A 108,282-nucleotide genomic window follows, 5' to 3' on the forward strand; every position below is an offset into this window, starting at 1 on the left:
TGAGGCAGAGAAGGAATGGCAGGGTGAAGGAACCGTGGGTGACGAGAGAGGTGGAACGACTTGTTAGGGAGAAGAAGGTAGCATACGTGAGGTGTAAGCAGCAAGGTTCAGACAGGGCCTGTGAGGAATATAGGGTAGCGAGGAAGGAACTTAAGAAAGGGTTGAGGAGTGCTAGAAGGGGACATGAAAAGGCTTTGGCTAGTAGGGTTAAGGAAAATCCCAAGGCCTTTTTCAAGTACGTGAAGGGTAGGAGGATGGCTAGGGTAGAGGTAGGTCCGATGAAGGACAAAGGTGGGAGAATTTGCCTGGAGGTGGCAGAAGTGGGAGAAGTTCTCAATGAGTACTTCTCTTCGGTATTCACCAAGGAGTGGGGTCTTGAGGATGCGGAAGGGAATGCTGGTAGGGGTAATGTTCTCGAGGTTGTAGATATCAAGAGAGAGGATGTGTTGAAGTTGTTAAATAATATTAAGACAGATAAATCTCCGGGGCCTGACGGGATTTTCCCCAGGCTGCTTCGAGAAGCTAGAGAGGAGATTGTTGAACCGCTGGTAAGGATCTTTGCGTCCTCGTTGTCCACGGGGATGGTGCCAGAGGATTGGAGGGTGGCGAATGTTGTCCCCTTGTTCAAAAAAGGTAATAGGGATAGGCCAGGGAATTATAGACCAGTGAGTCTCACGTCTGTGGTGGGTAAGCTGTTAGAAAGGATTCTAAGGGATAGGATTTATGAACACCTTGAGAATCATGGACTGATTAGGGACAGCCAGCATGGCTTTGTGAAGGGAAGATCTTGCCTCACAAGCCTGATAGAGTTCTTTGAGGAGGTGACCAGGAAGATTGATGAGGGCAGTGCAGTGGATGTGGTTTACATGGATTTTAGTAAGGCGTTTGATAAGTTTCCTCATGGTAGGCTTCTTCAGAAGGTCAGAGGCCAAGGAATCCAAGGAAGCTTGGCTGTGTGGATTAGAAATTGGCTTGCATGTAGAAAGCAGAGGGTTGTGGTGGAAGGAGTGCCCTCGGATTGGAGGGCAGTGACTAGTGGTGTCCTGCAGGGATCGGTTCTGGGACCTCTACTTTTTGTGATATTTATAGATGACTTAGATGAGGGGGTGGAGGGCTGGGTTAGTAAGTTTGCAGACGACACTAAGATAGGTGGTGTTGTGGATAGTGTGGAGGGCTGTCGGAGCTTACAGAAGGATATTGATAGGATGCAGAGCTGGGCTGACAAGTGGCAGATGGAGTTCAATCCGGAGAAGTGTGAGGCGGTACACTTTGGAAGGACAAACTCCAGGGCAGAGTACTGGGTGAATGGCAAGGTACTTGGCAGTGTGGAGGAGCAGAGGGATCTGGTGGTTCATATTCACAGTTCATTGAAAGTTGCCTCACAGGTGGAAAGAGCAGTTAAGAAGGCCAATGGGATGTTGGCTTTCATAAGTCGCGGGATTGAGTTTAAGAGCCGCGAAGTGATGACGCAGCTTTACAAAACTCTAGTTAGGCCACACTTAGAATACTGTGTTCAGTTCTGGTCGCCTCATTATAGGAAGGATGTGGAGGTGTTGGAGAGGGTGCAGAGGAGATTTGCCAGGATGCTGCCTGGATTAGAGAATATTGAATATGAGGAGAGGCTTAAGGTGCTAGGGCTTTATTCACTGGAAAGGAGGAGGATGAGAGGAGACATGATAGAGGTATATAAAATACTGAGAGGAATATATAGACAGTCAGCGCCTTCTTCCCAGGGCACCAATGCTCAAGACGAGAGGTCACGGCTTTAAGGTTATGGGTGGGAGGTTCAGGGGAGATGTCAGGGGGAGGTTTTTCACCCAGAGAGTGGTTGGTGCATGGAATGCACTGCCTGGGGTGGTGGTGGAGGCAGATACATTGAACAGGTTCAAGAGCTTGTTGGATAGGCATATGGAGGAGTGTGGGATGGGGGGATATGCGGGAGGAAGGGGTTAGGTAGTGTGAGGGTGGTTTGATGGACGGCACAACATGGTGGGCCGAAGGGCCTGTTTTGTGCTGTATGGTTCTATGGTTCTATGGTTATCTGAAATTACCAGAGGAATTTGGAAGAAATACTGGAAATCTGAAATGAAAATGCTGGAATATTGATTAACTGAAATTATTAAATGCAGTGTTAAGTTCCAAAGGCTGTAATGTGCTTAGTCAGAAGGCGAGGTGCTGTTCCTTGGGCTTGAATTGATCTTGGTTGGAACAGAATAGGAAGTCAGAAGGGGAGTGAAATAAAGTTATGGATGGCTGAAAGTATGGAGTCCTGTTAATGGACTGAATGAAGGGTTCTGCAAAGTTCTCACCCAATCTGCAGTTGGTTTTCCATTGTAGAGGAGATCACTGTATGAACAGTGAATACATTATCTTAAATTGAAAGAAGTACAAGTACTGCTTCACACGGATATAATACTTATGGTTGTGAATAGAAGTAAAGAGGTAAAAGGGGAAATTTTGCATCTATTTTTCTGTTTTTCATTTTGGATTTCTAGCTTTGCATGATTTTGATTTTGTACTCTGCTACAATTTGCTATTTGGTATTCAGTGCACAGAAGACCAAAGCAAAGCTTCAAATGGTATGATAAATTTATTAGTTATGGAAGTTTTATATCGAAATTGTTTTAAACCAAATAAGAATTTGTATAACATCCCCTATTACAAGTCTTGTACAAGATTTTTCCTGAAGTATTAACAACTGATTTACATTATGTAATTTAATTAAGCTTACACAATTCTCTGCAGATCATATAAGAAGAGTCTCATACAATATGTTATGTTAAATGATTCATAAATTAGATTCACATATTCAGGACTAATAGGTTTTTCTTTTCTGTTACAGAGACTGTTAGCTATGAATCACTTGCAGATTTCAATTTTAGTCAGGTATTCAATGGGTAAAAATAAAGAAACAAAAACAAGGTTTGCTATTTTAATTGATGTGACTATTTTTACTGGTGCCAAGGACCTGCAAATATAATTGTCTATCTAACTAGTTATCTCACTAGGATTTAAATGGACATTACCATGTTTAGAATGATGTTAATTGGTTAAAACACATGCATTCTCTTAAGCTTCATAGATAGCTATTTTTTTAAAAGTTTGCAGTTTAAGAAGACATGCATTTCTTTTAAATGTCACATTTTCAATCCCCTGTGAGATGATGAGCCTCGTAGTTAAGGAAGACGTCAAATTCAAACACTGCTTGTTTGCTGAAAAAGCATGTCTGAATCTGAGTACGTTGAAAGAAAGTTCCCTCAGTGCCCCTAAACCTTGATGGCGATGAACCTGCAGATGCTGGAAATCTGAAATAAAAACAGAAAACACTGGAAAAGTCTTTGTTTCATTCCTGCTCAGGTTTGCTCCCTCAGCTCTTCTTCCGGTGCACTCAGCTGGTCAGATATCTATGGAAAAAGTAGCAGACACAATGTTTCAGGTCACCACCTCCCTCTAGTTCCCCACCTCCTTCCCTTTATTCCAAGATCTACTGTCCTCTCCTATCGGATTCCTTCTTTTCTAGCCCTTTGTCTCTTCCACCTACCTTTGACCTATCCTTCTTTTCTAGCCCTTTGTCTCTTCCACCTACCTTTGACCTATCCCATGGTGGATCTGCTCTCCCCTTCTCCCCCACACCTGCCTATCACTATCTCTTACCTGCATCTACCTATCACCACCTTGTGCCCACCCCGCCTCCCCTCTTTTGTCCACCTACCACTGCTCTGCTTTTCCCTCCCAGATATTGGGTTTCCCCTTTTCCTATTTTCGGTCCTGAAGAAGGGTCCTGACCTGAAACGTTGACCGCCTGCTTTTCTCCACGGATGCTGCCTGGCCTGCTGAGTTCCTCCAGCATCATCATGTTTTTCATTTACCCCCTGCCTGCGTGTGCTCCTCCCCCTCCCCCCACCTTTTTATTCTGGCTTCTTCCCTCTTCCTCTCGAGTCCCGATGAAGGGTCTCGACCCAAAACATCGACTGTTTATGTCCCTCCATAGATGCGGCCTGACCTGCTGAGTTCCTCCAGTATTTTGTGTGTGTTGTTTCAGGTCGAAGATCCCTTTTCAGAACTGGGAAAGAAGGGAAAAAAAAGTTAGTTTTAAGTTGCAGACGGGGTGGGGAAGGGATGGATAGGTCAAAGGGCACATCTCTGACAGGGTGAGGTCAGTGTGGGAATAAACTGTAGATAACATCATGCAATTGATACATGAATGAGGATTATAAGAAAGAGAAAATACGAATGAAGGAAGATAAAAGTGGTGAAATGAGGACAGCTGGAGAATGAGAACACAAAGGAATGTCAAAGTTGCAAAATGCAGAGCTGTAGGAAATGCTCAGCAGGTCAGAAAAAGCTAATGAAGAGAGAATAACTGAACCAATATTACAAGTGGATGACCACAACAAAACCGGCCATTTCTGATACAAATGGTAAAAGCAAGGCTGCTGAAGTTGTAAAATTCAATACTGAGTCTGGATGGCTGCAACATGCCCAGGTGGAAGATGAGATGCCTCATTGCTTGTCAAGTTAGCATATATTTCTCCAGTTATTTGTTGTACAAAATGAAGGTGATTGACCAATTCAACATACATCTTAACGTTGGTCTCATTATATTGATTCAGGAGGCCACAAAAATATAGGTCAGAGGGGATCTGAGATGGAGAATTAAAGTAGCAGGCAACAGGAAGCTGAGGATTGCTCCTACAGACTGCATGCAGGTACCTCACAAAGTGGTCAGTCAATCTGTGTTTGGTTTCTTCAACGTAGAGGAGACCACATTGTGAACAGTGAATGCAGTACACTAGATTAGATGGTGTGCAAGTGAATTGCTGCTTTACCTGAAGGGCTGTTTGGGTCTCTGGATGATGGGAAGAACAGATGTTGCCAGAAGGCAACATGAGAAGAGAAACGGCTGATGGAGATGGAAGGGTGGGCTTGGGATTTGCCTAGAGCATGGTCCTTTTAGAGTCGTGAAAGAGAAGAAGATGCGTCCGATGATGGAATCTTGTTGAAGGTAGTGGATTTCCGAAGTTCCATCACCATTGAATGCAGGGGCTGATGGGGTAGAAAGTAAGGACCTGGGGAAATTTGTTCTTGCTCTGTCCAAGGGTGGAGGAGCCAAGAGCATAAATGCAGGAAATAGAAGAGACGTGCATAAGGGCCCTGTCAGCTCTGGTAGTGAGCAGTACCAAAACAGTCAAATGATGTATCAGGAAAACAAGTCAAGGGAGGCAGCCCGAGGAGGACAGAAACCAAGACTGTTCCATGTATCCCACGAAAAGACAGGCGTACAGTAGGCCCATTCGAGTTCTCATAGCTGCATCATTGATCTGGAAAAAATGAGTGAAATTAATTCAGCCAGATGAATGAGTGGGTTTGTGAAGGGGAACTTGCTGAGGGCCCTGTGCCCTTGAACAAAGGGCAGAGGCCCTCAGACCCTCTGTATGGGATGGAGGTGTAGAGCGACTGTATGTACTGGATCTTGGGCAGAAGGCAAAATTGGGCTGTGTGGGGCTGTGGCATTACAAGGCAGGAAACTGTGGAGAAATGATCTTCCCAGTATAGGCCTAGTCTGCTTTATCTCATCTCATAGAACAACTCCCCTATCCCAGGAATCAATCTAATGATCCTTTGTTGCACTCCCTTTCCTTAGGGAGATGGACCAGACATGTACAGAGTATTCCAGGTATGGTCTCACTGGGTTGGTATAGTTCCAGTAAGATACATTTACTTCTCTACACAAATCCTCTTTCAATAAAGGCCAACATAGCATTTGTCTTCCTAACTTTTTGCTACTTTATAATCTGTGGGAACAGTTCTTGAATCCATGGAATTTTGGAAGTAGGCAACTAGTGCATTCATTGCCTGCACAGGGATCTCCTTCAGATCCTCAGGTTATCGAATATCAATTCTGTTGGATTTATGGGCTTTCACGTCCAACAATTTTTCTAATGCTATTTTCGTTACTCATGTTAGCTGTGATGACTCTTTGCTTTTGTGGAAGGTAAATGCTGACACTAATTAGTGGGACTGATTTCCTTTTTCTAACCATGCATATTCTATGCATGTGATGGTGTTTTCTTTAACTGAGCTGCATGACAACTACATGTTTTTGTTTTCCACTTAGGTAGCAGTTTGATGTCCAACATTTTATGTCAAAAAAGCAGGAATTGCTTTGACTAGGCTCGGCAAGATTGCAGTCAATTCTAGAGTTAAAAGCTTTGAGTAATTTACTCATGACTTACTAGGGTGTTAGCTAGGAGACAGGCAACAGAGCAGGGTAATTGATATGCACTCCTATTGGCAGGATGTGACCAGTGGTGTTCCCTCTCCAATGGGAAGTGCAGGTCTTCAGTACATTTGTGAATTCGATGAAGGAATGGAAAGATATACACCCATATTTGATGATGTCATTAATTTAGATGATTCCGTGAATGGTGCATATGAAAGGAGACAGTTGTAATGGGCATTGATTGGTTAAGTGAGTAGCCAAAACCATGGCAATTGGAGATTGATGTGAGATCATCCACTTTAATTCTAAGAAAGTTAGAATATATTCTAAATGGTGAGAAAAATTGGAACTTTGGAGGGTGGGAAAGATTTAGGAACTATGCTCAGTAAACATGTACCAAAAATAGCATTGTTTTGATTAGATGTTTTAAGTGACCTAGAATACGTTATAGTTATAAACAGTACTCATTGGACAGAGTAGTGTTAATTTTGGCCACTACACCAAAGAATGAGTACATTTGCTTTGGAAAGGTGTAGCGCAGATTCACCAGAAGACCAGTACTAACAGTGTTAATTTAGAAATCCTGCTTGTATTCTCTTAAGCATGGAAGTGCAAGAAGTGGACTAATTGTGATGCAAAATATAATTTAAGGAATTAATATAGGAGATAGAGAGAAACTATTTCTTCTGGTGGTGGTGAAGCAGGGAGGAGGTATATTAGTTGAGAAGCTTGATCAAGAACAGGAATGATAACCTGGTAATTAGAGCCCAATCTTTCAGGGTGAAGTCAGGAAACATGGTGGAATTGCAACACACTGAGCCAAAAAAAAAAATTATGGAGGTTGGATCAAATGAAAATTTCAAAATTAAGAATGGTAAGACTTTCATTTGGCAAGAATATTAAAGGATATGGAAGCAAGGTGGGTAGAGGGAGAAAAGATATCAATCAGCCGGAACTAGTTTGAGGTGCCCAGTGTCTTACTTGTGTGCCTATGTTCGTAATGTTTAAAGCTTGCTTCTTAATTATCTGGTTGCTAACAAACAAAGTGGTGTAAGACTATCTTGGACAGGTGTTCATATACTGACAGATCAGAACTTCATTTCTTAATTACATTGCACTTTATGCATGAATGTAACATGAATCCAGCAGTGTAACTAGGCTGTTACTGGAAACTATGCTGTGAAAATGATCATTCAAAGTTATGAATTGACCATTGGCAACTCAAAGTTCCTCTTATTAACTCTATATGATGGCAAAAGACAAGGGAGTCTATTTTTCACTTCAGCACTACCTTAAGTACCCTTTAGGTAAAATGTTATTGTATCCAAAGTGCACAGGGGTCAGGTATGTACTTCTTCAAGCAATACCTTAAAATGATTAAGCCTTGTAGGCAGTCCTGATCATGTTGTTCATTGACTAGTTTGGTTAAGGGTAATGAAATCAGGGTCTCCATCACTACTGAAAAGCAGCTGGTGCATTGTTGGACTCAAGGTGAATTCCAGCTGTAGTGAGGAGGGAAACCTCCCAGACGGAAGATGACGGAATGAAGCTCATGTTGGGGACTCAATTTCTTTTAATTATTGGTATAGCCCATGATTCAGTCAATGAAGGAAGTGCAATAGCTGAAGTTTCTTTAGGTGTTTGGAGAACATGCCTATCTTGGTGAGATAGTTAGTGTGCAACGTGTAGGATATGAGGTGTGGAAAAGTAGGGGGAATGGAGAGGGATGAGGTGCAGCATCAATTAGAGAGTTTCCCCAGGGAACAGAAATCCTTCCAGGCAATACACCTATTAGCAAGAGAGAAGAGAACATTGACATTATTTACAGATCGAGGCTGTGTTGTCCAAGACAGTTCACTGGCCTGACTAGAGTTGTCAAATTATGAATACAGTTATCAGTCAATCAGATGCCATCAAGCATCAGCTCAAAGTGCAGCTCCTGTGCATTCAAGACTAGACTAAGGGAGGGGCATGCAGGGATTAGAACAGTGCACATGCTTGCTCCTAGGAGGGCCAGACTGAATACTAGCTCTGCTTCCCCTAAACTGCTCCTGTTGGGAGTGCTGAATGTGAATCTTTAGGAAATTCAGCACCCCCCTCACCCCAACCTCCATTCAATTTGCCACATTACAGGAAGACCCCATATTATGATAGGGTTCCATTCCTGAGAAAAGTTCATGACCTAGACTGTCTGAATTAAACAATAACAGTGTATGGGAGAGGATCACAGAAGCAGCTATGACAGGAGAGCGAGCAGGCACGGGAAGAGTGGCCGCCTGTTGGCCTCATTGACACGATTAGTAACCAAGTGAGTCTGCTCAGCGCCCCCAGCTCTGCTCGACTTGACCGAGCCCCTCCATTTGTTATGGCTTGGGGTGGGGAAGAGAAGGCATGTGGAAATGCCCCGTTCCCACCCAGCAGGAGATGCCTGCAGCCCCGCAGCAACTGGCATCCATCCCGGTGGTCTCCTGAATGCTTCTTTGTACGTACAGGGTGTCCATAAGTTGGGTGTTCGTAACCTGGGGAGAATCTGCAATAGTTAAAGAGCAAATAAACACATTACAAAATATTTTGAAATGATGTAGTTAGTGAGAGGTTAAAATACATCAGGAAGTATTCAAAAATAGAAATAGGTGGAAGGGTTTAAGAAGAGAACTCAGAGTGAAGATTCTGCAGGCTGCAGTTTATAGGGTACTTCCAGCACTAGAGGATTTTGCAGATACATAGGGTTCCAAACTCAGGAGAACAAATTCAAGACAGTAGGTGGAAGAATTAAGTTTGTTTTGGAACAATCAGCTTGAATAAGGTATCCTGCTCCATTAAATGAAAAACCATATTTTAATCAATTTTACAATACAAATATTAACCATATCATTGATTGAGCAATAAATCAATGTTCTAATTGTTTATGGATGTTGTGATGTACTTTCTAATGCAATACTCCAGTTGATAATGTCATCTGAACCTTAGCGATTACATTTCTGCCTGAAATCACTTTCTGGTATTAATTTTAATGTCCTCAATAGAGTTTCAGCTTTATGTAAGAGTGGTTTTTTTAAATTTTTCCAGGCTTCCTGATGGCTGGAGTAGCTGTCAGTGAATTCCACACACTTGACATGTAATAATATCAACTCATTATCAATCAGTTATATTATTACTGTGAATTTATTGAGAAATTATCTGAGGTTGATTACAGGGAAATTCTGTTTGTATAGATGAGAGAACATTGATATCCAGAGACTACACAGAGGACATTCAGAGAATTAATGAATACACAATTTGCTTCCAGGATAAGGAAGAATTTTTTTTAATCATTTATAATTTGATAACATCTTGTTTAGAAGAAAAATTGTAAAACTCAACAGGGAAATACAAAAGCAGGGTGATAACCTAACAATCAACATACATTATGTGAAATGAAGCTTTGAAAATGAACCATTGCATAGATAACAAATGCAAATGAATAATTAGTGTGATAAAATTTTAGTGTAACACATACGTGTGATTTGTTTTTTTTAAAATCACAATCTGTACACCCTCACATTACATGAAACCAGTTAATATACAAATCAGAATGGTGCATAGCAGCAATTATTTGGCTAGTTCCAGCTGTATGTGAATAATAACTTAATATAATGTTAATTAACTTTATTTTTAACATGGAGGTACATTTCAGTCAGAATACAAGGTCAACTTTTACTTATCCTCTTACTAAATTTAGGACCAATACATTTCAGTCATTTACTCCACATTCATCCTCCTCCTCTTCCACCCACAACCACCAACTGTAGTATATAGGATGTAGTTTAATGTATTTTGTTAATTTAAACATCATTTGCCAAAATCTTGGTATTCAACTATTTAGTGAAACAACAGGTTAAAATGAAAAAGGCATGTGATGTTATTATCTTTAAAATGGCATTTTAAAAAATGTATGCACAGATTTACCTTCATTTATAGTCAAAATTCAAGTTTAGATAGACAATAAAGAAGTCAGGTATTAATTTATCAACTTCCAGTCATACTTATGCAAGATATTTTATTATATCTTTAAACATCTTCCTGCATGTTTATATTTTCTCGATTGGCCTGATTCCTGGACAGTGGTTTCTTGGTGGTAGCCAATGTGTTACTGGACACTTTACACTTAATGGTAATGAGCTCTGGCAGATATTCAATTCTAGAAAGATTTTACAACCAGGTTTGTTTCTTAATTTAACCAGAGCAAGGCACTTTAACCCACAAAGTACTGATGAACAACCCACCTCCCTTCCATGAAAGAGCACATAACATGGACAAACAAGCCTTTGTTTCATTACATAAAATAAATATTGAAACATTTTACTTTGGATACTAGTGATCAATTGGAAGATTTAACCCAGGAAAATGAAATGCTTTCCAGATATTCTGTGCAACATAGCCTAGTAGAGAATAATATTACAAGTTTACACTTGGCTCAACTTAAAATGTATGTTGTTAGAAAGTTAAGATTGCTTAATTGATAGCTTTTCAAACTTATTTTTTAATTATTACATCTCTAAACTGTGAGACTACTATTTGTCACCAAGGGTGAAGGTGGTGGGAGATGTTTACTGGAGGACTTACTGAATGAGTGGGGTTGGGGTGGGAACAGAAAAGGCATCAGATTTGTCTGATGTCATCAGTTGGACATCGAATTGCATTATCCCGCTTTGCACTAAAATGTGGGGTGGGGAACTAGACAGAAAGAGGTGACTCTGTGAACCAGAAGTTAAACCAGTTCAGTTAAGAAAAGTTTCAGACTTGGTTTCGTGCATGTCTTTACCTTAAATGTCACTGAGTGCCTGCCTTGCATAAATGAATGAGACCCTCAGTTCCTCAAATAAAGGGGATCTGATTAAGATTACAGAAAAAATGAAATTGAGTGGGAGCTTTTGCACAGATATTTTATCTGCCACCCACTTTGTTCTCACTGCTGCCAGGTGGTTAGAATTTTCCCCACTGATTTTATAATTGATGTGTTTTCCACAAGGCCACGTTAAATTTGCTCTGGGGGACAATTCGTAGAGCTCGCAAGTTTCCATGATATTGTAAACCACACATACATTACTGTTCATGTTGCTTGGATAGTATATCAGTCGGGTTCAGAACATGGAGTAAGGCTAAACATGACAGCAACAGAAAGATGCAAAAACTAGAAGGAAAACCAATCCTATCCACAAGTATACCAGCTATGGTGCTGAAAGTGAGTTTCCCCAAGACTTCAAAACTTGCCAGAAATGTGTAATGGGTTGCCTGCAAAAGAGAACAAGATAAGTGGTAAATATTAACAATTCTTCATCTGCCACATAAATAATCTGTATAGTCTAACAAGCATGAACAATAGTTTTACAATCCCAAGAAAACAATCTATTAAAAATCTTTCATCTGGCATCCATCTTGGTTTGTCACCTATTCCCCATTGTCAATTTTTTTGCTAATGTATCTTTCGGTATCATTACTACCTTTTGTTGATTAACTCCAACTCGGACACAAGCTGTACAGAATCACCACAAAACAGTCTATGCCACCAATTCTTAGTGATCAGTGTGGAGAACCAATCATTGTTTGAAAGGATTATGTTCAAGGGCCAGTTTATTTTCTGATCTGTGCCATCACTTTCTCTTCAGTTCCACAGCTGTGATAAAAGTACAGCAGCAAAAGTGCAGGGATAAAGATACACCAGTAGAAGTGTAGGGATAGAAGAACAGCAGCAAAAGTGCAGAGATAGAGGTACGATAGCAAAAGTGCGATGATCAAATAACAGAGCTTTTAGCATCTTTATCCTCTATAACATATTTCCCTAGCTTCTGCCCAATTTACAAATCAGTTGCCTAACTAATGGGAAAGTTGCAGCACGTCATATCCTGCCAGGGATCCCCTTGTCAGATCCGAAGTTGGTTCCACCATTTATGGGATTTTCTGAGAAAACAATTGGAAAGGAATAAGGACACAGCCCCAAATGTCAGTGGGATAATTGCTAAGTAGTAATGATGAGAAACATCTCATCCAATGGACTCCCCATTATTTGCAACATTGAGCACTGGGAGTTATAAAGTGTTCCAGGCATATGTGGTGCTGAAGTGTTACGGAGGATTTTAAAATTGAAACAGCCACCTCAATCTGTGCAATTTACTAATAATCTAGTGGATGTGACTTTTCACTTTCACTGTAGCGCTTCACATTTGTAAGGTAATTAGGGATGGGCTATACATGGCCTTGATGAGGTCTCCAACATTCCCTGCAAATAAATGAATGAATAAAAGCATGTCAATTTGAATTTAGCTGAAAAAGCACCAAACATGAATGAGTCCCCCTGTTGTAAGTACCCCACTAGGCAATAATTAATATTGCCTATAATCCAGGTCTTAAAATCATTTCAGGGTATCTTTTTTCTAGGTGATCAACCCCCTTGGCCTCAGCTGATTTTCAACAGAAGTTGTGAGGACCTTTCTCAAGCCCCCATGATTCTGACATCTTAAAGGTTTTAAAAGGGTATGCTGGATGGAGAAACAAAGGACTGCAGATGCTGGAATCTAGATTAAAAACACTATGGTACTGGAGGAACTCAGCAGACCAGGCATACTGGATGGATTTTTCTGGGGAGCTTGGGAATCCTTGTAGACGTCTCCTCCCAGAGAGGAATGTGTTCTCATCTGTAGGAGGAATTCTTGTGGAGATAGGATCCCCTCATTTTGAGGTTCACATCAAGCAGCTGTGCCAGAGAAGTACCTGGTGCCCAAGCAGAACCTTGGGCTCTTTGTGCCAACATTGCTTCATGCAAGTCTCTATATCTATCAATAGCTGATGTTTTCAGAATATAACAAATAAAAAGATGATGAAGAGCACAGAATATAAATCAGGAAATCAATCATGTGATCACAAGATTCCATAAAGCCTTAAGGTCAATCTAACATTGAAGTGAAAAGCACCTTTCAGTGATTGGCTATCTAAAATCAGACTTAGTTAACGGTAATGAAATATTATTTTAAGAAATCATAGGTTTATGCCAGTGCTTAGAGACAGGATTCATGGGCATTTGGAGAAGGATAGGCTGATTAGGAACAGTCAGCATGGTTTTGTGAGGGGCAGGTTGTGCCTCACGAGCCTGATTGAATTCTTTGAGGATGTGACAAAGCACATTGATGAAGGTAGAGCAGTGGATGTGGTGTACATGGATTTTAGTAAGGCATTTGATAAGGTTCCTCATGGAAGGCTCATTCAGAAAGTCAGGAGATATGGGATCCAGGAAAACCTGGCTGTGTGCATTCAGAATTGGCTCACTCATAGAAGACAGAGGGTGGTGGTAGATGGAACATATTCTGCCTGGAGGTCAGTGAGCAGTGGTGTTCCGCAGGGATCTGTTCTGGGACCCCTGCTCTTTCTGATTTTTATAAATGACTTGGATGAGGATGTGGAAGGGTGGGTTAGTAAGTTTGCTGAGGATATAAAGGTTGGTAGTGTTGTGGATAGTGTAGAAGGTTGTTGTAGATTACAGCAGGATATTGATAGAATGCAGACCTGGGCTAAGAAGTGGCAAATGGAGTTTAACCCGGAAAAGTGAGAAGTGATACACTTTGGGAGATCGAATTTGAATGCAGAATACAAGGTTAATGGCAGGACTCTTAGCAGTGTGGAGGAACAGAGGGATCTTGGGGTCCACGCCCATAGATCCCTCAAGGATGCTGCACAGGTTGATAGGGTTGTTAAGAAGGCATATGGTGTATTGTCCTTCATTAGTCAGGGTATTGAGTTTAATAGCCACGAGGTGATGTTGCAGCTCTATAAGACTAGACCACACTTGGAGTATTGGGTTCAGTTCTGGTTGCCTCATTATAGGAAGGATGTGGAAGCTTCAGAGAGGGTGCAGAGGAAATTTACCAGGATGCTGCCTAAATTGGAAAGCATGTCTTATGAGGACAGGTTGAGTGAGCTAGGGCTTCTCTTTGGAGAGGAGAAGGATGAGAGGTGACTTAATAGAGGTCTACAAGATGATAAGAGGCATAGATAGAGTGGACAGTCAGAGACTTTTTCCCAGGGCGACAATGGCTAACACGAGGGGGCATAATTTTAAAGTGATTGGAGGAAGATACAAGGGGGATGTCAGGGGTAATTTTTTTTTTAAACACAGTGGTGGGTGCGTGGAATGCACTGCCAGCAGAGGTTGTGGGGGCAGATGCATTAGGGACATTTAGGAGACTCTTAGATAGTCACATGAATGATAGAGAAGTGGAGGGCTATGTGGGAGGGAAGGGTTAGATAGATCTTAGAGCAGGATAAAATGTCGGCACAACATTGTGGGCTGAAGGGCCTGTACTGTGCTGTAATGTTCTACGTTTGTATATCTGGAATTTAAATGATTTGTTCCAATAATCTTCTTTTAATAAAACTAGAGCAGAAATATGAGAAAATCATTAATTAATAGGAAGCTAAGATTTCTGAACAAAACAATTGTTCACTTATGAATTAAATACACATTGTATATATTTATCTCCACCTAGTGGTAATGCCTTATGATATAATTGCCATTAACTCAATTCTCAAAATTAGACTTGGACCTCCTGTAATGTTTCTTCAGGTATCTTGGCTAGAATTATCTTTCTGATATCTGCCTGTAGTTATTGATCCATAGCCTTGCTTTTCCTGCATAACAACAGTAATTGCACTTCAAAAGTAATTTGATTGGTAGAAAGTAATGTATAATGTAAGTCATTTAAAATGTTTAAAACTTGCCATAATCATATAAGCTATGCACTGTTAAGAGCAGCAAGGTGGAACTAAATAGCCTTTTGTTGTGACATGTATTTTTTTCTTCTATTAGAGATTCTGACATTCATTTTCTGATCCTTACATTGTTAGAAGCATTGCCCAGTACAGAATACAGTTCTATATAATAGATAAGTCTACAATTGTATCTGAGACCTATTCTGAGTTAGCAGATCTCAGCAGGGAGTTGCTGGGGTATTACTGGCTTATTACTGCAGAAAAATAATACCATAATATTCCTGCTCCTGATAATTATCCCATAGCTCTACCTGTAAACTTTACATGTGCAAATGTTAGTCAAGAACAGGACTGGTTTGTTGATGATTCCTTCAGTCAAGCTCGCCAAGGTCACACATAAAGAATACCTTAATTACAAGGAGCATTTTGTTTCAAAGGAAAGTCCCTTAACCAACTACCACCATCCAAGGGCCACTAAAAAGGGTTAATAATCATTTCTTTGCCTGTACTGCCCTTATCTTTCATAGCTTCAATTTAAAAAAAAGCCCTTTATACCTCATCACCAGTTACTACCAGCCTCTCAACCAACACATTTGGTGGTAGCACCATCAATCAAAATCGGGCAATTCAAGAAGGACATAGTTATCTGTACAAGTTTGTAGCTAACATTGTGGATCAAGTTTGGCCAATTCAAGAAGGACGTGGTTATCTATGCAAGTCTGCAGACAGATAACACATTAAAAAAAACTCCTAGAAATTCTACTTGAAGAAGAATAAGCTAAGCACATAAACTGAATTGCTGAAATTAATTTCCTGATTCTTTCAGTAACAGCTTCCTTCCACATACCTAAAGAAGTCATAACCAAAATGAACTTCTAAAAAAAGTAATAATTTTTTAAAATTCCATAATCACAAGACTATTACTAAATTTAACTGAAGACTATATGCCTTAATTAAACATTTACTTGAAACCTTAGCATTGATAAAGTCTTATGGATGGTATTTTCCAAGCACAATGGCCCAAAATATTTTAGATAGTGCAGTCAGAACCTAAGAATCAGCATTTTCTATATTCGTTCTCAATAAATATGCAATTCTAATTACAATGCATCAGTGGTGATTTTCTGACTAAATTTCATCATGGTGCAACAAAGACACGCAAGTTTCTAAAACTGCTCCAGATCATTCGACAATCTGTTGGAGTAGCAGCATTAACATCTTTATTCTTGTGAAGTATTTTGTGCATCACCCAGCTTCATGGTATAACTTGGCACAGTTGCAGCATTTGCAGCTTTTTGTGATAGACCATGATTTTAGGCCCCAATTCAGGAACATAAAAGATAAGGTGACACTTCAGTGCACTATTGAATGCTACAGTGTAAGCGGCATCAGATGATCTGTTAAATTTCTCTGCACTTTAAATTCTTTGTCTAACTAACCATTTTCTCTTTAACAATAGCAAGTTGTGGGATCTTGCTGCACAGATTGGCAGCTAATTTTACATAGCGGCACATTAAAAATTATTAATTAGCTGCAAACGGCTTTGGTCAAACTGAGAACATGAAACGTGATACACAACTGCAGATTTTTTTTATATATTAAAATCTGACAACTTTTATCTGAGGCATCGACAGAAATTTTATGGCTGGCAAGAAACTATCTGTTGACAACTTGCCAGAAGCAAGCTGCAAGATGAAGTTTAGACAATTTTTTCAGTAAAGCACAAATGACTGACCAACCAGCTGTGCTTTCCATTATTAGAACCATGAATCCTTTAAAGAAAATATGTTCTTATTTCTCAATACAATGATGGATTTAGCCTTTGTACGATGAAACACTAGAATTAACTTAACTGTTTTTCTAAAGCATGAATTAAAGTTATTAATAACTTTCATTTCATTTAAAGGCAATTATTGACCTACATTTGCAGAGAGAGAGCTGAGAATGACTAAGGAACAGGAGAAAAACATTAATTAGAAGATATTTTCAGTTTAATTTTGGAATTCCCAAATTTGTACATACAAATTTTTTTTTATTTACAACTATTTTACTGGTTAAGCAGATTCCACAGCAGTATTGCCAATGCCAGATTCATAACCTCAGTTTTTCATCAGCCCCACCTATAAAACGGTTCATTTTACTGGAGTGCTTTTCTAAAAGCTGCCCATTGGCTTTCCCATTCCTCTTGATACAGCATCCACATCCTATAATGCAATAATGCTCCATTTTTCAGTAATAATCAGCATTGTTTGTAATAAAGTGGCTATGCTAGTGCTAAATCATAATTTTAAACAAATAAACTGATTTTATCCCTGTTGACATCCATTTAATCCAAATTATGTCTTAACAATTTTTCATTGGATAGGCCAGTTGTTTCCTTTTATCAGATCAATGTGACTGAATGTCAATATAATTGAATACAACTGCAAAATCAAGTTTCTCATCAGTTTTACAGCTTAAGTAGCAATTTTGTCATTTCAGAGGTAATTGGATGCAGATAGTGGTTGGATATTGGGGGAGAATTGAAGAAGGATGTGCAGAGGGCTGAAACTGAGGGAGGGAAAGGGAGATTGATCAACAGTGAGCTCTGGCCACCCTCTCCTGCTGTTAATCACAAGTATTTTTTTAATCCCTTTCCAGCTTTAAAAACTTATTTCCTTAATGAATTAATCACGATTAACAAAAATGTCACATTATTTTTTAGCAGAAGTCTGTAAGCCAAGTAAACTGATAAGCATCAATTTACTGCAACAGTAGTTGACTTTAAAAAGGAACATTTCTGATGTAAGCAAAATTCCCATTGAATTTCAAAGCATAGCCCTGCAATATTAGCTGCAATCTATTAAGACTACTTATACTCTTATATAATAGAGATATGCTACAATCTAATTAGTATTTTTAGTTACATTAGTGAATGTGGATTTTTAAATGAAAATGTCAGTATGACAAATCACTGCTTCATGTTATACATAACACTGACCATAGCTGAACAGACTGAAACCTCTAAATATCCTTTAATGCTAAGATGATGTTATCTGTTTCTGGTTCAGTGAAGAATATCCAACGAAAACCCTTTGGTTTCTATATCAATAGCTCAATACCATGAGCTGAAAGATTAAGCTAAATTTCTTGATCCAATTTTTCCTTCACACATTAATCCTCAAGAATAGAAATACTTTGTTAAAATGAAACTTTGCTCAAACAAGCACCATATTATGGCACTTCAATAGAATCTGTAAACTAAAATGAGTGTTTGCTCTTCCATAATACCACATCTGAAGTGTCAATGGCTTTTTGAAGTGCTATAATGTAGTCAGGGAATAATATTCCCATTCTCCACCACTTCAGTTGATAACAGATCCAACTATTAATGTAATGACTTTTGATACTTGTTTGAGAGGGAGAAGATAGCTTTGTTGCTTTCTACTATTAATATGTATCCTAAACTTTTCTGAGTCTTCTCCTGACAGTGAACATTAATATAAATGAATTGTTGCTAGAGTCTGAGAACCATGCGCACTAGACTTTCCCGTCAGTTCTGCAGTCCTTAGCCATTCTGAATTCTTTTACATCTGTAGTTTAAAATTTACCTCACAGAGTGGTATTTTATAAGAGTACATCAAATCTTTAGCAATCAATCACATATCCAAAGAAATGATATTAGCTATATTTGGTGCCAAATGGTTTGAAGCACATTACTACCTTTTTTCTTAAAAAACATATACATTATTTAATCCTGTTGCAATGACAGGATTATTATGTGATCAATGGGCATCATTACCAGATATTTGGTTTTCAGAAATACCCTTTACAATTAGCATCTATGTAGCAATATCTTGATTAAAAACATGCATTATTAAATCCTAATAGCCACTGATGCAGAATTGGTGAGCTAAAAATTATTTCCATTAATGTGCAGTAATTCTGCCACAATCATTAACTTACATGACAAAATGAAGTGTGTTGCTGTACATACTGCAACTCAGCTAGGTAAAATTAAACCCACATGTTAGAGAATCAAAGTTGAAGAAGAAAAAGTCATCTTAACTGTAAACTAATCTGTGAGATTGGATTACTTATAACATAATGATATCACATTAATCTATTGACCAGATTCCTTCCAGTAATTGTCCTGCTGCTGAGCAGCTCATCTTCTCTACTAGAACATGAGATAATGAGTAATAATATTTCCACATTCAAACACACAGATATTGTGGTGTCATGGCCAGCATGTATCCACACCAAAATCACAATATCTCTTCATTTCAATATGTTGTACATTTTACTTTCTTGCGAACTGCTAATATTTGCATCTATCAATGATCACAACCTCAAAAAGCATCTGAGTAGTGATTAGAAAATAATATAGTTACTGAATGTCACTGTAATCATTTTTAACCCCTTAACTGTCCCATGTTTCCGTTATGACATATTTGAACATTAGTTTTAATTTTCAAGCAACATACTTGGACAGATACATGGATAAGGAAGGTTTAGAGGGATATGGGCCAAACACGCGCAAATGGAAATAGCTTAGAATGGAATCTTGGTCAGCATGGGCCAGTTGGGCCAAAGGGCCTGTTTCCATCCTCTATGACTCTAATACCGGCAATACTGGATCAGAGATCACTATGTGCATTTTAAATTACATCTAGCCAAACATACATACTGGAAACTTCATGATCAAAGAAAAACAATTTCTTGATAGGAAGATAAGATGTACATAACAGTGTCTGACACATTATGAGTGCACATTCAAAAGTTACAAACAATATCCTCTGTAACCATGACCATGTCTCCTGGATTCTGCTCATCTTCCCTTATTTCTCTGCCACCTTTGACATCATTGCCTATTCCACCTTTCTCCAACATTTCTTTTCTCCAGTCTCTCCAGCCTTTGCCTCTCCTGATTTCACTTGTTCAGTCACTGCTTTTGCCTATTCACTACTAAAATACTTTAAAGAGCCTTTTTGTGCTCACCACTTCTTCAATAACATCCAAAAACATTAGGTTAGCTCCTGCATGTGAATTGATTACACCATCTTTATTAGATCATAGGATGTTGAGATATTCTCCAATTATTTGTCTGACACTAGTACACAGATGACATAAAATTTCCTGATATGTGGACTTCAGCTTCACAATACTATCTTGAATGCTCCATCTCCATTTTGAAACCTCATGGGCCAGGGATCCCAAGGAATCAGATGTTACTTTATTTTAAGGAGGTTTTGAGCATGACCTTGAATCTTTCCACCTGGTAATCTCTTCCCATGAGTGGTGTTCCTGTTGGTAGTGATTGTCTTTTTCACAGAAGCAGCCTGCTGTGGAATTGTTGTAGGTTTAAGGGAGGATTTCTCCATCTGCTCCCTCTTCTTCATCCTTCATGTGTGTAAAGGACATAGACCTGTACTCTTTGTATACTAGATACTGCTGCTGCTTTAACCTTACAGTTAATTGAAAACTTATAACAAAGATGCTAGTAGACATTATTTTTGGTACTCTGTCTGCTGTTTTAAATTGGTATCTTACCACAGACATTAATCAATCAGAGGAATTTGGTAGTTTTCATTACTGACAATTTTTATCCTGATGTGTACATTTAAAATATTGCAATCTTATAGTGGCATAAATGTGAAAAGGAAGAATAGCTTCATATTCAATAAAGATATATACTGTATGAGTGCAGTACAACATTCGCCATGAGCATCAGGTGATCATGTGCAACACCACAAAATGAAAAGTGACCTGGAACACTTTCTTTCCTAGTTTAAACGGTCCTGACCTGAACTGTTAACTGTTCTTTCCACAGATGCTGCCTGACCTGCTTCCAGCATTTTCTGTTTTTATACCTGAAATAACATCTGCCTCCTAAAAACTACCTTATAAGGTTTCAATTAAGGCACAAAGCAGTAGGAGTACATAGTAATGCAATGAGTACATGTCCATGTCCTTTACATACATGAAGGATAAAGGAGGGGGAGTAGAGGGGAAATCCTACCTTAAATTCACAATTCCACAGCAGGTTACTTCAGTAAAAATAGAGGTGATTGCTTTCAACAAGAATTTGCAACTTATGGGAAGGGATTACCAGGTGACAGAGGAAAAGATTCAAGATTGTGCTCAAAAACTCCTTGCAAAAATACAACATTCCCACTGGCTCCTGGGAATTCCTGATGCATGAACGCTCAAAGTAGGAAAGTCCATGCTCCAGGCATATACAGAGCTCCATGTAAATAGCACAGGACTGCATTACCCACCCACCCACCCGCCCTGCCAGGTACCTCCTGCCCCATCTGTGCAAGAATTGCAATTCCTGCATTTGCCTCATCAAACATCTCAGAAACCTCAAAACAAGTGCGGAAGTAAGCTATCCTTGATCCTGAGGGATTGCCAAAGAAGCGAAGACACTACAAGACAAGATGTTTTGGGAACAAATATTTCTTTCTCCACTAATAACCAATATTTTATGTACAATCATTTATTGCAATTTCTCTAACAATCCAAATCCATTGGGGTCTCACTGATGAATATGTCACATGATGCAAAAGCTCACACTTCCAGAATAAACTGGCAACAGAGCAAGAAGGGATTATGTGAGAACAATGCACATCATTAATTGAAAAACAATTTGTGAAAAGGAAAATTCTCAATTTCATAAGGCTGGGATTCTAAGTAATATAACAATATGCTTGCTTCTTACTGAAAAGTACGCAGCAGAATGCAATTTTGCATGAATGCATTTAACATACACAGAATTATTGTGCTCAAGTATTTTTAAAACCACCTGTGGTCAATTTTCTCAAAAGAATTTTTGAATTTCCCACACAGGTAAATAGTTTGAAAAAATTATAAAATGACTTTTTCTATGAGTTTTATTTTTTCCAAGAGAGCTAACATTTGAAACAAACTAATTCCTTAACTCATGGTCTACTACATCAACTTCTTATCATTCATAAGGACTAAGTGTTTAAAGACAACTGAAATAAATCTATTTCTGATGCTAATTGCAACAAAATATTTTTATGCTCACTTTACTTCCCAACTCTCACTGACGCATACCAACACAGCATATAATTTACAAAAATTGACTTTATGCAAAATCTCTAATCTGGTAAAAATGTCCAGACACACCTTGCAGGGCAGCTATCCAACAAAATTTGGTACCAAACTAATTAGGGACATATGATCTTAAGCCTGGATAAAAGAATTTGGTTTTATAAAGTGCCGGGGAGGAGAGAGGGGGGGGAGGAGGAGGGGAGGGGGGGGGAGGAGGAGGGGAGAGGGGGGGAGGAGGTGGGGAGTGGGGGGGAGGAGGAGGCGGCGAGGGGGGGGAGGAGGCGGCGTGGGGGGGGAGGAGGCGGCGAGGGGGGGGAGGAGGCGGCGAGGGGGGGGAGGAGGCGGCGAGGGGGGGGAGGAGGCGGCGAGGGGGGGGAGGAGGCGGCGAGGGGGGGGAGGAGGCGGCGAGGGGGGGGAGGAGGCGGCGAGGGGGGGAGGAGGCGAGGGGGGGGAGGAGGCGAGGGGGGGGAGGAGGCGAGGGGGGGGTTTGAGATGAGGGGGTTTGAGGCAGAGGAGAAATTTGGGCACATTTGTTCCATAAGGAAGGTTTCTGAAATGGACAATCCCAATCTAAGACTCTTACTGGGATCTTTATTATGGGAATCAAGATCACAGCACTGTCAATAAAATTTGACACCAAACTCCATAAGGTGATAATAGGGCAATGTCCCAAATCTTGGTTAGATATACATTTTAAGGAAATACATAAAGAGAGAGGAGGGAAACATGAAGCAAGAAAAATGAACCATTTGTTAAAATCAGTTTCTTCCCTTTGCAGTTTGGGGTAATTTGAATCTGAAATGATGAATATATTTTGACAGTTTCCAGTGTATTTTGCATTGACCTATGGCAACCTTTGCAAGTTGTCAAATACAATCTGTGCATTCAATTAATGGAAGCCTTTTCTGTTATACTAGTTGAGGGGCTTTTTTGTAGGAACTCACAATGCAATGTGGGTACTATTTATAGCAGTCTGCATCTTGGACAAATCTACAATCACCTTAAGTGGTGGCCCTATCACCTGTAGACTACAATGGCAACTGCCACAGATTTCTTAGTTCTCCTGTAAAATGCAATCACCACCCAATGAACACATGCTCATATTGGAACTTGGGTGGCACTGGAGTTTGCTCCTGACTGTTTGACATGACTGTCTCCTGTATAAGTTGACTGGGTTCACAGCAAGGGAGTCAGCAGTGTATTGAGTTAGCTGCAGGTCATCTTGCAATAATTGGAAGAGCTTTCTTATTGCCTCTCTGGTGAAGGGCACTCTTCTCATTCAAATCTCCTTACTAATACATTCATTAATGTTTTGACTTGAAGGCTTCAACTTCTTACAAAAGCTTGGGTTTAGATTTGTATTTTTACCCAGAGCTGTGACACCGTGCACTGAATTTGAATTATGCAGTGTGAACATGTGCCGGTTAACTTATTTCCCTGGACACATGGGTACCATTCAATCAGATAAGATGAGGAATACTTTTTGATTAGCTTCTAGCAATATTTGCTCAAATGCTTTTAAAAATTAGAGGTCATATCTCTAAAGCCTCACTAAACAGCGGTTGTGTATGGGTCATGCAAGAAAGAGAATGAAAATTGACAGTCTGATAGAGTTTTTACTACACGTGTGTTGCAGCCTTTGTTTCCTGTTCTCTAACGTTAATAGATTGAAAAGAAGAAACAAAATAGGATCAGAGAGAAATGGCAAGGAGGGAAAAGGTGGGAAGAAAGTGTGTAATATTAAACTAAAACTTGAAACCATCAAATGATCTTATCTCTTCTTTTGTAGACAGTTATAATAAGTCAATGTTGATTGAGTACACTCAGTAGATAGCAGCATTTCTCCCACCAACCAGTTCTACGAGTGTTGTGTGTGATGAAGGGCATCGCTCGTCTAACCTTGCTCAAGACCTGAGACCATACTGCACACTGTGGGTACAGGTAACCTGCGTGACTTCCCAAGGTCAAATTAGCAGAAAGAAATTAAATAGTGCCAACATCTCTGGGTGTACTGCAACATAGAAAATGATCAATCCCTGGGTTCAATAATTTTACCCTTGGTTCTTTAGAAAGTGCCAAAGGGATATGGCAGGCCTTCACTGCCATGAATTTGTTGAGGCCTTTAAAGGGCCTAAAGACAGAATGTACTCAAGAAAGCCTGAGAAATTGGGTTGGGGACATCCTGTTTACAGAGGGAGGAAAGACAAGCAGAAGGACGTGGTTCAATTGAAATGAGGTGGCATGCTGACAGGGTCCTGTTCTGGAGAATAATCTGTGCACCCTCTGATAAGTAAATAGGCCTTTTCTAACCACTGAAATTTGGGACAATAATTTAGAACTGATCCTTCACTATAAATACAACAGCTTATGTCTCAATCCATCAGTTTAACTCATCTAGTCACCCTCGACTAGCTTTACTTTTGATGATTCTTTTGTTAACTAGTCTTCTAACAAAATTCAACTCAGCTGTTGAGACCAGACCTTTTTTTTCCCTAGAAGCCAGATTTGGATTCTATATTAATGATCCTATAGTTTCCCGATTCTCACTTTCATTCTTTCTAAGTATAGTAACATGGGCCTCTGCCTAATCCAAATTCTAGAGGATATTTGAGCAGGTGAGTCACAATAAACATTTTGTTTCCTACAAGATGGCGAACCATTTCTTTGAGTAGCCTAGGCTGAATGCATCTGAACTATAACAAGGCTTACATCGATAAGAGGGATCAATCTCATGTTATTTGTTAAGAGTTGCCACATCCCAAAATACATCTGAACCTACTTTGTGCAATTGTTCAATGGCTCATTCATTCCTGAAATGTCTTCTATATTTGAGCATAGCTGAACAAACCTTTCCATTATTAGACTAATTCAACACTGCTTCACACAAATGTAATCAGACATTCAGTTAGAGAATGATACAGTAAATAATAAAATCATTACAGTATGAAAGGAAGCCATCTGGCCCAATAAGCTCACACTGGCTGTCTGGAAGAGCAGACAACTTTTTCCAAAGAAGTTAGCTTTAAGTAGCATCTCAAAGACTGAACAAGAAGTGGAGAGGTTCAGGGAGGCAATTCCATGAAGTTAAGCTCTAGAAAACAAATGGAAAGCTGCTAACAATAGGGCAAAGGATTTTGAGCATGTTTAGGAGGCCAGAAATGGAGTTAAGTAATGGTCCTGAGGTTCCGATGAAGGTTTCGCTACCTATTCCAGCATTTTGTTTTTATTTCAGAGGTCCTGGAGAGGTGGAGAATTTGGGTAGTTACAAAGACATAGAAGAGTGAAAGCTAGGATGAATTTGAAAACAACAATACAAATGTTAAAAGTGGTGAACCGTGAGCCATGTAGGTTAGTGAAAAAAAAAGGGGGATGGGTGACCCTCAGTTGTTTCACATCATACTGATTTGTACTGTGAACCTCAGCATTTAATAGAAAGAATAGTTCTCACAGTAACTGGAAATATTGTAAAACCACATTATCATAGACAGCTGTAGAATCTTATTATCAGTCAATATTATTAAATCAGTTGATTCTTCCTAGCATCATAAGGGATAGTTTTACTGTTCATTTAAATGATGTTATGTTTATATCAGGATTTTTTTTTGAATTTGACACTCTGCTAGTATCACAATTGCCTGGGAAAGCATTTCTGTCTTAATGTCCTATAAAATCATTAATGGCTAGGAGACATGCATACACAGAGAATACATATAGCACAAAAACATTGCCCGAAGATTTCAAAATATGGGGAAAATGTAAAAGCAAAAATGCCCCAAACAGTAAAAAGGAAGAACATAATAGCAGTGGGGTAAGAAAGCAGCTATGTTTAAAATGGATATACAGAATGGGCACTTCAACACCACAACTTGATATGGGTTAAAATTCTAACTCCAATAATACAGCTCTTAAACAACCCTTTGAAGCGTTTCCCTATCCAAAAGTGTTAGTTTTTTTTTGAATGAGACTTTGAATTTCATGTAATTTATACATTACAAATCCAATGGATTTAAGCCTTTGCCAAATAGGTTAGTTGTGCACACCTAAATATGCTTTTTATTTTAATAACCTGTTTTTAGAACTGCACAAATTGGTTTGCATGTTTATAGCAGAACAAAATTGGAACAATAAAAAAAGTTTGATCGACATAGTATGTCTCAAGGAATAGATGGCATGATAAGAGAACCTCACAAGTTGGAAAACCAAATTGACATGGTATTACTATTCAAGCTGGTGAAATAATGACTGTCACAGAAGTACACATATTTTACCTGTATTCTTTTGTCAGCTTTCTGAGTGCACAGCATCATGATACTAAATGTCAATGTTGTTATCAATCCACTGAGAAAATGCTGTAAAATAATACTTAGCACAGCTGCACCTAGGACAAATACAAAATAAATTGAAATTGAAACTTTCTGACACTCGATTGATGTGTTGCAACATAGCAAGGGGAATAAACATGATAAGAAATCTCTTCTACTGTGACATATTAAAACATATAGTCAAGAATATTGCCTCAAAGCAAACACCTGGTTCTGCTTTGAGCAGAAGTTCAAAAATATTTAAATTTTTGTTGTTGATGCTGAAAAGCAAGAGAAAAATAAACCACTAATTTCATTTCAAAACTGGGAAGTGATTCAGGAATTTATCCAATTAAATTCAAACTGTAATAAATGTCTGAATAATATAGTTCTACGTGAGGAAGAGATTACCTTTCAAGAAAACTTGAATGCCCAGCAGCAGTATTCCTCTCACATCATTTTAAATGAAACTTTTGAGAAAAAAATGACACAATTTTTTCCATTGTGGTTGCACAATTGCCTTCATCCACTGAGTGACAACATAATCTTGTATTAATCATTATACTACAATAAATATATGGAATTTCCAACTGAAATTTAGTCTATTTTATAGAAATAGTTTAATCAAGGTTGTGCACTGAATCTTTCACAATGGCAGCACAAAAACTAAAGTCACAGGTAAACATCTAAATCGGATGAAATATAACATATTGAAATTATTGTATCAGCATCAAGAGAATATATTACATCTTTCTGTATTGATTAAACTTTTAAGATTGCTAAACAGTTACGCATACTTCTTTATTGAATGCACTAGAAAATTTTAATCAATGTAGCCACGAACAGATTCAACACTAAAAACATCCTTTTAAATTAATTAATTTTATTGGAAGATCTTATTGCTCTTAAGAAATCAATGAACAAATGGGTATGGAAGGAGAGAGAGGAACATACTTCATGAAACAAACCAGTAAGGTACCAGTCTGAAGCACTTTAACAAGTTTTCTCTTGTCCAACCCATGAATGCTTCCTGTTGGGAAATGGTTTCACGGCAACAGGTGCCCTTTATGTAACTCAAGTTAAGTTAAAACTCAGGTTCAAAACTCAGTGACCTAGAAGTTCATTTTAGACGTATGGCTTGTGAGGTGGGTGATTCCACAGGGAATAATCTCTGTGCCAGAATGGCCTGCTTCACGCCTAATGTTGGACTCTAGACCTTATTAGCATTGAACCAGAGTCATCACTGGGCAACTTGCTGGTGGAAGCAGATAGGAGGCAGATAGTGGGAGGACCCAAGAGTGAATAATGTGTATGTATTTTTGAACTTGAATTTGGTAAATCCCACCAGGCAATTATCCTGAGTGTAGCCAACATAAGCTGCCTCAGACCAAACAAATATAGCATAGCAGCCCTCAAAAAAGCTTTAGGTCCCTTACTTGCTTATATAAAATGTTTATCATTTGTCCTGGACATTGTACGCCAGTCATTTCATCTTCATCAAAATGCTGGACACTGCACCTTGGGCTTGTTATGTTCATGCACCTTCTGCCTGCTGTGTAAAAAGCTCGGGTTGCTGCACCCTGATCAAACTATACTCTATTTCCTGTGTATAATTTTTAGAAATTAAATACAGTTCTGAAATTTAAAAAAAATCAAATTTCTCCGCCAAAGCCTGTTTAAACTGTGAGGCTGTGTCAGATTGCACAGGCCTGGTGCATGTCCATTGGGAGCCAGGATGTGATGACATTATCTATGTATTTCTAAACATAATGCGTTGACCTAATTTTCTGGATGAACAGGCAACAAATGTGACATTACAATGATCTGAAGTTTTTTTTGGAAACAGATCTATTATCAAACACAAAGAATGGAAGACTCTTCATCATATGGCAGGATTTACTGAGATTTGTATTCCATTTCCAACTGTAACCGATATTTTAATCCACCATACACAATCAGGGTGTGAATCATTCTTTATAAGTACTTGTCTCTTTTAACCAGTCCAGAATCTGTACAATTTCTCCAAGTGATTTGGAGATTAAGTATTCATATTAAAAAGGTGATATATGACAATAGCATACAGCCCAGGATGGCAGCTGATCTCAGTTGGAATACAAGGAGGGATGTTAAATTTGGTCTTTGTTCAGGAGGGTTATGAGACAGGAAACTGCCCAGAGATCCCATGCAGTAGCACCTGCTGGAGGTACACTTCTGTGGACAATGTGAGTAAAAGGTAAAAGTCAGCTGCAATACCTCTTGTGCTGTCACTCATTGCTAATGCATTTTCAAGAGAAAAGTCCCATGGGCAAGGTTCCAAGCACCATTAGACTCAGTGAATATTGCTAGTTGGGGATGATAATATCTCACTGTTTGAAGAGTTGAAAAGTCTAGAGAGATCAGCGATGATAAAGGCATTGTAACAATACCTTAAAGGGGACAATTGGAAAGATCAGACAGTCAATGAGTAGCTAATTTCTAAGACCGAGGAGTACAAAGAACACATTCAATATCAAGCTACTGAAAATAAGGAAGCTTTAAGGCATAACTCCAAAAAATAAACAAGGAAGACCACAAAATATTTGCCTTTTGATCTCTTTTAAGTAGTGCCTAATGGATCCTCTTGTGTATACAGGGTGGTTTTCTGAACCAAGGTATCAAGAAACCAGTTAGAGACTAAGCCATCCTAGACAACATACTGTGTAATGAAAAAGGATTAACTAGCAATCTTATTCTGCAAGGACATTTGGGGAGAAGTGACCATAATATAATTCTTCACCGAGGTGGTGATTCTGAGACTAGGGTCTTGAAGCTAAATACAGGAAGCTACAACAGCATGGTCAAGTGTTGGCTAAGAGAGATTAGGAATGTTACTTGTGGAGTTGATGGTGGATCAGCAATAGCAAATAGTTAAGGAACACATGGATAACTAAAATTGTTCATTCCTGTCTGGCATTAAAACAAAACAGGAACAGGGATCATATTAGATCCAAGGAGGAAACGTATAAATTGGCCCAAAAAGCAGGACACTTATGGATTGGGTTTAGTTTAGAAGAGAAACAAAATAAGGAACTGGAAAGAGGGAACATTGGAATAGGAATAAGCCATTTAGCTGCTCCTGCCTGTTCACCATTCACCAGCATTATGACTGATCAATACCTAAACTCCATTGACCTACCTTGGTTCCATATCCCTTAACAAACAAACCAATCAAAACAAACAAACTTAAGCAACTGGTTGGAAATCGCAAACAATCTGAGCAGGGAAACATGCAGCCGCCAGCAAACAGGATCAGCGAAGAGGGAGACTGAAGTAATGCAGTTACGAAGGAACCTGGTGAAGGGCCATATCAGAATTCTGCACAGTGGTTCAGTGGATATAGGAAACTCATCTGTTAATGTCAGGCTGATGGCCATCACTGAAAACAATCTCCATCTGGAATGCAAGGGATAGGTGCAAGTTGCAACAGATACAAACCAATCCCTAGGAATGGTTTAAACTGGTGCAAGTGATCTCGGCTCCTTGACAGTCAATGGTTAAGCTAAATATCCAACAATATTTCAATATCAGGTGCAAAACATTGTGGAAGCTGGGAAATAGGGATTTCATCGGGATTGGAGATCTTGGTGCAGAATTCTGGTTTGCAATTAATTGTCAATACATCATAACATGTATAACAAGTATATGGAGAAATACCTCTGTTTCGAAAAACAAAACATTGCATTGTTTGCATTTTTGGAACTTCACAATAGGTCAGTCAAGTATCAAATGAAGAAGATGGAAATATAAAGATTAGCCACAATCCACATTGCACTTAATATTTCAAGCATCTAAAGCACCTTATGCACCTGCTAACTTTCCATATACTACAAAGAATTTGAATAAAATGTAGTCAAAACTTTCACAGTTACTTAAAGGGTGTCGCATTTCTTTTAACAAAGCTACCGAAATAAATAGCACATTTACAGGCAGTCAATGACATGTAAGATCAAACATCTTTCTGATCTTGTTTATCATCCCTGGCATCAACTTTGATGTACTGTATGACCTATTGGAGTTGTCTGCAAATAAAAGCAGCTTCTTGATATTCTTACATTAAATCCTTCTCCCAAGACAAACTCTAAACTTTTTTTTGACATTCATGTTTCAAAGTCCTTCTTTAACCATCTTATTTGCAAAAAATAATAGATTAAAGAAACCTTTCAACTGACTTTTTCCACAGCAAACTGACAGAAACAACAGAGGAACACCTCGGGAGAACAAACTTCAATAAAAGAGGTCAGTGCAAGACAGCACATTATCTTTTTATCAATAATCCTAGGTTATATGTCCATCAACATCAGTTCAATTCAGGAACATGGGATAGATATCATTTTTAGTAAAGACATAGTTTCTATGCTGATTCATGCTGTGCATCTGTGGAAAAAATGTTTATAATCCAAATGGACTTTTGTCAATGACATTTTTTGATACACTTCTTTATTTTTGCTTATAGTTTCACAGAATCCTTGTTGATCAAAAGCTTACCTGAAGTTTGTTAAAAGAGAAATTACCCTTTGTTTAAAATAAAATAAAGTAACAATAGAACATGCAAGAAAAAGTATTTCTAGATTTGTCTGTTTACTACTTCATGGCAGGGGCAAATCCAAGAACACCCTGCAACAAGGTAAATATCCTGCTACCTCACCGCCCAATGCCAGCGTTGACTCAGTGATATCACACATCTCATTACATCCTTCCCAAAAAAAACTTGATAACTTGTTTTCTCACTTTTCCAGCTCTGATAAAAGGTTATTGATCTGAAATGTAAATCCTATCTTTCTCTGCACAGATGCTGCCTGAACTGCTGAGTATTTCTCGCACGTTACATTTTTATTTTAAATATAATGTAGATTCATCTAAACTTGTGCCACAATCCATTTTGCACATTGAGAATTATGAAAACTTTATAGTTAGCACTGGAGAATATTTTATTTTAATAGTTTTAATATAATCATCTACAAAGGCAGTGATGCATTCTTCTTAGGTATTGTTCAAATGAAGTGATCCAAGCAAATGGCATTGTTACAGGAGTCAGAATATTTTATCTAATCTCACCATCTAGTGTTTCATTCAGATCCCTTAAAATCAGCAGCAGCCGACAAAGGCAGATACAATTGTAGTGTAGTTGTACTTCACATTGGACTAGCTGGATTTCTGTAGCCAGTATGACCTACTTTTGTGCTGTAAACATTCTGTGAATCTGTGAAATGGTCGTACCTTTATAATGTTACTGCTTTTCCTATATTACCCTATCGATAATGTGTAAAGTTTTAAAAGAATTTATTGATTCTCCTCTCAGCTTTTACTATTTCAATGTAATAGACCCCCATCTATTTGGAGTATTGTGAGCAGTTTTAAGCCCCATATCTAAGGAAGGATGTGCTGGCATTGGAGAGGGTCCTGAGGAGGTTTACGAGAATGATCCCAGGGATGAAAGGGTTAACGTATGAGGAGCATTTGATGCTTCTGGGCCTGTACTCGCTGGAGTTTAGAAGGATGATGGGGGATCTCATTGCAATCTACCGAATATTGAAAGGCCTGGATAGAGTGGACGTGGAGAGGATGTTTCCAGTAGTGGGAGAATCTAGAACCAGAGGGCAGAGCCTCAGAATGGAAGGATGTCCCTTTAAAACTGAGATAAGGGGGAAATTTCTGCAGCCAGAGGGTGGTGAATCTGTGGAATATATTGCCACAGATGGCTGTAGAGGCCAAATATTTAAAGTGGAGGTTGACAGGTTCTTGATTAGTAAGGGCATCAAAGGTTATGGGGAGAAGGCAGGAGAATGGGGTTGAGTGGCAAAAATAAATCAGCCGTGATCGAATGGAATGGCGGAGCAGACTCGATAGGCCACATGGCCTTTCTGCTCCTATGTCTTATGCTCTTATCTCTCCACTGTCATGGAGTATTTGAAATCTTCATAAACCTTTAAATCTTCATAAACCTTTGATTCATGTTGGTTATGGGTTTAAAGTCTTTTTTTTATATACTGGAATGTTAAATGCTTATAACTCTGGTGCAATTATTGCTTTGTAAACATTTATCATTCTGATTTTGATAATTATTGATTCTTTTCTGCTACTTTTGGAAACAAGTGTGAAGCAAGTTGTTGACTGAAAAGTATGTTTTCTCATCCAGTGTTAGCACAGGTGAAAGTTTCCATATTCATTTCAAGCAATGTGAGTAATGCTTCAGTGAGCAGCAAGCAATTTTCTCCCAGACCCCTCTCAGTGCCATTCATTAATCATTTCCAATCAATTGTGTTTAAAGAAACTTGGAACATATGACACCCATTCCCAGTGAGGAATGGCCCTATCTCAGTTCAACTCTTCTTCTTCCTATATCCTGCTTCTAGACAGTTAGGTTGAAGTCAAACTTGAAAAGTTAGATTCTGAGTCTTACTCAAACTTGCATTCCACTATATTTGCTCATATATTTAAAGCCAATACATAAAAATGTTATAGGAAAGGCCTTAAGGCCAAGCATTCATGGATTCCACATCTATTTTACAAGCTTAAGACTGACATTGGAATGTTCCACAGGCTAAGTGCCATCTGCCTGCACATTCCGTGCCAAAACTGCTTGACCCACCACCAAAGTAAAAGCCAAAGTACAGGTGTCTTCAGCACACTCCTGCAACAGGCACTACATGTTTTGCAGATGCAAATATGGAATCACATGGGAAAGATCATTTTCTACAGTCATGCTGCACTATACACTTGGTTCAAGACAAAACATAGAAAAGTAGGAGCAGGAGTAGGCCATTCTACCCTTTGAGCCTGCTCCACCAACGTGACCTAACCAGCCTTCCTTACAGAAATACCCTTTTGGAGGGCATCACCAAAAATATACATTTTTGCTTTACAAATGTACTTTTAATTAAATGTGGAATTGACATGAGCATTACTGTTCCAGACTGTGGCAAGAACATAGATGAGTAATACTGGGCCAAAAGTCAGGATTTACTCTCCAGTCACTTTAACGTATAGAGACCTTCAAGGGCCTTCCACAGGCAAACGATTCACAAGCATTCCCAGCTCCATTTCAGGAGCAGAAACTTGTTAAATATGTCCTTATTATTTATTCTGTGACAAACATACATGCAATGATTTTCTTTCAGAGATTAAAATTGAAATCTGTAATGCTTTTAGTTATTACTCAAATGGTAGCACACAAATTTAAAAAAATCATTTTGTTTATGGAACATTGGCTGGCCAAACTGCCTACACAATTATTTGAGTTGTCATGTGCTTTGAGACTTTGTTGTAATAAAGCACTGTAGGAATGAAATTACTGTGAAATACTTTACTAATTTCCAATGTAAATCTATTTCAACTCTTAATGATACTTGACCCCATAGTTTTGAGTGGAAAAAGGTTGATTTGCAAAATTCACATCCCATAAAACTAAATAAAAATGAACATTTGAGCTATTACTACAAATATATATTAAATTAAATTTATCCATTCAATATTAAATTTAGTCAACGTACCTTTCATTATGAAGGATTCATAGTAAAATGAAAGTAATAGTAATGTCTGTAAACTCAAGTTTCCAAGGCGCATCAAGAACAGGATCACTATAAGTGAAAACACGCTGTAAACAAAAGCAAAGTACATTTAAATAAATATATGTTGATCTCATTTTTTGAAGGACAAAAATTTCATTTCATACAACATATTTGGTACAAGGGACTCAGATCATGTTGAAATGTTCTGAGGTTGATAGGGAATGAGGTTCTGATATGCTTACAAATGGAACAGCAATAAAACATCTCATTAAGAAATATAATGTTATTCATATATTTAATGAGTTTGCATCATTACTGTGTACTTTTATTCACCTTATACAAGTTAAATTTGGAAGTGTGAGAGTGGTATTGGGAGAAAATGAATTTATCATTTGTTTCTTGATAGACTAAAAAAAATTGAAATTTTTCTTTAATGCTCATTGACATATGAACTAATCTGGCAATTTATTATAGCTAGCTGGAGACTTTAATTTTGCTGTAATTATTTTGAAATAGGAGTAATCCAAAGAATACAAAAGTGCAGCAATGTAGATTATACTGGCTTCCTATGCACAAAACCATTGAGATCAAGCTTGGTACTGAAAACCAAAGAAGAGTCTTTCCACGTTGTGCTCAACCGTAAATGCAAATTTAGGATTTGAAAGAAATATTTATCATTCAGTAAGTGGAAATTAATAACATATTTTATTTTCTCACAAGAATTCCCTGTTAATGGTTTGACTATTTTACAGAGAGCAAAAAAGATCACTATTTAATTTCTCTGGAAAATAGCCAAAGGTTGAGGTGAAACAAAAGCCTTCTAGAATTACTCCAGCTAACTGATTCTCTGAAAGAGTTTAAACCATTATAGATCCTCTGGAATATGCTTCTTGGTAATCTGTCCCTCAACAAGATAAGGAGCATATGACTTGTAATTAATAGCCAGCAGATGCTGTATTAATAATTTAAAAAATGATACTTGCTCCTCAGAAGCACCACCTTAGATAAAGTTTGATAGCTCTAAACAGGAAAAGCACCGTGGGATGCATACAAACCGCAGGCAGAGACCAGTTCAAGTTTGGGGGCTACAAATTAAAGAGCTAAAATATTTGATTACACAAGAGGAATTTTGAAGAGAAGGTTGGTCAGTAGTTAATTGGTGAAGCATATCAAATTGTGCTGGATCCTTGTCCAAGTTTGCTTTTAGAAGCATGAAACGTAATGAAATTTTTTTAAAAAAGCAAGAAACTCTATCTATTAAAAGAATTAAACCAAGGTGAATTGACCAGGTTCCAACTCAGAAGCCTAAGAAACTAATGCAAAATCTTCTGAGGAGTGCATGTAAAACTACAAAGAGTAGAAGAATAGGTAAGAATGTAACTGAATACATATTTCAAGAAAATGTTGACAGTCTAGAATGTTTTCTTCTTACTCCTGTAGGATTTGTTTCCGTTACTTTTCAAGTAAAGAATTACAAATTTTAAAATTCATTCTAAGGTTATGGGTGTTTTTGGCAAGGTCCATAGTCTTTGTTTATTGTACAAAATTGCAGTCCTGTGAACACTGGAAATAGAGAATTAAAAGTGAAATTAGTGGAAATACTCAAAAGGTCATATAACATCGGTGAAGAGAAAAAAAAGCACTAATTAACATTTTAGCTCAATAAATATAAAAACATAAGAAACAAAAGGAGTTGGCCCTGTGGCTTGTCATGCTTACTCTGGCATTCAATAAGATTATAGCTGATCATTCACCACAGCACCACTTACAAAACCTGTATCTCTTGATTCCCTTAATATCCAAAAAATCTATTGACCTCCACTTTAACAAACTCATCAACCTGCAATGTCTCACCAGGGCTCTATATATTCAAAGCAAGAGGTTTCTACAAAAATCAAAAAATGCTGGAAATATTCAGCAGGTGAGGCATACCTGTAAGAGAAACAGTTAACATTTCAGGCCAATGACCTTTCATCAAACTGGAAAAATGTGAGAAAACAGTCGAGTCTTAAGCTGCAAAAAGAGGGAAAAGGTGGAGAGAACGAAGGGAATGGCTTTGATATGGTGGTGTGGCGACTCACCGTTTAGTCGGACGAACCGGCTCGGCAGTCGGGTCGCGCGGCGTCAGAGCAATGAGGCCCAAGATGGTGGCGGGCCTCGTCTTTCTGAGCGACGGGGAGAACCCGCGCGCGGGAAAGTCCTGATGATGTAGGACTTACGTCATTACCGGTTGTTTTGGGCGGGAACATTCTCCCTTAAAGGGCCCGCGCAAGGCGGGAAAATGAACCAGTTCTGTTTGGCAATCCTCCGAGTAGAGTCTTGTTTTATTCCGCGGTAGCAACCGCTACATTGGTGACCCCGACGGTCCAAATGGCTTTTGGACCCGCGAAATGAACGACAGCGCAGCAGCCAACGCAGTGGCCCTCAAGCTGCCCACCTTCTGGACACTTCGGCCCAGCGTCTGGTTTGACCAGGCTGAAGCGCAATTCCACCTTCGGCAGATCACCTCCGACTCCACGAAGTACTACCATGTGGTTAGCTCTCTGGACCAGGAGACAGCCGCCCAGGTTGGAGACTTCATCCAGTCGCCTCCAGAGGAAGATAAGTACCCGGCTTTCAAAGACCTTTCGATTCGGACCTTCGGCCTCTCCCGTCGTGAGCGCGCTGCACGCCTGCTTCATCTGGACGGCCTGGGGGACAGATCCCCATCCGCCCTAATGAATGAGATGCTGGCATTGGCCGAGGGACACAAGCCATGCCTGATGTTCGAACAGGCCTTCCTCGAACAGGTCCCCGATGACATCCACTTGTTGTTAGCTGACGCCGACTTCAGCAACCCCCGTGAGGTGGCTGCCCGGGCAGATGTCCTGTGGAGGGCCAAGCGCGAGAGCGGCTCGTCCGTCAGTCAAATCACCAGGCCGCGAGCCCAACGCCCACCTCGCCGGGTCCCAGCAACCACGCCCCAGGAACGCAGATGACGACGCGGGTGACCAGCTGTGCTTCTACCATCAGAGGGGGGGTGCGGAGGCCCGTCGATGCCACCCACCCTGCAAGTTTCAGGGAAACGCCAGGGCCAGCCGCCACTGATGGCTACAGCGGCTGGCCGCCGACAGAGCCTCCTATTCGTTCAGGACAAGAAATCTGGACGGTGTTTCCTCGTTGATACTGGAGCGGAGGTCAGTATTTTGCCCCCAACAGGCCATGACACTCGTGACAGGCCACCAGGTCCTCTACTCAATGCCGCCAACGGTACAACGATACGGTCTTTCGGCACCCGTACGCTTCAATTACACTTTGGCGGCAGCCGTTTTACCTGGACCTTTACTCTTGCCACCGTCGCCCGACCACTCCTAGGAGCCGATTTCCTTTGGGCCCACAACCTGTTAGTCGACCTGCGAAGGAAGCGGTTAGTCCACTCTAGCACTCTCCGGACCTATCCCCTGGGAGAAATCAGCCCACCAGCCCCGCGCCTGGACTCCATTTCCCTTTCTGGCGATGATTTCACCAAGCTCCTAGCCGAATTCCCATCGATTTTGGCACCTTCGTTTACAAATTCTAGGCCCACACACGGGGTACGACACCACATCATTACCACAGGGCCACCCCTTCATGCCCGAGCACGACAATTACCTCCAGACAAGCTCCGCCTGGCAAAGGAAGAGTTCCGTCACATGGAGGAGCTGGGGATTGTTCGCAGGTCAGACAGCCGCTGGGCTTCCCCCCTGCACATGGTCCCCAAAGCCACTGGAGGGTGGAGGCCCTGCGGCGACTACCGCAGGCTGAATGACGCCACCACCCCGGACCGCTATCCCATCCCTCACATCCAGGACTTCGCAGCGAACTTACACGGGGCCCGCATCTTTTCCAAAGTGGACCTCGTTAGGGGATACCACCAAATCCCGGTCCATCCGGATGACGTCCCCAAAACTGCGATTATCACCCCATTCGGCCTGTTCGAATTCCTTCGGATGCCGTTCGGCCTTAAGAATGCCGCGCAGACCTTCCAGCGGCTGATGGACGCGGTAGGCCGAGACCTGGACTTCGTGTTCATTTACTTGGACGACATACTGAGCGCCAGCCGTAACTGCCAGGAACACCTTTCCCACCTCCGCCAGCTGTATTCCCGCCTCCGCGATTTCGGCCTCACGATCAACCCGTCCAGGTGCCAATTCGGACTTGACTCTATCGATTTCCTCGGCCACAAAATCACCAGCAACGTCACCAGCAAAATCATCCACCTACCCGCCAAGGTGGATGCTATCCGCCATTTGCCCGTCCTGACACAGTCAAAGGCCTACAGGAATTCCTTGGGATGGTCAACTTTTACCATCATTTCATCCCTGCAGCAGCCCATATCATGCGCCCTCTGTTCTCGCTGCTGGCTGGTAAGGGCAAGGACATCACCTGGACTGACGAGGCTGCGGCTGCTTTCGTTAAGGCCAAAGACGCCCTGACGTCCCGACTGCCCTCACGGTAGACGCGTCCAACACCGCGGTGGGTGGGGTACTGGAACAGCTACTCGAAGGCCGCTGGCAACCCTTGGCATTTTTCAGCAAGCACCTTAGACCGCCCGAACTGAAGTACAGCGCTTTTGATCGGGAACTTCTAGCGCTGTATCTGGCGGTCCGGCATTTCCGATACTTTCTAGAAGGCAGGCCTTTCACCGCTTTCACCGATCATAAGCCTCTGTCCTTTGCCTTCTCCAAAGTCTCCGATCCCTGGTCAGCTCGTCAGCAGAGACATTTATCCTACATTTCCGAGTTCACAACTGACATCCAACATGTCTCCGGAAAGGATAATGTCGTTGCTGATGCACTTTCCAGACCAACCATCCACAACCTATCCTTGGGTGTCGACTACACGGCCCTAGCCGACGCACAGCAAGCCGACGACGAACTGCCCAGCTACAGAACCGCAGCCTCGGGTCTGCAGCTTCGAGATTTCTTGGTTGGTCCAGGTCAGCGGACCCTACTTTGCGACGTTGCGACTGGTCAGCCCCGCCCTATAGTCCCTGCAGCCTGGCGGAGACGCGTTTTTGACTCGGTACATGGGTTGGCGCACCCGTCCATCAGATCTACTGTCCGACTGGTCGCCAGCAAGTTTGTCTGGCATGGCCTGCGCAAACAGGTCAGTGAGTGGGCCAGGACTTGTCCGCACTGCCAGACGTCAAAAATCCAGCGACACACCAAGGTCCCACCACAGCAGTTCGAGCCTACCCGTAGGAGGTTCGACCACATACACGTCGACCTCGTGGGCCCTCTGCCGGTTTCAAGAGGAGCCCGGTACCTCCTTACCATCGTGGACCAGTTCACGAGGTGGCCTGAGGCAACCCCCCTGACTGACATCACCACTGATTCCTGCGGCCGGGCGCTGCTCACAACTTGGGTCTCACGTTTTGGTGTTCCGGCCCACATCACTTCAGACAGAGGCACCCAATTCACTTCCAGTCTCTGGGCTGCATTAGCGAACCTGCTAGGGACACAGCTGCACACCACCACGGCCTACCATCCTCAATCAAACGGGTTGGTGGAACGTTTTCACTGCCATCTGAAATCGGCCTTGATGGCCCGCCTGAAGGGTCCTAACTGGGTTGACGAGCTGCCTTGGGTCCTGCTCGGCATACGCACTGCCCCCAAAGAAGACCTCCGCACTTCGTCAGCTGAGCTTGTGTACGGGGCGCCACTAGTTGTCCCCGGGGATTTCATACCTGACCTTCGGGACCAAGGGGAACAACCCCCAGCAGTCCTACAAAGACTGCGCGAGAAGCTTGGCGACTTGGCCCCGATTCCCACCTCACGGCACAGTCAAGCCCCATCCTGCCAGCCCAAGGAACTACGGGACTGTAAGTTTGTTTTCGTTCGCAGGGGCACACCTCGGGCGCCATTGCAACGACCACATGAGGGACCGTTCCGGGTCATACGCAATAACGGATCCACTTTTATTTTGGACATTGGAGGCAGGGAACAGGTTTTCACGGCGGACCGCCTCAAACCAGCCCATTTGGATCTGCAACAGCCTGTCGAGGTTGCCACGCCGCGACGCAGAGGCCGCCCCCCTAAGCGGCAGCTGGCACAGCCCACGGACCTTGGGGACTGTATCGCCGGTTCTGGGGGGGGGTTGTGTGGCGACTCACCGTCTAGTCGGGCAAACTGGCTCGGCAGTCGGGTCGCGCGGCGTCGGAGCGACGAGGCCCAAGATGGCGGCGGGCCTCGTCTTTCCGAGCGACAGGGAGAACCCGCGCGCGGGAAAGTCCTGATGACGTAGGACTTACGTCATTACCGGTTGTTTTGGGCGGGAACATTCTCCCTTAAAGGGCCCGCGCAAGGCGGGAAAATAAACCAGTTCTGTTTGGCAATCCTCCGAGTAGAGTCTTGTTTTATTCCGCGGTAGCAACCGCTACAGTGGAGACAAAAATTGTCCAGGTGACACAATGTTTTCATAGGGTCATAGTTATACAGCACAGAAACAGGTCCCTCAGTCCAACTCGTCCATGCCAAAGCATTGAAGATGAAGAATTTTTGATCTGGTTTTATAGGACAACTAAAGGCTTTAATTTCAATTTATGATGCATTCACAGGAAAATCCCTGAATCTTAACGTTGCTGGAAAATACTGTATTTAGTTTATGTCAATGATATTCTACAGCTAGAAAAGGTAAAAGTCAAATCGATCTTTACAAGAAATGTATGAACACTAATATGAATTATATAGGAAAGATGCAGCATTTTTCAGGTCTTCAAGTGAGATGATAGCTAAAACAAGGCACAGAAGTGCCATACAATATATTGATCTAAAAAGGACACATTTTCTGCAATCTGTGACCCACTTTTACAGTACTCCCATCATCAGTTTGACACTCAATGTTACTTGACAAGTCCCATGGGTTTAGAGGGGAGTGCCGGATGCCAAGTCTGTCCTTCCTTCCGATTTCAATGCCAAACTGAAATCTCAGTAATTTTACATTTTTCTTGATACAACTGTATAAAACATAAAAGAGCTACTGTACCTGCTCATGGGTCAAAAAAAAAAGTCAATCCAACAATTGGCTCATTGCAGTGCAGACTGTCATCTGACACTTGTCATTAAGACTGCAATGATTTAGAAGCAGATAAAGGTGATAAAGGTTATTCTGCAAACCTGTAACTTCCAATGCCAGATTTCTTATTCATATAAGGGATTTATTATTATTGTGAAAGGAAAAAATGTAAGAACTGTACAAGGGCTGTCATAATATCAACACACAGGAGGGGCATTCAACTTTTGTTGTTCATTTATGGGAAGTTTACAGATTTTGAAGGATTTTATAATTACCAATGTATTAGAAATACAATTTTCTCTTATTTATGACTCAAGTTGGTAAAATCATAGAATTATCCATTTTTGCCTGAAATGATTTCTTTCTACTACCAATATTTTTTGCACCAGTACAACTTCCATAAGTGAATACAAAGTTAGATTATTAACAGTGGTGGAACCAATGCAAGTAATAAAAGCAATATTCCTTACCGCTTCTATTTCCAGTTGACTCATGTTGTATCTATCTACAGACTTGTACATTTGATTTGCTTCTGCAAATATTCTACAATTTGATGATACATTTTTCTGTATAGTTATATTCATTATCACTGTTGTTTGTAATACATTTGATGAATATGTTTTAAATGAATCAAGTTTTATTGAAGATTGATATTCGTCAACATGCGCGTAATCAACAATGTGAAGTGTGCTCCACTGTGACTGACCAAAACAAATTCCAGCATCTGCAGTCTCTTCTGTCTTCTTGACTCTGCCCCATCCTACCTGCACCCTCACAAGCAGATAAATAAAACAATAAGTCACATTAAACTACTTGCAAACGTTACCGACAACAAATTAGAATTGGTCCCAAGGCTAGTCACAGCCACATTATGCAAACTATTATGACTGACCATCACCTTTTTAAATGACTTATTGTTTTTCTCTTCATCTGTAATTTATCCCACTGAGGTAAAGACTCCCAAGAGATGTCTTAATATTTTTAAAATGTAAGATATGACATGTTCTATTACACAATTACACAAGACGGTAGTGTGACACAGCTAGTAGAGCTGCTTCCTAACAGCTCCCATGACCCGAGTTCAATCTGTGTGTAGTTTGCACATTTTCCCTGTGAATCTTGGGTTTCCTCCCACATTCCAAAAAACATATGGGTTGATAGATTAATCGGCCATGTAAATTCTCCCCAGTGTCTAGATGAATGGTAGAACTTGGGAGGGGATTTTTGGTAGGGGGTGAGGTTGGAATTAGCTGATAAAATGTGGGGAGAATAAAATGGGATAGGGTAAGATTAGTGTAAAATTGGGTGCCTGATGGTCGGCACAAACTTAGTAGGTGAAAATGCCTGCTTCCATGCTGCATCTCTCTATGACTATGACAATCTTACACCAATTCCAAGTAAAAACAACTCCAACTAATGCTTTATTAATGTGTAAATACAGAAGTGTATTTTTCTTATGTCTATTCATGAATAAGATCTTTCGTTCTTTGAACTTACTTATATTTAGGCATTAGTATGCCGCCAAAGCATGATCCAAAAATAGAAAATCCCATTGCAACTATTCCATTCCAGAAGCCCAGCTCCGCCGGAGAGAAACCATGCTCCAGTAAAAACATTGGAAACATGCTCACAGCACCCTGTTCTCCTGAAAGCAGAACAAAATTGAAGTACAAGTTAATATAGTAACAGAGTGTGTTGGCAACAATAGATGTGAATCCGTTGAGGCTGAGGAAGAATAGCCAGAAATAATGAATATACTCAGAAACTTAAAGTTCATTAATGGTTTCAGATTGTGAACGCATAATATTTCCTAATGAGATTTCTGCATCACCTTTTTTCCACTCTGCAGGGGTGATAATTTAAGCTCTATACCATCTGAACTTGTTTTCATAATCCAACTATAAAATAGCAGCATGTACGAGTTCACCAGTAACTGATTTACATATTCAAGTCTGCTAACTTTTCATGGATTACTGGCTCACTCTTTACCTCATCAACTGTAAGTGAAGGTTGAGCTTCATTCAAACTCTAAATTTGTCTATCAGATTTAAAATAATTAGCTGCGCACAGAAGAAACTGAACATAAAATACAACTGCTTTCCCTACAGAAGATGTGCACAATTTCTTTTCTGTGTCATTTTTTGTGAATATTATGCATATATGTATGATGGATCATACTGTAGAAGAATGAAACACAGTCACACTTTGAGAACCGAATGTCAGTATTAAATACCCACAGATAAAGTTCTCCATGAATAAAAAGAACTCTACCCCAGTGTGATAGTGTCCATTACAATGTGGCTTTCTTTTATGGAATAAGATGGCAATAGGACATGTACCAAAGATGAATAACAATAAAACTGTATAAAATGAAACCATTATGTTTAACAATATACACTTCCACAATAGTAATTATAATCATAAACACCATAATTGACAGTTCACCTCAAATAGAAAACACAAAGTTCTATCTAATCAGCAAGAACTATTTAGTTTACTATTTATATTAATCCCCAGAAAGGAGGGGTGGGGAGGGGTAAAATGCAAGGTATCCAGATTTGTTGATGACACAAAAACAAGTGGAGGGCATGTTGCGATAAGGATATTGTGACCCTCCAATGGGATAATAGATAGATTGACTGGGCAAAAATTTGGCAACTGAAGTTTAATGTGGGGAAAGTGTAAGGAACCCAAAGGCATTATCTGAATGGAGAGAGACTGTGAATAGGTGAGATGGGATCAGAGGGATCTAGATGTTGTACTGCATGAATCACATAAAGTCCGCAGGCAGATCCAACAGGTAGTTAAAAAGCAAATGGCATCGTAGCCTTTATTTCGAAGGGTTTGGAGCTTTTTTAAAAAGGGAGGTTTTGTTACAATTGTACAGGGTGTTGGTGAGACCACACCTGGAGTACTGTGCACAGTTTTGGACCCCTTATCAAAGTAGTATCGGAGGCAATCCAAAGGAGATTCCCCAGGTCAATTCCTGGAAGTGAGAAGGTTGTCCTATCAAGAAAGGCTAACTGCTTGGATCTGTGTTCTTTGGAGTTTAGAAGAATGAGTGAGCTTATTGAAACACACAAGATCCTGAGAGGGCTTGAGAGGGTAGATGTTGAGATGTTTTCATTCATGGGAGATTCTTGAACAAGGGGACACAGCTATGAGATAAAGGGCCAGTCATTTAAAATTTCTTTTTGCAAAGGGTAGGGTTCTCTGAAATTCTCTACCCCCCACCCCCCCCCCCCCGCCAAGTGTTGTGGAGGCTATTTCATTAAAAGTATTTAACGTGGAGGTACTTAAATTTTTGAAAGATCAGAGAATTGAAGGCTATGGGGAACCGGCAGAGAAGAGAAGTTGAAGCCAGCATACAGCAGATCAGCCATGATCACCCTGAATGACTGAGCAGGCCTGAGGGGTCAGATGACTTACTCCTGCTCCTGGTTCCTGTGTTCTTGTGTTTATTGGCATTGCATTATCAAATTATAATTGTGACCAAAACTTGTGGCATAATAGAATGTTGCTACAGTGACATAAAATATAAACATTTTAATGGAGTAACAAGGATAAAATTATCCCCATTTGATAGATTAACCCACCTCCCTGGCAATTTCCTCAGTCACATTTATTTCCAGTAAGACCTATTTCCTTATATTCCCATTTATATTATTCAACATTTTATGTCAAATTATTCTCTGGCATTTGAATGCTTCATAATTGTGAATTCTGAATTTCTTTCACCTCACTAGTTACAATGCAATCACATAATCCAAACTAAAATATCAAATGCATAATAGTACTGCTAAATGGAAGCAACACTAAGATCAGAGTAGTGTGTATTGAATATACCACTGAATCAGCTCCGGGTCACTTAGAAAATGTTTTACTATCATTTCACTACTACATCCTTAAGGCACATACAAATAAACGTGGATGCAAACATATTGCCCAGCATCATTTGATAGACAGATCACAACTTTATGTTGAAGATAAAGCAAAAACCCACTTCTTATATGTAGGCAATTTTGTAAATGTAGTAATCCTGACAGATTACCAATTGGGAGACTATTTTTGGCAATCCATCTGGTACTGTTGTAATTGTGGATTTTTGGATTACTGCTAAATTCTGACTCCATTGGTGCACTGAAGCTTCAGTTGGAATTCATAACATTGAACTATGATACAGTGCATTAACTGTGCGCAGGACATAAAGAAAAAGTAATCCCTGCACAGTAATCTCCACTGTTACCTTACTCTTAGTATGGCCTAATGATGGAAAATTACTTAGATTTACTATAATCAGTTTCTGTGTATTTTACTGTTACACAATATTCCCAGAAGCAGATTAGCTAGTCACATTTCTTCAAATTGTTTCTCAATTTTACTTTATTAATACCAAGATAGATTGATTTTTCAGTGTTATAATAGCTTCATCTAGTGGATCTTCAGTGAACTTCAGGATTGGATAACTTCCTATGTCATTCTTTATTTAATCCTTCCTGGCATTATTAGACTTAACCTTTTAATAATGTATTTGCAACATTTCTTAAAAAAGTGTGGCTGTGGCATTTGAAGGAAAATGCTGATCTACGATACAGCCCCATGATAAGTCAGCTAATTGTCAGTATATTTTGCACTGTGTTCAGTTCTAGTCTTAACACCCTTGAGTTAACACAGGGCCCCGGGATCTACAGCATCTCAACATTATAAAGCAAATCACTGTCACTATTTCCACCAAGCCATCAATGCGAATCAGTTTCCCCAGGTGGATGATGTGCCAGTGGGCAAATATAAATTTGTCTGGCTGGCTACAAACACTGAGTATCCAGGCTCAGCTTTAACAGGGTGCTCAAAGCATAAAGACTTACAAATAAATGTAGGGGCTAAGAACTTTGGAGAAAAGATGGTCCTTCAGTCAGAACAACTTAAGCACATTTTATGATTGTTTTGTAACATCACATTGCCAACCTTCTCAGAAGTGAAAATTCAAACCATATTAAAAGTGTTATCATTTCAACGTAGAATATCCAGGAAAAGGGTATTTTGTGAGGTGCCAAAGATGGGTGATTGCCATTTTTAGTCCAAATAGGGTTGGAAGATTATGAGTCCTCTTACTGGAGCAGAAAAACCTGGAGGTGACATGGATAGAGTTGAGAAACTAGAAGAGGTAAGTAGTCTGAGCTGGCATACAGAAGAAATTGGAAAAGATGACAGGTAGAAGCAGTAGAGGTAACTGAACAAATGTTTATGAAAATAACATGAACTCCTCACTAAGCTTAAGGGTGCCAGCAGAGGGTTTAGAGAGAGAGCAATAAAAATCTAAAGTCAAGTGTTATCTTTGCCTTCTAGGTGTATTTATAAAACAGTAGGCAATAAACATTCATCTTTTTCCTTATAGGACAATTAATGCTTTGTATTCATATAGAACATAGAGCACTACAGCACAGTACAGGCCCTTCGGCCCACAATGTTGTGCCGACATTTTATCCTGCTGTATTATCTATCTAACCCTTCCCTCCCAAATGTTAACCATTCCCTACCATTTCTCTATTATTCATGTGGCTATCTAGGAGTTTCTTAAATGTCCCTAATTTATCTGCCCCCACAACCTCTGCCTGCAGTGCATTCCACGCACCCACCACTCTCTGTGTAAAAAAACTACCTCTGACATCCCCCTTATACCTTCCTCCAATCACCTTAAAGTTATGCCCCCTTGTGTTAGCCATTGTCGCCCTGGGAAAAAGTCTCTGACTGTCCACTCAATCCATGCCTCTTATCATCTTGTAGACCTCTATTAAGTCACCTCTCATCCTCCTCCTCTCCAAAGAGAAAAGCCCTAACTCACTCAACCTATCCTCATAAGACATGCTCTCCAATCCAGGCAGCACCCTGGTAAATCTCCTCTGCATCCTCTCTAAAGCTTCCACATCCTTCCTATAATGAGGTGACCAGAACTGAACACAAAACTCCAAGTGTGGTCTAACCAGAGTTTTATAGAGCTGCAACATTACCTCATAGCTCTTGAACTCAATACCCCGACTAATGAAGGCCAACACACCAATATGCCTTCTTAACAACCCTATTGACCTGCACGGCAACCTTGAGGAATCTATGGATGTGGACCCTAAGATCCCTCTGTTCCTAAGAGTCCTGCCATTAACCTTGTATTCTGCCTTCAAATTTGATTTCCTAAAGTGTATCACTTCACACTTTACTGGGTTGAACTCCATCTGCCACTTCTCAGCCCAGCTCTGCATCCCATCAGTGTCCTGTTGTAATCTACAGCAACCTTCTACACTATCCACAAAACCACCAACCTTCGTGTCACCAGCAAACTTACTAACCACCTTTCCACATCCTCATCCAAGTCATTTATAAAAATCACAGAGCAGGGGTCCCAGAGCAGATCCCTGCGGAACACCACTGGTCACCGACCTCCAGGCAGACTTCAAAAAAGGTTTCTTCATAATGGTATTAAAATCATAACTTATCACAAAGATTTCATTCTTAGGATTGTGAGACTCTTCTGTTCCCTTCTTCCCACAATCTTCCAGTTTTTAGAAGTTTCCTGTCATCCACCATACTGGTTTAATACATCATCCATTCCTCTTAACACAGATGATGTCCTGCAATTATATTTTGACTGTTATTGTCCTCCCCATTCACAGAATCCATCTATTTCTTTTTGTTAATCCCTGGCTGTTTCCCTTAATGTGAATTGTCTTCATTTGGAAACTTGACCACTTGACAGTAAGTTTCAAATTGAGCCATTGGATGCACACTGTTTCTTCATTGTAACTACCATACAAACCCACCCTAAAACATCTCCCTGCCTTGATCCTTAAGGCATTCCATGCTGTATTTCCCTCCATGACTACTCTGTCCAATAGGTACCACAGCCACAAAACAATTGCTTCCAGTTTCTTAGCAATTTTAGAAGTTTACACAACTTACGCCAGTTAAATATATGACATGAGCCTTTGTGAGAAAGTTTTACAATTGCATGTTATGGGATTTACAGCTTCATGTCAACTCCTCAAAAAAAAGTCAATGAAGTAGCCATTGTAAGTGCTTCTCTTTCTGTTAATAGGTCATTTTTTGAGTTAATCCTTCATTGCTCTTAATAGCTAAAGCCATTAGTCTGCTTCCTAAATGACAACCCCAATTTCTTTATGTTATTACCAATTTGACTATCCAGTGTATACTTCCAAATGTACAGATTTTAAACACAAAAAAGTTCAGAGAACATTGTGCTGATCACACCATAAGTTCAGTAGTGGATATTTTTAGAATATCACTTTTTTAAATTGTTTTGTTGATGATAGGGTATTACATATGGGTAATTACATGTGGGTAATGTGGGATTAATTTTAAATTGAAGACATTGTTGGATCAATACTTGTAACCATTTAGCAGATGGTTGAGTAAGTGAGGAAAGAAATATATTGGGAAAATAACATATTAAAACACATGCCAGCCATGCCCAGATCCAAAACACAAATAGAATTCATTTGCAGGAATATGAATCTAAATCACAAGGTAGTGCTAAAAAGGGAAGACAAATAAATAATACCAGTCAAGAATGTTTTTAAAATCCATAAACATCAAGTTTCAGACTTTTAATTTTTTTTAAATAGGATAAGAAATCTTTAAATTACACTTCAGTCTTGGAAAGAAGCAGATCTCTTGGTAACAAAATAATCATGCATTTGTGGTAGAGGGAAAATAATCCCTGCATAACCAAATGGCAAAAAATTTATGAGATAAAATAATTGGGCCAAAATGGATTACTTACTTGAGAAAAAAGACTAAGGGTTCATAAACCAGAGATTATAAGTAACAGCAGAAGAACTTTAGTAGTCAGTTTCAAGACAATTATTTTGTAAGAATAATTTTAATACAGTTCACAAATATGAGCTGGAATACAAAGATAGTTGGTAAAAGCAAAACAAATTGGTAACAGGGATTTCAAAGCTTAATGTTGTCTAATAGTCTGTCGCTTCATAACCATAAGGAAACAGATAAATTAACAGGGGGCTGTGAAGTGCAGAAATATAGCATTAACAGGTATAAATTATTTAACCAAAACTGTCTTGAACAATAAAAGAATACTCCAAATGCAGACTTGAGTTAGGAGATTCAAGGCAGTTAGGAAGGAGACGTCACGCAAGATGCACTGATATAGTCCGACTATCCATTTAGTTTGATCTGGTCTAGTAACGTTGTTTACTTGGACTGTGTACTTTGTTTAACGAATATTTCATGCAACTGTCATGATAAATGAATGAACCACGTGTTTGTCATCTGGTTGGTTTATACTACAAAAAAATCTAGCGAATGCTAATATACTTATTATTGCTGATATCCCTTAATATAGTTATAAAGTTAAGGTTGAATATCAAGATGATTTTGTTGCACTTCACTCTTTTATAAGTAGAACACAATAGCTATTGTTGGCCTAACAAGACTGCCTTTGGAGCTGAAGGGAGTGTGAAGAGCAAGCACTGTGTAGAAGGCCATGGTGACACTCTATACAAGTAAAAGCTTTATCTTGTTTCTCATGGACACAACAAAGCAGAATGAGACAGCAGCAGCCTTTGCCCATGTTGCCTTGTGTGCACCCTGACAGCTGGGCATCCTTATAAATCAAAAGGAATTCTATTCCCTCAGGATACTGCTAGATTGCAATCACAGGTAGTGCATTTTGTAGATACCCAAATGCCCCAGGCAGCGGTTAGTATTCATTCACCTTCACCAGTGCCCTGTGCTGCCTTTACAACCCATCAAATTAACATTACCTATCCCCTGCAGACATGTTTCATAACAAAATAGTGCCTTCAGCCAGAGCCTGCAATCAGAAATAAGGTCAAACAACTGGTATTAGTAGGTAATTGACCACTCTGTGGGAGCAATGCAGTACACCTCCCTGTGACTACCCAGTTCATGGTCATCTGTCACACAACTTCACAATAATCAGCCCTTATGCCACAAGTATGAAGGAGCTGGAAGGGGACATCCATAAGTCACAAGTACTGCCGGATGCCAGATCTCACAGAGGTCAGCTTATTAAAGAGCTCTTCATGTAACCTACCTCTCCTATCCTCAATACAGCAAGTCCCGCAAACTTTAATCCTGTCATAACTAATGAGTTCCTTCAACCTCTTCCATTAGACTCTTGCCTCACTTCACTTCTCACATAAGCATCAATACCAAAAAGCAAATTTATCAACCAATCCACCTCTGAGTGAACAAAAATAATGATGAATCATTACTGAGCAAGTCCTAGTGCCCATCCTATGTGCTTGTTTACCTGTCCTCGTATTCCCAAGAAGAATTTCCTGAATGACTGCAGTTTTGGAGTTGAAAAGGCATCAAGCTTCTATTGAGGTCAGTTCATATAGCTGTGGTGCATGGCTCCAGCACTTGAAAATGCAAACAGTGGGCTGCAGCTTCACAGCATGGAACAAAACAGGTCAGCACAGGGGAGTAACAAGAGGACTCGTAGAGAAGCCAAAGGTGGCAGATGCCCCTTCCAAAAAGCCACAGTCATTTTTATGACACTGCAATTTAGCAGCACTCTGCAGGAGATACTGCAGGGATCCAGTGAGGCTCTGGAGCCCCTGATGACAGCGGCCCCTCAAATCCATAAGAACCACTATTGTAGCTTCTATGGCAACTGTTTGAATTGTTCAGAGAACTGCCATGATGGTGGTCACCACTATTCATAAAGCTGACTTGTCAGTTCATATTGTGCAGGATGGCCCTCATGCTCTGAAAAGTTTTGACACAAGCTGCAGCTGGGCATCTCTATACTCTGAAACCCTGCACGCAATACAGAAGGGTTGCATGCAGGGTTTCGGAGTATAGAGATGCCCAGTTGCACCCCAACAGACACAGAAATTGTTGGTACAAGTTCATCAGTTTTCTTCAGTAGGCCAGGCACTAAAAGAGACCATGATTCCCCTGCAACACCACAGTTTTGCTCTCCATGAGCTAGAATACTAGTTCTCTCCATCTGCTCTAGTCCACTTACATCCATAGTACACAATAAACCAATACAGGTGAACTGTTCCATTTGCATTGTAATGCAAAGATAGTTGATAAAAATAAAACAAATTGTTAAGCACATGCAGTAAACCTTTTAAAATTTTGACCTCTGGTTTATATTGCCTCTTTGCTGCCTTCATACTGAAATCTAACACTTGGCACTTTTCAGCTTTAAGTTTCATCTTACACTTATCTTCCCATTTCACCAAGACATCTCACTCTCCATGAAATCCCCACACATCAATACGACTTCACTTTTAGTGCCACCTGCAAATTTGGAAACTTGCACACCCAAGTCCAAATTATTAATTTGTGTGAAGAAAAACAGTGGTCCTAGTTCTCAGTCCTGAAGAACTTCTCTGAACACTTCCCTCCAGTCCAAGAAAAAAAACTTACACTACTGTTTCCTGTCACATCACCAATTTCCAATCCATGCTGCTATAGTTCTACAAACATCAAACTTGAAGACAAGCCATGTTTCCCTCTCTTATTTCAACAAAAAGACCCTCAAATGGGATTGATGATGATAATGACCAAGTAGCACAAATTCCATATATTGACTGGTAGAACACAGAGACCACACACTGTACACCCCACTTCATGCAGGCCTGTTTCTGCAACCAGATTTACAGGCTGGTATTCTTTAAACTTTTGGATATGATTAAATCTTTAGTCATTTGCTCTTTCACTTTGTCCATTCTTCAAGTTATTTGATTTCCATCAAATTAATGGACTATTGGATCTTACAAACCATCAAATACATCAAACCTTTTACTTTGGAGCTATCACAAAAAAAGACCTCATCGTTCAGTCATTGTTAAAAAGCAGCAAATATTAATTATTTAAATAACCCAGTGCATTTAATTTACATCGTTTACTGTCAGCTTCTAAACATCATTGTTTCTAAAAACTGAGAAAATAAATCTGCATGGGCTAACATTATCACTTATATACAGGTGACCCCCATATTATGGCCATTTGGGTAATGGAAATTCACCCTTACACAAATCACTACCCAAAAATTTGAGGTACAGAATAAAATTCGCTCTCACGGAACTTAAGTGAAAATACATAAATAAATAAACACTTTTTTTCCAACTTCTATTTCTTGACACGAGCAGATGACATGGCTTTGTGTTATAGAAAATTAGGAACACAACCCCCCATAACACAAGGGGTACCTGTACTGAGAAAATGATTAATTTTTATTTTAAATATCTAATAGCATTTCCTGGCGCTGACAACCTTACAACCTATTTAAAACAGCACCTGGAATAGCAATAGCAATATATCATTGGCTCTTTATTACATGAAAATCATGGCACAAACATTCCTCCTCACCACATTTATTCTGTTTTTGTCAGATTTAGATAAAGCTAGTTATTTTTTGCATTTGCTTTCTACATCTGTTTCATTAAATTGTCAGTTTGGTTCTATTGAAAGTGCTCTCACGTGCAGTTATAAGCTTGTAGGTTCAGATCTACCACTGGATTTTTAACACATAAACTCAGTTGACAACCCAACACAATAAAGGGGGAACATTACATTTCAAGTGTCTGGTCCTTCAGTAAATGGAGGATGATGGCTCAAGTGAGTGTTAGAGATACTATTACATTACTTGAGAGGCGTATTATCCTCCCAGTGTCTTGACCTGCAATCATCTCACAAACCAACATCAAAAAAAACCTGACAAATTGTTTGTGTGGACCACGTCTGTAGATTTGCCCTATAATAAAATAAGTAATTACCTAAAAGTAATAAAATGAATACACAATAGATGAATACAGTTATGCACATTTCTTCTTCTATTGTCCATGTTAATAATATTTCAAAGTAATTCTGAAAATATCTGACTTTGCACCACTTGCCATTTGAAAACAAATAGCCCCGATGAATAAATTTACTCATCAGAAGGTTAAATTGGATTGTATGACCTTTAATTGAAGTTGCCATGTTATGTTATTTTAACTGAGCTACATCAATACATTTTGGAAGCTGGCTACTGATTCAGTCTGGATCAGAAATAGAGTGTTCTTCCAACAGTTTATCTTTTGGTCCAGATTCCAGCATCTACAGTTTCTTGTGTCTCCAGCTGAAGATTCCCTGCTGGAGTAATTTATTATGTTGATTTTTTTTTTAATTGTAAGCATTTTTCCAGTTATATTCCTTCCTATCATAATAGAGGGTGGCGGTACTCGTGCAGTAAATCTGTTGCAGCCTTAATCTTAATGACACCAAAAGGCATCCCAGATTTCTAACTGTAACAAATATAGAGCTGTACATTGCACTAAAGCCACTATGCAATTGATTAGGTAAAAATACTGTAAATAATAAATTATGTTACTATTCAAAACTACCCACAAGTTTTTGAGGTACTACAATGTAAAAGTCACCATCATCCATGGAAGTTTCTAAGAGGAAATGAATACAGCAACAGACCACCAGAAAGCATCACAATGTAGTACCTCAAAGAATGCAGGATAGGTTCTCATTTGATGTAAGACTCTCTTGAGCTATTCAATAGTAAAGGATCATCTTAAACCTTCAGGTTTTTTTTTAAGCATGTCCAAAGCATCTTCACAGAGTGATAAACAATCTAATAATAGAACTCAATCCCTTCCAATTACATGAAACCTAAATCTGTCAACAGATTTAAAATCACTTGCAGCAAACAGCAAGGACAGCAGAGTTATCGGTAACTCTTCAGTAAAGAGTTTGCTGCAAGACTTTCTCTGTTATACAGCTCTGAAACTGATTATTTTTTGTCTATGTATGTTGAGCTCTTCCAGGGATGCTGGTGCAGATTAATGAAAAACAATTCAACCTTGTATCCTAATATTAGAATAGAAATGTCCATCAGATGTAAGAGCATGGTGTATGGTGCCCTTCACACTCAAATTAATTCACAAACTATTTAATTACTTTTCAAGTAAAATGACTGTAGTTAGGTGGGTAAACATGCTAACCAGTTAGTACACATCCCTGTCAATTACCATCCACCAACTAAGGTGGAGATGGTTGGGAGCTTCAAGTTCCTGGGTGTAAATATCACCAACAATTTTTCCTGGTCTGGCCATGTAGATACTATGGCCAAGAAAGCACACCAGCGCCTCCACTACCTCAGTAGGCTAAGGAAACTCAGCAAGTCCCTGATGACCCTCACCAATTTTTACAGATGCACCACAGAAAGCATCCTATCCGGATGCATTACAGTTTGGTATGGCAACTGCCCTGCCCAAAACTACAACAAAATGCAGAGAGTTGTGAACTCAGCCCAGTCTATCACAGAAACCAGCCTCCCCTCCATTGACTCAGTCTACTCTTCTCATTGCCTTGGGAAAGCAGCCAATATAATCAAGGACCACCCCCAACCCAGTCATTCTCTCTTCTCCCCCCTTCCATCAGGCAGAGGATACAAAAGCTTGAGAACATGTAGCACCAGGCTCAAGGCAGCTTCTATCCCACTGTTATAAGACTCTTGAACTGACCTCTTATATGATAAAGATGAAATCTTGATCTCTCATTCTGCCTCATCGTGGCCCTTGCACTTTATTTGTCCACCTACACTGTACTTACTCTGTAACTGTAACACTATATTCTGCATTCTGTTTTTCGTCCTTTTCTACTACCTTGTGTATTTATGTTTGGAATGATCTGTCTGCCTGGCATGCAAACAAAAGCTTTTCACTGTATCTCGGTACATGTGACAAAATAAACTAATTACCAATTTTCAGCAAGATCCCACAAGAAGTAATGGGATAAAGGACCAGTTAAACTATTGTTGGAGAAGGTTAGTTGGTGGATGGTAATTGATCATAACTTCAGAGATTTCATTGCACCTCTTCAAATATGGTCATGGTTCTTTTGCATTTGAAAGGTATACGAGGTTTTACAGTAACATCCTATCCTAAAGATAGATGTAGCATATATAATCACTTCAGCAGCATGCTTAGAAATTATAAACTTGAACCTAACTCAGAACAAAGCAACGAACAACCCAAAAAAGATGAACAGCTTCAGAAACATGGTCTGTTTTAAAGCAAAATAGGATTTAGCAAGTTACAGAAATTGTAACAATGAACCAATAATCAAATGCAATTGCTAGAAATGTACAGAGTGCAATAATGATAGACTGCTAAACCCAGATAAAATATCTAATCCTGCATATCATGTTTGGCTGCTGAATAACAGCATATTATAAAATGAAAAGGCGACATTTTAAACACATTGTAGGTCAGGCAGCACCTGCAGAGGAGCAGACTTAATGTTTCAGCCTAATGACCTTCCATCAGAACCAGAAATGTCAGAAATACACAACTTTTAAGCAAGTCCATATCCAGAGGGCAAAGGAAACAAGAAAGGAGGGTCATAGGGTTCCAGAGAGTCATACAGCACAAAAACAGACCTTTTGGCCTGAGGTGCCAACCATTGAGCACCCATCTATGCCAATCCCATTTACCAGCACTTGGTCTGCAGCCTTCAACGTCTTGGCAATTCATGTTGTTGAGGGATAGCAAAACTGTTGTGAGAGTCTTTCCCTCCACCACACTCTCAGGCAGTGTGTTCCAAATTCTAAACACTCTCTGAGTGAAAGTATTCTTCAGATTCTCTCTGAACCTCCTGCCCCTTATCTTAAACCAATGTCCTCTAGTTTTTGATATGTTTGCAGTGGGAAAAAGCTTCTTATATCTAACCCATCTAAGCCCCTAACAATTTTGTATATCTCAATTAACTCCACCCTCTGCCTTCACTCCAACGAAAACAACTCAGTCCATCTGGTCTGTCCTCATAACTGAAACATTCCATCCAAGGCAACATCCTGGTGAATCTCCTCTGTACCCTCTGCAGTGCAATCAAGGCCTTCCAACAATGTAAGGACCAGAACTGCACTCAGACCTCCAGTTGTGGCCGAACCAATGTTTTAGAAACTTGTACCACAAGCTCCCTGCCTTTATATTCTACGCCCTGGCTAATGAAAGCTGGTATCCCAGTTACCTTTTTCACCATCTTATCTATCTACACTGCCTCCTTCAGGGATCAGACTTGTATAGCAAGGTCCCTCTCACAAGATCACAAGACAAAGGGGCAGAAGGAGGCCATTCGGCCCATCGAATCTGCTCCGCCATTTCGCCATGAGCTAAACTATTCTCCCATCTAGCCCCAATTCCCGGCCTTTTCCCCATATCCCTTGACACCCTGACTAATTAGATACCTGTCAATCTCCTCCTTAAACACCCCCAATGATTGGGCCTCCACAGCTGTATGTAGCAACAAATTCCATAAATCCACGACACTCTGGCTAAAGCAATTTCTCCTCATCTCGGTTCTAAATGGGTACCCTCCAATTCTAAGACTGTGCCCTCTTGTCCTGGACCCACCCACCAAGGGAAACAACTTAGCCACATCTACTCTGTCCAGTCCTTTCAACATTCGAAATGTTTCTGAGGCCCCTCTCATTCTTCTGTACTCCAATGAATACAGTCCAAGAGCCGACAAACGCTCTGTTCTTCAATACTCACTGTGTATGTTCTACCTTTATTGATCCTCCCAAAAAGCGTCACCTCACATTTCCCTGGATTAGATTCCACTAGCATTGCTCTGCCCGTTTTATCAATTGATTGATATAGGCCTGTAGACGCACACTACCCTCCTCACTCTCAACAACACCATCAAGTTTTACATCTGTGCTGGAATGAAGGGTAAACTGGTGGTGTTGTTGACAGTGAGTACAAGTATTTAGTCATAATTGCTAAAATAATGAGATTCAAGTGCTGTATTTAGTCTACATGTAGATTTCAGTCTGAGCCAATGATACACTCAAAAAACGTACACAGATTTCCATGCTGTTTTCCATGCCTAGAAATTCTAATCTAGAAACTCTGCTGTATGTTGCAACATTTATATCTGCTGTATAATTAGTTAGGAAAACTGATCAAAGAGCAATGGGACCTCACTGTGTGGTCCACTTAGTCTGTAATTTTCCTTCCTGGTTTTTGGTGCATCAGATGCACCAAAGCACAGAGGCACCTGCACATGTTCCAAGGCTTCCAACATCTATCCATGCACATCTGGACACTACTTCCACAATTTTAATTTCCTAATTCATTTTTTGGGATTTGGGCATCATTGACAAGGCCAGCATTAACTGCCCATCCCCAAATGGTGGTGAGCTACTTTCTCAAACCACTGCTATCCTTCTGGTGAAAGTATTCTCTGCCATTTCTTGAGATAAGATTTTTCTGAACAAAATTGTGAACACTTCAGCCTTGTCTTTAGCGTTCACATGTTGGCCCCACCCTCACTGGGGTTACCAATTGTCCAGGAGCTGCCTCTCTCTTAGCTATTTAATTGTCCACCAGAACTCATGACTAGATGTGGCACGACTACTGAGCTTGACATGGAACCCTTGTGGAGAAGCAGGTCTTTTCGACACATTACAGGTCCACTTTCACTTAATTTAAAGGGGATCTACCTGGGTAGGCCCTAACCCATTGAGTGCAGGGAATTGCTTCAGGTAGCTTTATTTCAGAAAGATCTGCAAAGTGACTCCCCCTTGGACTCCTCAACCATTTTCTTCCTCCCATCCTAGGCCCCATCTCCTCACAACCTGACTGTGATCCTGACACCCCAGACAACTGTAAACACTATCACTGGCTCGACCCGATCCTTTAAGTCCTGATCTCACCACCCTGCCTCTTTACCCTGCATCAGAATCAGATTTATTATCACTGACTTATGTCTTCAAATCTGTTGTTTTGCAGCAGCAGTACAGTGCAAAGACATAAAATTACTATGAATTACAAAATAAATAAATAGTGCAAAAGGAATAACAAAGTAGTGTTCATGGGTTCATGGACCATTCAGAAATCTCAATGTGGAGGGGAAGAAGCTGTTCCTCAATCATTGAGTGTGGGTCTTCAGGCTCCTGTACCACCTCCCTTATGGTAGTAATGAGAAGAGGGCATGTCCTGAGTGGTGTCAGTCCTTAGTGATGCATGCCGCCTTCTTGAGGCACCGCCTCTTGAAGATACCATTGATGATGTGGAGAGTTGTACCTATGATGGAGCTGGCTGAGTCTAAAACCCTCTGCAGCCTCTTGCGATCCTGTGCATTAGAGCCTCCATACCAGGCTGTGATGCAACCAGTCCAAATGCTCTCCACCGTACATCTGTAGAACTTTGCAAGAGTTTTTGGTGACATACCAAATCTCCTCAACTCCTAATGAGATAGAGCTGCTGGCGTGCCTTCTTCGTGATTGCATCAAAGTGTTGGGCCCACAATAGATCCTCTGAGAGGTTGACGCCCAGGAACTTGAAGGAAATTGAAGAATGTTGACCCAGGAGCCCTGCATCTTCCCACCCCACTCCCATCTCAGACCACCACACAACACTGCACCCTAGCTGTTTTCCTTATCGGGTTAAGCATGCAAGGCCCGTTTTGCAGATGGTTTAGGTCTCAAGGTCATTAGCATTTTCCAACTGTGGGTCCTTGAAAGAAAACATTCATTGGCTTTCTGCTCAATGCCTATTATAAATGCTTTTCCAGAGGGAAAACTGTTTCAGTTTGGAAATTTTCAAAGTAGTAATGAAATAAAATCTATGCTTTTACTGGTTCACCGACCAGTCTGTGGGCACCATGAAAGATGCTCACCTCTTTAGATTGTGACGCAATTTGAGAATAACTCATTCATTCACTATTGCTTACAAGTTTATCATTGCTCTACAATGATAAAGATGTTGTTACGGGGCAAGGGCTCAAGCATGTGTTGAAAATGTTATGTCCAAGCAAGCTGCCAGACAACATATGGCTTTTTGATTTATATCGACCTATGATTATTGAAACAAGAACTGGAATACTGAAATTGTATGGAATCAGGTTCTGAGTCTATTTTTATTGATGGCAAATACCACCTTCTGACATGTACTTCTCATGTATTCCACCAGAGGGTGCATCCCAACCAGTTACTGGCAAAATGAAGTTCAGGAAGAGAATTGTTGCACTTAGGGCCTCAACACTTAAAATCTTTTGACTGGAGAAGACACACACCCTGAGGAAACAAAGCCATGAATCTGCTCTCCAAGTACAGCCTGTTTATCCCTTATCATTATTAATTTGCAGCTTTTGTTTGTAAGGTTGCAAAAAAAAACAAAATGCTGGAGGAACTCAGCAGGTCAGGCAGGATCTGTAGAGGGAAAGGGACAGTCGACACTTTGGATCAAGACTCTTCATCTGGAGTGGTCCAAGTCCAGATGAAGGATCTCGATCCAAAGCATCGACTGTTCATTTTCCTCCACAGATGCTACCTGACCCGCTGAATTCCTCCAGTGTTTTGTTTTTTGCTCCAGATTCCAGCATCTTCAGTCTCTTGTGTCTGCTTTTCTGTAAGGCTGTTGCGTGTATTGTAACTCATACCAGCTCCATTCAACCATCAGCCTCTGTTCACTGCTCCACATTAGCTCCCAGTCCAGGTACATTTTGATTTTAAAACTTAACTTTGTTATTTAATCTCTCTATTCTGCAAACCCTATCTTTGCATTCTGTTCCAGCCCTGGAAATTCTTCTAGATCTTTGCACTCCTCTGGTCACCACCACCGTCTGCCCCCTCTCCCCTGATCTTCATCACTGCAGTGCCAGTGCCTTCAGGTGCCAAGGGCCTAGGTGCTCTTCATCCGATCTCCTTGCTTTCCTTGTTAAGATGTGCCTTAAAACACCTCTTTGACTAAACATTTGGTCCACATGTCTGTCCTAAAATGTCCATACAAAACATGTCTGATACCACTCCCTTGAACCACCTTCAGGTGCCTTGCTATTTAAAATGTTGTTAAAATGCCAAATGTTATTAAAAACTCTTAAAATATCATTATCTCATGATCTATAAAAAATCGTTCAGCTATTAATCACAATTATATCAGAAAATTTCTAAAATCAACAAGATCGATTCAATGGATAATTTTAATATCTAGTTTGCAAATAAGCCATTTTTAAGTGAAGAAGATTTCACATTTAACTATGACATCTACTTTCAGGTTACTTTTGTAGTGAGATATACAATTTTACTTGGGTTAGTGTTATGTAAACTAACACTCTCTATACAAGCATTTCTGCTTGAATCCACTTTTTTTGCACTTTGTCACATTTTAAGTTCCATCCCTTAATTCAGCAGGAAATATGCTCCATACATAAACTGCCAAAGGCAGCAAAGCAGTAGAGGGCATAGTGAGGTCTCTGTGCATATTCTGACATGTATTGCTCAATTCATGAATAAGTGAGCAATGAACTTTGACAGAGGGTGTACCCAAAAGTAGGGAAATTCACGAGCCTTGACAAGTGCGTCAGGGTGTGCAAGATAAAAGCAATAGACTAACTGAAAACCAGAGTAAGTATTCACAGTTGTTGAATTATTTATATGTACTTTCTGATTAATTTTACTTCTGGATCAATGGGATAAGGTGGATCAGGAATTGCTGCAATTGCTCCATCACCACCAGACTTGGAAGGAGTTTTTTGGCAGAATGCAAGGGGAGAATATTTGGAGCACAGAATTTTATTTTATGTTACATGGTTGATGAATCATAAAGATTGAAAACAGTAAGAAAACATACGGGCAGCATATAACTGATGGAGTAAAATTTGATAAACCTTGATAGAAACAACATTTTTGCAAGACTATTATTTCTAAGAAAGCAGATACATTGAGCCGTTAATCACTTTGCACTTCATCCACAAGAATATGTTAAATTAAACATTAAGTATGTACAGCTGAAGAATTTTAATTCACTTGATACACACAGGGACTCAAGACCACAAAGAACAGAGGTGAACTGTGTTTGAAAATAGAAATATTAACATCACCATGTCAAGTCTAATTACCATTTTAAAATTATAATATCTATCCTAAATTTTAATTTCAAGTACATCCACATTAAAAATTGATTGGAATTATTTACTAGAAAGATGGGCTATGTTTAAAATAAATAGTCCATAAGGAATACATCCTCTATTGCTGAGGGAGGTGGGGATAAGGGCTGCAGTAGTCCTAACCAGAATCTTCCATTCCTCTACATACAATGGAAATGGTATAGGACTGGAAAGTGGTAAATGTCCTTGAACATGCCCAAAAACTACTGGCAAGTCAGTTGTTGGTCAGGAAGCTTTTAGAAGCAATAATCAGGGAAAACAACCAGACACTTAGTAATAAAGGAGAGCCAGTTAGTTAAAGGCAATGATTGAACTGTTTTGATGAGGCAAAGAAAATGGACAGACAAATGGTGGAAATGGTTAAGCGAATGGCAAAGACATGGTAGATAAAAAATAATGTAGAAAAATAGGAAGAAAAAATTTTAAATTTTTTTTTTAAAATAGTGAGATTCTGAAAACTTCTGCTGTTCAGAGGGACCTTGTTGTCTTTGTACAGAAAATACTGAAGGTTAATATTCTCATACAAGCAGCAATTAGGAAGGCAAATGGCATGTAGGCCTATTCTCCAGTTAGTTAGTGTTTTTAGCAAGAGGATTTGAGTGCAAGAGTAAATAAACCTTATAGCATCTGAGAAGATAGCACCAGGAATACTGTGCACAGTTCCGGTCTGGTCCCTAAAGAAAGATATACTTGTAACAGAGTAAGTGCGACAAATATTCACCAGATTCATTCCAGAGATGGAGTGGTTGTCCTAAAAGACTAAAGAAATTAAAATTATAGAAATAATAATTATGGAAATGGGTGTATGCTCTCTTCAGTTTAGAAGAATGATAGGAGGAGATGGCACAGGGGTGTGTGTGTGAAACAGAGAGAGAGAGAACAGGAGAACCAGAGAGAGTTTATGGGAACGAGAAAGAGAATAGGTTACAGGGAAATAAGGGGACGGATGACAACCAGCATTGAGTCATACAGCACGGAAACAGGCCCTTCAGCCTGTTACGGACTCAGTGAAAGTCCCTTTAAGATAGAGAGTGTGTGTGTATGTGTGTGTGGGGCGTGCTTACGTCAATAGAAGATAAAGGACGTAATGACGTTGTTGAAGAAGTTAGAAGAAAAAGAAGGAAAGAGAGAGAGAAGAAGGGAGAGAGACACCAGCCTGCTTGTTTTCTCTGTCGATGGATGAGAAACAATAACTGTGTCTGCCACTGAAATCCATGTATGGAAGTTGGAAGTAATCCGGTGGAGTTCACTTTGTTGCTGACCTGTAGAAGGAAACAGGTATTTGTGTGTGGATGACCACGATTCGGATGCTTTTCGGGGTGAGGAAGTCACTACCGAATAAACACTGGAGTGTCGTTTGGGTTCCATCGTGGAACATTTGGATTTCGTATTTACTCTCCCTATGTTCTCTACATCTACGTCTTATCTTCTGACAACGGTGGTTGTTGAAGAAGCCCTTGCTCATGTTTCACTTTATGGCTTGCGGAACTGAACTTTAAGAACCATTCCGGAACGGGGAGTTTTGGACTTTGCCACACACACACACACAGACACACACACACGAAGTTTAGTTTAGGGGTTAACGTTCAAGGTTTAACATTTTTGAATTCTAACATACTAACATTTTTACTTCTATTTTACGTATTATCATAAGTAGTAATTAATAAAATAGTTTTTAACACTGAATCATGCTCAGTGTGTTTCTTTTGTTGCTGGTTCGTGACAAGCCCAACTGGTCCATGCCGACCAAGATTCCCATTCTAAGCCAGTCGTATTTGTCCCTATCCCCCCCGACCCTTCCAATCCATGTACCTGTCCAAGTACCTTTCAAATATTGTTAATGTACCTGCCTCAACCACTTCTTCTGGCAGCTCATTCCATATACTGACCACTCTCTGGGCGAAAAACTTGCTCCTCAGGTTCCTATTTAATCTCTGCCTTCTCACCTTAAACCAATGCCCTCTAGTTCTTGATTCCCCAACCCTGGGAAAAAGACTGTGCACATTCACCCTATCTATACCCTTCATAATTTTTATACACCTCTATAAGATCACCCCTGTTTCTCCATTGAAAAAGTCCCAGTCTGCTCAACCTCTCTCCTTAACTCAGTCCCTTGAGTCCCGGCAATATCCTCATAAATCTCCTTTGAACTCTTTCCAGCTTAATGGACTTAGACTTGATGGGCCATGGGCAAAATAGCCTCCTTCTATGTCATGAGAAAATATGAGAAAACATTCAACACTCAGCAAGTCAGCCAGCATCAAAGAGAACATTTCAGGTCAAAGACCCTTCATCATTGTTCTCTGCATTCAAAATTCTTTTATGTTAATGGAATGAATTTTTAAAGCAAGGGCAATATGCTGACTTGACTGTATTGCCCAGACATAGGATGCATTTCTAGGCAAGGAATTTTAGTAGAATTGTATTTATTTATAATTAAACAGGATACACTTACCTAATTTGTAGATGATGACATAAATCAGATTCCAAACTGTTCCAGGCACTTTAAGGATCTCTCCTAATATTTTGCAGGGATTCAGCACAGGCAATCCATTTTTTGTTTCAGAAGTATTTTCTGGTTCAGGTGTGAAATAGGAAAAAATCATAGCGACAGCATAGGCCATACAGAATATTATGAAAAGCATATTCCAGCCAATATAGTCCATCACTGTCAAAAGCCATGCTCCTGCAAGAAGAGAGCCCATCTTATAAGCCACAACTTGGATGGAATTGCCATAGCCAATGTCCTCACTGCTAAGCAAACGAACTGCAATGCCATCTACAGCGATATCTTGAACTGAAGCAAAGAGGTTCATCAGCAGCAAGATGAAGGCCATTGCTGTGAAATCCATATCTGGGGTCAGTCTAGACATTATCAAACAACATAAAAATAGTCCAAACATGCTACACAGCAGCCATTTCCATTTTGTTCCATATTGATCCACAAATGGAGCCCAGAGTATCTTCAGTAACCATGGAAAATACAACAATTTGGTCAAGCTAATTTTGGTAAATGAAAGTCCAAATGTTCTCAGGTAAATTGGTAATAAACTAGACTGTAATCCATAGGGCATTCCTTGTACAAAGTACAGTAAACCAAATAATTTCAGCTTGAAGGGTGTCATTTCAAATGGTTGTCAACCACGGTAAAACAATCAGCTTCTTGTACATCAGTGATGAATTCAATGTCTGCAACAAAAAAGATATGCTTCTTTAAAAACTGCACTAATATTTTTATATTATACTCTAAAACAACTGCTCTGCCCAGTTCCACAAGAAACTGCAGGGAGTTGTGGACACAGTCCAGCGCGTCACAGAAACCAGCCTCCCGTTCTTGGTCTTTACCTCTCACTGCCTTGTTGAAGCAGCCAACATAATCAAAGACCCCACCCATCCGGGTCATTCTCTCTTCTCTCCTCTCCCATCAGGTAGAAGATACAGGAGCCTAAGGGCACATACCACCAGGCTTAAGGACAGCTTCTATCCCAATGTGATAAGACTATTGAACAGTTCCCTTATACAATGAGACGGAATCTGACCTCACAATCTACCTTGTTATGACCTTGCGCCTTATTGTCTACCTGCACTTTCTCTGTAGCTGTGACACTTTACTCTGTACTAATATTGTTTTTACCTGTGCTACCTCAATGCACTCTGTACTAACTCAATGTAACTGCACTGTGTAATGAATTGACCTGTACGATCGGTATGCAAGACAAGTTTTTCCACTGTACCTCGGTACAAGTGACAATAATAAACCAATACCAATCTTTATACATAAATGATGTTAAATTAATTTTGGTAGTCTAGGACTGTTAACAATAAAATGATAAGAGTATTATAATTAGACTACTATAACATGAGAGTACCGAAGGAGTGCTGCCACGTGCGAGCTGAAAAAAACCTAATCAACACAAAAAGATCAACTTCCTCGAACCTGGAGTGGTCACGTAAGAATCACCAGCATAACATGTCCAATCAATGTCACTGTTCACATCGATTACATTTTTTTACCTTTGAAAAAACATTCCAAAAATCCAAATGACCACCCTTTTTATATTGTAATTTAAGTTAGCCAGCAGCAAACTAGCTGAACCAGTCTTTTATCTCAATTTCTGCATGTGGAATTATAGAGGCCAACTCAGTAGTTACTCCACTTCAAACACAATTATTTGGCTATGAAGCACTTTAAAATGAACATCACTATGTTATTGAAGATTCATCAGTTAATTCTTTCCCAAAATTTAACCAAAACAGCATAAATTCTTGGGGTTAAATTTAATGTTGGAGAAAGCTGTTGATTTAGCTACTTCAGATAAAGAATACGGAATTAATTTACATTTAACGAATACAAACTCATTCATTTTTCATTTTGAGATGTATTAAAATAGTTTAAATTTAGAAATCAGAGTGACATGGCATTCTAAATAACAATTATGTGAAGCAAATACACCTACAAACTGAACTACTTTTCCTGCTTTCCCTCCCTCTCGTGCTTATTGAGAAACAACGTCCATTTATGCAGTCAAATAAACTGACTCCTAACTAATACTTATGATGGCTTAGTTGATGAGAAGCCTTTACAGTTTCATTTTACACATACCTGAAAAATTCCCCCAACAATGGTTAAAGAGAGGGAAGGTCACACAGGAGGCCATTCTCAGAGGAGCAGGGCATTTAAGAGGAGGAACGTGATGGAGTTTGCAGAGAGAGTGAAGTTCAGGGTAGGGCCTTTAATGTGTATGGAAAGAGAGTAAAGCAGTTCTGCAAAGCTAAGGTCATCTGCGAAGACCAAAGCACAGTGGTGCAGCAGGACATTATGCCTGTGCCCACATGGGTTTCCCCTGGGTCCTCCGATTTTCTCCCTCATCCCAAGAATGTACTGATAGGTTAATTAGCACTGTAAATCACCCCCAGTTAGGATGGGTAGTAAGAGAATTGGAATGGTTAATGGGCATGGGTGCAAGAATAAGTTGTAGGGATATAAGGGGGGGAATGGGATTGATGGAGTTGCTCTAAGAGCCTGCATAGACTTGATGGGCAGAATGGCTCCTGCAATGTAAAACAGTATAGGGAAAAAAGTCTTGTTAACAAACTCCTGTTTGCAAGAACAGGACAAGATGGATTAATGGATGGCAAAAGATAGCAAGGCAGTAATAAGACAACAGTTGAGTTTAGAAGGAGCAATTGAATTGCAAATTCCAGCTAGGTACATTGAGCAGGAAAGATGAAATAAATTGGACTACAAATCCTTTTCCAAAGCCCAATTTTTTTTAGAAGATTACATGAACAAGTTTAAACTAAAATTTGTGCACCAGTTGTGATCCTCCAAAAAATGTGGTCACCCCAGCACATAGACACAGATGCTACCAAGCATGTGCTGTGACAATGTCAGTAGTGCAAAACTCATTTGCTCATCTGAAGCCTGAGAATGGTGCTGCCCACTTACACTGAAGTGGACCTTAAAGGTTGAAGCTTCCTTCAGTGTTGGTTAATGGGAGCCAATATTCATGGGGAGCTTCAGGTGTCTGTTCTAGCATGTGGGTCCTGTTGAGTGTTCACTCCTACCAGCCTCTTCCCTTCCCTTTGCCGCTGATGCTATTAGGTCTTCCATCTTCTATACTTCATCTTAATCACATTACCAGATCTAGCAGAGGAAGGGCCTTGGTGCCAGGCCCGTCCCAGCGGCCCATGAACAGTGTTGACGTCTGCAGCAGTCTGTGCGCAGTTTGCACACCCTCTCTGTGACCACATGGGTTACCCCAGGTGCTCCCGTTTTCTCCCCCAACCAAACCTGGCACGGTAGAATGCTACTCCCAGGAACCGTGCACAGAAAATTAGCACCAACCTCGCAAAGCACTTAATTTCTTAAGCGCGTAAGGATTTCTAGGCCACTGCCTTTTAAAGTCCCACAAGTGACGGCTTTGCGACGCGTATTACGTGGTCCATTCCTCAAGGTATAAATTCACCCTTTGAAAACATTTGCGGCAACTGCAAGGTAGGGGAGGTAATGGGATGCATACTAACTCATCGGGTGCTAGCAGCGGGCTGAGGGCGCCGTGTTGGTGCGGGTTTTATTTCATCGTACTGCAGTAAGTAAGCTGAAGGGCGCTGGCGCCTCCTGGCAACCGCTGGAACGTAGCCCGGAAATTGACGCAGAGAGAACGTCCCGGAACAATGAAAGGAACCCTTTGTAGCAAATGCCGGCGGTGCCCCTCAGCGTGGGAGTCGCCCCACCCTCACCTCCTTGCAACACAACGTGAGTCAGCTTCTGAGTAATAACACACACCAACGCCGTTACCTGCAGCCCGAGGAGTGAAAGCTTCTGTGGGCTGAATACATCCCAGGGAATTGGGCTTTACTTTTGCATCAGCGTTAAGGGTGATCGCGGTTTATTCTTGTCGCAGTTTTAACCCCTCCACGTCACCCCCCCCCCCCCCCCAACCCTTCATCCTCTGCTGTCTGAAATCTAATTGTTTGCGTTTATTTACCAGTTCAGCCCCCCTTGAGGTCACTATTGGTACAGCAAACTACCGCAGGGATAGGCAGCAGTGAGAGAGTATCCAGTTTTCCCCTCAGTTCGGTTTGCGTTCGTGAGGCTGTGCTTGAGGTATTATGTACACTTTTGGTCTGAGCTGGAAAAGGGACATGCGTGCCAGAGGGAGTGCAGTGGAGAATAATTAAACTGGTTCCAGGGTTTGCCTTATGACGTGACACTGACAGTCCAGAGTTCTCAAAAAAATGAGAGATCTCATTGAAACGTGTAAGATTTTTTACGGGGCCCGACAGACTGAATGAAAGGAGGATGTTTCCCCGACCAAGTCTAGAAATGGGTATTACAGCCTCAGAATAAGGAATGAGAGTGTAAAGACTTACAAGAATGTTGGCAGGACCAGAGGGCCTGAGTCATAGGGATAGGCTGGGAAGGCTAGGACTTCATTTCTTGGAGCATAGGAGACCAAGAAGCCTCCTTACAGAGGTGTATAGAATCATAAGGGGCAGAGGTAGGGTGAATGCAAAATCCTTTTCCCCAGGGGAAGAGAATCAAACACTAGAGGGCATAGGTTTATGGTGAGAAGGGAACAACTTGAAAGGGACCCAAGGGGCAACTTCTTCATGCAGGGGGTAGTGCATATATGGAATGAGCTGCCAGAGGAAGTGGTTGAGGCTGGTGCAATAACATTTGGACAGGTACATGGATAGGAAAGGTTTAGAGGGGTATGGGCCAAATGCAGGCTAATGAGACTAACTTGGGCATCTTGTTCAACATGGACAAGTTGGCCCAAAGGGCCCATTTGTGCTTTATTGCTCTATGGTAGTGCAGGAACATGGGACAGGTCATCAATGACAGAACAGTTCTGATTTAATGTGTTCTTATAACTTTAGGATGGGGAAGTGTTATCTATCATATTCTACCAGCTTTACAAGGTGCTCTGGATATGCAGACCTATTCTCTGAAGTTACATTTATCATTAAACTTTCCATAGTTTCACCATTGACCAGTATTTTGATCAATTGCCCCAAAGACTCTTGTGAATTAGCGATGGATTTTGTCTGATAAAGCTCTTATGAAGCACCTGAGGATACTGTAAAAGTTACTGAAGATGCTGAAATTAAAAAATACTGGAAAAACAGCAAGTCAGAAAGTAACTGTCTCTTCATCTGCAGTTAATGTTTCAAGTCAATGACCTTTTGTCAGAACAGTTCAAATGAAAGATCATTAACTAAACCATTAATTCCAGAGGCAAGGCAAAAGCTACTACCCTTGATATTAAGACTGCATTTACAATGTTTGGCATCAAGGTGCTCTGGTAAAATAGGTCACTGGGCATCAAAAGAAAACATTGTAGTTGGAGTCATTCCTCACTTGAGGGAAGAAATGTGATTGTCAGAAGTCAATCACTTCAACCCCAGGACATCACTGCCAGAGCTCCTCAGGGCAATGCCCTAATCCCTAACCATCTTTATTGCACAAAGTCAGAAGTGAAATGTTTGGTGATTGTGCAGTGTTCAATTCCATTCCTGACTCATACCAGCAGACAGCTGATAATACCACAAATGGCATCTCCAACAAGCTGAACAACCTATTCCTGACACTACCATCAACTCCAATCAATATATGGGGTCACCATTGACTGGAAGACTAGTGGAACATCCACATAAATGCTATGGCTACAAGGGTTGATGAGCAGATGGGCATGCTTCAATGAGTAACTCACTTGACCTGATGAATATTTCAAGAACTGCTTTCATTCCAAGATAAATGCTTGGTCCAAAATTCTACTCAAACCAATCAGTTTTCCTCAATTTGGTCAAATCTAATGGCACAGCCCCAACTTGAAATTTTTATCAAGCACTTCATTTGATACATCTATTTTTTAGCCTTTCCTTCCATTGTAACCCTGATTTAAACTCAAGGCATCAGTCTCAAATTTGTTAAAGTTCATAACTCTAGAGTTTGCAATGTTTGACCTTACACAAAAATTCAAAATCCTGTCTAGCATCTTCCCCCTCCTCCAATCCAATATTGGCATTTTTGTAGTACTTTCTTAACCTCCCAGCTTTAAACTCCTACTCATTTTCAAAACATTGCTTATTATGCTTTACTATGGAAGGCCCATAGTTATTCATTGATGAGAAATTGGAATTTTGACTAGTAGAAACATTTTGGAATGAAACAAAATGGAGCTCAATTCAACATTTTATTTGCACCAGGTACAATAGATATTCAGTATTGATTTCACAACTCCAAGTCAGTCTCAACTTCATTGCATTGTCTTTACAATTTAACCAAAATGTCAGATGCTTGGGATCAGCATACATTACTCATTGCTTCCACAGAGAGCAAGCAAGATTTTCTCATAGTCCCCCTTGGTTTCATCCTGTAGAGAAAAAAAAAATGGAGTGCATTCCTGTTTATTCCAGGACTGACTATTAAATACATGCTTCATATTTGAAATAATTTTCCACCCAAATCAGAAACCCAATGCAGTCTTAAAAAGCCTTAAAACCCAAGGATTAGAAATTACAAGTACATGGTTGTATGCAGATTTAGTTTAAGCTTGCATTTTATTAAATTTGCTTGAACTTCAAATACTTAAAGGTGACACTTTATCCAACAGGGTACAGTCTAAACTAAACATAATGTAGACTGTAGAAATGGGGAAAAACTATCCTATCAATTCCTTCATAAATCTTATAAACCAAGTACTTTGTTACTTCTGCCCAATCTTCTGGCAAGTCTGCTGCACTCAAAGGACAATATCCTGGTTTACTATTAATGGTTCAGATATTACAGATGTTTAATAACCATATGTCTGTACAGCTTTTGTTGGTTACAAATTTACATACAATCATGTCCAAATATTTGGAGCTACAACTGCGTCTTTAAAATATTTAGATTTCTGAACTAAACTAAGCTCAATGTGGAAAAAGCACTGCAGCAGCATAATGTTCAATATCTGTACAGTTCTGTGCTACCTATACTACTTGCCAGTTTAATGAGCTTGTATAAATAAACTTGTCAAATTCACAAGTCATTAACTAACAAACAGTTGAGGCCCCAGAACTTTGGGAGCAGTAGCACAGATGAGAGGGGTGCTTCCTCACAGCTGAAGCACAGGTTTAATCCTGACCCTTGGTGCTGTGTGGAATTGCATGTTCATGACCTCATGGGTTCCTATGGGTGTTCCAGTTTCCCCCCACATCCCAAAGGCACGTGGAATGGTAGGTTAATTAGCCATTACATTTTGCCAAGTGTGTAGGCTAGTGGGAGAATGGGAGGGGGTGGGGGGGGGGGAAAATCAATGGGAATGTGAGAGAAAATAGGACTGTAGATGGGTACTTGGTTAGCATGGGTCTGATAAGCAGATGGACTCATGTGCTGTACAATTTTTAATCAGCTAAATATTTGTGGATTCAAAGGTCTCCCAGAGGTCCATACTATACCCATATGGATCATTTACTCTGGCACCCTCAAAGGGGTTGGGTCTGCTAAATAGTTTGTCCTGCAAATTCTTAAAATCGATAATTAAGGACTTTAAGCCAACTTCTCCACAATCAAGATTAATTCTACACCTTTTTCCTTCCACCCTCAAGTAGCTGCCATATACACAGGATTACAAGATAACTGGCATCTGTAGAATTACAACATCTAGCACAAGAGTGAAAGCTAATATCTTACCTTGATGGCAGTGTAAAGAGTTTTTCCAAATTTAGCTTTGTATTCCACTTTAATATCCTTCAAATCCACTTCAGAACGGGAAACCATAATTCTGATTAAACTATTATCATCTGTGCCACAACCCTGCAAGTCCAAAAACAGGATTAAATTCAGATTAATTTGAAAGGTGGTAGGAAGGCATGAATGAACACACTAAGTCTTTTCCTGTACTCTTTAAAGGAAATCTCACTTTACTGCATCAAAGTTAGTTTGTCTTGCTATTTCACAAACTGGTTTCTCACATTTGCAATATAAAGGTGTCTACCTCCAAATCATTAATATTCACCAATAACAGCATTGGTCCTAATGCTGAACCCCAGACTCCATTTCACTATGGTTTGGAAAAACTACTTTCAATCCACTTCTTCTAATCAGATCTATTGTAATGTGCTCATCTACACTAGAGAAACTAAATGCTCACAGGTGACCATTTTGCAGAGCACCTTCATTAGTCTGCAAGGATGACTAAGCTTCCAGTTGCCAATCACTAATTCTCCATCAACTCTGACCTACATATGGCTTCCTACACTTTAATAAGCTTGAGCAGCAGCAGCCAACTTTCATTTGGGTACAGTGCAGTCATCCAGACTAACAATTTCAGGTAACATTTGCATTAGAACTGGCCAGTTCTTCTTTAACTTATTTGTAAAAGTTACTCCGTTTCTCTTCACTGATCTGATGGGCATTTCCTACAGCCTCAATCTGCATTTGACAGCATTTACATTGAGGAAGTTAGAGAAAACAATTAATCTAACAACTGAATAGCTTCATCAACCAAAGCAATTTTGGCCCCACTTTAGAGAGGGTCACCATCTTATCCATCCACCCCTTGCCCACCATACCTGTAGCTTAAAACTAACTGGTTTTCCCAGTTCTGATGAAAGATCCTTGACCTGAAGCCACCATCCTTTCTACAGATGCTGCCTGACCTGATGAATGTTTCCAGCACCTGCTTTTTTGATTCAGTTTTCCCATCCATGCTGCTACAGACCCTTTTAATCTTATATGCTTAAATTGTTTTAATCATTTCAGTAATTTATCTAATGCAAATGTGTTACCTGAAATTGTTTGATAGTCTGGATGACTGCACTGTACCTATTATCTATTGCTTCTCAAACACTTGGGACACTCACCTTCATTGAAAGATGCAGCTTCTCAGCAAAGTAGGCTGGTTTGTTGCCAATGCATTTTACTATGGGCAAAAAAGTGACATTATAAAATTCAAGTTTTTGGTACAAATGTTATTGAACAAGAATGCAGGCTTTAAGAACAGTGGCATTTCTATACAGGATCAACTCTAGATGTTTGCAACTTCCACTTGCTTTGGCAAAATATCTAAAAGTGGAACGAAAAAAAAATCAAACTATTGCAGGAACTTAGTGGTTCAGGCAGCATCTGTGGAGGCAGAAGGATGGTTGACATTTCAGGTCACGACCCTGTATCAGGACAGAGTATGGAGGGGAGATAGTAGTATAAAAGGGACAAGACAGAAGCTGGCAAGTAGAAACCTCCACCATCCCCTCCTTAGCTTCATCTGTCCATCATCCCCCTCACCTGATTCCCACCCATCACCTGCCAGCTCCTGCTCACCCCTCCCTCTCACCGCTTTATACAATCAGTCCTGATGCGAGGTCTTGACCCAAAATGTCAACTCCCTCCACAGATGCTGCTGCCCCAATTTCCTTCAGATTCCAACATGTGCAATCTTTGTCACCTTCCAAAGTGGAATCTGGATAGTAACCAATTCAAATTAATGAACTAGAGTGTTGTGCCCATTTAGTCTGAGAATTGATTACACAAACCCAATGCTGCTTTTACATAGCATTTTGCTGTGGCAAAGAACTGAACCCAGAGAAATTCTAAAGACATGTTTGTAGATTGATTCTTTGTGGAACAATCCTCAGTTTAGGAATAATACACAAATGGTTTGTTGCCATCTTCCAAAAACCTTTTCACTCAACAATAAAGCAAGCTGTGGAGACTAGTTCATTCTGCTGACTTAATAGTTGTAATTTCATACATTTCCTTGAAACATATGGAGACTATTCAATTTATTGAGTCTATGCTAGCTTTAATGTTACCCATCCCACAATGGTAATACAAATAGTCTCAATTCAGAATTAGTGCTCAACACTGGTTCAGACTGAATGTTAAAGAAGCATATTTGCATCCCAGCTTCAGTTCTTAAATATTTTGCCTTTAAGCTGACATTCAACTTGTCAACACTTGGGTTCTGGGTTATTTATTAACCATCATTTGGTTTGAACCTTTTCCACAAGTGCTGTATTTAATGAGAATGCATGGTTAGAAACAAGTTTACAGAATGTTGAATTATAGCACTGCTTAGCCCAAAAGATGCAAGTTCCTTTTTATATTTGAATGCATTGCACGTCAATGGAAGCAACATCAATTATTAGACAAGTTGCTTGTTAAACTTCTGCTCATGCACAATTCGTGGAATAGAATAAGATTTCTCTCAGTACATTTTTCAACTTGCCTATTATCACAGCCAACATTCTGCGGCTAAAGCCCTATTGTCTGCCTTCAGAAATGACTGGTTCCTATTCAAGTCTGATAGGAACCCAAGTCATTTCTGAAGGCAGAGACTTGTATACAGTCATGCACTAAAGCATGATCTTCTAGCAAGGGTGGATAAATCTGCATGAAACTGCCTCACTAATCACAAGAGCTGAACCCATTTTAACAATGTGATGCTTCCATTCCAAATATGGTCTTTAAAATCCAAATTGAGTATTATGCACCACACCCAATTGTCAGCAGCTTCAGCTCACTGAGCATCAGTTCTAAATTAGCACTACTTCAATGATATTTGGCAAATCCTTGATGGGAATTTGGTGTGGCTCTAGAGCAGATAAGCAATATTGATTTGGGTCACTTTCAAAGAATGATTTTTTTCAGTACCAGCAAATAAATTATTGGTAAACCTGAAAACACTACTACTACACTGAAGTTACATTTCACTTGGATAGCATTCAAACTGATTAGCAAAGCTTCTAGATGTTACTTACCCAAAGATATTAGTAGGTTTTCTATGTCCCCTTTCAGCTCAAGATCCAAGGCCTTGCCCACATCATGTCGACTGTATTTTGTGTACCTCTCAAACACTAGGATGAGAAGACAGGGCAGTTAACCAGGATTTCATGCATGAAGTATTTTCAAAGTCCATTGTACAAATCTATAGCCCCAAGAATGTTGCTATATTTTAAACAATTCAAAATCTGAGCCTTGAATCTTTAAACCAATTTCAAATTGGATACAATACACAATCTGGTTTGCATAAAAAATGTTTTAAGTACTAGGGTCACTTCAAATACCAATGTATAATCAAGGTCAGTATGAAAGTTTTAACTGGAAGGTTAGTCAAACTGTTCAGCCAAGCAAATCCTCCAACACATTGGACAAGCAATAAAGCAGCAATAAAGAATTACATCAGAACTAGTTTAATCTGCATGCACTTTAATCTTTCAAGTAGTATCATGATTCATTTTCCCTAAATTTAAAATTTCATCCAAGTTCAACTTCCCTTCGAGTTGTCATCACTTTCTAGCTTATATTATGCAAGTTATACAGTGCTTTGTCTCATGTTTATCATTATACCCATGAAACACTATGGGTGGAATTAATCAAGGGAAAGTCAAGATCCAAGCTTTAATACAGAGTTAAAATGAACAGATTTTCATATTGGAACATGAATTGTATAGATACAAATTAGAACTTTTCTACAACATATCCAACTCTTGTCACATCATAATTCAAGTGGTTTTATAGTACAAACCATGGAACCAGCACCCCTGCATCACTTAAATTTGAACACAGATTTAAAACTTGATATTTAGTAACTGAATATTCAACAGTAGAATTTGGGGATCAGTGATCATAGTTGAGGCAGATATGGTGCTGTTTTGATGTACTCTTACCAGTTCTTAGATGCGCAAAGTTCCTGCCCGACAGAATTTTAATGAAGGTGTCGACATCTGTCCCTTTCCTTTTTTCACCAGCTTCATACAAAGCCTAAGTCAAGGATACAGTTTGGTTCTACAGTTAGCAAAACAGTTCTTGCCAAGAAAGTTTGAATTTTGAGAAAACTTTCAACTTACCCTTGCATCATCATCAGCAAGATCATGATCCACAGTGTCACCTTCATCTCTGGATGCCTGAGGTTTAAGGAGTTTTCTAGTCAGTGGGGTTCAAGTGCCACCGAAGTTAAAATGTTTAAGTTTCTATATTAAATACAAATTCCTTGCAAGAAAACATGTCCGTAAAATTTATAGTCATCTTAAAGTTTAAAACTCCTCAAAATGAAGAGGGTAGCAAGGATATTGACAAGGATACAAGCAGCCCTTCAATAGTTAAGACACTGTTAAATAAGCCAGTTATTTAATGGGGAAGCAACAATTATTTGTAATCAATTCATGTTCACATCTTTTACAGGAAGGACCATAATAGTTTAGAAGAAATTGGCTGTGGTATCTTCATACCAATTGTAATGTGTGCATTTCTGTTCCAGTTGATAGTCGAGTCAGTTTAGACTGTAATTATGTATTTTGGAATGGAAATGAGTCAATGTTCATTGCTTTTCTTCCCCCCCACTCCCCTCCAAGTATCCCAAAGTGCCTGTGACCATAAGGAATACTGAACCCTCCAGCAGGAACCATGTACAACCACTATTTTCTTTAAAGACAGGGAATTCCAGAGTTGTTCCTTCATAACTCATTAAATTGGCCACCTTTGCACAATAGGTTTGCTGTGCAATACAGATACTTAGTATATATTAGGGCCAAATACAGGCTCATTTTCATGATAATTCTCTTCCCCCCCCCCCCCGACCATTTATAATTCTATATTTTCCAGTGAACTTAAAAAAAAATAAAATCACAGACCTGAAAAATAGATCTGCAACACCATTTCACTCTAATGAGCCTGCAAGAGACTGAGGAGCCAGACAACATTCTGATAGCAAGAACAAATGTTGGAAGCACTCAAATCAGGCAGCATCAGGGGAGAGAAACAGTCAATGTTTTGAGGCATCAGAACTGGGAAAAGCAAGAAGACTCATTCCAAAGGGCTCATTATCTCAGCAACTCGTTGATTCTCTTCATCTCCACCAAACACTCCCCTCTCACACTATACTTCCTTTCCTACCAGAGGGGGGGATAAACAAAAAGAGTCCTTTCCACGTGAAGCAGCACTCCTAATTAATGCACTGCATTCAGCACTCAATGTAGTCTCCCTTACATTGGAGAAACCAGACCTACATTGAGTGGCTGCTTCGCAAAGCACCTCCATTTCATCCACAAGTTGATCCTAAGCTTCTAGTTGCCCATCACTTCAATTGACTCTTGTTGCTCTATTGATAACCAGCACATTTAACAGTACCTCATCTTCCCACTGGGAATGTTGCAATCTTGGGCTTCAATATTGAGGTTTAAACTGTTTCAAGGAAACACTTTCCCTCCATGAATGTGGCTGCACTTTTGTATCAATTTAGTCCCAACTGCCATCATTTAAAAATTACCTTGTCAGCTTTGGTCTACACCCCACAGACTGTCCTTCCATTCTCTCCACAACTTTAAACCCATCTTCTCCCTTTTCATTCTAATGGAGGGTCCTTGACTCCAAATTTCAATTCTCACATGTGTGAGTAGTTAGCATAACGCTATTACAGTGCCAGCAACCCAGATTCAATTCGGGCCACTGTCTGTAAAGGGTTTGTACGTCCTCCCATGTCTGTGTGGGTTTCCTCCAGGTGTTCTGGTTTCCTCCCATGTTCCAAAGGCATTTCCTCCCATGTTCCAAAGGCATACGGGTTAGGAAGTTGTGGGCATGCTATGTTGGCACTGGAAACATGGTGACACTTGCGGGCTGTCCCCAGAACACTCTACACAAAAGATGCATTTCACTGTTTCAATGTACATGTGACTAATAAAAATATCTATGTAATTTTGGATTTCCAGCATCTGGAAGTTTTATTTCAAGATCCCGATTTTAGTGCTGCTTGATAACACTTCATGACCTTCATCAGAAACTGGGATATGAGCATTGCTCAATAGCACTTGTAATGACACCTATTATATTACAGAAAATTGGGAGAAACCAGATTACATTTGTTCTACTTTGTGGACAAGTAGCAGTGTTTACTGTTGATGTAATACAGTTTAATTTCATTTGCAACTTCTCAGCATGTGAAACTATTAATGCATTGAAGACCCCAAAATCTCAGGCACAAGTTACCAGGAAGTGACAAAATCTAACCCACAACTAAATAGCCCTCCTTAAACATTGAGTTTGGTAATCACCATTAACTTAACTGGACCAATCAAAAATATTCTGGCTACAAGGAGATCAGAGAGCAGATATCCTATAGCAATGTTTTCTGCTTGATTCAAGCCTTGTATTATCTACAAGACAAATTAAGAGCACGATGGAATACTCTACTTGCATGGATGAATGCAACACAACACTTTCTAGGGTAAAGCAGACAATTTAAAATAGTACCTATTTACTCCTTTCACCACAGTACATTTACAGAAGATACTAGTTACTCAAAGGCTATTCCAACAGCACTTGTACCATAAAGGACCAGGGAAGTAGGGCACATGGGACCACAAACTGCATTTCCCCAAACAAGTCACATACCATCCTGACTTGGAAGTATTAACATTTACTATTGCAATCAAATCCAAATACTGAAACATTCAGGTAGAAGATACAGGAGCCTGAGGGCACATACCACTAGACTTAAGGACAGCTTCTACCCCACTGTGATAAGACTATTGAACGGTTTCCTTATACAATGAGATGGACTATGACCTCACGATCTACCTTGTTGTGACCTTGCACCTTATTGCACTGCACTCTGTAGCTGTGACACTTTACTCTGTACTGTTAGTTTTTACCTGTACTACATCAATGCACTTTGTACTAATTCAGTGTAACTGCACTGTGTAATGAATTGACTTGTATGATCTGTTTGTAAGATCAGCTTTTCACTGTACCTCGGTACAAGTGACAATAATAAACCAATACCAATTCTGCCTTCAACTAAAAACCAAGTTGTTCAAGACAGCTCGTTGCATTTCAGGGAAATCTTAAATGGCCTTGAAAAATGCCCATGTCATGTTAAATGAGAGAAATATTTTTTCTTTAAAATTGGATAGTTAATTGATGCTTTCTTATTTGGAGAATACAATCCAAAATACAAATTTGTTTGTGTACTTCAGTTGCATAACAGTGGTCCTTCAAATGCATTGAAAGGACATTTGAGCAGAGTAAAATGTAGTTTGCTTTACCTCAAGTAGCACAAGTAAAGCTTTTTGAAATGCTCCAGATGTATCAGCTTTCATCACTTTTGCCAGATCTTTGTTGAATTCTGCAAAACAAAGTGTTGAAGATTTAGAAGTTAAAGCTCCCTTCCCCAACAACACACAAGCCCAGATGCATTACCTTCTTCGTAGGCTTTAATAAAGTCCTTTATCTCCTTGTTGCTCCTGGTTACCAGTATTTCCACAAGACAGTCTTCATCAGTACCAAGACCCTATCAATACAAAGTTGAAAGTTAATGCAACCTGCATAATTTGGAGGATTGAATCAAAGATGGATTCAGTTTCTAAATTGGAAGTCATATCTCAGCAAATACCTCTAAAATTACATTCTGATTTAGTTGGCAGCAAACTCAACTATTCCATTTTTCTCCTGGCTGCCCTCCCATATTCCACTGGGAAACCTACTCATTTCCTAACTTGTACCAAGTTCAATTCACTCTTACATTCCGATCCATATTATTTGCCAAGAATTTCCTCCATTCTGTGAAGAGAAACTGTTCATTTAGCATCAATAAACTTTCAACTGCTATGTGAGATTAAAGCACAGAATTCATGGCCAAGAGGGACTGAGAACTCTTAACCACACTACTGAATGGGCAAAATGGTGAAGTGAAAGGGGGCAGACTGCCTTAAACTCCACTTCCTCCTCTCCCACAAAAAGTTAATGGACACATTTAATATGACCCTCCAAAAGTCCCAAAATTTAAACTCCCATTTCAGACTTAACCAGTGAATCTAATCAAATGAAGAGCAAGGCATTCTAAACACCACAAGAAGTTGTTTAAAGAAACAAAATTTTGTTTAAGTATACACATCCCAGGAAGGGCACTAATTAGTCAGCTGAAAGAAATGATTTTTGTGCAAACCAATTAGGAGTCTCTGCAGATTTAAAGCATATGCCTCTTAACACTCCAAATGTGGGAAAAATAGTGCCCATCATTTATATACATTGACAACAGCAGCTTTTAAGGGTTGCTGCTTGGGCAGTAGCCTAAAGTAGTGGAAAACTGGCCAGTGAAATCAAGAATACTTGCTTTTATTGTCAACTTCACAAATATTGTCCACTAGCTGCAACAAGTTTCAATGTAAAGATAAAGGATTTTTTAAAGATCAAATACAGTTGTAGAAATGATTACCGTCATAGCATGATGCAGCTGATATGCATCAAATTGAGCTGGTGTTTTCAGCAGATCAAGAGCCACTGTCTCCAGCTTCTTGGACAGTCTTCTCTTTACGACATCTTTGAGATGCTAGCAGGAAAAAAATATTCAAACCATCAGCCTTGATTTCAAAATTTTTACAAAGTGATTAATGAAATCAGAATATTGACTCTGCTTTGTACATATTATGTGAAACAAAACCAGCTTAAGAAATAACTGACCTTCCCAACATTCTGTTGATAAGCTGCTGCTATTTGTTGCCGTTGACAATTAGTCCGTGTTGTCAAAATGCTTATGATAGTATCCTCATCCACACCTTAAAATTAAAATACAACTACAGTCAAAGAAGTTCATTAATTATAGAACAAGGGAAGATTCCCGTCAAAATGGCTGATAAAATTCCCCAAGTTAGTATCAAGACACCACAAGGAATTTGGAAAAACATCCAATCTTTGATTGAAAAGTTAATGCAAACATAGGTTTACAGCTATGGCTGGTGGAATTTAATCCTGATAAGTGCAAAGCTGATGCACTTTGGGAGGACTAACAAGGTTTAAATAAACATTGAATGGTAGGTCCCCAAGGAGTACCAAGAAACAGAGGGACCTTGGTGCATAAGAGTTCTGATCACCGCACTATAGGATGGAAGTGGTTGCACTTTATTTCATTTATGATCGGTAGCTGGATAGATTAGGTTTGTTTTCCTTGCAACAAAGATGGCTGAGGGTGAACCTAATAGAAGCATGTAAAAATTAAGAACATAGATAGGATAGATAGTAGAAAACTTCCTATTACAGATCTAATACTGAAGGATGCAAGCTTAGGACAAGGATTAGAAGTTTGGAGGCAATCTGAACAAGAGTTTTCACCAGCATGGTTGGAATCAGGAATACTGTTTGAGGGGGGAATTGGATACAGGTACTCTCAACACAAATGCCATGTGGACAAGCAGCCAAATCACTAAGGCACAGAAGGCCATGAACCAAATTCTGGTAGGTGGGATTAGAATCAATGGAAACTTAATATTTGGCATGGACCAAAGGGTCTATTTCTGTGCTGCATGACCAACACTGGGATGGAGGAAGTTTTGTGGTGGATCTTGTGACAAATTCAATTAATTGTTTCTGCATTAGAGAGTCTCAAGTTGTAATATTAAATACATGATACAGTCAACAAACCACTGGAAGAATAATTCAACTTCAACTCAGATCAGTTCATGAAACCAGTAATAACTTGAGCTGATGTATTAAAGTCATTCCAGACTAAAAATTAAAAATCTGCTCACCTTTTGCATTGAGTGCATCGTTTAATGCAGCTGCATCTGCACTTGGGTCAAAGTTCGGAAATGGTGTAATGGTGGGTCCACTAGGGGAAGAATTCTTTTGGGTAGGAGGAAGAAAATATCACAATTGTAACATATCTATACAGTAGATGCCTTGTCTTCTATACAGAAGATGTAAACTTTCTCCATCAGGTAGCCTTAGATCACCAAGTGTTGCTTGATTTGTACATCTTTGTTGGTCCAAGATGTTCCCAAACTTATAGTCAACAATCTGGACCTCCTAGTCACTGCTCACACAATTATGCCCCTTTTACAGGAATAGTTCTCAAAAATGTTATCTGTGAGTGTGATTGCAGCAGCATTTAATAAATCAATGGAAGCCTGTTGAATAATGACATCATTAAAGCAGATCATTGATAGAAACATTACCCAAACCTACTGGGGATAACATCTCAACTGTACTTGGATCCTAATCATTACAAGGATGCAATCTAGGAAAGGTGATGTCCAAGGAAAAACAACCTATATAATTCCCTTTAAAAAATCAGAATAAATCAATCATGATAATTAATCAGTCAACCATCTTGACTACACAAAGCAATTATTTGAAAAATTGGACCTTTAGGCACAAGTTATAAAACAAAAGGAGGCCAAACAGTTACATCTATGCTGGCAGAAGTGACTTAGGCTACTCCAGGTACTTCATGTAGTCAGTGTAACAATCCAGAAACACTAACTATTGCAATAGTCAGCAAGATCATGCAAGTAGATTTACATTGTTTTGTTCTTGAATGTCAGTGTGAACAGCATAGAGTCTGAAAAGAACTTCAAAATTTGTAATTATGAGTTCAATTTGAAGAGGAATTGATGTATTAGAATAGCAAGTGGATATGATTGCTTAAAGTAACCATTTCAGTGAATATCTTGGAGCTGGTCAATTTAAAATGTTATAAAAAACTTCACTGAGTGTATGACAATTTCAGAAGTTGCTCTATCACTCTCTCTAGAAGTTCATGGATAATAAAGGTAGCTTGGCAGAATTGTGCTACAAATGGAGCAAGTCCAGGAGTTGATAGGGGGAGAAGCACATGAAGTTTATTCCACTTGGATAGACTGGACTAAAGACACAAGACGACAATGTCTAGAAAATGCTCCCAATGCTGCCAAGTGTGAAAAAAACAGCATGACCAAGCAAGTGTAAACAGACTTGTGCTTGGAGAGTCCACAAATGCACATTTGCTTACCCTTCCAGTGAATTAGAGGATTTTGCAAAGACAGGAATCATGCCACCTTCCTAGGGTCTCTAGGTGCTTGCCATTAGTAGTCAAGGTCTCAAGAATAAACTTAAGGCCAAGCACACAGGTCATCTATCATGCAGATGACATAACTTTATGGCAAATTTATGGTAATAATCATGGAAATGACTGACCCAAGTGAATAAATCTATGCTTAAAAGGGAAGCATTGGAACATGCATATTTGTTAACAAAAATTACACAATTGTAGCAAAGTTCATTGAAACTGCCCCAAGTGAGACCAATTATACTTCACCAAACTGCGTTGCTGCCCCAAAAACTAAAAGACACAGGTGGAAACCTTACAATCAAAAATATAACTACTTCTAATTACCAATAGTTCAAAGTGCAAATTTGCAAATTAGAAATGCTTACTCGAGATTGATATGTGGCATTCAGGAGCAATTGACTGACAATGTTTGATGCCATTTTGTATGTTGGTTCCCTGTTGAAGACAAAATAGGGATTAGATCTTTTAAAAAAGTGTCTTAAAACAATTGTAACTGTATATTTTAATTAGGGATTGTTGTTCATTAGCTGAATGCTCCATATCAAAATGTTTTGGCTCATTATTATCCCCCCCCCCCCATTGTAGAGGTTTGAAAATCAGCTTTTCCTTTTTAGTACATTGATGTTCAATATTTTGACTAGAAATTTGCTCATGATTCACCAGGAAGATTAATGTCGATCATGGCAAGTTTAGTGTATTTAGAAAATTTTCCTTTGTAGAAGGCCAATATTCAGTCACCATTAAAATATCTCATGCTGAGAGTAAGGCAAAAATATAAATCAGTCAATGCCATATCTGTCTGAACTATATACATAAATATTCTTCCAACTATTTATTTAAGTTTTAGCAAGAGAAAAAAATAACCGTTAAATTTCACCCCATTATAAACCCTAGAAAGAGAACCAAGGAGCCTCTTTGGGACATCATAAATTTCTAATCCAGGATGAGGATTTTGAAAAAAAACGGGCAATTAGTCCACATTGCTGGTTTAGAATTAGCAGAACATCTTGCAGGAGACACAGCAAGATGAAATGTTTGTACAAAGCAAAAAACCATATTGGAAATAACAAAATATAATTGCGGTGCTTTAGATAATCTGTTGAATATGATCAACACAACTTATTTGCAATTTGAAGACATACAAGGCTTAGAATTTGAACTTTTGTTTGAACAGTTATGAGCCTCCAAATCACTTGTATTTCTCCATATTAAGTTACTGTTAAATGCAGTGTATTTAAGGTACTTTTAGTCATGTAGGAAGCAAAGCACCACACCCATAGGACAAGATTTCAGATGCTGCTGAGAGCAATGAAAAAGAGTGCAAAGGCTATAGATTACAGCTGTAACCAGAAGGACGAGTGGATTCTTCCCCCTCCTAAAAAGCTTATAAAAACCCCAAGAGAGTCCAGTCCAACATTAAACAAGGACTAACTGAACCGGATAATATACAAACTGAGGCAACTACTTTCTCACTAAACCCCACAGGCTCAATATTTCAGTGGAACAAAATATGACTTGTAGTCTGGTGTTCATGATATACATTTTGTCTATAGCTTCCTTAGTTTCTTAGGCATCACTGATCAGGTTCAGCATTTCCCCCGCTATTGTCCTTGAGAAGGTATTCAACCACTGCAGTCAGATCAGAGACACCACTGCAGTCAGGTATGGGTAGGTCACAATTCTGTCAATGAACCAGTGAGAAAGAGCAATGCATCACCAAGTCAGGGAGATTGCTGTCTGGATTTAATGACCAAATGCACCAAAGTTACATTTCTAAAGGGAACACAAACAGAAAAATCACTGATTCAATATTTTAAATCATTTTTATCCCAATCGAATAAGCAATTGACATTAAGCAACCTCTTATCCTAAATAGGAGGTAGAATACATAAATAGACAACTTTTATGTAAGGAAATATTTTAGAGCAAAGCTTAAGTTGTGAAGAATAGGGTTAATATACTAGACAGTTTTTCCTGCCAAGGTTCTTGCTATACAACATTCCTCTCAAAGGTTGGTAAATTCATGATCATGTAACAATCCAAGTCAAACATTTCAAAGTTTCTCAAGCAACTTGTAACTCGCTTTACCAGAACATGCTTAAAACCAAGTAGACAACAGAATGTGTCAGAAATTAAAATTAGACTGGTTTTAATAGACATAGTTTTTATGTTACTTAGTGAGCTCATATCAAAGATGAAAGTATTGTTTAGTAGAAGTCCACATTCTTCCAGCACATTACTACTTAATTGCTTTTGGCCAATATTTAATCAAAACAAAGATTAAAAATAAATGAAACTTACCAACTGTAAACCCTACCAGCTACTAACTAACAGTACCACGGCACTCAAGAAAATCTCAAAGACCACTGTTAACCAGCTGTTTGAGCGTGAATATATATCCTCGCCACTCCCAATGAGGTCATCTGTGACTGGCCTTCTGTCTGATTTACTGAACACTGCAGACTGTACTGAACCAATCAAGTACCAGATTTTACAAGCTATGCAAAACCAGTGCAGCTGCAGTGAACAAACTGAAGATCTGCGTAAAGACAGGAAGTAACTTTAAGGTCACTACAGCAACCTTTTGCAAACAAAAATCGCATGGGAATTAGATGATGTTAGCTTCTGTTTCAATAACAAACATATGATTTTTAATTATTAAGTAATTTTACAGTTTACAGGAGGACAACGAAGCTGAAATGTATGTATTTTATATGTACATTAAGTATCTTAATTTGCTAAATCAGTTCAAAATTCAGAAGTTTCCTCTTTCACACAATTTGAAAAGTACCTGTTGTGGTCTGCAAGTAGTGTTCTTGCCCTGAGACAGAAGGCTCTGTACTCGGGACCACTCCGGAATCTTAACCATGTAAATATAGATTGAGGCTGTTGTCAAAATCTTTGATTCCGTCACTCAGGAGGGACTGTGGATTACTCTTCTCAAATTTGGCTGTCCACAGAAGTTCATCTCCAGTGTATGCTTGCTCCATGATGGCCTGCAAACCATAATAGTAGTCATGGGGTCTACACCAGAACCAATCTCAGCGAAGACTGTGTCCTTGCCTCAACAGTTTTCTCATTCTTTCTTGGTGCAATTTTGCACTTCACCTCCAATGGATATGGAACTAATCTTTAGAACTAATTGGAAGCTGTTCAACCTGCTGAACCAAGGTTACCCAAGCCTCAGTAATCAGGCTGCAGCGTGCAGATGGCACTTACATTTGTACACACTCAGAGACCAAATTCCAATCAATTGTCAATGTTTTTACTGAAGCACAAGGCAGGATGAACACGTTGCCTACTAACAAAGGTTCACAAGACACTGGCAAAAGCCTTCACGTTCAACAGATCATTCTCCACAATTTCTGCCACCTTCAATGGGATTCCACCACCAGATACATTTTCCACTCTCTTCCCCTTTCAGCACTTCATAGGGACCATTCTTTTCATGATTTCCGGGTCCACTCTTCCGTTCTCAAAACCTACCCCCTTCTCACGGCACTTTCCCTTGCAACCACAGGCGATGCAACACTTGCCCTTTTACCTCTTCCCTTCCCACCATCCAGGGATCCAAACAGACTTTCCAGGTGAAGCAGTGATTTACTCGCGCTTTTTCCAATCTAGTGTACTGCATTGCACGTTCACAATGTGGTTTCCTCTGCACTGGAGAAACCGAACGCAGATTGGGTGATCACTTTACGGAAGACCTGCATTCAGTCTGCAGGGGTGACCCTGAGCTTCCCGTTGCCTGCTACTTTAATTCCTCATCCCACTTCCACTCTGGCTTAATTGCTCTGTGGCGTCTTGTACTGTCATAGTGAGGGCAAGCAGAAGCTTGAGGGACAGCACTTCATCTTCTGTCTGGGTGCATAGCAGCCTTCTGGACTCAACACTGAATTCTGCAACTGCAGGTAACTTGATTTCTGTCTGTACCCATGATATTGGTTCAGCTTGTTTGTTGTTTTTTACCCCTATTTTTCCTCTGGAAGTGGAGAATTCGGGGTGATATTGAGAACCTTGGGTCCCTGCATCAGGAGCACACAGAGGCCCTGTGTAACTGGCCGAAGACACAAGCAGATCGGCTCATAAACAACCCATGCTCCCTGCCCCTGACATCCCATTGGCAACCACCTGCCCTATATGTAGAACAGTCTGCAGTTCCCACATCAGCCTCATTAGCCACCTCAAAGCTTACAAAACCAGAGTGGATGTAAGTAATCCTCTGTCCTTAAGAACTGCCTAAAGAGAAGAAGAAAAAACTAATACTCCAGTGCAGAAGTGAGGGAGTGCTGCAGTATTGGGTTTACTGTATCTCAGAAGGATATAAAAGATCCCATTGCACTATTTTGAAGAAAAGCTGGGGAGTTACCAAACCAATAGCTATCATTAAGTGAACATCATTAAAACAGGTTATCTGGTCATCACACAGCTGTTTGTGGAAGCTTGCTGTACTCGAATTGTTGTCCATATTTTCTATGTTGCATCAATAACCACACTTCATAATGTAGTCAATTATCTGTAAGGTTCTTTGGAATGCCCTGAAATTGTGAAAGGCAGGATATAAATGCAAGCTTTTTGTTTCATTATCACTGGGTATTTTTAAGGACCCCAAGAACACTTTCAAACCAAAAAGCGTTTTGAATAAAAACATTAAGATATGTATTGTTTTGATAATGCACGCCATATCCTGAAGTTGCAACTGTCATTAGTACATTTAACTACCTCACCTCAAGTTAATCTTTCCTTAGTCTTGTGTGAGAATGCTTCACAGAGCCCAGTTAAATCAAATCAGTTAGTGTATCCAGCATTAAAAGATTTTGGAAGTGAAGAAGGAGAAACAGGGAGAAAAATATTGCAAAGGGGAGAGAAGAAGGATAACAAAGTGAAAGAGGAACAGAAGTAGGGGGTTAATATTAAAGGAAGTCATCATCAATTGCTCTCACATAAAGCTAGAGAGAGCGTTTATTTATTGTTGCTTGTTCTATTTCACCATGTTGAATCCTTCCATTAGTGTGGTGACCAGAATTGCACACAGTACTCCACCTGCAACCTAACTAATATTTTCTAAATTGTACATAAACTCCCTGCTCTTAAATTCTGTGCACTGAAAATTGAAAGCTGGTATCCTGTGTGTCCTCTTCACCACCTTATTTCATTGTGCTATCACCTTTAGGGACCTTAGGACTTATACACTTAGACCCCTCTGTTCCTCAATACTCCCTAGGGCTCTACCATTCATTATGTCTGTCTTACTCTTATTAATCCTCACAAAGTACATCAGCTCACACTCATCTGGATTAAATTCCCTCTGACATTGCTCTGCCCATCTTACCAAATGGGGCAGCACTTGTAGAGCCGCTGCCTCACAGATCCAGCCACCGAAGTTCAATTCTAACCTCTGGTGCTGTCTGTGTGGAGTTTGCATATTTTCCCTGCGACCACAGAGATTTTCCTCTGAGTGCTGCAGTTTCCTCCCGCATTCTAAAGATGTGCAGTTGGTAGATTAATTGGGCACTGTAAATTGCCCCTGGTGTGCAGGTGAATGGTAGAAACTGGGGGCATTTGATAAGAATGTGGGAAGTATACAATGGGATTAGTGTAGGATTAGTGCAAATGGGTAGTTGATGGTTGGCGTGGAGTCAGCGGGCCAAAGATCTTCCTTCTGTTCAGTCTGATTCCATGACTCTATGATGCTATCGTGTTGTATCCTCTGACTATCCTCTTTACTATCAACAACATTCCTAATTTTTGTGTCATTTGCAAAGTTAACAATCATACCTCACTGTAGGCCTTGCTGAAGTCCATGTAGACATCAATGGCACTGCCCTCACCAATACATTTTGTTACTTCTTCAAATTTCAATCAAATTGGTTCTACAGGATCGCTGTCTAACAAAACCATGCTGAATATTTTTGATTAATCCCTGCCTTTCCAATGTAGATTAATCCTGTCCCTCAGAATGTTTCCCAATAACTTAACTACCACTGATGTTAGACTGACAGACCCATAAATACCTGGCTTATCTCTGCTGCCCTTCTGAAATGAAGGTGCCACATTTGCTGCAGATAGTCATCCGGTACCTTATCTCTCTGAGGGGTGGAGCAAACTCCTCCCTTGCCTCCTGCAGCAGGCCTTGAGAATTTATCCACCTTTGTGCCTGCTAAGACATCCAAAACAACCTCCCTTTTAATGATAATGTTCTGGAATGTCACTACCTCATGCCTCCCTGAACAATATTCTTCTCATCGGTGAATACAGATGAAAAGCATTCTTTTACGGCCACACCTATGTCTTTATAAACTTTAAAAACTTTATTTATACAGCACGGTAACAGGCCCTTCCGGCCCAACGAGTCTGTGCCACCCATTTTAAACCCATTTTAACCTATCCATACGTCTTTAGAATGTGGGAGGAAACTGAAGCACCCAGAGGAAAACCCCGCAGACACAGGGAGAACATGCAAACTCCTTACAGTGACTGGAATCGAACCCTGATCGCTAACTCTGTAATAGCATTGTGCTAACCGTTATGCTACTATGCCGCCCCTACGCAGGAATACTCCTACAAATGGAATTCTGTGTCTCCATACATTGAATTCCATCTTTGTCCTTTACTTTTTCGCTTACACATTCTATACTCCTGAAGGGCTTTTGCTGTTTTCTTGCCATACCTGCCATATGCTTTCTTTTTTTTTATTAATCCAGCCCTCAATCTCCCTTGATATCCAGGGTTCCTTAGAATTGCTGTCCATACCTTTTACCCTTATGGGAGTACTTGGACCTTAACTCTCATTAAAATTTTGAATGACTCCCATTTGTCTGATATAGACCTACTTACAAGTAGTTGCTCCCAGTCTACTTCTGTCAAATGCTGTCCTATGATATTAAACTCAGCCTTTCCCTCAACTCAGGAAATTACTTTCTGGATCTTCCTAATCCTATTCCTTTCCACTGCTATCCTGAAACTACATCTAGTTCCGTCATCAGTAGATATTTGCATATATGAATATTGGGAGAAAATTCTGTTAACAAATTTTAAACTGCTGATAAATTCTAACTTTCTCCATCAAACTAGTTGTGTTGTGATAATGTTTGGATACTAAATATTTCCATATTGAATAAATAAGATGGACAATGGTGCAATCAAAAGCATAGAGAGTTTGTGTCAATCAAATTATTTTGTGTGTTATTTTTGGATTATAAGTAGAGAGCTCAGAGAGAAGAGGGGAGTAGACAACTTGCGAGGAGTCATAGGCAGATCACCCTGAGTCATGAGTTCTCTCTAAAATCATCTGGAGTTAAAGGATCAAGTAATATTTAGAATTTTAAAGAGTGGATTGCAAGAGAACTGCAAACAGAGTTGACCACTTATGCAGAGAGAGCTACCAGGAGCTACAACCAAGGAATAAAAGCGATGTAAGGTACAGACTAAAAAGGTTGGTTATATTTTATATCATACCTTCAGTAATATCATGTATTATTATTAGTAATGGAATATTATTCGTAATGGTTGTATTTATATTATTTTATTTGCAGCATCTGGTGATATTTTAATAAACATTTTAAATATGTCTGAGTTGTGCTGCTCCTTGAACCTTAACTGCTTTTCCCCAGCTGGATAGGTTCAGGCTAAACTCGGAGAGAATAGCTGTAGGAGAACTTGCCTTTCCAATTTATTGCATTTCCAGCTTCCAACACCTTTTGGAAATTCACACCTTTAACCCTGACTGGTTTGTAATCTTGATCTCTTGCTGTACTACTTCATGGAAATGAATATGTCCAAATCCAATGTGAGAAATGAAATTATGACTTTAACCGCGAAGGCTCTGAAGTTCCACTGACGTTGCAGCATGCTGCTTTCATCTTTCCTATGGAGCTCCTCGATGTTTCTCTGGGGAGGAGTCTTGACTTGGCCTGAATAAAATACAAGTGTGGGAAAAGACTTGGTTAGAAGCAAAGATTCCTCGCTCAAGCCAAGCAGTGGAAAGCTGCTTCTTGCAAAAGAAGGGCCCTTCTGATACTTCAAACCTATCTAGCAGTCTGGATACCCAGTGAAAGGAAAATATTTGTCCTTTTCCTGGTAGAGATTACCTAGGTTAGCTGGTGTCTCAATGAACCTGCATGCCTCAACAGCATAAAACTGAAGATTATCAGTGGATGGCTCCCCATAACAGGACTATGATTGTTGATCTAGGGAGTTTAAGCTGTAAATTTCTGTAAAACAAATATCAGGAAAAGCACACAGAAAAATTAATAATAAAGATATTTTATGTTTACAATTGGGGTTTTCAACAGCTCATGTGTTCACTCTCCTGTTTATGTATTTTAGTTTTTGCATATGCCACGTTTACTTAGAGCTAGAGTTTAATGATTTACAAATGTCTGGTGTGCTCTAGCCTTTTAAGGCTTTCTGGAAATGAAGTTCACGGAATGAACAAAATTATGAACAGATGGCTCATTCAAGGAGAATATTTGGCCCTAAAGTACATGCAAGTATGTGATTTTTGGATCAGATCTTAGAAACTTCTGTCAGCGCAATGAGTGTACCTTCATCACAGGGACTCCAGTGGTTCAATAAAATGGCTCACCACGACCTTCTCAAGGACAATTAGAGATGGACAATAAATGTTGGCTTTCCAATCAATGCCCACATCCCATAAATGAGAAACAAAAAAACCCGAAAGCTTATTATAAAAGCTATATAAATATATATTTTAAAAATTGAACTTCAGTTTGTGTGGTGCAGATAGAATAAATATTAACTTTTTATTGGAAGAATATAAAAGTATAACATCATAAGTTTTAGGAAATGGGGAAGTCAACCTATTTAAAAATCTGTCAGAGTTTCAGTATGTGTGTTTGTTGCCAATTCCTTTCTTGTTACACCAAAACAATTCGATTTTATATGAGTACAAGATTGGTACAGTAGAGTGTCATTGAGATTAATGATCAACCATGATTTTAGATTGAGTTAGATTGACTGGTAAAGCAGACACAAAAGGTTGAATATCCTTCCTTTGCTTTTATTTCTTATGCTGTTTTGTTCTGATGTTTAACACGCTAATGAGTCATTTGACATAATGGAAACATCAGGCTGATTTAAGTCTCCCATTCCAGGGTGACTCACCTAACTACTGCAGAATATGGAAACAAATGCAAACAGTCAAAAAATTTGGTTTTAATTTTCTAAAACTGTTCAGGAATATTAGAAAGTATTCTAATCAGCAGCAATTCATGAATGGTATACAAACAATCTAAGCCTTTACCTTCATGTTGACATTACTGCCTCTGAATCCTTAAATGCAGGGATTAGGCTCTGCTAGTGAGTGGAGACTAGAATTGGAGCCGAGTAATTCGATTTTGCCTGGAAATGAGGTCACAAGAGTAATAGGGTCACAGGGAGCAATGGGTTATTCATGTAGTCTGAAACAGTATGAAAAATCTTTGCTGAGATCTCTTCAAAATGATCAGGCACGCAGCCAGGATGTGCACTGCTACTCTTTGGCTCAAAGCCTGTTTTGGGAGGATGGAAATGAACCTACTACGTAGCCAGCACCACTTGCCATAGACTGGAGTAAATGACATCATTGGGCTAAAATTGTTGCAAAAGCTGTGGGCAGAGAATTTATGTTCTTCATTACTGCTTTAGAGAATTTGGCGCAGAGTGTGGACAGAAAAAGGGAGGTCCACTCCCTTCAGTAGGCAGAAAGCTCCACTCCATTGGTGGAAGGAGTGCACCACTATCATCCACTTCATCAGGCACCAAGTGCCTCATCTGAGGAAGAGTATGCCACAGTCCTCATATTGGGCTCATCAGTTATCTCAGAGCCCAGCGTGGAAGCAAGTGATCTTTGATCCTGAGTGACTGCCACAGAAAAAGAAGTAGCAACACCACGCACTGCCCTACCCAATACAACCCTTCACCCCCACCCCCCCCCCCCCATCCCCTATTATCTTATCAGGAGCTTTCCAACACATCATTCCTCACACTCACGCAACATCCATTGTTCCATTGCAATAAATTTCCTCTTCTACAACCTACCATTGCCACTCACCTGGAGCCTCATGTACTGTAATATTCTATCAGCTCAGCAGTTGTACGTTCTCCCCATGTCTGCATGGGTTTCCTCTGGGTGCTCCGGTTTCCTCCCACATTCCAAAGACGTACAGGTTCGGAAGTTGTGGGGATGCTATGTTGGCACCGGAATCATGGCAACACTTGCGGGCTGCCCCCAAAACACTTTACGCAAAAGATGTATTTCACTGTGTGTTTCGATGTACATGTGACTAATAAAGATATCTTCTCTGCACCATCCTCATATAGCACCATCAACATGTTCTGTCAAGCCACCTATGTTGCATCTGAAATGGGCCATTCTCCAAGCAAAGGCATGGCTTGGGCACACCAAGTAACCAATGAATGGCACCATGTATCCTGCTGTACACCAGCCAATCTCAGTATCATGATATAAACCATTAGCCATAAACCTAATCGAAGGCTGAAGAGGTTCTACTTTGTTGGCTGCACCTTAAGAAACTGGTTTGAATGAAAATGACAGAAAAAATAGCTCGGGCAAATGAAAACCAGACTCTCAACTTTTGAAGCAAATATTGATCTTTTTAAGAAATTGGTTAAAGGGTCAATGCTCAAATTCAGTTCTGTATCCCATGCTGTGTGGTGCAAGTTGTGGGAGGTGTCATTTGGTGAAAAAATTAATCTGTGCACTACTGATGATAACAGTTCATTAGAAGGAGACAAAACAGGCAGATTAAATCATCCATCAGTTCTGTGTCCATCACTGATTTGATGTCAATGCTGTCAAATAAGACCTCAGCACTCTAACTAATGCATCCTTTAATCTCATATGGGCGAGCACACATTCAGCAACAGGAAAGACTCCCATCGGCACAATCTAAACGGATTACTTTCCAAGTTAATTGTTGAATGGTTTATCATGTCTGTAGTCTACATAGAGCAGTATATCAAGCACTGTTGTCTATTTTTAAAGCTTACATATAAACAATTGCTCTGAGAAATGGGTGAATGACTCAATTATTTCAACTTGTGGGTGGTGCCACTTTATTAAATTTCTAATCCTGTTCCCAATTTTAGCTGTAGCTGAAAACATCCTGGATTGCTTTTGGAAACTCCATCGCATGATCTGATCCTGTTCAGCTAGTGTTATTTTCATTTTTTTTTAACAGTGAATGAATTCTTTATACCCAGGGTATCTCTGCAAAATAGACTCAATGTGTCGGCAAATCTGTAGCAGATGGAATTCATCATTGTTAGTGTGTCGCACGTACATTGGACTGGAGGAAAACAAACTGAGATTTTGCCTTGTTAGTGAGAACTCATAGAACATAGAACATAAAAAAAGTACAGCATAGGAACAGGCCCTTCCGCCCATGATGTTGTGCCAAACTAATTGCACTAATAATTAAAAGCCTACTAAAATAGTCCCTTCTGCCTACATGTCCATATCCCTCTGTTCTCTGCATATTCATGTGCCTATCTAAAAGCCTCTTAAATGCCTCTATTGTATTTGCTTCCACTACTGCCCCTGCCAGTGCATTCCAGGCATCCACTACTCTCTCTGTAAATAAAACTTGCACCACACATCTCCTTTGAACTTTCCACCTCTCACCTTAAATGCATGCCCCCTAGCATTAGACATTTTGATCCTGGGAAAAAGATACCGGCTGTCTACTCTATGTATGCCCTTCGTAATCTTATAAACTTCTATCAGGTCTCCCCTCAGACTCCGCCACCCCAGAGAAAACAACCCTAGTTTATTCAAACTCTCCTTATAGCACATTCCCTCTAATCCAGGGAGCATCCTGGTAAACCTCCTCTGCTGCACCTTCTCCAAAGTCCCCATATCCTCCTATAATGGGGTAACCAAAAATGAATGCAATACTCCAGATGTGTTTTATAAAGCTGCAACATAACTTCCTGACTCTTGAAGTCAATACCTCAACTTATAAAGGCAAGCATGCCTTACGCCTTCTTTACTACCTATCAGCTTGTGGAGCCACTTTCAGGGAGCTATAGACTTGGACCCTATCTTTGTATTGTCTGCAAACTTACCACCCATCCAATTCCAAGTCATTTACACATATATATATCTCCTGGTGAGAGACTAGAAGTTGCAGGAGTAAATAGATTTCAGTTCATCTTCACAAATTGCTAGAAAAATCACAGATGGAAAACAAAATCTAAATTGCTAAAGGATTGCCCTTTATTTCAAGGTGGCTGGAATTCAAAATTTGGAAAATTATGTTTCCATTGTACAGAGCCTTGGCCAAACCCCATTTTAGATACCAAAGTCAGTTTTGTTGAGCTAACCTTAGGAAAGAATACATTGGCCTTGGAAATAGTACAGGGTAGATTAAGCAGAATTATACTAATGCTTAAAAAAATTAGGATTATTAGGATTCCATAAATTCAGTTTCCATTCTCTTATGTTGACATATTTAAGATAATACATGAATTCAGAAGGTTACACACAAAAACTATTTTCTCTGATTAGGAAAACCCAAGGTATAATTTATGATATTAAAATTAGAATTTGGCCAATCTGGAGTGAAAATAAGGAAACTCTTTATACATTAATGGTATCCAAAATGTGAACACTCTCCTGTGGATTAATTTAAATTTTCAAGATGAATGTCTAAACGTTTTTGATGGATTTTGGAATCAAGCCATGTGCAACAATATTGGGTAAATGGAACTGACTCCAGATCAGCATTGATTTAATTGAATGGCAGAACAGACTCAAGGATTGAATGGCTTACTTTTGTCCCTATGCTTACTGTCATTACATGCAGATTTGGTTGTCCTGTACTTCCAGTCTGGGAGGTGCACTCATAAGGAAGATGAATCACAGAATTGGGGTTCCACTGTTGTAATGATATGTCTATCTCACACCTTCTGAATGGGTAATCTTTAATGGTGCTAATCCTTGCAGTTGTTGTCATCATCAGGAAAGATGTATATAGGAGCAATGCTATTGGCATTTCATCCTGCTTCATTTGCAGTTGCAAATGAGCACCATTGTTCACTGCTCCATGACACCCCTTCCAAGGTCAAATCAAAAAAATCCACCCTCACACATTCCCCGATGTAAATTGTTTATTATTGTCACATCTACCGAGGTACAGTGAAAAACTTTGTTTTGCATGCCATCCACACAGCTCACATCTGTACATCAAGGTAGTACAAGGGAAAAGCAATAATAGAATGCAGAATACGGTGTTACAGTTACAGAGAAATTGTAGTGCAGGCAAACAATAAGTCCATCTTATCATACAAAAGGTCCATTCAATAGTCTTATAACAGCAGGATCAAATTGTAGTGCAGGCAAACAATAAGTCCATCTTATCATACAAAAGGTCCATTCAATAGTCTTATAACAGCAGGATCAAAGCTGTTTTTGTATCTTCTTCCTGATGGGAGGGGGGAGAAGAGAGAATGTTCAGGGTGGGTGGGGTCTTTGATTATGTTGGCTGCTTTGCTGAGGCAGCGAGAAGTATAGACAGAATCCATGGAGGGGCCAATTTGTCCTTCATACAATTCTTATTCTATATAGGTGGGTCCTGAGGTTCAGATAATAATTTGGGAGAATATGAATAATTCTAAAGTGGACAGAAATTGTAAAAAGATACAAATAAGCTTCAGAGTTGTTTACTACAATGTATTTAATTCTGAAGAATGGGGTCAAAGGAGCAAATTGGTTAAAAGAAACACACTAATTATGTTTTACAATAAAGCATTGTTTTGTCGGACAAGAAGTCACTTGGTTATCTCGCCCATGCTATTCATTCCACATAAATTCCTCTGGAAAAATATTCTGAAGATTTTTTTATCAAGAACAATTGCAGTGTTCAGGAGAGGACTTTAATGATGGGTTGATTTCTTTCAGGTAGGAAGTTAAAATACTAATATCCTGAAACAGGAAGCCAGCCCACCTGGAATGTGACTACCCAAATGGCTGGAGGAGGGACAGGTGATTCATCACTCCCAGGAGCTAGACAGTTGTTAAATCCTTTCAAGAGGGATGCTCAGGTGTATTTTAACAAGGTTTAACCACATCCAGTTGGATTTTCCATCCCTTCGGAAAACCACAGTTAAGAAACGGGTCTTTACAATCTTGCCTGTGGGTCCAGAGGAACAGGTCCAACAAGCTACCTGCAAAACAGCACCCCCCCCTCCATTCCACACTATCCCCTGTGTCACCCCACCTATGATCACCATCCACTAAAGTGATCCTAGACCCCAAAATCACACATCCCCTTGCAATCACCAATTCTCCCCTACCATCGTCAACTTCCCTGTGATCACTGGCTCACATTACTACCTACTCTCCTATGTTCACCCTGCACTACCTGCAATTTCTCTGACACCCAGGGCAGGCACGGTAGTGTAGCGGTTAGTGTAACGCTATTACAGCGCCAGTGACCCTGGTTCAATTCCGGCCACTGTCTGTAAGGAGTTTGTATGTTCTCCCCGTGTCTGCATTGGTTTCCTCTGGGTGCTCCGGTTTCCTTTCACATTCCAAAGACGTATGAGTTAGGAAGTTGTGGGCATGCTACATTGGCGCCGGACGCGTGGCGACCCTTGCGGGCTGCTCCCAGAACACTCTACACAAAGATGCATTTCACCGTGTGTTTCGATGTACATGTGACTAATAAAGATATTTTACCGTTCAATTTCCCCCCAAGCCCTAGCTCTCCCTTTGATCTGATATCTCCGATCTCATTACTTTCCCTCTCCTAGTCCAGTCTCTTTCTGACCCACATTCTCGCAACTTCTATGCCAATGGATATGAAGCCACCTGCTTGTGTGTTTTCTTTTGCAGCATTCCCAGCCTGATCGAGAGCCAAGGTGATTCCAATTGGAGAACTTATTAAAAAATGCACAAAATTAAAACTCCACATCATTTGAGGGTGTAATAAAACCTCTTTCTTCAGAGTGGAAATTCTATTACAGAGACGTTATTTCTGATTTTTGATGCACTGCATCAGAATTAAAGGCATGCTGTTCATGACCAGAATGAAAATAATGCATGTTTGAAAATAACAGGTGATGCAAGGACACAGATGAGGTTTATCCACATTGATACACATTCCAGGATAAATCATCATTTATTAATGGATGAAAACCTACAAGGAGGAGCTTATTCTTTTGAAGATCTTGTTAGGCCTGGAATGTAGTCCAGAGCTATGTGAGCAGAACATCAATGAACAGGCACTCTTAGTTATTGATTGGAACTTAAGTTCCAAATTGAGTTAGTAAGGTTGCATTTGACAGTGATAGAAAACATACTTTAACTTTGTGACAAAATAATAAATGTAGGATTTGTTTTTTTTGCAAAACATGTGGTACTTTGCTTATCAGCTTTAAAAGTTAAACTAATGATAATAATTTGTTGTGATGTTATATGTCTGCCTCATTGTCATCCTGGCAGCACATGAAAGTTATTGGCAGAGTACAACAAAGACTTTGTTGTACTCTGATCACATGATTTAGTCTTTTTCCAACACATTAATCTTTTTTGTTCCCATTTTAGGTCTCTTGGCAACATTCACAGTCTATCCAAGCCTCTGTCAACATTGCTGCTCCTTTTAACTACAGCCAGCTGGATTTCCCAAACCTTAAGAAAGCTGATGTATAAAAGAGCTAGAGCACTGAGGGTGGTGGGAGTTGGTGGGGGGGGGGGGGGGGTGCTGTAGTTCCAGATACTGAGGGCTACTATGGACATTTAAAACAGAAAACAGTGAACAAAATGAGCACTGGTGCAATAAAAAATGAGTCCGGCAAATTAGGAAAGGAAAATAAGAAGATGACAAATGAATTAAACATATTACTTGTATACTCTTCACCACAGAGTATACAAGTAACATCCCAGAAAAAACAGTAAATTCGGAATTGGAAGGGTGGGGGAGGAAAATTACAAAGGAGCAGGGAAATACCATGGAAACACAGATACTCTCAGTTGTTTTCTGTTGCCAGAGTTGACAGATGATAAAGGAAAACAGAGCCAAGTGCTGGTGATGGATCATCTGGACACTTTGCCTGTGAGTGCTCTGAAGATCATTGGACAGCAGAGGATGCTGTACTGCTTCACATGAAGGTCAGGTGCTCTTCCAGAGATTTCCAGCATATTTGGAAGTTTTACTTAAATTATGTGGAATTAGCTGTGAGGAGATGGGGACAGAAAGAGAAAGGAAGTGAGAATGTGCCTAGTTGTTCTTCTTGGAGCCAGAAGGGGTCATAGTGCTTCTGGGGGCTTATCCTCTATCACTGCCTTTGATGAGCACCATTTTGATTGATTACTGTAAGGGTTGTGTTTGCAGAAATGTACTCAGCAGGCTTGAAGAAACTGAAACTATCTGAAGGATGAAGCTCAGCTTCCAACTTTTTTCCATGTTAAGATATAATGGTGTGGTTGCAAAATTTGCTGATGACAAAGGTAGATAGGAGAGTACATTATGAGAAGGATATCAAGATATACAAAGAGATTTATATTGGTTTTGTGATTTGGAAAAGATCTGACAAATGATTCATAAAGTGAGAAAAGGTAAAATCGTTCACATTGGCAGGAAAGGTAAAAAGCTTAATACCTAATTGGTGAGAGATTGCAGGGCTGTAAGATGCAGACAGTTTTGAGTGTCCTAGTACATTATTGAAAAAAAGAGAGAACCTACGAAAGCTAACAGGATATCAGTGTGTCCTACTAGGAGAATAAAAGATAGAGAGCTTATATTTGTTTATATTGGGACCTTGTAAGACCACAACTGTAGTACTGCATTGTGTATCAGTCTCCTTGGGAGGTAAATGCATTGGAAGCAGTTCAGAGAAGGTTTACTAGACTAATACCTGTAATGGACAGATTATGTCATGAGGAAAGTCTAGGCTTATATCTGTTGGAGTTCAGAAGGGATTTGATTGAAATGTGTTAGGTCCTGAGGCATCTTGACAGGCTGGATGTGAAGAGAGTGTTTCCACACCTGCGAGAATCTAGAACTATGATTCACTTTCAAAAAAGATTGTCTTAAATGGGCATTCTTTCTCTCTCAGTGGTTGTGAGTCTTTGGAATTCTCACCGCCAAAGTTGGGTGGAAGCAGAGTTATTGAATATTTTTTAAGGAAGAGTTAGGTAGATTTTTTATAAGCAAGGAGGTGAAAACCATACCAGCTCAACACTGAACGCCTATCCTGGTTGAAATATGGTGCTTCTCCCATATCTGTCCATGATAGAATGTGGACATGTACAAGAAACCCACAATGCTGCCCACTCCAGCCATTGACCCCACATTCCTGGGTATCTACTGATTGTAAGCAGAAATAACAAATCATACAGCCAGCCATTTAAATTAAGGAAAGGTTCACCAAGAGGCAGAAGACCTAAGATCAGATGACTTTCTCGTTCATCTCATTAAAATAGGTAAGTCGAACTTCACAAAAGTGAACAAACTACTAAATGTGATTACATTCAATGACATTAGAGTGGTAAGGAAACTTGGAGATGGAAGCCTATAGTCCTTTTAGAGTGAGGGCTTGATTATGGAAAAATAAAGAGGAGAGGGAACTGCTACTACTCTCAGCATATATGGAAGACAGGAAAGGATGTTGGCTGATCAGCAGTTTAATTGGGAATAGAAGTGAGCTGGCTGGTTGTAGACAAGGTGAGCTCAGAAAAGGCATGAAAGGTGATAGAAGCAAGGATGGTCCTGGAATATTGAATAGTTCTGGCAGAAGAGAGCAGGACTTGATAATACTTTTTGTCATGCAGCTGATCTGAATGATGAACAACTAAATCTGCCATATGTCCAGGCTACATTTCCCTTGGACTGATAGAAATGGAGATGGAAGGCCTGCCAGATGAAATAACTTTGGGTGAGAGAGTCGTAGCTTTAATGGGTGCTAGGCGTCAAAGGAGGAAATAAGGATATGTGTGAACAGATTGACTGATGTGGAAATGTTCTGGAGAATGGAGTCGATAGTTGTATCTGAATTGGGAGGGAGCCTTTCCCGAGGGCAAGTGCAGAAGTAAATGTTGGCGAGGGAATGAAGGTATATCGTGACAAGGACTTTCCTTTAGCTACTACACATACAGTGAAAGCTTTAATGTGTTCCAACTCAGGAATTTAGTATTTGTCAGGAATAAGACGGCAAGGTCTTTTGGCATCGACAGCAATTTCATTGTCAGCATTGTAATAACCATTGACTTCGTATGTTGTTCACCAAGCCACTGTTTGATCAATGAGATTATGTTGTGGGTCCTTAGCAATGAATGCCCAAGGCAAGTCTGTACAAGTAAAATGCAAATCCATTTTGATGGAACTTAATCAAGGACCTAAATTAAACATTGATTGCAAGTAATCTGTGGAAGCACATGATATACTTTTAGCCACAAGCACATGTGCCTATGACTATCACTGAAATACGTTAAATTATTCAGTTCTGTATTAGGTAACAGTATTCTAATTTACAGCATTAATTGTTAATGGATCATTTGATTTGTATTAGCTAAATGCTTTAAACATATGAGGAAAACAACCACATTCTCTTTTTAAAATGTTTTTTTTCCACTCTGTAAGCTGACAATCGGCAGTGCTGATAATAGAGCACTTCACGGTAGTGTAGCGGTTAGCATTATGTTATTACAGTGCCAGCAACCCAGGTTCAATTCTGGCTGCCATCTGTAAGGAGTTTGTACATTCTCTCTGTGTCTGCATGGGTTTCCTCCAGGTGCTCCAGTTTCCTCCCACATTCCAAAGAAGTACGTGTTAGGAAGTTGTGGGCATGCTATGTTGGCGCTGGAAGCGTGGCGCCACTTGCGGGCTGTCCACAGAACACTCTACACAAAAGATGCATTTCATTGTGTGTTTCGATGTACATGTGACTAATAAAGATGTCTTATTTTATCTTATCATGTATCAATGTCAGATCAGATACATTCCACAGAAAGTATAGATGCATTCCAACCTGTTACATATCACATTTTTTTAACCCCACTCATGTAAAATATGCGCAATATAAGGCACAATTATTTTCCTATTGTGAAGTTAACAAATTTAAGATTTGTTCTTCAGGTGCAAAGTATTTTCACCATTTCTATAACTTACTGTGGACTTCAACTTCACCATTTTCCTGCCCTCAACTAACATTCCATATTTCCTCTATCTTCATTTGCATTATGTACATTCAGTAGTGCATCCTCTGATACCGTACCCTTCTTAAATTCTGGATTCACTTTATTAACTGCCTCTCTGTCTTTGATATGTTTACCTGTGTTCTCAGGTTGAAAAGGTTATATCCCATCTAAGTAACAACAAGGCCTCAAAAGCAAATGGTATCACCACTGTCCATAATGGCAGTGAAAGACTTCAGGCACAAATCCACAAACTCATCACCCACACCTGAGAAAAGATGTATCAGGGGACTTCAGCGATTTATAATTGTGACCATTTTAAAGAAAGGAGGCAAATCTGATTGTGGTACTACAGAGAAGTCTTGTTACTGTCTGCCTTAGGTATACATAGCATTAAATCCAAGGAAGAGGTTTATAAAGCTGCCAAAAATATAGTGAACTTGAGGAATGGGAGCATTTTAGAACTCAGCAAAGGAAGACAAAGAAATTGATAAACAATGATAAGATAGATTATTAGAGTAAATTGGCAAGAAAAGGACAGTAAAAGCTTCTTTACTATGTCAAAATGGAAAGCATCTTACAGTCGGAGATAGGAACATTTATAGTGGGGAACAAGGAAATGGGGGAGGAATTAAAGGATTACTTTATGTCTGTTTTCACAGAAGAAGAAACACAAATCCAGCCAGAAATACCAGAGAACTAAGGGTCTAAGAGAACTAAGAGGGTGAAAAACTGAAGGAAATAAATATCAATAAAACAAGGTGAGTACAGAATAAGATATAAAGTGGCTTCTAGGGGAAACTAGGAGAGTGGACAAGAACATGGACAATGGAATATAGTGTGGGAAATATAAAGTAATCCACTATGGCATACAAAATAGAAACATAGAGTAGATTTTAAATGGTGAGAGATTGGTTAATGTGAATGTTGAAATAGATCTTGGTATCCTTTGGCGCACATCAAAACCAATATGTAGCCACAGCAAGCAATTAAGAAGGCAAATGGTTTCGAGGCCTTTGTTATGAGAGAATTTGAGTGCATGAATCAAGCTTCCTTACTGCAAATATATAGAGCCTTGGTGAGACTGCACCTGGAGTATTGTGTACAGTTCTTGTCCTTGCTTATAAAAGGATATATTTGCCATAGAAGGAGTGCAATGAAGATCACTAGACTGGTTTCTGGAATGGCAGATTTGCTCGATGAGGAGAGATTGTGTGCATTATGTCTATATTCTGTAGAGTTCAAAAGAATTATAGTTAGAGGAGATGTCTTAAAGAAAATATAGAAAATTCTTAAAGCGCTTGACAGGCTAGGTGCAGGGACAATGTTTTCCCAGATCTCATTGAAACTTACAAAATTTGTACGAGGCACAACAGGTTGGATGCAAGTATAGTAACCAAGAGGGAGAAATAAAAGGAGTCATGATGACGAGATAAAAAATTACAGGAGGGTTAAAGAGAAAAAAAATGTAAAGGGGGAAATAAAATCTATCAAGATTATGTCCTAATGATTCTTAATCACAGTCATCCCCTTAATTCATGCAGCTCTGTTATACTCACTGTGTGAAGCTAACTATGTTCTCTTGCTTGCATTGTTGACAGGATGGGTAGGCAGCAAGAACCAAATGACATTTGTTTCCATTTTGAAGAAGGCAACAAAGGAACCAAAAATAGAAACCTCATCAACCAATGATGCCTATTGGTCCACAAGCATATTGAACAACATTTGTGTTGTTCAATATATACCCCCAGAGCAGCTTCAATAAAATGAATTATTTGGTCATTATAGCACTGTTATTTGTAGCAGCTTTCCTTGCATAAACTGGTTCCTGTATTTCTTACATTACTCCAATAATTGGCTGAACTTAATTCTTTAGGGCATGCTGAAGTTGTGAAAGGCATGAAACAACTTATGCTCTATTCCAACAGATACAATCAGTCATTCCATGTGTGTATTATAAGCTTTGGGAGGAATGACAGATTTTTTGTAGGGCGATCACCTGATAGAGTGGCATATTTTTACAGCCAGAGGTCATCAGGTATTCAGCAGTGGTGTTGATCGGCATGCTACAAGAGAAAATTTTCCCAAAAGCAACTCACAACTTAAAATGGTAGTTTCTGTAGGGAATTTGGGAATAACACAGGTTTCAGGTTTCATATTTCCTTATGACATAGAAGGAGGTTATTTGGCCCATTGAGTCTATGCCAACTCTTGGCGTGCCATCAATCCGCTTCTCCTTGCATCTTAGAGACACAATAGACTGCAGATGCTGGAATTTGGAGCCTCTGGACCAGATGAAAGATCTCAACCTGAAATATCGACTGTCCATTTCCCTCCACACATGCTGCCTGACTTGCTGAGTTCTTCCAGCAGTTTGTTTTTTGCTCCTTGAAACCTATTGCCTTTCACATGCCCCTCAAATCCTTCCCAATTCTCCTGCCACCCATCTACACACCAGGGGCAATTTACAGTTGCCAACTAGCCTACCAGCATGCGTTTGGGATGTGGGAGTACTCTGGAGCTCCAGAATAAACCCACGTAGACAATGGAGAATATGCAAACTCCACACAGACAGCATCCAAGGTCAGGATCAACCCCAGCAGCACAAGCTGCTGCACCACTGTACACAAATGCATGTAGAAGACCCAAGGTTTGCACTTATAATGAGTATGATGCATGTATGTTGTGTGTGTTGGAATATCAATTTCCTGCAGCTTTGCACCAAACAGGTATTGGCTCCTCAGACATTATTGCCTTTGATATGTATTTTTCTATGTAGAAGAATCTCTATGACAATGTACTATCAAGGTCTAAAAGCATGTATTATTTAGGTGATTTTCCTGGGCTGAAAGTATGAGGAAGCTCCAGAGAAATAATGGGAGTCCCAACAGTAAAATGCTTTTGATTGGATAAGTGGCATAAAAGCTGTTGAAAATAAATTTTGAAAATACTGGATAGCTTGCAATGTAAGTTCTATGTAACAAATGAAGTACTGAATAATTCTCTTAGAACAAAAAAACAAAAATTGCCCACCAAAGAATATCCCCTTTGCTATCCCAACTCTTCCAGAATTCCATAAAAATATGCTATTTGTGGCAATAGTGTGCAAAGTCCTGCAAAAGATTCCCACATGAAATGACACCCACTTGACCTACAATGTGTAATAATGACAATAAATACCAATGGCATATATTAATAAGCATAAAATATTATGTTAGTAAACAGTTACGTTGACTGAGACCTTTTGAACCTCCAAAGGTTGCTTGTCACTTCAGAAAGTGAAATTGAAGCTCCATTAGAAGCTGCTATCATATTTCCAGGTAAATGAATATTGCAAGACACCAACAAAGGCAAAGGACAGGAGCTTAGTTCAACAGGACTTCCATTGCAGAGTTCTTCACAATAGTCTCAGAACCCGTGTGGCTCCTCATCTGATGTTCCCCTGAGTCTGCTGTGATATAAAAAGGTGAAAAATGTAAGTAGCAGAAAGTTTAATTGGAAATACTCTGTGGTATTTAAAGTCATTTCAACAAGTAGGGAAGGAAATAAAGAAAATAAAGGGTATTAGAAAGTTAGATACCGATGAAATAATTGTGCAGAGATAGAAGATAAGAAGGTAAAAGGAAACTAGAAAAAATAAGGGGAATAAAGTCCAAAACAAAGAGCTGGTTAGCTTTAATTAAATATTTCAAATAAAAATTAAATCAAATGTAAACAGCACATGTCTTACAAGCTCTGCTCTGGAGCTGTTTCTAATCACTAACGATTTAGATAAGGGGCTGGAAGGAATGGTATTCAATTTGCAGTATATGTAAATATGAGGCAAAGACTTTTACAACGTATCTAGCAAAGTAATGCATGAGGTTCAAAAGCAGGCCCAAGGGATTTTGCAATTAATTTTTTGCAATGAGTGAGTAATTTTGATAATTAGTGGAATCTGCAAAAACTGACAAGAATTAGAATAGTCAAAAAGAAACAAATAAAATTCAAAATCAATAAATCTGAGATAGCAAAAACACAAAGGATGGGACAAGATAGAAGCAGCAAGAGCAATTTTGAACTATTAGGTTCTCAGCTGAATGATTTTCAACTGTCAACAAGCCTGAAAGTAAGTACCACCAGGCACAAGGACAGCTTCTATCGGCTGTTATAAAACTATTGAACAGTCCTCTAGTATGATAAGGTGGACTCTTGACCCTACAGCCTACATCATTATGATCTTGTACCTATTGCCTGCCTGCACTGCACTTTCTCTGAAACTGTAACACTTAATTCTGCATTCTGTTGTTATTTTCCCTTGTACTACTTCAATGCACTGATGTGACGAAATGATATGTATGAATGGCATGCAAAACGATGTTTTTCACTGTACCTCAGTACATGTGACAATAATAAACCAATTTACCAATTTATTATACCATCAGTTAAGCACAACAATGCTTTTCACATTTTTACCATGTGTTAATTTTCCATAAGACCATAAGAAGTAGGAAAAGGAATAGGCCACTTATCCCCTTGAACCTGTTTCACTATTGAGTAGGATCATGGCTGATCCAGCATTCCTCAAGTCCACTTTCCTGCCCTTTCCCTATAACCCTTGATTCCATTATAGAATAAAAATTTATCTCAGCCTTAAATATACCCGATGATTCTGCCTCCATGACTCTCTATGGTAATCTCACAATCCTCTGAGATAAAAGATTCTTCCTCTTTTCATTCTCATATAGGTGCCCCTTTATTCTGTGACCATGCCCTTTCGTGCTGGTCTCATACATGAGAGAAAACATCACCTCAGCATTTGTCCTATCTAGCTCCCTGAGAATCTTATGTTTCATCAAGATTGCCTCCCACTCATCGTAGTGAACCTTCTCTGAAACTTCTCCAATGAACTAATATCTGCTATTAAAGAAGGAGACCAAATTTGTTAGTAGTACTCTAGATACAGTCTCACTAGTGCCTTGCACTGTTGTAGTAATACTTTCCTACTTTTATACTTCAACCACCTTGAAAGGGGGACAATATTCCAGCTTCCTCAGGTTTCAATAGATGTTACATCATTAGCTCCAGCCAGATATAAAGATAACTCCCCTTACATCACTGATAATAGAATGAGGGGAATGTGATGTTGAGGCTCCATTAATATCGGCCTATACACTCCACATTTGTTTATTGCCTTCCTAAGTGTTTTTATGATAGTAATTGGTTTCTTTAAAATACACAATAAGTATTTTAAAGATAAATTTAAAATGTTTAAACATAATTTTAATCATTTTTTTTAATATATTTTGTTAAGTTTTAGAGTTAAAACAAGGGCCTGAAACTTTGCTCAGTTGAATATTTTTGTCAGCCTGTTGTGACTAAAGTTAGTGTATGTAAGGTATGCAAGACAAGCTTACACTGTACCTCGGTACATATGACAGTAATAAACAAATTTACCAATTTACCAATGTAATTTGTGCATAATACCACAGAATTTTAATTATAAATGAATTTCTACAGTGCTTTGCATTGTTGAAAAGGTAATGCAGCAGAAGCAGGTACCATTCAGAAAACTGGCCATGCACACAGGATTATAATGGAACCTGTGGAAATTCTGCTAATAGCAAGGCTTTGAAGAGGCTCAAAAATGAAAGTGATTTCTAAGGACACCTAGAGGTACATTAAAAAAATATGTGAACTTGCAAAAAAACTGGTACCTGTACCAATGAAATGCATTTTGGAAACAGAAAATGCTGGCAGCACTCAGGAGATCAGGCAGCATCTCTGAAGACAGTCATTGAACCTTTATCAGAACTTTCCACAAAAGTTGACTAACTAGCTGAGTATCTCCAGCATTTTCTGTTTTATTTCAGATTTCCAGTATATATAAGTTTTTGCTTTCCAAATTAATCTTTGAGGCATTATGCACCAGGCTGATGCAACATTATGGAATATCTAGCACTATGGATTCCAGATGAATTGCTAGGCAATTGTTTTTGCACATCCCAGGATCAAAGTAAGTGAAGTGTGCATATTAAGCATCATAACATGCTTAATAAACAGGGGCATAAAAATAATATTTAAGTGGGATTGTGATGTATTGGTTAGACTGATTATTAAAGACCTGCAAACTGATAATGTATTTTTTTTACTTTTTCACAGGAGCTGTGAGAGAAACAATAACAGAGAAGAGGAAAAAGTGAAGAACATTTCTAAAATGAGTGCCAATGACAGTAAGATTAATGTTAAATTTCTTGCACAAAAAGTATATTTAGGCACTGACAAAGTATTTCATCAGTTTAAAATAAGGGTGAAAGCTGTGCAATACTTTCTAACAATTTAAATTTTGGATTTTTCCTAACTTCCATTGTTCAAACACAGTGTCACATATCTTAATGTAGAATTATAACTTGTATTAGTCTGTGCTTATATGATCTTGAAGCATCAGTGATATTGCTGAAGAGTGAGTGAAAATCTGAATGCATTCTTGAATTACTCCAACTACAATGTTGTATTAAATTTTTCAGGTCAGAAACAATTGTATGTATGCAAACCCAATTTATCAAACATGTCCTTAAGCTGTTTTATCAAAATACAATAAATGTCATTCATCCTATCTGAATGCATCCATTTGGGTCAATTCTACACTCTCATTATTGCTGCATCTCATAGTTTAAATGTTTCCACGGCTTCCGTGACTTAGCTCGGAAGCCATTTTAACATGTTTGTCATTTTCTGCAAGCCCTAGTTTGACTTATTTGAATTGGTGTACTTGTCCAACTCACACGGTTTATTTGAAAGCATTAATCTTTTCTATACCACTTACTTTCTAGGGATGGAGGTAGAGCATGCTTTTCATATTCTGAATTTTAGCCTAAAAGCTGAAGTATTTCCAGCTTTTCCTCACACTGTTTACTCTAGAGGATAACTTTGTAGCTTTTCATAGCACTCCCTCTGGTATTTC

The 108,282-nt window shown here is 39.6% G+C and overlaps 2 protein-coding genes across 7 annotated transcripts; both read right to left on the bottom strand.

Annotated features, from left to right (window-relative positions):
• Window positions 1–9,514: 9,514 nt before the first annotated feature.
• mfsd3 (major facilitator superfamily domain containing 3) lies at window positions 9,515–67,095 on the bottom strand. 6 transcript variants are annotated; one of them, XM_052020366.1, is made up of 6 exons: window positions 66,718–67,095; window positions 63,325–64,058; window positions 42,405–42,552; window positions 33,855–33,958; window positions 26,293–26,402; window positions 9,515–11,497 (listed from the first exon to the last, which is right to left on the bottom strand). In XM_052020366.1, the coding sequence occupies exons 2-6, from the start codon at window positions 63,992–63,994 to the stop codon at window positions 11,309–11,311; spliced, it is 1,221 nt and encodes a 406-aa protein (XP_051876326.1). In that variant the 5' UTR covers window positions 63,995–64,058; window positions 66,718–67,095; the 3' UTR covers window positions 9,515–11,308. The 6 variants fall into 6 exon arrangements, with proteins under 6 accessions (XP_051876326.1, XP_051876327.1, XP_051876324.1 ...); XM_052020367.1 differs by having other exon boundaries at window positions 66,319–67,095; XM_052020364.1 differs by lacking the exons at window positions 9,515–11,497; window positions 26,293–26,402; window positions 33,855–33,958 and adding an exon at window positions 40,898–41,678 and having other exon boundaries at window positions 66,897–67,095.
• Window positions 67,096–69,558: 2,463 nt separating this feature from the next.
• Window positions 69,559–84,629, bottom strand: anxa1a (annexin A1a). Its single transcript, XM_052020368.1, has 13 exons — window positions 84,482–84,629; window positions 82,546–82,615; window positions 80,880–80,973; window positions 79,816–79,910; window positions 79,571–79,684; window positions 78,556–78,646; window positions 78,402–78,481; window positions 75,210–75,266; window positions 75,030–75,123; window positions 74,121–74,216; window positions 72,225–72,283; window positions 71,053–71,175; window positions 69,559–69,751 (listed from the first exon to the last, which is right to left on the bottom strand). The coding sequence occupies exons 2-13, from the start codon at window positions 82,597–82,599 to the stop codon at window positions 69,692–69,694; spliced, it is 1,017 nt and encodes a 338-aa protein (XP_051876328.1). The 5' UTR covers window positions 82,600–82,615; window positions 84,482–84,629; the 3' UTR covers window positions 69,559–69,691.
• Window positions 84,630–108,282: the final 23,653 nt, after the last annotated feature.

This window comes from Pristis pectinata, chromosome 7 (genome assembly GCF_009764475.1).
Source record: "Pristis pectinata isolate sPriPec2 chromosome 7, sPriPec2.1.pri, whole genome shotgun sequence".
NCBI classification, from domain to species: Eukaryota; Metazoa; Chordata; class Chondrichthyes; order Rhinopristiformes; family Pristidae; genus Pristis; species Pristis pectinata.

Coding starts and splice junctions, on each gene's coding strand:
- mfsd3 (XM_052020364.1), bottom strand. CDS start 63,994: ATGACACCCTTCAAGCTGAAATTATTTGGTTTACTGTACTTTGTACAA. Junction 42,553..63,324: donor TGTCATCATCTACAAATTAG/GTAAGTGTATCC, acceptor TTCTGCTTTCAG/GAGAACAGGGTGCTGTGAGC. Junction 41,679..42,404: donor ATACTAATGCCTAAATATAA/GTAAGTTCAAAG, acceptor TCTGCTTGTGAG/GGTGCAGGTAGGATGGGGCA.
- anxa1a (XM_052020368.1), bottom strand. CDS start 82,599: ATGGCATCAAACATTGTCAGTCAATTGCTCCTGAATGCCACATATCAA. Junction 78,647..79,570: donor AGCTGCATCATGCTATGACG/GTAATCATTTCT, acceptor TTGTATTGATAG/GGTCTTGGTACTGATGAAGA. Junction 71,176..72,224: donor AGCTGCATCTTTCAATGAAG/GTGAGTGTCCCA, acceptor TTGGACTTGCAG/GGTTGTGGCACAGATGATAA.